The sequence below is a fragment of the Myotis daubentonii genome, chromosome 1 (assembly GCF_963259705.1).
Source record: "Myotis daubentonii chromosome 1, mMyoDau2.1, whole genome shotgun sequence".
Classification (NCBI taxonomy): Eukaryota; Metazoa; Chordata; class Mammalia; order Chiroptera; family Vespertilionidae; genus Myotis; species Myotis daubentonii.
Window position 1 is genome coordinate 218,125,987 of NC_081840.1, and position 144,179 is coordinate 218,270,165.

The 144,179-nt window shown below is 40.7% G+C and overlaps 2 protein-coding genes across 5 annotated transcripts; both read right to left on the reverse strand.

The window, feature by feature from the left end:
- Window positions 1–613: 613 nt before the first annotated feature.
- On the reverse strand, window positions 614–119,253 carry TBC1D19 (TBC1 domain family member 19). Of its 4 annotated transcripts, XM_059673860.1 has the most exons (21): window positions 119,021–119,253; window positions 89,148–89,220; window positions 87,897–87,942; window positions 84,644–84,719; window positions 78,847–78,921; window positions 77,576–77,639; window positions 74,398–74,444; window positions 71,990–72,100; window positions 65,183–65,255; window positions 59,320–59,358; window positions 57,655–57,767; window positions 56,152–56,226; window positions 52,472–52,534; window positions 36,924–37,008; window positions 34,676–34,720; window positions 19,284–19,316; window positions 17,912–18,021; window positions 15,645–15,736; window positions 11,609–11,724; window positions 6,289–6,359; window positions 614–5,312 (listed from the first exon to the last, which is right to left on the reverse strand). In XM_059673860.1, exons 1-21 carry the CDS (start codon window positions 119,117–119,119, stop codon window positions 5,238–5,240), a joined length of 1,581 nt encoding a protein of 526 aa, XP_059529843.1. In that variant the 5' UTR covers window positions 119,120–119,253; the 3' UTR covers window positions 614–5,237. The 4 variants fall into 4 exon arrangements, with proteins under 4 accessions (XP_059529843.1, XP_059529862.1, XP_059529852.1 ...); XM_059673879.1 differs by lacking the exon at window positions 11,609–11,724; XM_059673869.1 differs by lacking the exon at window positions 6,289–6,359.
- LOC132213917 (F-box only protein 31-like) lies at window positions 97,763–101,634 on the reverse strand. The gene is made up of 2 exons (XM_059660798.1): window positions 100,124–101,634; window positions 97,763–97,811 (listed from the first exon to the last, which is right to left on the reverse strand). Exons 1-2 carry the CDS (start codon window positions 101,626–101,628, stop codon window positions 97,763–97,765), a joined length of 1,554 nt encoding a protein of 517 aa, XP_059516781.1. The 5' UTR covers window positions 101,629–101,634.
- Window positions 119,254–144,179: the final 24,926 nt, after the last annotated feature.

Genomic DNA, 144,179 nt, shown 5'->3' on the forward strand with positions numbered 1-144,179 from the left:
CTTATGCTGACATATGACCCAACAAATTCACTCCTAGGTATTTACCCCAAATAAATGAAGATATATGTCCACATGAAGGCTTGTGCACAAATGTTTATAGTAGCTGTACCCATAATACACTGAAACACAAGAACAACATGGATGTCTATTAACAATAACATATAAACCAATTGCGAAATAGTCATACAATGAAATATTACTCAGTGATAAAAAGAAATGGACTACTAATTACACAACAACATGGATGAATCTTGAAACATTATGCTGAGTAAAGGAAGCCAAAAACAAAAGAAAAAAATATATAGATATATGTGATTCCATGTACATGAACCTCTAGAAAAGACCAATCTAATCTTTAGGGACAGAAGCATATCAGTGGTTGTGTGAAGTGAATGTGTATATGGGGGACTGAATGGGAAGGGGCATAACGGGAATTGATTTAGGTGATGAAAGTTCTGTGCCTTATTGTGATAGTGGTGGTGTGGGAATATACATTTGTCAAACCTTAGAGAACTGTATACTTAAAGTGCACACATTTTATTCTCCATAGACTATACCTTAGTGAAGTTGATAGAAATGGGAAATATTGCATGAGGTTAAGCATTTACATGTGTTTTGTTTTTTCACTCAAAATATTTTTCCCTTTTGGACCTTCCCAGACAACTCACAAATCTTTGTTGGTAAAATCGTTGTGTGATACTGGACAAGTATGTTATTATTCGGAACTGAGCAAGTTTCCTCATCAGTAGAGTGAGTGGATTATGCTACTAGATGATTTCATCCATTCATTCAGAAAACATTAAAGCCCACCATGAGGCAAGCACTACACCAGGCTCTAGAGACATAAAGTTGAGAAAGGAACCATTTTTGCCTTAAGGAGTCACAGTCCAGTAGAAGAGAAAGACAATCACATAGTATAAGATTATGGTACAACTATGTATATTTAGGGTATGAGGGGAATTCATAAGAGAAGCAGTCTTCCCTGATGCAACACCTGAGTTGGGTTTTGAGGTACAAGTAAGAGTTATGTTAAAAAGAAAGAGAAGGCGTTCCAAGCACAAGGTGCTGTATGGGCGCAGGGCCAACGCGGAGAGACCTACTATGTGTTCAGGGTACTTCAGGTAGCTTAGTAGGTGTGGAGCACAGAATTTATGCTTGTAAGGTCAGGCTGGGTCTTGCTTTAAAAAGTTAAAAAAGATTCCTCTTGCTTAAAATATATAGACATGGGTGCTACCAAATAATGATTCTCATGATACAATGAATCAAATAACTGTACTTCAGTTAGGATCCTCTCTGCTGCAAAGAGAATCTTTTGGCTCCTGTGATGAAACAGTCCAGGGGTAGACTGGTAGAGTGTGACCTGGACATCAACAGGTCAACAGAACAGCTTTTCACCCTTTCCATTCCTAGGCTGCAGCAGATCCAGATCCTATATCCAGCTTCCCTGAATGATTAAACCAAAGCCTCGTAATCAAGTTTCATTGGTCCTCATTGGTCTTAGATTTTGCACTGATCCTGAAGCAATCCCGGTGGCTAGAAGGATAGCATATGGTGACTGGCGTGGCGAGGACTCAGAGTCCTGGGGGTAGGAGTCAGCCTCACCTGAAGTTCATGGGGCAGGGGGTAGATTACCAAATAAAAAATAGAGGAGAAATGATGTTTTAAGAAAAACAGATCCTGATAATTTTCAGAACAAGTCCTCGGATACAAACGCATAGGATAATTTTCTTCTTTCATATTCCATACTAGAGCTAGTCCATGGAAACTGACTTGAGAAAAAAGTGATGTGAGAATTAGAACATGTATACAAAAAGCGATCACTCAATATTCCAAGCACCACATGAGTGGGTGAATAGTTTTATGAGAACAAAGAGAAGGGCCTAATTAATTCTAATTGACAGCTCTGGGGTGTCATCACAATAGAGAAGGTGTTTGAGTGGGGCCTTAATAAAGGGAGTTCCTGACGGGACAAAGTGGATGGGCATGGCTGGTTGAGGATCAGCGTGTAATCTGTGAGGCTGAAGTACAGGATCGTAGCAGTGTGGGAGCACAGCAACGGATCGACGGAGCTGTAGAGAATTTCCCTGCCTTGCTACAGGGTCTGGACTTTATCTGTTAAGCAATGGGGCACCATTTAACTTAAGCATGTAAGTGGCCCGTTGAATCTGCATAAACTAGTAGAGAGCTGTGGGAATAGAGTAGACATTTCCTGAGATAAGAAGGAAGGAGGTAAGTATAAGGGGGATAAAGCTAAGTTGTGAAGTGGAGGGCTGAGAGGGAGTTAAGGCTAAAGGTCTCTCTTTTTTCTATGAAATAGAAAGAAAGAGTACTTGCTGAGCGTACGGGGGTGCTGTGCAGCTAAGATAAGCTGGAAATTTCAATTAGCCAGAATGCTGCATTACCAAATGTTCTGATCAAGAAGACTGTTCAATAAACTCTTCTAAAAGGTCACACGTATTACATTAGTGGGTGAACTGAAATCCAGAAGAACCAAATATAACTTAGTCTCTTAGTCTATTTCACCATCAGTGCAATGCCGTAGGTAGAATGATTACATAAGCATCCCTGGTCCCTCAGATCCTCATGAGAACCGGCAGAGCAGATGTGAGGAGGTGTTCGAGGATGGCAGGAGACGGTGAGGAGAATGCAGAAGGAAGGAAGCCAACAGAGGTAGTGCAGGAGGTGCAGTTAGAGATGGAGTGGGCAAGACAGCCGACTGCCCTGAATGCGGTATTCTAACAGGCATCCGAGAGCAGCGCAGGGCTGAGGGGTTTGCCACAGCAGCAGAATGCCTGCAGCCTCCAGGACTGGCTGGAGTCACCTGTCCCAAATGCAAGGACCTTACTATGCCCTGATACGTTTGTTTTCTGTAGACAGTCTCACATTATCAAATAAAGCCATACAGAGGCTAATGAGGATGTACAGACTTCATATATTAGCTTCTACCACTTGACCTCAAAATGCCATAGTTAAAATTAATTACCAACATTTTATATTTGCTTGGTGCTTTGCAGTTTAAAAAGTCCCTTTCAAATATATTTTCTCATTTGCTCTTACTTAATCCTGGAAGGTACACAGAGCAAATATGAGAATTTCCTGCTGCCTGTCCTCCCTGCCTGCACCTAATTGCAGATAAGAGAGTAAATTGTCGAGGGACTTATAGGTAGAAACAGAACTATCCAGCCTAGTGTTTTTCTACTAGACCATGAGATTGCTGCTTTGAAAAAGGCTTATGAACATTCTCCTAAAGAAAGAGGCCAATGATGGGAGTCTCTGTATAAATTTGACCATAGTCGTTTAAAATTCTCTCTCTTCCTTACATGTTATTTCTCATTTTCCCAGAGAGAGAAGGAGGGAGATAAGAGTCATAGGTGTGCGCACCATTATCCTCAGGGTGAGTGTGCATTTGCAAAGCATATGACCTAACTGCATCACCTGCAAAAACAATACAATGGGTTTGTTAGGAATCAACCGCTGAATAAATTATTTAGTCCTTAGTAAGTCAGTAAGTACCTGATGAATAAAAGCACATAATATTTTCAAATACCTAGCTATACCAAACTCCACCACACTTGCAGTATTGTGCTAAACCTCATGTATATCTTAATATATACTACATAAATAAATGTTCCACGAATACATTTGGATAAAACAATACAATTCTAGGCATTCAGTAAGAGTGTTGATATACAGTGAAACCTTGTTTCTCAAACTTAATTCATTCTGGCAGGTTGTTTGAAAACCAAATCATTTTTTTCCCATTAAAATCATGTAAATTGAATTAATCCATTCAAGACCCCAAAATGATTCTGTTTTAACCTTTCTTATATACAGTACATGTCTATGATACTGTTTATTCTATAAATAAGCACTTTAAAAACAAAAAAAAGACATGAAGTGTAAATGAAAATTTAACAAAAAGGAAAGGAAATGTACAGTAAAAAAATGAAATTTAACAATAATATGAGCAACAAAAGCCAAAAAAAAATCCCAAAATATTCACAGCACAATATCCTGAGATTTTAACAGTGGTAAACTGACTCATTCGTGCATTCTCTCTTTTGCTTGTCACCCGAGAGATGTGTGACTGACCATACAGTATCAGCATGAAAGGGATGCCGGGTTGAGAAGCAAATGGTTCGAGAAACAAGGTTCCACTATATTGATTTAGAGTTTTGTTAAAATGACCAGCATCTTGAATTTGAGCCTAAAATCAAAAGAATGGTTTTGGACTTCTTTTTTTCATACTATTATTCCAAATTACAGAAATGGTAGGCCTTTAAGGAAGTAATATACGATAAGACCCTTCACTTATAATAAAGACCAACATAAGATTGAGCCTTGCATGACGTCAGTTCTGGAAGGAATGTTATCTATTGCTGGTCTTGCAGCTGTTCCTCCCTAGAAGTAAATCTCATTAAACCAACCATCAGCAAAAGCGAATATGGTTTTGATATTTCATTCCCTTCATTGAATCCTTAGGTATCCTCCAAAGTAACAGAATCTGGCAACAGGCCTCAGCAGTGTCATCTTCTAATCGCCGTGATATGGAAGGTTGAGAAGTTTGAACAGATCATGCCATAATTTTGACTTTCTCCCCCACCCCAGGAAATAATGAATACAATACTGGCAGGTGGACACAACTGTATTTGACCTCCCCTAGTACAAAACATTAAGTGAGAAATAAAGTGGAGAGAGATCTAGAAAATCTCTGGGGAAAGGAACATTGTTAAAAACACCAAAGCACATGTGAATTTCTACTTAAAAGCGTTATCTTTTTCAAGTCTTCCCACATCCTACCCCGCCCCCGGTTCTGAGTGAAGAGCAATTTATAAGATAAAACAATACATTATCTAGAGATAAATTTACAAACTGACATAAGAGAATTGTCCCAGAGGCTGCATTACCTCTTCAAGTTTATTACAGCATCTTTAGTTCTTATTGCATATGTTGTCGCATGCTTTTTACAGGTCAGGATTGTATCTATAGAACGCTCAAGTCGCCAGAAGTTCAGTCTATTGCTTCTCTCTTGAAAATCAGCAGCATGCAGTGCAATATTTGGTGTGCTGAGTTCTTTTTTCAAAAAGCAAAAAATGACTTAGGTTTGTTTAACTGAGGAGGGAACATGATCTTTATTGGCTAATATACGAAGTGGATTTTGGTTTTATGCAATTTGCATAGTTCATGATTAGCTTCTAATGAAAAACTTTATGTGTTGTCAGTGACCTTGAAGAAGATCAGGTGACAGTAGCAAACAAAAAAATCTGAAGAAGAGGCATAACTTTTAAAGTAGAAAGGTCAGCAAGAACTGCCTGAAACAAAAAAACAAAAAGAATTATTACTGTCAGTATTCTCATCAGCAAAGAGAAGCCTATGAAATAAGGGGCAACAGAAACGCCATCACAATGTTATGCTGGCATCGACGCACCCTCTAAATTCTCCAGATGTGTCCTAACCTCTGTAATAAAGCTACAATGGTCCTTTTCTTTTCTGTGGAGCTTACTGTTAGAACATGTGCAAAATGCTAGCATGGACTTTAGCCTTGAGCCTTCTTCAAATATACAAGGTAGCAGGAGTTTATAAGAGGTCTAACATTTCAACTTGCTTCTATAAATAAACGTACATTAGGATTCCTCATTCTGTTGTAGTAGTATAAGAAGTAACTGACTTCAGGAAATAATTTCGAGATGGGACTAATGTTTATTCAGTTGCAAGATGCATAAACATCCTCTTCCCTTTAAGCAAAGAATGTAGGTGGCTATTTTAAGGATAAAACGTATAACAAAGAGTAATATGGCAAGCCACTGTTTAACCATGTTTCAGGTATACTATTGAAAAGAAACCAGCTTTAAGTAATTAACTCACAATTAAAAACAACCAAGAAAGCTCATTTATCATTAGTATATCGTCCAAACACATGCCCTTTAACTATCTCAGCTAGTTTTTCTTCGTTTTATGAACTTCACACATGGATGTAAACACTACTAAGGAAACACAACATAAGACCCAATAGTTTTTATTAAAATTACTAGGTATATTGTTTCCCATAATGATTACAATGGCTTTCTACAATAATCTTGTTTATGACTCTCTCACAAGATTATTTTCAAGTCATTAAGAAATTTTGAATACCTAATACTACTTAGCTCAGAACTTACAGGTTTTACCCACGTTAAAAAAAACTAGGCTATGAGTAAAGTGTGTCTCAGGCATCTGAGACTCGAGTGCCCGAGGCTGGCAGGCCCTCAGGAGCTATTTCCATCCCTTCGGAGTGAAACTTATCCTTACTTCAGCTGCAGCCAGTGATGTCACCTCCATCAGGTTGACTGCTCGGAAGGCAAATACGGCAGCTGCCAGGACTGGAAGAGAATGCACACTATTTCAACTGCTGGCCGCTCATCAGCCCCACCAGTCTACTGCTGTGCCCACAACCCAGCACGAGAGCTCAGAAAGGGCGCTTTGCACAACCACACGCCTGCACTGAGCGAAGGTCCTGCGATGAATCTCCTGAGATTGTCTCTGGAGAACAGTGCCTGGTGGCTGATAAACTGTATCTCACAGTTTTGGGGAAAAGAAATAGTCAAAGGCCCTAAAAAGCCATTTTATAAATTGCTTCTTTCATACTTACAGCTTAAATTATAACAGCTTTTAAATGGCATGAAGATCTAATGACTGTCTTGTAAACTAAGGTTTATTTTGATGCAGGTGTTTCTTACTAATGCAATAGAGAGGCTTCTAAAAAGTTACAAGGAGACTGGATTTTTTAATGTATCACATCGTGTTTCATATGTACTGAGGTGGCATCATGATCAAAATGTAGCAATAACACCTTTTCTTAAAAGTATCTTTACAATGTTTTGTTGTATTCATATTGTTATACTGAGCATTGCACTTTCTTAGGTCACAAATGGACATGCCTATGGGGAGAGCTGCTGGGAGGCTGAGCCTGCAATTGGCTACAGGAAAAAGCTGAAACTGAAAAAACCATTATAGGACATCTTGAAGGTTAATGTTCTACTTTGAATAGAAAACAACCTTTGGGTTTTTGTTTTCATTAAACATAAGCATATGAAAAACGAGCAATGCTAACATGCACCACTTCTTATGTAACCTCCCATAGAACTCCATGTGAGAGAATGAGTCATCATGAACAACAGAAGGGCCCGTGGAAGAGGAAGGCAACCCGATAAGGAGACAGTACTCCCTGGAGATGATTCTTGACTTCTCCCTCGCCCTTGTTTATTCCATCACCTGTGGTGGTAATGCATTCACTGTCCAACAAGTACTGAAGTTTAGGAAATGAAATCTACAAAATTATGGTGAATTGTGCTGCTATGAACATAGGGGTGCATATATCCTTTCTGATTGGTGTTTCTGGTTTCTTGGGATATATTCCTAGAAGTGGGATCACAGGGTCAAATGGGAGTTCCATTTTCAGTTTTTTGAGGAAACTCCATACTGTCTTCCATAGTGGCTGCACCAGTCTGCATTCCCACCAGCAGTGCACAAGTGTTCCTTTTTCTCCACATCCTCTCCAGCACTTGTCGTTTGTTGATTTGTTGATGATAGCCATTCTGACAGGTGTGAGATGGTACCTCATTGTTGTTTTGATTTGCATCTCTCGGATGATTAGCGACTTTGAGCATGTTTTCATGTCTCTTGGCCTTCTGGATGTCCTCTTTTAAAAGGTGTCTATTTAGGTCCTTTGCCCATTTTTTGATTGGATTGTTTACCTTCCTTTTGTTGAGTTGTATGAGTTCCCTATAAATGTTGGAAACAGCCTAAGTGCCCATCTGTAGATGAATGGATTAGAAAACTGTGGTACATCTACACGATGGAATACTACGCTGCTGTAAAAAAGAAGGAAATCTTACCATTTGCAACAGCATGGATGGAACTGGAGAGCATTATGCTAAGTAAAATAAGCCAGTCAATGAAGGAAAAATACCACATGATCTCACTCATTCATGGATAATAGAGACCATTATAAACTTTTGAACAATAATAGATACAGAGGCAGAGCTGCCTCGAACAGACTGTCAAACTACAGCAGGAAGGCCGGGGAGGGTGGGGGGGGGGGGCGGGGGGGGGGGAAGAGATCAACCGAAGGACTTGTATGCATGCATATAAGCATAACCAATGGACATAAGACACGGGGGGGTAGGGGAGGCCAGGGGATTGTCAAGGGCAGGGTTTAAAAAAGGAGACATATGTAATACTCTTTGTAATACTTTAAGCAATAAAAAAAAAGAAATCTACAAAATTATTGGAAGACTGGTTCCTAAGTACATTGCATAGCTAGAACACACACACACACACACACACACACACACACACACACAGATTTTTACTATGGGAATAATGATAATAGTAATTAATTATTACACTAACTCTATGAGTAAAATACTACTATTGCCCCATTTTACTAATGTGGAAACTGAAGCACAGTGAGTTTGGGTGACTGTTTAAATCACACAGATATAAAACAGTAGACTGAATACACCTGGGCTCTGGCCAGAGCATCTAATCACCATGTGATGACATTACTGACATGAGGGTTAGCAGTATCGACTTATTCAGTACTGTAAAGTCACTGAGCTTCTTTGTTTACAAGAATATCAAAGAAAACCATGTATGTGGACCAGCAACGTCTTCATGGTTTCCCGGTACCTGGAACCATGTTTGGCCAGGAAGACATTCAGAAGCTAAGGTGTGTGAGCATGCCTTCCCCTTCTGTGCATAATTTAACCATCAGTGAGAGCTTGGCAGGAGGGTCAGATCTGCTGTACAGGAAAGAGTCTGCATGGCGGGAAATTGTTTTTCCAAATGCAGAGGAGGGAGAAAGAGCAGGCCACTAAGTGACCTTAGCACCCAGAATGCTCATGTGCTCATAACCTTTATTTATCTTGGTGTCGCATCACAGGAGTTCCTCTCTGCCTGCTCTTGTTTGCTCTGCCCAGCCCTTCCACAGCATGGCTTTGTTTGCCCGGGAGAAAAGGTCTATACTTTAGGGTGTTTTCAACTGAAATCATGTTTCATCTGATATATAGAAATGCTAATATTTACTTTGGTCTTTTAAACTATTCTCATTACTGTAATTTTAAGCAATTCTATCATGAACATTAAGGCACCTTTGCTTTAAACTGTTCTACAAAAGGCTCTAATTAATTCACAACTAAAGCCAGTAAGTATTTACTTACTATATACTTTAGTAAGTATTAACTTACTAAAATATTTCTAAGGACTATATTTAATAACTCATTTGAGCAAAAAAAGGTGGATCCCAAATATTCATAACAAAAAAATAAGAAAATATTTTAAATAATCAAAACTAATTTGATCCATCTACCTGAAATTATCTGCCCCGTGGCTCTTCTTGATTGGCATTCCATGGTGGGAGCACCCCTCAGTCTAGTGCCATTCTACATGGTCTATAATTCTTCCCTGTTGATTTTTAAAAACCACGCAGGAAGAGTAGATGGCTGCACCAGTGTGGACTGAATTTCTACCTATTCATCATTAACTTTTTACTTAAGGTACTGAGTTCATAGCATGTGCCTGCTTAGAGCAAATGCAGTATTCAATATTAATTTATGCTGCTTTTACTTCAGCTTCCTGAAGGGCGATAAGTCACAAAAAGAGAAAATTTAAATTGGAAGAGACCTTGAACGCCTTCTAATTCAGCATTTCTTTCATAGTAGAAATTTCAACCCTTCAGGTGACAATTAAAAAGCCCATTCTACTTTTGGAAAGTCCTAATTATTAGAGAATACTTTCTTATACTGAACCCCTTTCATTAACACACTCTAATATCTTTTTGAAATGAGACAAAAAGCTATATACAATACTTTCCAAACTTAGGACCCACCCTGAAGAGAGTTATTTGGTGGAAAGACTAAACTCCTGTTGCCTGAGCAAGAGGAGCAGAAAACAAGTCCATTTAGCCGGGAAAACAGAAGACTTTGGGGAAAGGAGGGGTTTCTGAGAGGAGAAAAACCATGCCGATGACCCTGGTTTACTGGTCGTACATTTTAGCAAGTCGTATCATCCAGAAATGAAATGGGCGACCTGGTAAGACAGGGACTACCCTGCACCAAAGTGTTCAGGGATGAGGACTGCCGGAGAGAAACGCGTGAAAGAGGTGATACCTGAGGACTTTGAGACCTCTTCTATCTTTAGTTTATATGTGTCCCTGCATTCAGCCAAAGGAGACGAGGGCAGACCATTCTTTCCTACTCATATTTAGATGGGCTTTAAAAACCATTGAGATAGGAAACATCAGTAAGTGATATCTCTGAATACACCGGGGTGATATTTCTCCTTATGACATTTTATTATTACTCTAATTTTCCTTTTCAAAATGCCACCCGATTACTCTAGACCTCTCAGCAGTCAATAATATATTAATATGGTCCCTAGAGAATCTTTGACAAGAAAAACATCTTCACTTAAGCATTATTTCCACAGTAGCCCAGAAAGGTGTCTTACTATACTAGCGATATAAGATACGGAAACAAAGGCTTACACAGGTTAAATAGTTTATTCAATATCACACAACTGGAGAAGGTTGGACCCAATACTCCGCCTACTTTTCTGCTTTCCATCCATTGTTATAAAAACCTTGTAATATTTATTTGAATGTTCTGATAATACCAATGATAAAAATAACTGAGTCTACTTTGTACAAGAGAAGCAAAATAATATAATCAGTAAGAATCTGTGCTCTATGTGTTAAACAGCTGCCTTGTGTAATATCTGTTGTAAGAACTGCTAAATTATTAAATGAGAGGTGAATCTGACTTCCTGAAAAAAAAAACACACCATAAAATATTTTTGGTTTAAGAGAATACCTAGGATGTGAGGGCGATCTGGCTGCGACATCTGTCACCCCATTGATCGCCAGGGTTGATTCGGCTGATCTGGCTGGCTAGGCGGGTGTCCCCCTCCTCCCTCACCGATCCATGTGCGTCCCTCCTGAAGCTGCGCGCTCGGTCGAAGAGGACGACCTTCCCCCCCCCCCCCCCCCCCCCCCGAGGAGAGGACCGGTCTTCGGTCAAGGGTATACGAGTAGCTGCGCTCCCCTGCTAGAACCTCCAAACAAGCTCTCAAGAGAATACCTAAAAGGAAATTCTGCCACCAGGGCAGGAGTCAGAGACCATTACCAAAAAGGAAAAGGTTTTGAATTCAGTGTAAGTTGAAGTCCAGAAGCGCGGGGACGCTCAGTGTCAGTTAGGATTTCAGGCAGGAGTTGAGATGGAGCACAGAACAACACTAAGACAGTCAGAGGAATCCAGGGTGGAGTGTGTACCTACACTGCTGCACAGGTCTGCCAGGTGCTGAGACGGTAAGCCCTGGTTGGACTGATAGTGGTGGAGGGGGAGAAACGGACTTTCCTGGGAGCCAAAAAGAAAGACTAGGAACAGACTGGTGTTGGGCAGTTACACAGAAGTATCTAGATCACAGAACCTCAGTACTTGCCTTCCATGAATTAACAATGACAGATAAGTGTAGACTTAAACTCGAATGACAGATGGTGAATGTTAGAAAGGAAAAGGGCTTTACTATAGAAACAGCATGTATTTTACAAATAAGCACTTCTTCCTCTTACCAGCAAGAATTTCTAGGGAGTTGTATCCTAGGATTCTATCCCACAAAAGCAAGAGTTGATCTGTAGCTAAGTATCCAGAGAAAGCTCGAACCATCCATTTAAATGATATGCGAAGTCTGTAAGCAAAGAAAAAATAAATAAATTTTACCAGTGGTTTTTTTCCTTTCTTTCGAAAAGGCACTATTTTACAAAAGGTTAGAAGAGCCCAACCACTTCTGTTGTTAAATGAATCTTAGAAATCGCCTGGGCATTTATAACACCACGAGTCTTAAAATGATTGGTCTCAAAGTATTGAGAGGAAGAATTATATCTGCTTGATCCTCCTTTATGCTACAGTTTAGCCTTTCGAAGACTCATGTCTACCTTCTATTTTTCAGGGTATGTATTAATTAGCTATCAGTGAATTGATCTTGGAGTCTTGACAGTTTCAGGCAAGCCATGATCATTGGAATTTTTTTTTTTCAAAATACTTGAAAGGGTGCTTGATAGCTGCATAATTTTCCTACTCAATAAATTACACTCCTACATCTCAGTCAAATGGCTACATAGGATGAATAAAAGGAATTGTTAAAGACAAAGACAAATAGTTTTAAAGTTATAAGGGAATTGAGAAATAGATTTCTAATTTCAAACACTTCATTTTAAAGAGGAAGGGTTGTCAGAACTCTGAAAGATCGACCAGAAAACACAGTTAAATTCCACCCCCCAGCCCCCCTCCCCACCGCAAAAACAAACAAACAAACACCCTAAGAGGTATGAGAGCCCACTATTTATAAGCAGGTTATGTTACAACAATTTATCTCTGGAATCAGGAAATGAACTCTTTGGCTTGATCCCTTCTGTACTATCCATTACTATATAAACCTCATTTTTATGCCCCTGAGAGGTGCTAGACAAACTCTTTGATGGAACTGTTATACTATTATGTAGGTAAATATCTGTGCTATTTTCTTAAAGCAAGAGAAAGGGACCCAGATATTGTCTTTTTTGGTGTCATATTAATTCTTGTAAGACTGAAAAAGACCCAAAGTTTCAGAAATTTCTCAATATGAAAGAGAAAACTATTGTTCTAATAGAATAAAATACAAAGTACAAAATAATATTGACAAATTAGGTGTTTTGGTTGGTTTTAAAATACTCTTTAGAGATGCCAAAGAAACTTTTGGCCACTGGATATTTAAAATTTTTAAATTCATTTGATTTTTAAGTCTAAATTATTAACTTCAACTAATCTCATTTTACTGGATCTCTCATAGCATCTTATTAGAACTACCACATTGTGTTCTTCCCTCCCCCAGCCCTCCCTGACCCTGATCGACAACCCCCCCACCTGATCGGGGGCGGGGCCAGCTGGCCAACCACTTACAGCCCCCCCCCCCCCCACTGACTGGACCCAACCCATGCATGAATTAGTGCACCAGGCCTCTAGTCTATATAATAAAAGCCTAAGTGACCATTACGGCGGAACTACCAGAATGACCGGTCACTATGATGCGCACTGACCATCAGGGGGCAGATGCTCAATGCAGGAGCTGCCCTCTGGTGGTCAGTGTGCTCCCACAGGGGGAATACCACTCAGCCAGAAGCCAGGCAGTGCTAAGGAGCAGCAAGCTGAGCTGTAAGAGCAAGGGGTCCCAGACTGCAAGAGGGATGTCCGACTGCTAGAGGGTGCAGGTCGGGCTGAAGGGCACCCCCCCCCCCCCGTGCACGAACTTTGTGCACCAGGCCTCTGGTCAATTAAAAGATGATAGATTTTTATAAATATTTTGAAATTAAACAACACACTCTATATAACCCATAGTCAAAGAGAAAATCACAAGAGAAACTAAGAAATATTTTGAATTAAATGACAATGAAAGCACAAAAATTTGTTGGACAGAGGTAAAGCAGTCTTTTGAGGGCAATTGATGACATTATTAGAAAAGGAAAAAGCTCTCAAACCACTGATCTAACTTTCATCTTAAACAAGTAGCAAGGCAAGAGCAAAATAAACCTAAAGCAATCATAAGGAAGAAAATAATAAGTATAAGAGCGTGTGCTATGATATTTAAAGCAGAAAAACAATAGAGAAAATCAATAAAACCCAAAACTGGCTCTTTCAAAAAATAATAAAATTAATAAACCTCTAGGCCAGGGGTTCTCAACCTGTGGGTCGCGAACCCTTTGGGGGTTGAACCACCCTTTCACAGAGGTCGCCTAAGACCATCCTGTATATCAGATATTTACATTATGATTCATAACAGTAGCAAAATTACAGTTATGAAGTAGCAAGAAAAATAATTTTATGGTTGGGGTCACAAGATGAGTAACTGTATTTAAAGGGCCAAAAGGTTGAGAACCATTGCTCTAGGCAGAATAAAAAAGAGAGAGAAGATATAAATATCAATCTCAGGATTGGGAGAGGTGAAGTCACTCTTAGTCTATAGATACCAAAAGGCTAATTGGGAATAATTAGGGAATATTATAACTAACTTTATGTCCATAAATAAGATAACAGATAAAATGAACCAAATACCAAAGCTTAATCAAGAAAAAATAGGTAACTTGAATAGTTCTATATCTATTAAAGACATTAAATACTGAATTAAAAACCTTCCAACACTATCAGTTTTAATTCATGAAAGCCTTTAAAAAATTTATTTCTAGCTTGACAAATGAATTTTTATACTTTTTCCTGCATAAGTATTTTAATGTTTATCCTAAGTCACTAAAATAAATTTACTTTTAATGATTAAAGTGTATAAATAGGCTAGAAAAAATATCAAATATCAGAATTTTAGTTTCTAGCAATCAACTGTCTTCATTCTAGTAAAGTCTAGTTATATTCAATATACAATATTTCTATCACAGTCTTGTTTTATAATCTTTATCATTAACAGATTCCTGTTTTTTAATGGCTACCAAGGAAAGAATATCAACTTAGTATTATCAATGTATGATATGAGATGTTGTTTTTATAAATGGCAGTCCTAAGATCTAAGAAGTCTGAAATTCAATGGTGCTTTATAGAAAAAAATAGAGAGACAAAGAAAGAGATCTATATATTATCTCTCTATTTAGCTAGCGAGCTAGCTATCTAATCATTCAATCATGAAACAACTGCATGAGGTAAAAATTCTCTTGATTTAAAAAATTAGGAATTTAAACTATCTTGATTTAAAGAAAGAAATTGAGACTTAGATAATTTAAATAACTTTACCAGGATTATACAATTTAGCAGAGTTAGAATTTGAATCTGGGTCTGTCTCTTAAACCCACCCACTCATCCATCCATCTGCTGTGGATTTAAGTGTGGAGAAGATAAACACTAAACTGTCCCATTTCTCATTAACGCCTTTTGTGGCCTCAGAGAGTTAATGCTCCTTTCAAATATGCCCTCCTGAATAGGGGGAAATAGTTGCACAGAGAATATAGTTAACAAAACATTGTAAAGTCATTTAGAAATTTCTGTTGCCTTATATACACTGTAATTTAAAAAAGAGAGAGAGAGAGAAGAGAACCAATAAAATTTAAGTACAGAGGTATCCTGCATATTCACTGATAACTCATATTGAGAAATATGAACAAATATTCCAACTTTTGGAAGGAAAAATCACAGTGTACAACCATTGATAGGTAACTGACTTAGTTTCCTTTAACAAGACAGCAAATTTTAAACTTACATAGCTCTCATAAAGTGCTCTCTGATCAATTTAGCCTGAACTGACTTAATTTTAGTATTATCACATTTCTCAGGGAGTATTTGCTCCACAAACTTTTGCTTTAGTTTTGGCCAACACCTTTCATTAGGAATAGAAATTAGTTCATTTTAGTGATTCTTGTACCAGGCACAAAAATCCTAGCAAATAATCCTTCCAAGAATTTTTGGTACAATGCAGATTTACAATTTACTACTTCATAATTGTTTTATAGGGAAAAATTGTTAGTTTAATTTCTCTGAAAAATTACTGCATCTTTGCAAGTGATTTACAATGATGAAAAGGAACCTTCTAATGTCAACTAATCTATTCTTCAATTAGGAGAGAAAAATACTCACGGTTGAGCCCCAATTTCTCGTAGATGATAAAAGAGTTGGGGGAGGTAAGTTTGAAGAAGAGTCTCAAATAGCAAACAGAGTGACACAATACCCTGCAAACAATAATAAGTCACAAGAGGAATACATATTTTAGTATTTAAAAATTAACTCTGCTGATAAATTATTCAAATGAAAATGAGAAAACCAGTATCAACATAAATATTTTTGTCAACATAGTCTTTATATTGTTTAAGAGTCAAAAACAGGACATACACTAATGATTTCCAACATTGTATTTAAAGATACATTTTATCCCTCTTCACGGAAACCTACTCTTACAGATATGCAATGGAGCCTCCTTTTAACACAATAGGTTCCCCACATAACTTGGTATGTAATATTCAGAGTCCAAAGATAACATCATTTTATAAAAAAGCTGCCACTTTGTAAGCCATGCATTATCACTTAGGCCCAGCAAATTAGTTTTTTCTGGAAGCATGCCAGTTTCCAGGTATTTCTCTGGTGCCACGGCCACACCCTTTTACTTTCTCCCCCCACACAGCTCTTCCCTGCCAGCTGCCTCACCCATCAGGGAAAGAATTTCCTGATTTTTTCCACTTTCTTTGAAATCCATCCACAGGGAAAGACTGACTGCTGATTGCTTGAGATGTGCACCAGAAAGTTATCAAACAAGATTTTTTATTATTTCATATAAAGATTATTTTTTACTGAAATCTACTTTCCTAAAAGGGCATTATTTGTAGAGTACGGGAAGTAACCAATTTAAGCAGATGGTTTTGCAAGTGCATTTTTTACTTGACAACTCTGAATAAAGTCTTTCTTGCAGCTCAGCATTCCTCAGGGTTGATTTTGGTTAGGAACTTTTAATCCTCTTTTTGAATTTCTAAAGAAAAAGGGCTGTAATGGTTCCAAATAGTTCAGTCTAGCTGCAAGCCAGAAAAGGAGCCGGCCACTTCTAAGTCTTTATTTCATGGAATAAAGAAAGGGCAGAGGCAGGGCTGGCCCAATCAATTAGCTGAAAAAGGACACCTCCGGGTCAGTGTGGAGACAGAGGAATACCCAGGCAGCTCAGTGTTGAGCTTCGGAGCTCTGCACGGGGAAAACCCATGGGTGTGTACTGAGCAGCCAGGTCAAAGCTCTGAAGCATAAAATGGTATAGAATCTGAGTGTAAGAAATCTGATGCTAAGAATGAAGCATTAGAAAAGAGAATTCTTAATATATTTCAGAGGATTCTAGATTAAGCATTCATGTAAGATAAGCACTAAGTCAAGGTGTCTCAGAGAGAAGAAACCAGGGTAACTGGTGGTGCCTCCTTTGTGCATCGGTGACGCCCTGGTTTCTGTTATTTGCCAGCTGTCACTAGTGATGCATGAGAGCAAACTGGAGGTGGAGGAAGGGGAATAAGAATACAGAGTTTGCTGGGGGGATAAAGGACAACCATGTAGTTTAGCAGCGGTGACATTTGCCTCTTTGGGGAAATTTGGTAGCCCCGACACATTCCAATCTAATGTTTCTTCCGGAGAGTAAGTCAAGTTGTTCAAAACAGGCCCAGAGGTGGAAAAAAGTGGAACTGAAATTAAGCACTGCTTTTACTCAGGCTCATAGCAGGGAGAAGATACAACAAAGGACTGGCCAAAATAAGACAGGTAAAAATGTTCAATGCCCAATCTGCTTCTCCTTGATTTTCATATTGAGGCCAAAGGAGCCTCAATAAATATAAGAAAAATATCTAGTACGATAACTGAGAATTAGCCAAACATGAAACTGGAAAGTAAGTGACAAATACATTTTTTGATTTTCATTAACAACAAAGAAGAGGTGATGACGATAATCATAGCAACAAAAACAGCGGCATTAACGGACACCTGCCATGAGCCAGTGCCACCCGGTGCTCTGTCGGCTTCGCTGCAGCTCTGCAGGCTACAGAGACACAATTCCATAGGTGAGCCTCATTCCACAGGTGAGGAAATCCGTCTTCAAGGAAGGTGGGCACTTTTGCCAAAGAGGATAATACAGACATTTCTATGTTTTTCTTTTAACTCAGAAAAGATCATTTAAATGCAATTGATAAAGGTCTTTTCCCATTTTAATTATTACCAAAATATTTAAATATCGGTTTCTTCTTCTCTTTCGTTTATTTGATAGAACCTTGTTGGTGACATCAGAAGTGAAAATTTGTTGCTTTATAGTTTAATTGAGTAGGAGACTTTTTCTTGAATAAAAAACAGATTAGAGTCTGATTTGATCCAGTTTTTTATGAACTTACAGAAGGATGAGAAGAGATGGAATGAAGTCTGAAGAAAAAACGCACATACATCTCACGGAATATCTGATACAATTTGGAAGGTTCATTGTATAGAAAACAAAGTGGTGCAACTGAAAGAATAAAAAATCACTGGTAATACTGCAGAACTACTAAAATTTAAAAGATAAATTCATGAAAAGAAAGAGTAAGTTCATCTCTTATAGTAATATTCATTCATAGACAAGTTTAAATTAGATGAAAGTTTTAATCAAATTTTAAAAGAAATACATATTATAATTTGAAAGAAAGACAGTAACTAAAACTGAAGTGGTAAGGGACTAACTAGAGTCCCTGAGGGGGGGGGGGAATGAATTATGATTATTCTATTCTACTGGTTCTAACTAAATAAGTGGCTGCAGCTCAAATATTTGTGGATGCTTAACATATTTTTCTAAAGTAGTATACTTAAACTCTATAGCATCATCTATTTCCTTAGCAAACATTTTCTCCCTGTGTGTATAAACCTTAGACTATTTCAATGACTAAGAAATGTGAACTATCAGGAGTTGATGCATTTTGTGCTCTGAGAAGTGTTAGAAGATTTAAACTTTCTGACATCATTAATTGACCTCCAAATCATTCAAGTACAAGCTTACAGCTGAAATTATTAAAATAGGACAAAAGGGCTAGCATTTTTTATTATTAGAAGTAAAATTTATGTCCTTAACCTTTGTAGGTTTTCTATTTTACGTTCCTCACATATTTATAAGAGATGAAGCAGAGCGCCTTATAATCCACAATTTCCCCAGCCTACTGGTGTGCACAGCAACATTACATGACAGCATCAGTCACCCCAGCCACACCATCAAGGAGAGCATAAGGCAAAGGTCCTAGGCCCCTTGACTTCGTTTCACTGAAGGCTAGTTTTCAACGTTTTGTGTTACATCATTCACCATGATTATCTGATGTAGGAATGAGGGCCTTTTTACAAAGAAAAGTATTAATTTACTGCTGATTCTTTTTACGAAAGTAAAGCATTAAGGTATTTCTGTTTAGCTTAAAGGTTGGGGGCAGCAATAGTGGGGACAACAATCTTCTGTCACCATATATTTGGCCCCCTTTATCCTTCACTACCCCTCCTTCCCTCCGGTAACCACCACACTGTTGTCTGTGTCTATGAGTCTCAGTTTGTTTTAATTCTAGTTTGTCAAGCAATCACCATCTGAGCAATATGATGACATTGTTTTTTCCATTGGACATATAAACAAATACAAAACTCAATGTTTAAAAATGTTCACAATCACTTGTGTGTGGTGATATGCTATAAAGTGTGATCTTCATGTTTAATTTTCTAAAGTGTAATAAACAATGAATATTTTTAAGCCCAACTTACCATACATTGAAAATCCATGAAAAGGGATTACACCTAAAAAAAAAAAAGTATTTCTTTTCAATTAGTATGCCCACTGAATTATTAGGTAAACTTTAGAGGATTAAAACTGAAAATAGAAAGTTTTCCTATTTTTTATTTCTACTTTGTTCATGAATGTCAGAAAGACTTAGTGATGGTAATTAACAAAAATAAATGCTTTTTAATATCTTTAAAATAGCAAACTAGAGGTTTGCCATATATATCCAGTTAATTTTCTATTGATATTGTTGAAAAATTAAAACTTTGAATATATACTACAAAAACAGGGCAAAAATAGAAGGCAGTTCTCAGAACTAAGTTAAAGAACTAATTATATGGTATCAGAAAGTGAATAGATTATATCCTTCCTGAAACAAATTTATCCTGTAAATTTGAATACAATCTGTTAAAAGAAAAGGGAGCATTCCAAGGTACCCTTGTATAGATACATTCCTCTGTAAACTTATCAAAAATTTTTATCGTAGAATGTGGTTTAGAAAAAGTATTGGCAGGAATATAGTACAAATTCAATGTAATCTTTGGCAAGAATTATACACAAGTAAATGACACATCCACTTCAGAGAAATACTCAAAGCCTAACTTGGTGTGCTAAACATCTTGTCACATTGTAAATAAAAAATCAGAATTTGTACAACTTAGGTTCAAAACAGAAGTTCTGCAATACACACACCATTGAATATCTATCACTGTACCAAGTCAGGCTGCAAAAACAGTACAGGAGAAAGCTGAGAAGTTTACTGTTTTGAAAAATAGTATAGAAATGCTTTAAACATCGACATGCTCACAGGCAGGGCCTTCTGAGGTCATCTAAAGTGAGTTATGATACACTAGAGGCCCGGTGCACCAAAATTTGTGCACTCGGGGGGTAGGGGGGTCCCCTCAGCCTGGCCTGTGCCCTCTCGCAGTCTGGGACCCCTCTGGAGATAACGCCCTGCTGGCTTAGGCCTGCTCCCGGGTGGCAGAGGGCAGGCCCAATCCCTAGGTGCAGCCCCTGGTCGGGCTCAGAGCAGGGCTGATTGGGGAGTTGGGGTGCCGCCCCCTGTCATGCACAGAGCAGGACGGATCGGGAGGTTGCAATGCCACCCTCAGTCATGCTCAGGGTAGGGCCGATTGGGGGGTTGGGGCACCGCCCCCTGTCACACTCAAGGCAGGGTCGATGGGGAGGTTGTGGCGCCACCCCGTCACGCACAGAGCAGGGCCCATCAGGGGGGTTGGGGTGCCGCACCCTGTCACACACAGAGCCGCAGGGCGATCAGGGGGTTGGGGAGCTCCCCCTGTATCAGGCACAGAGCAGGGCTGATCAGGAGTTTGGGGCGCCTTCCCCTGTCACGAACAGAGCAGGGCGGATAGGGAGGTTGTGGCCCCGCCCCCTGTCACACACAGAGCCACAGGGCGATCAGGGGGTTTGGGCGCTGCCCCCTGTCACGCTGATCCTGGTGCTGGGAGGCCTCGCGGCTCCACTGATCCCGGTGCTGGGAGGCATATTACCCTTTTACTATATAGGATAGAGGCCTGGTGCATGGGTTGGGGTTGGCTGGTTTGCCCTGAAGGGTGTCCTGGATCAGGGTGGGGGTCCCCACTGGGGTGCCTGGCCAGCCTGGGTGAGGGGATTATGGCTGTTTGCAGCTGGTCACACACCCTTCAGGGTGGGGGTCCCCACTGGGGTGCCTGGCCAGTCTGGGTGAGGGGCTGAGGGCTGAAGCTCCCAACTGCTCCTCTTTTTCTTTTTTTTAAAATTCTGGGCCAGCTTTAGCTCTGGCTCCAGCTCTGAGGCCTCTGCTGCTGAAAGCAGGTATCTGGTTTGTTTGGGTTCTATAATCGAAACAATGTATAACTCCAGCTCTGAGATCCCAGCTCGCTGAAAGCAGGTTTCTGGGGTTTTGTTTAGCTTCTATATTTGTTACAATGTTTCAAACTGCAGGCTCAGAGGCCAGCAAGGCAGGCGGGGAACGGTGGTTTCCTCCGTCACTGAAGCAAGCAAGCCTCATGTTAGTTTCAAACTGCCTGGCCGCCGGCTGCCATCTTGTCTGGCAGTTAATTTGCATATCTCCCTGATTAGCCAATGGGAAGGGTAGCGGTCGTACACCAATTACCATGTTTCTCTTTTATTAGATAGGATGCTTGTTCAGTCTCCCTTTAAAACACATCCAGCAGCAGAGCATGCATGAGTTCCTGATGCAACCGGTTACAAACGTTGAACAGGTTTAACTCGGGGGAATTATTCCTCATGCTGGGTTGAGCTCTGGCTCCGTGGAAGCCTCAGTTGTTATTCCCAGGTCTGACCACAGAGGTCACACAGAACAAGTCTAACTTGTCCTCTTTGAAAATGTTCAGAAATATTGAGGACTTTGTTCTACTCCCCCCCCCCCCCCACTCCCAACACCCATTACCACCAGGTTTTTGGTTTTTGTTCTAAGACTTTATGAGTTTCTTTTTAAATTTTATTTTTCAAGCACAGAAGGCTTTATGGGTCTCGTTAGTGGTTCCCGACACAGTGGTCCTGAAGAGCTTCCTTACTCTATTTCCCCTGTAGCTCACCACAGTCCTTAAAGTGAGGTGACTGAAACCGCCAAGCATTTTCCCTCCCTGCGCACCACACAGCTAAGACACTGCACTTGTGCAGTTGTTTCTGACCTAGGTAAAGGATTATACTCTCTCCTCTGTCACATCTGTTCTTCAGTGAGCCATGCCAATTTGGGACAATCCTGTATTCCCTACTCTTCCTGGACCCATAGTACTGAGGTATTCTAAGTATACCATCTACGTCCTCATCTAAAAGTCTGAACAAGGCAGAGTGACGATAGGACTTGTCACTTGAGACGCCTTCCACACTGATAGTAATTCATTAATTAGCACCTTATCATGGTAAGTTAAGAGCACAGACTGAGTGTCAGACAGATTCGATTGGGTTCATCTAGCTCTATCATTTAACAACTTTATGCCTCTGGGTGAAATTCTTAACTTCTCTAAGCTTCAGTTTCCTCATCTGTCAATCAGAGATAATGCTAGAGCTTCAGGATATGATTAATGAGATATGGCTGTAACTTAGCCATTAATAAATAATCATTATAGGCCCTTAATAAAAGTTAATATTGATATGGTCATTCACAAATAAGCTCATATCCCTTTGTTGTTTCTAGAAGTAATTCTATCAAAGAAGAATATGAGGAAAATCCAATATTATCGGGAACAAGTGTGCCACCAACCACCTTTGGATTTTTACAGCATCACAAGCTGTAAAATAACACCCATTTCCTCTCATCTTCCAGAACACACCCCGTTCGTGTTGTCCATCTGTGGCTGAATCCTGGGCTGCTTATCAATGTTCTCTTCCCAACCGTTCTTCTAACCTCTCCTGCTCTTCACACCCAATGCCAGGCCTCGCTTTGCTCCTCAGAGGAGGGGGATGCGAGGGGGGATGCTGTGAGCCCCCCGCTGCCTGTTCGTTACCCCAGTGCCCCTCACATGTTTCAGGTTTTCTCACTTCCCTGAGGAGCTGACAGCTTCACCTGTACCCCAGGCCTGGTTCCCTGATTTCCCCGCGGCGGGCAAGCTAGTCAGGTCCCTGGCTTGTTTCTGTGCAGCCCATGAGATAAAAATGGCTTTTACATTTTAAGGGATTATTTTTTAAAAGCAACAAAGAAGAATGTGTGATGGAGACTGTTTGTGGCCAGAAAATGTAAGATATTTCCCACCTGGCCCTTGTCAGAAAGAATTGGCCAACCTCGGCTTTGGAATCCTGCCCATCCATTCTCCCCTCCTCCCCTCATGCGCAACACTCAGCAAATATGTTTGAGCCTCTACATGTGCCGGACACGGTCCTGACAGTTAGAGCTTCCTTTTTATTGGGGATAGAAATATAACGAAATAGTGAGTAGATGCTGGACAGTGGTAAGTGCTATGAAGGGAAACCAAGGAGGGAAGGGGGAGGCCTCACTGACAAAAGAGCCACAGAGGCCATGGAGGTGAGAGCCCCAGGGTGGGGGTGGCCTGGAAGCCCGGGCTTCCGGTGGTGACTGACAGACTGGGATCAGTCAGTGCAGATTAGCAGGGCCTTCTGCTCTCTCTCCCCCTAATGGAGGGAGGCAGGGGTGGGTGGGTCCTAGCAAAGTACTCACAGCTCCAGTCCCTCCTATTCCACTGAAGCCTTTCAGCCAAGGATGTCATATGTTATTAGAAATATCCTTAACACTGTCATCATTGAACATCCATTTTTTTCCCCGGGCCCCACTTTCCCATCAAACAAATCTCTAGTCTCTCTCCTTCCCATGAAGCCGGGCTTAATTTTTTGAAAATTATCCAAGTTAACTTCCTTTATGTTCTCATTATATGTCCTCAACTCTTTGTAAACTGGTTTCTAGCCCTATAACACCAACTTATACTGCTAAACCCAGGGATCTCCTCTGTGTGTCTTGGCCCAGAGCAACTAAAAGTTCCTTCTCCAATTGGAGCCTTCCAGGCATTGATGCCCCTGGCAGATCAGGCTCCCTGCCTACCAGAAACTCCTGCTGCTGTGCGTGTACACATGTGTGAGTGTACACATGTGTGCGTGTGTGCATGTGTACATGCTTGTGGCTGGTTCTCTCTTCAGCCCACTCCTTGCCTGTAGCTACTTTCCTAGACATTCTGTCGTATTTGTTTTCTCTCCTTCGCCAGTATGTCTTTATTGACCTGCAAGTCAAACTGGAAAAGCCCAGTATCACGTGCCTCATTCTGGATTCTCTGTTTCTGTAAAGGACTCCTTACCCCCTGGTCTTCAGGGAAGAAAGCTGTGAGCCATCTTTGCCTTCTAGTTCTCCCTCAGCCCTCAGCCCGAAATGTGACTGTGTTCCTCTCTGTCCCTCTGGGAAAGGACACTTCACTGTTCAGGCTTTGGCCAGAACCTAACATCAGCAGCCTCCTCTCTCTTCCCTAACCCTCAAGTACAACTCTAATCCTACTGACTTGATTGCCACCCCTTCTTCAGCCTCGGGCAGGTGTAGGACAAGGGCTGTAGGCAATGCTCCTTCACCTCCAGCCCCATGCTGGACCCGCCCCTTCAAGGTTTTAAAATCAACACTCCTCCGCAGGTCTCCCTGACAGCCCCTGCTCCTTACCCCCAGTCAATTCACTAATCATACCCTTGTATCAGCTCACTTGCCCTGACTGATTGAGGTGTCCCTTCGCCTCTATGCACATAGACAGTCGGCATGATTTTGGCTACCCCACTTTCCACCATGTACGCTTGTATCAGTTCATCAACCTGTTTCCTCCTCGGGTACTACTCTTAGACCAAGGCAGGAGCAGGGGAGAGGGCATGGAATAAAGGTGGGCCTGCTCTGGCCCACCTCTAACTGTACCCCTCAGCCAGAGTCCATGTCCCTCCTTTCAGAACACAACCCAGGTGCCCAAGCCTGAAATTCCCAGCCCAAGGGCCTCTGGCCAGCTTCCAGGCTCTGCCTGGCCTCTTCGGTGGAGCCGCCCTCCGGGTGGAGAGGTGGCCAAAGGGGGCTATTTGTGGAAGGTGTGAACAGAGCGTGCACCTGCAGGCTGGGAGGTCCACGTGCACAAGCATGAAGTCTGTCCAGGTGTGGGATGGAGCCATGCCTGGGAAGGGGTGGGGATACCACGGCTAGGGACTGCTGAGGAGCCTGGGAATCTGAATTTGAACCTGACTTCCAGATTGCTATGAAGGAATACAGAGATGGGCAAAGTAGGTTTACAGTTATAATACAAATAAATAATACAATAATTAATAAATAATAATGTAAGAATAAACTCTTTTGTGTACTCACAACTCTACACCTACTTTTGCCCAGCCCTTTATCTGTTAAGACAAGAAAACAGAGTAGACTTTATCAGTTTATTAGTCTGATGTATAATGTTTAAATATCTAGACTTATGGTAGGTGGGCCTCTATTTGCACTCCTGCCCTGAGCCCTACAAAGGTTAGGAATAGACCCGTCTTCACCTTTAATCCTTCAGCCTCATTGGATAATAGCAGTGAGGTTGTGAGGATTAAATAAGGTCATGTATGTAATGTGCTCGGCATCACACTTGATGATGCTAAGTCTATACTTAACTAATGTTTCCTTCTCTTATCATAGTGTATTGTAATCACTTTTTTTTTGTTTTTCTCTCTCCCAACAGAATAAACTCTCAAAGCAGATTGCTATTACTATATACAAAACTCCTATAATCTTACTGCAAAAATGTTTTCCTTTCACTAAGTTATTAAGAGTCTGCTAAGTGTAAGAACACCTTAGTCAGGATAAGGCACTTTTAATTAGAAACTTACAGTGAATGAAGTAGTGAACTGCCAAGCAGCAGAAAGAGATGCATGTATTAAGACAACTCACAGTTAATCACACTTTCATTACATATCCCCCAAGTTCTGAAATCGATAATTGTTCTTTAAGCACATAAGGTATAAGCTATATGAAGCAATGGCCACAATTCACCATGCAACACAGTATCTTCTATGAGTAAGATGCTCAATTTGTGTTGTTAATGATAGAAAACTGGGGAATTACAAATATAATCAAGGCTTATAAATAAAATATTAAAGTATAAGAATAACTTATGAATGAGCAATCACCATATAGAACAGGAAACTCTCAGCAGCTAAGTGTTGCTTTGAAATGGCCAATGAAGTCACATGGAGATGGAATTTGAATTCTGTGTGACTCTGGGCAAACTATCAACACTCCATGTTTTTATTCCTGAAAATCACTGGCCAATAAGACCAACTTCATTGGGTTGTACTAAACACCAATGAGTTAATATATTTAAAGTACACAAGTATAGTGTTTAATACACAGCAGATGCGTCAATAACTGTAGCTATTTTATGCTCTCAGATTGGAGAGTACCACATTTCAGCATCAGCTTAAATGTAAGAAAATCTTGTTCTGTGTTAGATAAGGATTCGTTTCAGCTTAATCAAGATTAACCAGGGCTTAAGACTCCAAGAAAAGGTACACAGTCCACTCTGTTGAAGAAGGACAAAGTCAAGATTCTGGCAAACAGAAGTAGGAGGCACAAGAAGCACTGAAGAATCCATTAACACTCTAGGGCACATACCACCTAGAACATGTCTTTGATCTTAGAGGCTGTCATGTTCTTGGCCAGTGTTTTAAAATACTTTCCTTTGGCTCTCATCGCTTCAATGTTTCAAGGGTTGAGTTTCACCCACCTGGCCATCGTCCAGAAGTATTACTTCTAGCAGACATTGGGATGTGAGACACCATCTCTTATCTAGCCTAAGAGTCTGCTATGAATGATTATTTTAAGATCCTAGCCTTCCCTTATCAATCTGAAGAAAGTCTTAAATATTAACTGCCTACTCCATTCAATAGGAATAATGTCACAAAGTACAGATTTAATGGGCTTTTGACAAAACTCAGAAAGGTAAACATTGTCAACAAAAATAAATCCTAAACTAGATGAGATATAAATAGTAAATATGACTCAGAGATACCCCAAATATTAACATGCTTTGCACTTATTAAATATTTTCCCTTCATTTCCTCCCTGTCTCAATACTTAAACATTTATAGTTGTACCATAACTCTCACAGCTGATTCATTTTACCATCACTCCAGTTAAAAGCAAATTTTAACACTCTTTCATTTGGGATTACGTAGTACAGTTTATTTAATTCATTTGTTGAAATAATCATTTCCTCTGTTTATCCTCATTCCACACGAACCTACTGGTCAGGAAGAATAGGGATTAGGACAATAGATAAATTGTGTTCTAAGTATTTCCATGATCTTCCTGAATTCGAAATTCAGAATATGACTTTGTTACTTTTAGTACTTAAAATTTCCCTAAACATCAGAACATATCTGTATTTAAATATCAATCTAAAAGTCATACTTGATATAACCTTTTAATTAGGTTTACAACTTATGTCTCAAGTTACACATCAAATGAATGTTAGATTATGAGATGTTTTGAATTTATTTAATTAATATAGATGATAAAGTGCATTGCTATTTATCAACTGGACACTTGCAAGCAGATTTAAAATGACCTATTTTCATGATTTCTTCCAAACACCTTCCCTAATCTTTACTGCAAGGAGTTGTCCTGTGCACTGTAGGACATTTATTAGCATCATGAGATACGGGTGGTACCTTCTTCCCCCTGGTTGTGATAATGAGAAGCATCTTCAGACATTGCTAAATGTTCTCAGAGGGTTGGAAAGTGGGGTTAGAACTGCCCTTGGTTGAGAACCACTGCTCCAGAGTCTTAAAACTCCTCTACTTGGAGAAAACCAAGACGGCAGCATAGGTAAACACTGGATATTGCTGCCTCCCACAACAACTTCAAAAATACAACTAAAAGACAAAACAGACATCATCTAGAACCACAGGAAGGCTGGCTGAGTGGAAATTCTACAACTAGAAGGAAAGAGAAAAGCACTGAGACTCAGAGGAGGTGCGGAAGTAAAGTGCAGAGGTACGGAGGCCCACGGAAAGGGCTGGCAACTGAGGACGCGGCTGTCGTTTTGAATCGGGAGGGAGTCTCAAGCCCCCGACTGCTCTGAACTCCAGTTCCAGGAAGTCTCTGGGGACCCAGACTCATACGGGGAGAAACTGGACTGTCTGGCAGCAGGCAGAACTCGGAACTCGAGGGCGGCTTTCTCTCAGAGGTGCTTGCAGCAATTAAATTACCGGGACACTGAGACGCTCAGCCCCTTAGAGCAGGGCTGAGGATCAGCCATAGCTGCTTGCTCTGCCCTGTTGATCCCCTGAGACCCCCACCCCACCCAAGCTGTGGCAGAGGCTTTTGCATATGAATGCCCTGGCCCTTTGCAATCTGAAAATTACCTAATAAACTGCAGCTGGGCCAGACACACCCAGAACTTCCAAGAGAAGGCCCAAGGCCCCACAGCAGCTTGCATTGCTTCATAGCTGGGCCTCATCTGGGCACCTCCAAACCCCAAACAAGGAAGGGGAATCTGCAGATCTCTTCGTAGCTCCTGCTGGGTAGCCTCAGGCAGAGGCTAAATTAGCACCTCCTTAGAGATCCAAGAGCCAGTGTACCCAGTGGTCAGAGTGGGACCATCCAGATTACAACTCCTCAGATCCATAAGGGACACACTCAGGGGGCAGACTCAGTGAGCACCAAAGCCCCACTGAAGCAAGTCTTGCCCCATAAGGGTGTCTTCAGCACAGAAGTTCTCCCACCGTAGACACAGCTGATTCTCACAGCCAATTGGCCTGGAGGTCAATTCCTTCCAGTGATACCTACAACAATCAAGGCTTAACTACAACAAGACTGTGCACAAAGCCCACAAAGGGGCGCACCAAGAGTGTCCACCTCAGGTAATTGGAGAGGCTGAGTCACTGGGTCCTATAGGACACCTAGCACAGAAAGCCACTGTATCAACACAGGGAGGCATAAAAAAAAATGCAGAGACAAAGAAACAGGACACAAATGACAGAAATGGAGGAAAGCAAATGACTGGATATAGAGTTCAAAACCACACTTTTAAGGTTTTTCAAGAACTTTCTAGAAACCGCCGATAAATTTAGTAAGACCCTCAAAAAGTCTGGTGAGACCACCAATAAATGTAGTGAGACCCTTAAGAAATCTAGTGAGACACTGGAGGTTATGAAAAAGGACCAACTAGAAATTAAGCATACACTAACTGAAATAAAGGATATTATGCAGAGCTCCAACAGCAGACTAGAGGATCGCAAGAATCAAGTCAAAGATTTGAAATACGAAGAAGCAAAAAAAAAAACAAACACCCAATCGGAAAAGCAAAATGAAAAAGAATCCAAAAATACGAAGATAGTGTAAGGAGCCTCTGGGACAGCTTCAAGCATACCAACAACCGAATTATAGGGGTGCCAGAAGACGAGAGAGAGCAAGATATTGAAAAACTATTTGAAGAAATAATGACAGAAAACTTCCCCTACCTGGTGAAAGAAATAGACTTACAGGTCCAGGAAGCGCAGAGAACCCCAAACAAAAGGAATCCAAAGAGGACCACACCAAGACACATCATAATTAAAATGCCAAGAGCAAAAGACAAAGAGAGAATCCTAAAAGCAGCAAGAGAAAGAAACTCAGTTACCTACAAGGGAATACCCATACGACTGTCAGCTGATTTCTCAACAGAAACTTTGCAGGCCAGAAGGGAGTGGCAAGAAATATTCAAAGTGATGAATACCAAGAACCTACAACCAAGATTACTTTATCCAGCAAAGCTATCATTCAGAATTGCAGGTCAGATAACGAGCTTCACAGATAAGGAAAAGCTAAAGGAGTTCATCACCACCAAACCAGTATTATATGAAATGCTGAAAGGTATCCTTTAAGAAGAGGAAGAAGAAGAAAAAGGTAAAGATACAAATTATGAACAACAAATACACATCTATCAACAAGTGAATCTAAAAATCAAGTGAATAAATAATATAATGAACAGAATAAACTGGTGATTATAATAGAATCAGGGGCATAGAAAGGGAGTGGATTGACTATTCTCGGGAGGGAAAGGGGTACGGGGGATGCGGGAAGAGACTGGACAAAAATCGTGCACCTATGGATGAGGACAGTGGGGGTGGGTGAGGGTGGAGGGTGAGGTGGGAACCGGGTGGAGGGAAGCTATGGGGAAAAAAAGAGGAACAATTATAATAATCTGAACAATAAAGATTTAATAATAATAATAAAAAAAACTCCTCTACTTAATGTCCCCTGGCAATGAATGACCTTCTCTGTCTTATAGGAATCAAATGGCACAGCAGATTGGGAAGTTTGCTTCGGTCTCAGCCAGCACTGTGTGTCAGTGCAAGTCTTGCCTTCTTGCTTCTGTTCCTGCTCCTCCATATTCTTTTACCTTCATTCCCTCATTCATGTGTGAATGCTGACTGACCAGGGACCCTGCCATGCATGACTCCAAGTGCTGGATACCTGCTGGGCACCAGAACTATTCCGGTCCTTGTCCTCTTGGAGCTTACATTAGAGTGACAGGAGGCTCCTTTCCTGACCACCTTCCCTAAAATACCCATGTCCCCCCACTCCCTAACTATAATCAATTTCTTTGCCCTTTTCTTGCTCATGGCTCCCTGAGATTATTTTCGTGAGCTATTTATTTACTTGTTTACTATGTCTCCCTCATTAGAATGTAAGCTCCTTAGCAGCAGGCACTTTTACTGCGGGTCACTCACCTCGAAGAGGGAGCCAGAGCAGTACCTATTTATTAAATGAATAAATACAGACAAGTTATACATGTTGAACAAAGAATAAAAACAAGAAAAGCATATAAAATTCCTGTGCGGAATCTCCCTCAGCTCAAAAATGTTGCTCACCAGCTGTTTAATGAACCTGCAGTTCCATGGACACCTGCACATTGACAAGGCCTCTCATGAAGTAAAGAGGTGACATTTGACACCACGGTGACCTGTCATGTCCACGTGGGAAAGGGGGTCATGGGTGGGTGGGCAAGTGAGCAAATATCCGCCCCCTTTGAGCACCTGCCTGGCCAGGAATGGAGTGTCAGTGAGCTGCAGGCACACCCTCTGTGTGGGCCACTGAGGCCAGGTGAGCAAGGCTGCCGGGGTTCTTGTTCTGGCATTAAGAAGGGTTCAGCAATCTGGAGAAGGGCTGTGTGTAACTTTAAATAAAGAGTCCAGGGACGAAACATAATTTTGAAAGGCATTTGGGGATCAGAGGAGCCTAGCTAAAGAAACTAAGATTTCCTTGTCTCAGGACCCCATGTTTTTTATTAACACAAATTGTCCTGAGGCGAGGCAGGACATCAAAGGGTCAGGTTTCATATACAGAAACATTGCCAGAATTGGGAAAATGCCTACAGCTGTTCAGGTATTTGGCCAGTAGGAGGCAATAATATGTAGATCAAGATGCCCTGAGCTGTCTGGCAGCCAAGCAATCATCCCTTTTCAGGTTTGGGGAAATGCCTTCAGCCACTCCAGATGATTCAGTCCTTGCTGACATGCTGGAATTGGCTTCCGGCACAAGGCCAGTTTTGGAGGTGGTGGTAGGAGAAGTGTCCTTGAGATTTCAAAGTACTCCTGTCTTTGGCAGAGGTTGAGAAATGTTGGATAATATAACAACGTTGCAGATTATCATATTGAGTAAAAACTAAAGGGATAACAGACCAACTGGTCTTTGCCTCTTCCTGTTCGGCCACTGTGTACTCACTGCCCAGAGAAGCGTCCTCCCTGAGTCTGGGAAAGTTCTAAAACAACCCAAGAGAAGAAAGATCCTGAAGAGCTGGCTTAGGAACAGCTGTGGGGCTACCCCACTGAGCATTAAACTATTTTTATTCTGGATGAAAGTCTTCCTAGAACCTAGTATATACATATTTTACTTCTTCAATATGTGAACTGCTTTCTTTTCTTCTAAAAGATACTGTAACAAACTCAGTAATGCTTTCTGAGGCATTAAGGATGTTGTCAGAGAGCTTGGGTTCAGAGCCTGGCACTACCCCTCACCAGCTGGCGAGTTAACACTCTGTGCCTCGGCTTCTTTATAAATAGGGATAATAGATAATATTAGCACCTGCCTCAGATGGTTCTTGTAAGGATTAAATGAATTAATACATGTAATGGATGCAGCACTCTGCATGGTGTGTAGTATTGCTTGGAAAATGTTAGCTACTGCTGCAACTACTATTACTGCTATTATAGCAATTTTTTTTTTCTGGGTACTTTGTGCTCATTATACATGTCTTAGCTTACTATAACATGCTCCAACCCAGAGATACCTTTTTAAAGGCACAGTTACTGTCTCTTACATGAAACAGTCCTGGACTGACTCACTGCAATGTTCTAACATGCTGTTTTATAGTTTCCTATTTTCCTTTGTAAGGTCTCTGATTTTTCACTTCTACTATTGCCAGTCATTTCTTCTATCTCTGTCAGCCTCTTTCCATGCTTCCACTTTTACAAGGGGGCATAAAACCAGTAAACCAGGTTTGTTAGACCTGTGTGTTAGTAAGAGCTGTACGTTCTAAACTAGGTTGGCAAAGCTCTCCGAGGAACAGAAGTAACCTCACTCCACAGACATCTCTTTTGGCTCTTCAGAGGTGTTTTATCTCCTGATTAGACAAATACAAAAAGTCATATGAAAATTAAGTCTCTGGTGAGATAGATATAACTATGGTTATATAGACATGTTAAAATTAAAAAGCCTCTAATTAGTTCAAATAAATGATCATTAAACTCTTTCTAGAGCTAGATACTAGGGGAACAAAAATGAATGATATAGTCCTGAACCCCATGAAATTTGCAATCTAGAGGGGAGATAGAGCATAAACAAACACTGTCAAGCTAATACAGCACAAAACACCCAGGCTTTGTACACTGGGTGCGGTGGGCGCCCAGAGAAGGGCCCTGGGTGATCCTGGGTTCAGGGCAGCTTCCTGAGGAGGAGGTGCTGAGCTGAGACGTGCAGCCCGGTGAGCAGAGGCTGAAGGGCTGTTCCAAGCCTGGGAACTGAGGCAGGAACCAGGTAGGAAGCAGCGTGGTGCTTCTGTGAGAGAAGGTGTGTGTGTGTGTGTGTGTGTGTGTGTGCATGTGTGTGTGCGTGTGTGTGTGTATGTGATTAATAGTTTGATATTGATATGATAAGAAAATGCCCTCATGTGCCATGCCAAGAGGATTGGATATTACTTATGAAGAAATGAGGAGCCATTAAGACACTTCTAAGGAAAAAATAGCCATTTTCCTTTCAGATGTGTAAAAGGAGAGCACTGTGAAAGCTAGAGCAACGCAAGGAAAGACTGGGAGAAGAGAGGCCAATGAGGTGTCTGGAGCAGTTAATGAGCAACAGAGACAGTAAAGCCCCGAGAAGGGCAAACAGCAGTGTAGTGAGGAAGCGAGGGGTCCTGCGTGTATTTTGAAGATAAAAGTGGGCGTTTCTGGTGAATTACCAGATGAGGGGTCCAAGACTGAGAGGACGACTGCCGGGCTTTCGGCCTGAATTAGTGTTGGATGAGAGGACAATTAACTGAGAGAGAAACAGCAGTTCTTTGTTTTGTTTTAAAATTTAATTTTGTTTTTCTCTTTTGAATAGTGGGCATAGGAAGATAATGAGTTCAGGTTCAGTTTGAGTTAATTATTATAGAGATCAGAACTGAAGATATAAATGTTAGAGTAATTAACAAATAGAGCCAAGAGAGCAGATCAGAAGGTCCTGAAACCGTGTGAAAGGAGGGCAGCAGAACCAGGCGGGTTGGGCCCAGAGGACACCAGTGCTGAAGGGGGTGCAGGATGGTGGCCGTGAGCGGACCGGGGACACACACGGAGAGGTGCAGAGAGCAGTGAGTTGTACATGGAGTGGGCAATAAAGAAGCTAAACACACTGGTAACAGCTGCATTTTCTGAGGACTCACTACATATGCATCAGGCACTGTGCTGTGTTATACCTTGTACCATCTATTACACCCTAGATGACGAATCTGAAGTTCAGCGAAGTCATGTCACTCACCCAAGGTCACAGGGGGAGCTGGTAGAATTGGGATCTGAACCCAGGTCCGATGGATTACAAAGCCCATGTTCTTAACTTGGAGCAAAAGACCGTCTTCAAGATGCAGCTTAGTATTATCATAACGAGGGCTGCTGTATATTGCTTTGCAAGAAGCATAACTTAAAAACTATTTAATCATCTCAAATAAATATTTAATATGTAATGAGGTCATTATACAGTTGATCATTTTGTATAATGAAAATATATTATTTCAGTGATATATTTCTTTATAATCTTTTTATTTCGTAAATACTATACTTATCAAATTGTGAGGACATGCCCTAACCGGTGTGGCTTGATGGATAGAGTGTTGGCCTGCAGACTGAAGGGTCTTGGGTTCAATTCCAGTCAAGGGCATATACCTTGGTTGCGGGCACATCCCCTGTGGGAGGTGTGCAGGAGGCAGCTAATCGACGTTTCTCTCTCATCGATGTTTCTAACTCTCTATCCCTCTCCCTTCCTCTCTGTAAAAAATCAATAAAATATATTTTTAAAAAAATGTGAGGACAATAAAGTGCAATACAAGGCAACTTCTCATTAGAGCCCTGCTCCCGTAAAGCAAAGGGGAGCTCCTGGGTGGACTAGTCATGTTCTTCAGAGAAAAACTCAGTGCCCTGGGCTTAGACACCTGTCTGCTGAGTTTCCCCACAAATATTACCTCTGGTCTCAAGGAAGACCAGAAAGGGTATCACAGTGTGCGCAAACCGGCTACAAACATGGAAAAGCTCATTAAAAGTGGTATCCTGCAGAAAGTATGCTTTAGATGATAATTATCTATTTAAAGATAGAGAATAAGAAAGTCATTCTTATTATAAAAGTTGTAATCTTCCTATTTCCCACTAGAGGAAGCAACAGCATTACTCTTACCATTTGGTGGGTAAAAGACAGCATATTCTTCTATTCCTAGTTTTCCTAGAAGAGAAAGCCATAGAGGGTTTCAGTCTGATTAAATAAACAAAACAAAAAAATTAACTCACTTTGTGAATGTACTAATAATTAGTGGAATTTTAAAAAACTACAATAGTAACACTGACAATAGGGTGGTGAAGGTCTGGGGTGGGGAGTAGAGGTGGGCTAGAAGGGGTCAATGGGGAAAAAAGAGGGACATATGTAATACTTTCAACTATAAAGATTAAAAAAATAAAACTACAATAGTAAAATCTCATTTCATTTTATGGTATGAAATTAATTTGAAAATATGCCAGTCAACCTGTTGATATTAGCAAATCCTTTCATCAATTGAGATCAACAGTATAAACTTAAGTACAAGGCAAGCGATACAAAATAATTAAAAGAACAAATACTTTCAAGCTTCTTGAGCTTAGAATTGTTTTTGCTAACTGGAAACAGCTCTAATCTATTCATTAAAGCAAGTCTTAAGCTTTGCAACGCCTCATTAGTTTACATTTTTATAGCATGTGTTGAAAAGTTAAAAATTAAATGTCTTTAACTATACGGTGGTAATACTTTCTGAATCCCAAAACAGTTCATATGTTCCAAGGCTAAATATTTGAAATCAAAATTGTCTCAAAATATTAAAGTATACTCATCATATTCAAATGTTTAAAAGAGTCTTTAAAAATAGCTTTTCCTCAAAACTATTAAGGTTCTGAGTTTTCCCCCACCTTCTGAATATCTTTAGGAAGTTTTTATGTTTATATTGATAGTTTTCCTAACACTTTGAGTCTATGGAAAAGTCACATGCAATCTTGCTCTAAACTTTAAGGTAATATTTTTAATTAATTCTAAAAAAAAATTTTATTCTTGTAGGGGGTGGTGGCAAAGAGAAAATGAAGATTAAGAACCATGACTAGTTTAAGTTAAGGTGGAGACAACAGGACTGATCATGTGTATAAGGAGAGACTGGAATAAGGAAAAATAGATGATTGATAGATAAGAAAGAAAGAAAAGACCACCTGGTGGATGCTCAATACTGGGTTAGATGTCAAGAGGCAAACAAAATAAATATAAGGCCAGTCCCTCAATCATGTGGCCTATAATCCAGACTGGAACATGAAACACTGAGGATATGTTTGCTAAATTTTCTGGCACAGGCTTTAAGTGTTTTAGAGGTTGAGAGGAGAGAGAAATTGATGATGGATTGATGGCTCAGTGGGATATAGGCTAGTTCTTCAAGGACATATGATTTTGGGGGAGGAACAGTGGAAATCCTTCCAGATGAGGGGAGCATCTGGAATATGGGGTAATGTGGGGTAATCAGGAAAGCAAAATTAGCTAGGTTAAGACAGGAGCAACTGATGGCCGGCCTTAAAACTTGGCTGAGTTAAGAGGTGATTCCATTAGACAATTAAGTTGTACAATCAGGTTTTTAGCAAATAATGTTAAAGAAACAAGCAAACAAAAGGCTTCTATAAGTTCAAGGTAAGAGCAATGGAACAGAGAGAGCCCCCAACTTGGGTGGGGTAGCCTGATCCCAGCAGGTGATGGGGCTTGTCCTAGGGCAGGAGTTGGAGGAATCAGGCAGACACTCAGACTTAGTAGATACAGGAGAAACCATTTCTTTATGGGGACAGCAGAGGGGCCACACAATAGCTTTTAAGTGCTGGGTGTTTACCACTTAACAAAAGGAGAAGTTGGGAAAGGGTTCCAGGTGAAATTAGTTCAGTTGTCAGGTGATGCAGGATTTTGAAATAGTGATACTATCTTGTAGGCAGCTAGTGATAAAGAGGAGAAAAAAAGCACTAAGAATTACTAGCATACAACTTATATCAAAATTTTAAGTGTTGTAGAACATTTTGAGAGAATATAGAAAATTAAAAAATTAGAAAAGCAAATTCATGTGGTAAACTTATAAAAGGGAAAATAGAAGTCAACAGGTAAGACAAAAACAGCAATAGAGAGAGCAAATAGTCTTGCTATGATAATGTAAGTGTTAAAAAATATGTCCTTGCCCTGGCCAGTGTGGCTCAGTTGGTTGGAGTGTCATCCCATACACTGAAACGTGGCAGGTTTGATTCTGATCAGGGCACATACCCAGGTTGCAGGTTTGATCCCTGGTTGGGGTGTATGTGGGAGGCAACGGATCAATGTCTATCAAAAAATAAAATAAAATAAAGCCATTAAAAATACTTCCTTTATGTTACTAAGATTTTACCTCTTATGTATGATCTTGGTGGTGAAGCACTGTTGTATGCAAAGTGACCCAACACAGACGTATCCCGGGAAAAACAAAGTAAAACCTGGGTATAACAATAGATAAAACAAACAATTAAGCACTGTTTAATTTCTTGCTATTTCCTGGTTGGGAGGCACTGAGGTAGTCTTTCAAGTTCAGTACCATGCTTAGCAATGGGAGGAGTGCCCTCTATTGGTATATCCATGGTAAGTGCAACCAAAAATGCAAATTGCTGACTACCGGTTGATTCTTTTATTGTGTTTTGTAGCTGCAAATAGGAAAACATGGGGAAAATTTAACATGAGAAGTGTATGAGGACCTAAGGAACTGCAGTGACATAGAGCAGCTTGGAAAGTGCAGGAAACTGGGATTGCTGGGATGCAGCAGCAGGCGGCTGGGCATGTCAGGGTGGGAGGGAAGGCAACTCAAGATATTTAGAAGGGGTGGCAGGTGCAGTGGAACAAGAGGCAGCCCAATGCATGTTAGAAGCTGACCATCCTACCAGCAGGTAGAGGGTGGGAGTAAACCTTAATCAAGAATGTCTATTGGAAAAAAAAAAAAAAAGAATGTCTATTGGGAGGGACCAGGTTGCTGACACCAGTCTGGGATTTTGGGGCAGGGGGCCAATCTTCAGGAAGGCAATTAGTGACAGGAAATCTGGGTCTTGGTATTAGAAGACCTGGGGTTCAAGATGTTACTAAGAAAATAAGTTGGAAATGACTGGAAAAGGCAAGGCCAGTTCACAGAACAGGGACACAGAGTCAGGGCTGGACCAGAGCAGGAGTGAGTAAACAGGGAACTATGGGTTCAAGATACAAGAAAAGGGTCAGCTTTAGAAAAATGATAAATATGAAGATTGAGCAGCAGTCAGGCCTAAGGGTGAAATGTGTACCAACCATTGCCACTGATTAATTTTATTATATTTTAAAATACTAAGAAATATAGATAATCAAAATAGGAAAAGCACTGATAATCCAAGCATTGTTAATATTTTTATGTATATTCTTTCAGACTCTTTTTATACACACATATAAAATTTTCAAAAATAGGATTATAATACTGTTCTAAAACCTCTTTTCTATCCATCCTATAAAATAAATATTTCCTACCCATATTTTAATGTGCATAATATTCCACTATATGGATCAACAAGCTTACTTAACCTATCTTTTTTATTGATCATTTAATTATCTCCAGTTTCCCCACATTATAAACAATGTCACAGTGAACTTCCTTATATCTAAACTAGAGGCCCGGTGCACAAAAATTTGTGCACTCAGGGCGGTCCCTCAGCCCGGCCTCTGCCCTCTCAGTCTGGGACCCCTCGGGGGATGTCCACCTGCTGGCTTAGGCCCACTCCCCAGAGGATCAGGCCTAAGCTAGCAGTCAGACATCCCTCTGGCAGCCTGGGAGCCCTTGGGGGATGTCCACTTGCCAGTGGGGAGCAGGCCTAAGCTGCAGTCGGACATCCTTAGCGCTGCTGAGGGCGCAGGAGAGGCTCCCACCACCACCGCTGTACCGGCAGCCATCAGCCTGGCTTGTGGCTGAGCAGAGCTCCCCCTGTGGTAGTGCACTGACCACCAGGGGGCAGCTCCTGCATTGAGTGTCTGCCCCCTGGTGGTCAGTGTGTGTCATAGTGACCAGTCATTCCCAGTCATTCTGCTGTTAGGGTCAATTTGCATATTACCCTTTTATTATATAGGATACTTATGTACACCTTAAACTCCTAAACCCAGACTAGATGTCTTCTCAAGTGATGGACATTTTAAATCTAAAGTTTTTGATACACATTGCCATATTGCCCTCCAGAAACCAACAGTAAGATAATACTAATTTTTTTTTTATTCTCATCAAAATGGGTTATCATCATCTTATAGGTAAAAAATGGCCTCCTGCTTTAATTACACTCTTCCATTTGCATTTCTTTTATTTTACAACTAGAGGCCCGGTGCACAAAATTCATGCGGGGGGGGGGGTTGGTGGCAGGGGGGCATCCCCTTAGCCCAGCCTGCAACCTCTCCAATCCAGGACCCCTCGGGGATGTCTGACTGCCGGTTTAGGCCCAATCCCCAGGATCGGGACTAAACCGGCAGTTGGACATCCCTCTCACAATCCTGGACTACTGGCTCCTAATTGCTCACCTGCCTGCCTGCCTGCCTGGTTGCCCCTAACTGCCACCCCCCCCCCCCCCAGCCTGATCACTCCTCACTGCCTCTGCATGCTGGCCTAGTTGCCCCTTACTGCCCTCGGCTGCTGGCCAGGTCGCCCCCAACTGTCCCCTCCCTGCCGGCCTGGTCGCTCTTAACTGCCCCCCCACTGGCCTGGTCACCCCTTACTGCCCCCTCTGCTGGCCTAGTTGCCCCTCACTGCCCCCCCTGCCAGCCTAATTGCCCAAATTTCCCCCCCTGCTGGCCTGGTCACCCCCAACTGCACCACCCCCACCGACCTGGTTGCCCCCCCCCCCCCCCCCCCGCTGGCCTGGTTGCCTCTTACTGCTCACCCTGCTGGCCTGGTCGCCCCACACAGCCTGCTGTTCAGTCATTTGGTCCTCTGTCACTAACCCCCCCTGCCAGCCTGGTGATAGGCAGCCATTTTGTGAAGGCGTGAGGGTTAATTTGCATATTACCTCTTTATTATATAGGATTTGTCATCTTAGTCCATTTTAAAATGGATGCTTTTAAAATTATTGATTTGTTTAAATTATTTGTATTTTAATGGTTTTAATATTTCATCTAATTATATATTACAAATGGCTTTATTCAAATAGTTTATTTTTGACAGAGATATTTTTAATACTTATATGTTCAAATCCATTAATACTTTTTTTTCACACTTAAAAATTCCCTACCCACATTTATAACACTCTCTACATGTCCACCTAAATTATGAAAGTGGTTGGTGATGTTTATCCAATATTTCAGGTTCTTCCCCTTTGGGAACATATATCAGCTTATCTTTTCTGGCATGCAAATCTCCATCTGAGTCTACTCCCCTGGGAACCCATCTTGCAACATAGTAAAACTGGGTGGAAATGGTCAATTCTAAGTACAATGTAAAGGCAGGACCAGTAGAATTTACTAACAGATAGGATGGTGTGTGCAAGAGAAAGACAGGAATCAAGGGTGAAGCCACGTAGAAGGATGCCTGATCTGAATAAATGGAAAGATGGAGTTGCCCTCAACTGAGACAAGGAATGTTGAGTGGACCAATTTTGGGAGTAAGATCAGAGGTTCAGTTTTCAACATTCTAAGTTTCAGATATTTGCAAAATATCTAAATAGAGATGTTGAGTAGGTAATTGGAGATACTAGTCTGAAGTACAAGAGAAAGGTTTGGACTGAAGATGTGTATGTGAGAGTTCTCAACATATAAATAGTAATGAAAGCCACAAGATAGATGAGCTTGGTGGAATCACCAAGTGAGTGTAACTAGAGAAAAGAAGGCTCAGAACTGAGATCTGGACTACTTTCCCATTAAGATCTTGGGAAGAAGAGGAGGAACCAGTCTAGGAGACTGAGGAGTAACCAAGAGAGGTGACTCACCTTATGTGTCCCTGTGAGTGCCGTGAGTTACGGGGAGATGTAGTGTGCTTCTAAGTAGGAAGGGGAAGTCAGGTTGTAATAAAAAGCGTTTCTATGTATGCATTTCTAGTAAACTGCCTGATAAGAGTTAAAAAAAAAAAAAAAGAACCTGAGAACCTGTATCTCCTCGGTTCTAATAAGTTATTATTTTTCCTCTTACTCTAAACAAGTATACATCAGTTCTTAACTGAATTTATATTTGTAACATTATATTCTTTTTCTTAAAGAGAGCCCCCCAAATTGTATAAGCTTTAGGTCCCCCAAATGTTGAATTTTCCTCTGGTGACCAATAAAGAGAGAAAACAAAGAGTGTGGTGTCTTGAAAGCCAAGGGAAGCAAGGGCACAACTGGATCAAATTCTACTGAGAGATTAGTTGAAGACTGAGCATTGGTCATTAGATAAATGGTAGGACACCATATGCAATGTTTAGTACTTTATTATTTTTTAACAATGTATTTTAGCAATCTTTTAATACCAGTATCTATACCAGTGATGGTGAACCTATGACACGCAAACTCATTTTTTTAGTTGATTTTTCTTTGTTAAATGGCATTTAAATATATAAAATAAATATCAAAAATATAAATCCTTGTTTTACTATGGTTGCAAATATCAAAAAATTTCTATATGTGACACAGCATCAGAGTTAAGTTAGGGTTTTTCAAAATGCTGGCACGCAAGCTCAAAAGGTTCGCCATCACTGATCTACACTAATAAAAGAGAAAAATGGTAATTGGCGTACGAGCTACCCTTTTCATTGGCTAATCAGGGCTATATGCAAATTAACTGCCAACTGAGATTGGCAGTTAACTGACAACTAAGATTGGCAGTTAACTGCCAACAAGATGGCGGTTAATTTGCATATGTAGGCACAATGCAGGGAGGCGAAAGGGAAAGCAGGAAGAAGCCCCCTGCCACTGACAGTGATCGGAAACCCAGGGGGGAGCTAAGAGCTGGGGGGCAGGGCAAAGGCGGACCTGGGGCCGCCTTTGCCCTGCCCCCCAGCCATGATCGGAGAATAAGGTGCCTTTTCCGCCCTGGCCAGTGATAGCAGGAAGTAGGGGTGGAGCCAGCAATGGGAGCTGGGCACGGTCGAAGCTGGCAGTCCCGGGAGCTAGGGGTCCCTTGCCTGGGCCTAAAGCGAAGCCCACGATCGCGGGGCTGCTGCAGCTGCGGGTCCCCGCTGCCCGGGCCAAACGCCTAGGCCAGAGGCGTTAGGCCTGGGCAGGGGCGGAGCCTGCAACCGCGGGGAGCTGGGGGTCCCCTGCCCAGGCCTGACACCTCTGCCGGAGGCCTCAGGCCTGGTCAAGGGGCCGATCCGGTGACTGGTGATCGGAGGGTGATGAGGGTCAACTCCTCTGGCCGAGGCATCAGGCCTGGGTGGGGGGCAGAGCCGGGGATTAGGGGGATATGATGGTCCCTTTGCCCAGGCCTGAAGCCTGGGTCAGAGGCGTCAGGCTTGGGCGGGGGGTGGAGCAAGCGATCAGAGGGAGATGGGGGTCCCCTGCCCAGGCATGATTCCTGGGCCAGAGGCCTAGGCCTGGGCGGGCGCCAGAGCCAGTGATCGGGGAGAGATGGGGGTCCCCTGTCCAAGCCTGACACCTCTGGCGGAGGCGTCAGGCCTGGGCAAGGGGCCGATCAGGCGATTGGAGGGTGATGGGGGTCAACGCCTGAGGGCTCCCAGTATGTGAGAGGGGGCAGGCTGGGCTGAGGGACACTCCCCCCCCACCACACCCAGTGCACGAATTTCGTGCACTGGGCCCCTAGTCTATACTAATAAAAGGGTAATATTCTAATTAGACCGGGTCGACCGGACATCTTCTGGATGTCTGACTTCCTTCCGGACAAAGCCACAGTGGAGGGGGCTGAGGCAGAGGCAGTTAGGGGCGAGATCAGGCCAGAACAGAGGAGAAAGCAGTTAGAGGGTGATCAGGCCAGCAGGGGAGGACAATTGGAGGTGATCAGTCCAGCAGGGGAGAGCAGTTGGGGGCGATCAGGCTGGCAGGGGAGCAGTTAGGCGGTGATCAGGCAGGCAGGCAGAGGCATGATCGGGCCTAAACTGGCAGTAGGAAAGCCCCCGAGGGGTCCCAGACTGGAGAGGGCACAGGCCGGGCTGAGGGACACTCCCCCCATGCGTGAATTTTGTGCACCAGGCCTCTAGTCCTATCTTATAAAAGAGAAACATGGTAATTAGCGTACATCCGCTACCCTTCCCATTGGCTAATCAGGGCGATATGCAAATTAACTGCCAGCCAAGATGGTGGCCAGCAGCCAGGCAGCTTGAAGCTAACATGAGGCTTGCTTGCTTCAGTGACGGATGCTTGCAATGTTCCCTGCCTGCCGCTGCCGGCCTCTGAACTTGCAGTTTGAAACATTGTTACAAATATAGAAGCTAAACAAAACCCCAGAAACCTGCTTTCAGCCAGCCAGAATCTCAGAGCTGGAGTTGATACAGTGTTTTGATTATAGAACCCAAACAAACCAGATACCTGCTTCCAGCAGCGGAGGCCTAAGAGCTGGAGCCAGAGCTAAAGCTGGCCCAGAATAAAAAGAAAAAGAAAAGAAGGAACAGTTGGGAGCTTCAGTCACCCGCCAGCCTGAAAACAGTCCTCAGCCCCTCACCCAAACTGGCCAGGCACCCCAGTGGGGACCCCCACCCTGAAGGGTGTGTGACCAGCTGCAAACAGCCATCATCACCTCACCCAGGCTGGCCAGGCACCCCAGTGGGGACCCCCACCCTGATCCAGGACACCCTTCAGGGCAAACCAGCTGGCCCCCACCCGTGCACCAGGCCTCTATCCTATATAGTAAAAGGGTAATATGCCTCCCAGCACTGGGATCAGCGGAGCCGCGAGGCCTCCCGGCACCAGGATCAGCGTGACAGGGGGCAGTGCCCAAACCCCCTGATCGCCCTGCGGCTCTGTGTGTGACAGGGGGTGGGGCCACAACCTCCCTATCCGCCCTGCTCTGTTCGTGACAGGGGAAGGCACCCCAACCCCCTGATCAGCCCTGCTCTGTGCCTGATAGGGGGGAACTCCCCAACCCCCTGATCGCCCTGCGGCTCTGTGTGTGACAGGGTACAGCGCCCCAACCCCCTGATCGGCCCTGCTCTGTGTGTGACAGGGTGCGGCGCCCCAACCCCTACCCCCATGGGCCCTGCTCTGTGTGTGACAGGGTAGAGCCATAACCTCCCCAACGGTCCTGCCCTGAGTGTAAGAGTGGCGGTGGCCCAACCCCCTTATTGGCCCTGCTCTGTGGGTGATAGAGGGTGGTGCCCCAAACCCCTGATCCGCCCTGCTCTGTGTGTGACAGGGGGCGGTGCCCCAACTCCCCTATCAGCCCTACTCTATGAGTGACAGGGGGGAGCTCCCCAACCCCCTGATTGGCCCTGCTCTGTGCGTGACAGGGTACAGAGCCCCAACCCCCATGATGGGCCCTGGTCTGTGCGTGACAGGGTACAGAGCCCCAACCCCCCTGATGGGCCCTGCTCTGTGTGTGACAGGGGGTGGCACCGCAACTTCCTCATCGACCCTGCCTTGAGTGTTACAGGAGCGGTGGCCCAACCCCCCAATCGGCCCTACCCTGACTGTGACTGAGGGTGGCATGGCAACCACCCGATCTGCCCTGCTCTGTGCATGACAGGGGGCGGCGCCCCAACTCCCCAACCGGCCCTGCTCTGAGCCTGACCAGGGGCTGCACCTAGGGATTGGGCCTGCCCTCTGCTACCCGGAAGCAGGCCTAAGCCAGCAGGTCGTTATCTCCCGAGGGGTGACTGTGAGAGGGCACAGGCCAGGCTGAGGGACCCTCCTCCCCCACCGAGTGCACAAAGTTTTGTGCACCGGGCCTCTAGTCTATATAATAAAAGCCTAAGTGACTGTTACGGCAGAATAACCAGAATGACCAGTCGCTATGATGCACACAGACCACCAGGCGGCAGACGTTTAATGCAGGAGCTTCCCCCTGGTGGCCAGTGCGCTCCCACAGGGGGAGTGCCTCTCAGCAAGAGGCCAGGCTCACAGTTGGTAAGCACAGTGGCAGTGGCAGGAGCCTCTCCCACCTCCACAGCAGCACTAAGGAGCAGCAAGCAGGTAGGCAGTAAGGAGCGAGGGGATCCTAGACTGCAACAGGGCACAGACCAGGCTGAGGGACCCCTCCCCCCAGTGTACGAATTTTGTGCACCAGGCCTCTAGTATACTAATATACTACTGCTTCATATAGAGCTGCTTCATTTTAAGGGCTGTATCGTATTTCATAATTTATTTAATAGGTTAGTCCCCTCAAAGTGAACATTTTAATGATTTCAACTTTATGCTATTTCTGACAATGCCAAAAAGTGAGCCTTTCACTGTATCATTTCACACATATATGAATATCTCTGTAGGACAAATATATAGAAATAGAATAGCCAAGTCAATGGGTATATGCATTGAAAATGTGATGAATATTTGGCTAATCGACTAAATTCTTTGTTATCTTCTACCCAGTATTTCTTTATGTTTACAGTGGAAAGGGGGCTATTGAGTGAGCTCAGTCTCTTATGTTTCCTGGCTCTTTATTTTCCATTATATATTCTAAATGATTATTGCTCATATTTAAAACAGTAAGTTATTTTAATATTTTATTTGGTAAACAGGCATTTAACTGAATTATCTTATTAGTTCTAATGGTTTTCAGTTAATTTCCTTGACTTTTAATAGATATATACTTGATAATTTCTGATATCTATAACTCTGATTTATTTTTCTCATCTTATTCATTAGTGAGAAATTAAGAAATGACTCATATTCTTTTTTGTGCTTTAGTAGGAATATCTGTAGTATTCCTACATTAAGTAACATTAAGTTAGCAAATATTAAGATAGCAAATATTGGTTTTATAGAAATATTATTTATATGTCAAGAAAATATACTTCCATTCTAGTGTATAGAGTTAGTAAAAAAAAGGATGCTAGGTTGCATACAATGTGAATATACTCAGAACAACTAAACTGTACACTTACAAAAGGTTAAGATAGTAAACTTTGTAGTGTTTTTTACCACAGTTTTAAAAAGTAGATGCTATCAAATACAGTCTCAAATATGTTTTGGGCATCTATTGACAATCATATCATTTTAAAACAGATATAATTGACATATAATAGATTAGTTTCAAGTATACGATATAATGATTTGATACTTGTATATATTGTGAGAAGATCATATCATTTTTATTTTTAGACCTGTGATGAATATTTGCCAATAATTTAGTAAAATAAAGTCATTAGGCTCTAAAATATTCTATATCTATAAAATGTTATCAAGCCAGTAAATAATAATATTCTCTTCTCTTGGGAAACTTCCCTGTATCACCACGGTAGGTAGAATAATGCCCCCTCTCTCCCCAGCCAAGATATACATCTGAATCCCTGGAACCTGAGGACATTGTACCTTACACGACAAAAGGAGTTTTGCAGAGGTGATTAAATTGAAGTTAGTTAGTTCAGAAGATTATCCTGAATTTCTTGTTAGGCCCAATGTAATAACAAGGATCCTTATCAATAAAAGAGACAACAGGGCAGAGTCAGGGAGAGATATGAAGATGCTGCCTGGCACTTCAAAGACGGAGGAAGGGGCTGCGAGCCAAGGATGCAGGTAAACTTCAGAAGCTGGGAAGGTAAGAGAAGGAATTCTCCTCCAGAGCCTCTATAGCAGCGGTTCTCAACCTGTGGGTCGTGACCCCTTTGGGGGTCGAATGACCTTTTCACAGGGGTCGCCTAAAACCATCAGAAAACACATATATAGTTACATATTGGGGTTTTTTTAATTAATCACTATGCTTTAATTATGTTCAATTTATAACAATGAAATTGGGGGTCACCACAATATTAAAGGGTCTTATAGGAACTATTTTAAAGGGTCGTGCCATTAGGAAGGTTGAGAACCACTGCTCTATAGTAACACAGACCTGGCAACCCCTGGGTTAGCCCAGTGAAACTCAATGCAGACTTCTGACCTTCAGAACTACAAGAGAATATATTTATTTTGTGGTAATTTGTTATAGCAACAATAAGTAACTAATACAATTAATACAACTAATAAAGTAACACAACTAGTACAGTAATAACTAATACATTCAAGTCAAATAATGCAAGAGGAAAATTTACTTACAAATATCTTTCTACTGTTGCCTAGAGAGAAAACAATTCCTAAAGAAATGTTTGTATTAACTGTCCCTTAGCAGGCTGTTGAGAACACAGTAATGTTAGGAGAAATTCTGTGCTGAAATATATCCCTCTAGACTCCCTGATGCCCTGGAGAAGACTAGATATCTGAGACTGCTCTACAGAGAATACTGGTGCCTGTAAGGTGATAATGCCAGAGGTGATATGTTAGACATTACATATTGAAATGTAAGCAAAGAGCTGCCAACTCTTATGAGGATGACAATTTCAATCAAATGAACTAGAAAATTTAACTTTGATTACTTACTAATAAATAAAAATTAAACTTTATGAGGATGAGGCTATACATGGTAATCATTTACTTTATTTAGAAGAGCTATAAGAAACTGGACATGTAAGTCCGAACTACAGTTGTGATAGCAGAATCATTTCTAAATTGTCCACATACAGCTGCAAACGATTTATTTGGGCCGATGGTTTTCTATAGTCTCTTGAATATATATTTATGGTGAATGTTTCAGAGAATAAGTTACTCATGTAATAAAAGGCACGTAAGAAAGGATGGAGGCCAAATGGACAGTCACTTTAATTTACAACTCTGAGACAAGTTTTTCATTGTAGTGCCCTTGTATTTTCATCCAAATTAGCAGAACTCCAAATGAGAAATTTTCAAGGATGACTTTTTTAAACACTCTGCCATAATTCACATTTTCATAAATTAAAGGGTACTGGGGCTTACGGGGCTTTGAAACTGAACAGACTCGGCCTGGCCTTGGCAGCTGTGTGAGCTTGGGCTCAGCCTCTGCTTCTCCATCTGTAAAATGGGAATGAAGTTACCTCACAGGGTGTGGTAAGAATTAGTGATAAAGTACGTGAAGTGTCTGGAACAGATCCTGGCACCTAAGAAGCACTCTCTAAATGCCTGATGAAAATAGTGCTGACAAACTCACTTGCAATGACTGGAAAATACTGGGAGAAAAATTAAAAAGAAAGGCTTTTATTTCTGTTCCAGTTTCGTGCTTAGGCATGGACTCTCAGATATTTTTCTTATCACATTTTTATCAAGAAAAATACACTTGTAAAATTTGTCCCTTTTCTGTCTCCCTGACTTCCAAACTATACATCTTTCATGTGTTTCTAATCTTAATTCCCAGATCACCATGCCTGGAGCTATCCAAAGCCTGAAAACTCATTCTTGATTCTTCCATCACTCTCCACCTGCATATTTATCCAGCCACCAAAATCCCCCTGCGCTGCTCTGCCTTTGATAGCTCCCTCCTTCTGTCTTTCCTTCCAACAGTATTTACCGAACACTTACTTTGTGGCAGCCACTGTTCTGCAAACTAAAAATACAGCCATGAGTAACAACAACAACAAAACCCCAAATCCCTATCTTCATAGTGATTATGTTTTTATGAAGGGATACAGGATAAAAAGCACAATGTATTATATGTCATTTGGTGTTCAGTGCCATGGAGAAAAATAATGCAGACAAGAGGGATAATGCATGCACACACACATATATATATGGGAGAAGTTTGCTATATCAGTTAGGGACCTGAAACTGGTCAGGCAATCAGCTTAGGTTAAAAGAACAGCTCCTCAGGCGCAGGCAGGTAAGCCTGGAGTTGAAGGGAGAGGTCCACAAAGAGATAGAAAAGTGAGAATTGTTGGTGTATAGGTGGTATTTAGAGCCATGAGAATAGATGAGATCACTAAGGGCAAGGCCATAAAAACTGAAAGAGGTCCAAGGACTTATCCTTGGGGTACTCCAATGCAGGACAGGGAGGTGAGGAAAAGCCAGCAAAGGTGAATGAATCAGAAGGAAACCCGAAATCATGATGTCCTGGAAGCCACGTGAAGAAATCAAGGAGAATCAAGGAGCGGGTATGATTAATTGAATGACCAAATAGATAAAGTAAGGACAGAAAGTGGGGACGGACTATTGGATTCCGCAATATGAAGTCACTCATGACCTTTGGTAGAGACATTGAGAAAAAGAAAAAAAAGAAGAAAAAAGATAAGAAAAAAGGATTGCTTTGGAGGGTTCAAGAGAGAATAGGAGGATGGAAATTGAAAACAGTATCTATAGATTTTTAAAAAGGAGTTGTGTTAAATAAGGAAACAGAGGGTGGGACAGTAGTTGGAAAGGATATAGGATCAAGAAAAATTTTTGTTTCATTTTATCTTGCTTTGATTTTCAGATGAGAGGATTAATGGCCTATCTGTATGAGAGGAGAAATCTGAAGATAGGGAAATTGACAATGGAAAAACTACAATTGCACTGCCTATGAATACCAAGGGGAGATGAGTTTTGGAGTCCAAATGCAGGGACTGGCTTTATCAAACATAAAAGCAAGGGCAGTGCCTCCATAATAACAGGGAAAGCTGAATAGACAGTGCAGACGCAGGTAGGTGGAGTACCTGCAGTGGTGGGAGTACATGTGGGTTCTTTGTTGAAAGCTTTTATTTTTTTCAGAACCAGACATTTCTTACAACATTTCTATTCTGAAGCCTAAACTGCACTATTCCCAGAATTTATTTCCCCTTTAACTGTGTTTGTACGGAACATTAAAAATTACAGAGCTGTCAGAATAATTATCAAATTATAACTATGTATTTGCCTTTCCCCTCATTTTCCACTATAATGTGAGCTTAATCTTCTTATGCAGCACCTGATACAGTGTCTGTATCAAAACAGACACTCACTAATTTGACTAAATGGATACATGAATGAAGCATATCTGCTTGCATCTGGTTCTTTCTTAAACTCCATTAAATGGCATTAAAATATTTGTAACCAGGGCATACTCTAAATGTCAGCACTATTATTAAGCATATGCAACATAAGCCATGCATATGATAGAGGATTTGCCATACAACAGAAAAAGTAAAGAAATTCTTCCCCATGAATATTTTATACACTTTGGACAAAAAGTTAACTTGCAGGCTGTCATGATGCCATTAAGTAGGGAACCTGAAAATGATAGTCACACTACCCACTGTACTTCCATGGCATAAGGGGCACGTTCTATCTGAACACATTTTAAAACTCTCACATAATTTAGGGCTTTCAGCATCAGGAAGTACTTTTAAGAATTTCAAGCAAAATAAAAACTAACTGAAATTTGGAATGATAAAAAGTTGACTTATTACTCAAAACATTATTTCTATATGCCCTAGCTAGTTTAGCTCAGTGGATAGAGCATCAGTCTGCAGGCTAAAGGGTCATGGGTTTGATTGCAGTCAAGGGCACATATCTCAGTTGCAGGTTTGATCCCCAGCCCTGGTTGGGGCAAGTGTGGGAAGCAACTGATGAATTTTTCTCTCTCACATGGATGTTTCTCTCTCTCCATCTCTCCCTCTTCCTTCCACCCTCTCTAAAAATCAATGGAAAAATATCTTTGGGTGAGGATTAACAAAAAATATATATAATTTGTATACTGTTCAGTGTTGTTACCTATAAAATTTAGGTAACTACCATGAGCCATTCAGAAACAATATCTGTGTATCCTTGTAACATAGGCCCAGATTTTCCTTAAAGAGGGATTGCTGAATTTTTCTCATCTGTATACAGACACGGCTATGCCACATGCCATCTAAGTCTGTAATCTAGTCACAAACCCAATAAATGGGTTAGACCCAGAACATGACCAGAAACATTAAATTCACTCCATTATCACCAACTATTTTCCCACAGAGCACTTATGTTGCTAGGCAGTTCTGCCAAAGGAAAGCTTGTAATTAATGATAAAAATAAGGCTTTCTTTGGCCTTATCTCACATATACACATGCACACACACAAATACATGCATATATGAATAATTTTCCCGAGACAAACTAGAACTCAATTTTTGATAATAAAATATTGTTTTTAATGTGTACATTTCTATTATTTAAAATCAACTTCTCTCCAATAATTCATATAAATAATTAAAAGTTATGATCATGGAGTGTATTCTTAGTAACTATCCACATGAGGAAAATTTAATTCTGCATAATTCCCAAAGACAGAGCTTAGATGATATAATTATCCTTTTTCTTATGTTACAGGGATAAATATTCACAGTAAAGCTTATTTAGTGTCATTTCCAAAGTACTATAAGCAGCAAAGGCCATGAGATTGTGACTGAAAAAATTATATAACATTTAAAATTAATACAAGGTAGATTAAAATATTTATAAAAATGAAAAATAAAGTTAAATCACACTCTTATAGTATTTACTGTCTATGATATTAATTTCTCTAATATCCAATGCTTGACATAAATACTTTCAATTTTAAAAATATTTTAATGCCCATGTCTTGTCTCCTTAGCTAGAATAGAATGTAAACCCATAAAATGTGGTATATAAATACAAAGGAATATTATTCAGCCATAAAAAAGGAGATTCTGCCATTTGTGATGTGACAACCTGAATGAATCTTGAGGGCATTATGCTAAATTAAGTAAGTCAGACAGAGAAAGACAAATAATGTATGATATCACTTACATATGGAATCTTAAAAAAAAAAAAAAAGGCCAAGTCAGAGAGACAGAAAGAGTGATGAATAACAGGGATTGCAGGCTGGGGAAATGAGGAGATATTGGTCAAAGGGTACAAAGTTAAAAGATTATAAGTTATATGATTAACAAATTCTGGAGATATAATGTATAGCATGATGATTATAGCTAATAACACTACTATATACATGAGTGTTGCTTAGAGAGATCTTAAATGTTCTTGCTACAAAAAAGAAATGGTAATTATATGACAGATTAGAGGTTTAGCTAATGCTGTGGTGATAATCATTTTGTAATAAGTAAATGTATCAAACCAACATATTGTTCACCTTAAATTTACCCAATGTTATATGTCAATTATATCTCAGTAAAGTTGGGGGGGGGGTGGAGAAAAAGAATTTTCCTTCAGCAACTGTTTGTCTATCCTAGAAAAAAGTGTGTACAGAAAAAGCAAGATATATAGGATATAGAATATCTGCTTGATGTTTTCCTTTATTTATCAACTAGAGGCCTGGTGCATGAAATTCATGCAGGGGGGGCGGTGTGTCCCTCAGCCTGGCCTGCACCCTCTCCAATCTGGGACCCCTTGGCGGATGTCCACTACAGGCAGTTAGACATCCCTCTCACAATCTGGGACTGCTGGTTCCTAACCGCTCACCTGCCTGTCTGCCTGATTGCCCCTAACCGCTTCTGCCTGCCGTCTGATCGTCCCCAATTGCCCTCCCCTGCCGGCCATCTTGTGACAGCCGTCTTGTGGTGGCCATGTTGTGATGACATCGCGTGAGGGCATTGCACTGGGGCATGATGCCACCTAGGCTTTTATTATATGGGATTTTTAGAATAAGTTGGTGCTCTAGAAAATTCTAAAAGTGACAAATGAGATTTTGAAAAAGATATCAGTAATGAGTTTTGGATTTTCATGTAGTTGATGTGTATGGAGCCAGTCATTATACTTTTTGATGCTCAAATTGTTGCATCTTTGGCCAACGGAATCTGTTTCAGTTTCTATTACTATATAACAAACCACCCTAAAGTATAACTGGTTAAAGTAACAAACAAACAGAAAGACCATTCTGACTTCATTGTGCAAAATATTGTTCTCCCATCTAATCCCACATAAGAACAGAGCTAACCTTATCCCAAATTTAGAACATTTAATTTGAGATAAAATAAACATGGCTTGGATTTCAGGAGGATTCATTTAACAACAGAGATATCCCCCAAAGTATCCGAATTAGAGAACTTAACAAGAACATTATATATTTTAATTTTTCAACTTACCTGATATAAATAATCTTCAAATACAAAATAATAATCATCATTGCTTGCCGTCAACTTCACATCCTAAAATTAAAAGTAGAGACTACTGAAAACAACCTAAATAAATATGTCTATAGTGCTAAGACATAAATGTAATATCTGGAAAGAATACTAAAATGACTTTACTACTTTATGTATGACTAGAGGTCTGGTGTACGAATTCATGCACCAGTGGGGCCCCTCAGCCTGGCCTGCGGGATTGGGCCGAAACCGGCTCTCCGACATCCCCTGAGGGGTCCCAGATTGCGAGAGGGTGCAGGCCAGGTTGAGAGACTACACTGGTACACGATTGGGGCTAGGGAGGGACGCGGGAGGTTGGCCAGCAGAGGAAGGATCACAGGAGGGCTCCAGGGTGTGTCCGGCCCATCTTGCTCAGTCCCGATTGGCTGGACTCCAGCAGCAAGCTAACCTACCAGTCAGAGCACCTGTCCCCTGGTGGTCGATGCACATCATAGCGAGCAGTTGAGCAGCCTTAGCATATCATTAGCATATTATGCTTTGATTGGTTGAACGGATGACCAGACACTTAGCATATTAGGTTTTTATTATATAGGATTACAAACTTCTCCTTTAAATTTTATCATTGCTCTAAATTTACTTGACTAATATAGAATGTGATATATTATTTGACATTAAATTGCTGACACTTTTTAAAGATTACACTAGTAATTCCTTAGTATTTATTTCAATTCTATCTCCTTTTAACCCGATATTTAGGTATCTTAAATAGTGGAAAAATAGATGTCATCATAATATCCAAAAACAATCATAACAATCTGGCCCCAAATTACTGCTCCAATCTCACCCTCCACTGTTCAGGTCCACATTCTTGCCATACTCTCAATGTACAAAATATCTGCCATGCCTTTTCAATCATTCACTTGGAAGGCATCACTTATTACAAAAATCAAACAAGTAAGACAATGTTTATCTTTAAGAAGTCTACAACCTCATCAGCAAGAAAACATACAGAGTAAAAGAATGGGAACAATTACAAAGAAGTAGTGAAGAAATCTGTGATAATATTGGTCAGTCTATAAAATTCAAGTGAGCTGTTGAGCAAAGCAGCAAAAAGAAGATGAAATGAGTATGGATGACGCTGGACGTGGCTGTAGGTGTGCTAGGTCTGGAAAAACTTAAATACACCGATTAAGAGAGAAGAAAGGGTCCGGTCTGCTATATCAGAAGACAACATGGGCAGAGAGGGAGATCTACATTCTCCACAAGGTGACATTGCCCTCAGGGGGGTGAGAATTGGTTCTTGGGGGACAAAAATTTTACATATTACAATGGTTTGTGGACCTCCAAAACTCATCCTTATCCAACGAAATCTTTTCTTTGGTATTTAATTTTTACATTAGAGAAAAATTAGTTATCTTAGGGGATAATAAAAAGGGAAAGGTTGGCAAACACTGCTATAAGCTGTCAGGTCATAGTAAGTGATGAGAAACTGTAGACAATGTGGATAAAACATACATTTGTAAAAAAAATACAGTCCAGAGAGAAACATTTAGTAATTTAGCTTAGTGAGGGTTTGATGATGTTCTATATTTAATATTGCCTTGTTCCATTCATTCCTTTAACTACTAAAATAATTGACTTTATTTTCAGTTAAATTAAAAATGAGTCTTTGCCAATGGGAGCTGTAATGAAACTTCAAATAATTTTTTAAAATGCTCATTCCCTCAAGGAATGATTTTAATAACATTTGGAGTTGTTTCAACAAGATCAGCAGAGATCAACTAACACAAATAAGGACTAATCAGTGACAGATTTCTTCCTAAAAACACTCATGTTGTGGACAGTCAGGATTGATTCTGCCAAAACTTATATTCAATTCTTCAGACACAAATTGTTTACCTCTTTCTCACAGCAGATTTTATTTACTGATTCAAACTGAAATTCATCCTGGCAGTAAAGGCAACTCTCCCTGATTTTCTGAACTCCTCTTGTGAGTCTTCTCTTATTTGAATAGGAAAGGGGTTGAAGGTCTTAGAGCCAAAAGATCTCTTGCACTGTTGCTAAAATAAATTGCCTGAGCACAATCATAACCTCAAAATTAACAGTGGTATCTCTGATCCAAATCTATGTAAAAACTCTGAGAATTGAGACTTTTCATCAAAAGACTCTCCCTCTTAACTCTGCTCATCTTTGCTCCCTGAGAGCCTAGTGGTTAAAAGTGTGGCCGAGAAGTCAATTTACCCAGATTCAAATCTTGTTTTTGCTACGTAATATGTAAATTAAAACAAGTTTCTTTATTCTCCCTTTACCTTGGTCCCCTCAGTTGTAAAATGCTAAAAATAATAGTACTTCCTGTTTTGTTATAACCCGTGCCACTATTGGCTGGTGAGTAAGGGAATGATGTCAGTATAATATGGAAATTGTGTTGGTCCATATGCAATTTTTCTTTCAAAAAGGGGAGCCAAAACAGCAGGAGTAGAATTACAGTCATGAAAGGATGCTCCCCATTACTGTGTTTAAGAATGTTAGAGACGAATGACTGCACTGGGTGCTCCCTCTCCAGAAAGGCACACCCAGCCTTTGCAGCTTTACTTCCTCTCAGGCCCACCTTGCAGCCCCTATAGCCCAGCCTACCACTTCAATCTACATTATTTCAGCATTTCTACTTTATTATTTTTGTACATTTTTAATAGCTCCTGCAGGAGCAGCCTGCCTGAGCTATCTAATTCATCTTCCAAGCTACCAATTACTGTCCTTGTTAGTACTCTGGTTAAAAACTGCAAAAGCTACCCAACCCTCTTTTTCCCATAAGCTCTATATTTTTAATGCATGATTTTGTAGAATGCAATTCCCCCCCCCCCCCAAAAAAATACATTTATAGCCTAAGTGCTGGTATCTGCTACTCTTAAGGTAGCTGTCAGAATCAAATGACAATCTATGTAAAGAGTTTGGAACACTCTATGGCACATAGTAAGCAGTCATTACTCATAGTTGTCATGTTCTCCCAGACAAATCTTCAGGTCCTCACTGTGTAATCTTCTCTTCCCCATTTCTGAGACCTGAAATAATATACCCTTCTCTTCTATCTTACAAGTTCTAAATTTAAAATCCAACTGTTTTAAATAGCCTAATTATTAATTCAGAGTTAGTCATACTCTCTATCATGCTTGCAGCATCTACATCTCAACTTCTTATCAGATACCTGGAGACAAAAACTCAATGCATCCCTATTATAACACTTGAGATGTGCTTATCCATGTCTAGAAGCTAAAAGAAATAAAAAATAAAAAATGACTTCAATACAAGATAATAAACAAGGAGATCCACAAGAATGAGATAAATAAGATAAAAATATCATAGTCTGATATTTCTTTCAGTTGCTTTTTAAGTTTGTGCCATAAACTTGAAATTTTAAGGATAAAAAATGGCTATCATTCTCTTAATTAAAAAAAATGGGAGGACCAGGAAAGGCTCATGAGGACAGGTTCAAAAGGAAAGAAGATAACATTGGATAGATACTGTGAAATTTGAAGGTCAACCTTAATTTTATAAGTATAATGATCACTTAGAATTATTTTTCAAGGTTCATGTGTATCATTATACATAGTGCAGGCCCTGCATGTTAAAGACTCTCAAAAAAAAAATTTAATGACAATAATGAAATGAAAACTTTTACTTACTTTATAAATTAGACTGTCCACCAAAAGGTCATGTTGTATCACATTGGTCTTAAGCTGCTCATAATACAAGATATCCTAGAGTTAAAAATAAAACAAAAAAGTTAAAGGCCAATCACATTTACAAAGTCAGCCTCAAACTTTAATAATAATCACTAATCTATATATATAAAAGCCGAAGCGATTGTTATGACGTAACGACCGGAATGATTGGAACGACCAGTCACTATGATGTGCATTGACCATCAGGGAGCAGACATTCAATGCAGGAGCTGCCCCCTGGTGGTCAGTGTGCTCCCACAGCAGGAGTGCCACTCAGCCAGAAGCCAGGCTCACAGCTGTAGAGTGCAGTGGCAGTGGTGGGAGCCTCTCCCGCCTCCATGGCAGCGCTAAGGAGCAGCGAGCCAAGCGGTAAGGAATAAGCAGGTGGGTGGTAAGGAGTGAACAGGCGGGTGGTAAGAAGCAAGCAGGCAGGTGGTTAGGAGCAAGCAGTTGGGCGGTTAGGAGTGAGCAGGTGAGCGGTTAGGAGTGAGGGGTCCTGGATTGCGAGACAGATGTCCGACTGCAATATGTCCAACTGCAGGTATCGGGCATAAACTGGCAGTTGGACATCCCCCTGAAGGGTTCTGGATTATGAGAGAGCACAGGCTGGGCTGGGGGACCCTCCGCCCCCCCGGTGCACAAATTTCATGCACCAGGCCTCTAGTCTATCTATATAAAACCCTAATATGCAAATCGACCAAACAACGAAACAACCGATGGAATGACCAGTCGCTATGACATGCACTGATCACCAGGGGACAGATGCTCAACGCAGGAGCTGCCCCCAGCCCGCAGGCCCCGACTGGCAGTGGCAGTGCGGGCAGGGCTGGTGAGCAGGCAGCACCAGGCCAGCTAAGGTGGGTGTGAGCAAGGGCCCCCTCAATTGCCCCACCGGTCACCCCACAGATTGGCCCTGATCGCCAGTCGGCCTAGGGACCCTACCTGTGCATGACTTTCTTGCACCATGCCTCTAGTAGTAGTATAAACACTAAGAGAATAGGGGCTATAATTTACTCACACCTACATTTTCTACACCTGGTCAATACCAGACGCTCAATAAATATATCTCATTTACTTACACTGAGTTGCCATCTTTATTTTTCCTACTGTAACAACCCATTTCTACCACACATCTTCATGAACTAAATTGACAGACGCCATTTCTTAAAAATTTACTGATTGTTCTATTGTATGGATAAGTACACATTATCTAATTATTAATAACAAAGACTTCTATGTTAAGAACAATGATTAAATTATATAGGGTGTCCCAAAATTCACCCTATATTGGGTGAATTTTGGGACACCCTATATTAATCTTGTCAGATAACTCAAAACTACAGTGTTTTAAAATTAAAAAGAAGGTAAATAATAGACAAAGAACAAAAGTATTTCCATTTTGAATAACTGGTCTGAAAAATAAAAATCAATAGTTCAAATTTGGCTTATCCTTTTCCTTCTTACCTCAGGTTGACTGGAAATATTCAAAATGAGAGCCCATAATTCAGCCCTCAGTGCTGTGGGGCTTCCTTGTCTGACATACTGTTGAGCAGCAGCACTATCTTGTTCTTCTAGAACTGGCAAAAGTAATATAGTTAATTAAAGTTTCATTAGAAATTTCATAATTTAAAAAATAATAGTGGAACCTTTAATTAAAAATCTTTTGGGAAGCCAACATCTCATCTTTGTGTCCAATATATTTATATCACATGATGACAACCTTCCTTTGGTCTCTGTATTTTGATGTGGCCCTATTTACAGCCCTACAAGTTTTAAGCCTTCAGCTCCTCCACCTTCTACCCTGCCTGGTAAAAACTGTTAATGAAGTTACCTTGAGATAGCTTTGCTTTAATTATAAGCGTGGATCTGAAACTAGTGCTGCATATATATAATAATTTTGAGGTTCCATGATCAGGTAAAGTCATATCTATAGAAACCCTAAGTTTCTTATGCACATTCTACTAAGTCATAACTGTTCTAGTATTTGGAGTTAGTATGATTTTTGAAGTATTTGGCTAAAAATTGTAAAGGATATAAGATAACCATTCTATTAGGTGACTTCTTAGTTACCTTCTAAAAACAACAGAAAAGAGGGTTTTTAAAAGAAAACACCCAAAAAATGTGCTAACCTTTTAAGGAAGCCAAAATTTTTCATAAGCAGCCAAGTTCACAAAATTGATATATTATACTTTTGCTTTTTTTTCTTCATTTTTGTGTGTGGGTCTTTTTAAATAAAAATACCAGCTATTAAGTCTGGAAATAAAGCCCCCCCACCCAAACAAAACAAAACAAAACAAATAGAGATATTAGATAACTGCTGACATTTATCTAAAAGTACTGTTTCCTTATATTTTCTTCTTAAAAGAAATCATATGCTAAATGAAAATGACAAAACCAAACCAAACAAAGAAGTATGAAATTAAAAAATAAAATTTTAAATTTGCAATTGTGTTTAATAAAAATGTCAACTCATACAAATGAAGTTTTAAAAATAAATATGATTTTGAACAATTATACCAGGGAGTTTAGAATATGACTATATAATTGCCATAGAAGGGTCATTCTGACACAAAGACTTACTTGTAGTTCATATTTCAAAGATAAAACAGGATTTACAAAAACAAAGAACCAATCTTCAGAAGATGGGAACATTGCTTCCCAGAACACTAGGCGCCGCTCCAGCTATTAAGTCTCAGCATTATGAACAGTCCCGGTAAGTGTGATGGTTACATTTTCTCCTGATGCCAGAGCATATTCCCATTAACATTAATGGGAAGTGTGTGGGCGTATCAGAGAGAGAACCTACCTCTTTGATTTTGAAATTAAATTCTATTGCTGAATGGATTAAGATAACATCCTTGAAGAATATATGTCTGCATTTATTTCCTTTTTAGTGAACCATCTGTGTATGTCTTTATCTGACATTTATTGATGAAGCCAAAATGATGCATTTCCCTTCTTTAGAAAGATTCTCATTATAGTATCTATGCAGTTAAATATTACTCCTTTATAGGGTGTTAGCTCTTTAGAGATTAAAATTCAGTTGGGGGTAGGGGGTATATGACACAGACATTTACTTAGGATGTGTCTCATTTTCAGAAATTATCATAAGTATAATCAAAAGCTTACCTTTTTGCCCAATACGTACATGCTCATTTTCAAAAAGTTCTAAAAAAAAAGATAAAATAAAATAATTAAACATAAATATGATCAGCCACATTTAAAATAATTATGGGTATATTTTTCTGGTATTAATACTTTTAATTATTTTAAAGTTGAATGGCTCTATAGAAAAGTATAAGAATATTTATATTTATATGCATAAAATCATTTTTCTAAATTTTTTAAAGTTTGTTGAAATTAAGAGTCAAGTGCATTTAATTAGAATAAAAAAATGACAAAACTACTTTTCTTTTGTTAAAAGAGAATATCTTCTCAAAACACAAAAATGTTTCTGCTCATTCATCTTTGATTTTATCCTTAAAAAAGCAAAATTCTGGGTGATTGCCAGAGGTTGGGGTGGAGGTGGGGGCGAAATGGGTAAATGGAGCCAAAAGATAAAAATTTCCAGTTATAAAATAAGTCATGGCATGTAGTATACTCCATGGTACCTATGTATTGCATATTTGAAAGTTGCTAAGAAAGTAAATCTTAAAAGTTCTTATCACAAGAAAAACATTCTGTAACTATGTATGGTAAATGATGTTAACTAGACTTATGGTAATCATTCTGTAATATATAATAATACTGAATCATTTTATACTCCTGAAATTAATATAAAGTTGTATGTAATTATACTTCAATTAAAAACCATGTTGATGTATCATTGGCAATTATATTCTCCCATACAGTGGGTTTCCTTTTCAATTTAATGCTGGTTTCTTTTCTGTGCATAAGCTTTTTCTTTTTATATAGTCCCATTTGTTTATTTTTTTCCTTTCTCTTGCCTTAGGTGTTGTATCAGTGAAAATTCTGCTACGTGAGATGTCTGATATTTTATGCCTTCGTTTTCTTCTAGGATTTTCATGGTCCACAACTTACATTCAAGTTTTTTTTATCTATTTTGAATTTATTCTTTTTTTTTTTTTAAATATATTTTATTGATTTTTTTACAGAGAGGAAGGGAGAGAGATAGAGAGTTAGAAACATCGATGAGAGAGAAATGTCGATCAGCTGCCTCCTGCACATCTACTGGGGATGTGCCCGCAACCCAGGTACATGCCCCTGACCGGAATCGAACCTGGGACCTTTCAGTCCGCAGGCCGACGCTCTATCCACTGAGCCAAACCGGTTTCGGCTGAATTTATTCTTGTATAGGGTGTAAGTTGGTGGTCTAGTTTCATTTTTTTGCATGGACCTGTCCAATTACCTCAACGCCATTTATTGAAGAAACTGTTTTTACTCCACTGTATGCTCTTGCCTCCTTTGTCAAATATTAATTGAGCATAATGGCTGGGGTCAATTTCTGGATTCTCTGTTCTATTCCATTGACCTATATGCCTGTTCTTGTGCCAGTACCAGGTTGTTTTTATTACAATGGCTTTGTACTATAGTTTCATATCTGGTATTGTTAGCCCTACAACTTTTTTTTTTTTTCCTCAAGATTGCTGTGGCTATTCATGGTCTTTTTTGGTTCCATATAAATTTTTGGAGTATTTGTTCTAGAACTGTGAACTATGCCATTGGTATTTTAATAGGGATTGCATTGAATCATAGATTGGTTTAGGTAGTATGGATATTTTGATGATGTTAATTCTACCAATCCATGAACACGGTATATTCCTCAATTGTTTATGTCTTCCTCTATCTCTTTTTTCAACGTTCTGCAGTTTTCTGAGCATAGGTCTTTTACCTCCTTGGTTAAGTTAATCTTAAGTATCTTAATTTATTGTTCAATTTTAATTAGCTATGATTGCTGAGACTTAGTAACCAAAGAATCAAAGGTTGCCAGCCAATTCTTGTCTCTATAAAAGTGGATGATACTACCAGGTGATACACTGAAAGTAGTACAAAATAAAAATAAAAAGACTTCTTTAGAGAAATTATTTGATTATATGAAATACAATAATTTTTCTTTCCAAGTACCACACTCTGGTCTAAGAATAAGAGCCCAAAGAAGTCAGAACCAGAATTTCCAATCTGTAATCTGTGTTTCTCAAGGAATGCTCTGAGAATCACTATGTTAACAGATGCATCTACGTTAGGAGATCTTGATTGGGGAAAAAAGGTTCTCTGGTGAAATGTAATTAGAAGATGCTAAGATCAAAGTTTACTTAGGACTTCTCACAGTGTTTAAGATGGTAACACACACTGTAACTGAATATCTTAAAATATGGCCTAGCCTTTCCCAAACCTTATTTGAAAATAAGATCCTCTTTTTCACAGGGCATATGGTGAATGTTTCATGGAACACACTTGGGAAATGCTGTGCCAAATGAAGATGCTTTTTTGTTTCCGAAATAACAACCTGAGAAAATGTCTATTTAGCAGAGCCCCCACCTAATAAGATTCATTATTATGTATATTCAGACAATAATATCAGAAATATGAGCCCCCTTTTTCATGAAAGAATGCTGGTTCTGCTCATCCTTTCCCCTCATCGCATAGGTCTTATCAATGGTTTCCATAGAAAGTATGTGTGTGTGTATTTAAAATAAATGCATATTTATGAGAATTTACAGAAATAATAAATGTCTGATTTATGTTATTATTATTAAATACGGATTCTACATTACAGTGATAAGGACTCTTCTATCAACTCTTATATAAACCTGATAAGTTAGTGAGAAATGCACTTCAAATATAAAGATGGAAAAACAGTGTGGGTAAAGCATAGGTAATTCAGGTTTTTAAAGATAAGTAGGAAATGAGGGGAACACTATGTAAATTATATGATTGTCTAACTACTTAGCTGTACACCTGAAACCAATACATAATAAAAAAGTAAAATAAAATTAATTATATATTTTTAAAAGATGAGTAGGAAGGATATAGTTTCTGTAAATCACACATAAACTTAATCCTAAATATGAAACTTGCCTCTAGCCCAATGGTTCTCAACCTTCTTAATGCCGAGACCCTTTAATACAGTTCCTCATGTTGTGGTGACCCCCCAACCATAAAATTATTTTTGTTGCTACTTCATAACTGTAATGTTGCTACTGTTATGAATCATAATGTAAATATCTGATATGCAGGATGGTCTTAGGCGACCCCTGTGAAAGGGTCGTTCGACCGCCAAAGGGGTTGCGACCCACAGGTTGAGAACCGCTGCTCTAGCCAAATACTATTAGCAATATTTTCAAAATATTTAGCATTACATTTCCAATTTAACCAAAACCATATACATATACTAAAAAATAAAAAACTATTTTTCACTCAGGCAAAAGTAGTTTTATATGACCTCATTTTTCTTTCCAAGTAATTCTGTTGCCTAGCAATTCTCAAGGCAGGCAAAAATTTTAGTACTATACCACTAAAAACAAGCTCATTGGATGAACACTAATTCAACCCCCCTTTCAGCAGTCCTGCTTTGAAAAGTCAAGGGAGCAAAAATAACTGCATCAACTAAGAAGATTTTCAACTCCTCCAACCGACTTAGGTGCTCTCTCTTCTGCTCCAACTACCCCTTGTATATAATAATAGCCAAAGCCAAGTGAGTCTTATCTCAATCTTATATCTTCCCTGAAAACAAAAATTATGTCAAATTATGTATTCACTAGTCACTGGCCCTTATCAGTATCTCACCCACATTTGTTGTATTCTGAGTGAATCAAAGAACTATACTCTAGATTAAGAGAAAAATTAGGTTTTCTAAAGCATAGCTATTATAAGTTTAGAATGATTTAAAACAATTCTTAGGAATTTTTTTTTCCAAAAGTGAAAAACATAGATATCATTCAAGGTTATATTACTAGTTCTTTCCCCTTTTGTTAGTTATATATATATGACTAGAGGCCTGATGCATGAAATTTGTGCAAGAATAGGCCTTCGCAGCCATGGGCGGCTGCCTGGATCCCTCCCTTGCAGCAATGGTGGCTGCAGCCCTGGCTTAGTCCAGAAGGACGTCCAGAAGGACATCTGGTCTAACTAGCATATTATGCTTTTATAGATTATCATTTTCCATGAACAGAAGTATAAGTTAAGATATCTGTCTCAGTCTGTTCAAGCTACTAAAACAAAACTAAGTAGTTTATAAATAACAGAAAATCATTTCTCACAGTTCTGGAGGCTACAAGTGCAAGATCAGGATGCCAGGATAGTCAGTTCTGGTGGGGATCCTCTTCCACGTTGTAGAGTACTGACTTTTCGCTGTGGAAGAGGCTGGGGAGCTCTGTTGGGCATCTTTTATAAAGAAACCAATTCCCATTCAGGAGGGCAGACTTCTTAGTTTTGAATCTTGGTTCTACCACTCACTAGTATTTGTGACTTTAGGCAAGTTTCTTCACATCTGCACTTCTTCAACTTTAAAATGGTGGCATTACTTCTATCTCACATCACGGAAAAAAATTAAAACCATCATACAATACCACTATTTACCATCAGGATGACTAACACAAAGAAGAGGGAATCCACCCAGCATAAGCAAGCATACAGAGCAACTACTGTTCTCACACATTGTTGATGGAAGTGTAAACTGGTACTGCCACTTTTAAAATTTCTTTGGCAGTTATCTACTGAAGCTGAACTTATGCCAACCCTAGGACCAAGAAATTGCATTCCCAGGTGTATACTCAACAAATATTCACCAAAAGACACACATTAGGATGTTCATAGCAGCCTTATTTGTAATAATCCCACACTTGAAACTTCCCGAATACCCATCAACAGTAGACTGCATAAATAAATGTGTATGGTATGTTGATACAATGGACACTATAATGCAAAAAGTCCAAAATATTTATAAATACACACAGCAATTTGGCTGAATCTCACAAACACAACAGTGAACAAAAGAAGTCAAATATCAAAGAGTACATAACAAAACTTTATATGTTTTAATTCATATAAAGTTCAAGAACTGGCAAAACCAATCTATGCTGGGAAGAATTGAATAGTGGTCTTTGACATGGAGGGTAAAGATTGAAGGAGATTAAGAGGGGGCTTCAATTTATTAATCTGTATTTGTCCAATTAATAAAAATTCCCTGAACCATTTTCTTATGATATACACTTTCCCCAAGGCATTAAAAACTAGTAATTTTAAAGGAGGTAATAAACACACCTTGTAGATTTCTGAGAGCGTAAAATGAGACAATATACATATAACACATAGTATATGCTCAATAACTGTTTGTTATTATTATTAAGAATAATAAATATCCAACTTCCTTATTTTATAGAGGAAGAAACAAGTACAAAGATGTAAAGCGATTTGTCCAGGACACATAGCAAGCCAGTGGCAGATGAGGGTCTACAATAGTTCCCTGACACCTGTCTAGTATTATTTCCACTACAATACAGGCCTCCCGTATTTAAAGCAATTTTTACTTCCTTTTATTATAGCTAAATATGAATCTTGGCTTTTATAAAAACCATATTATACTTATACACAAAAAGAGAAAAGTTAAGGAAATTTTCTAGATGATTAAGGTTTAAGAGATAGTAATTTTAAAGCCTGAGTTTATTCAAGGTGGAATGTCTGTGTTTGTGTAATTTGGTGCTATGAAAAATAATAAAAATAAATAGTGAGGGCCAGTAAAGGGAAATATGAGTGCTGTCAATGAAGATTTTGCCAACAAAATAACTTGTGTATGTCCAGTGACTTAACGAAATTATTTTGGGCTTCAAATAAAAAGACAACATCAAGTTGCACTCTGATCATTACAACATACAGAATTCTATTCAATAGTTAGTAGAAACAAAGGAGAGGAAAAAGCATGCTTTGTATTCAGATATAAAAATGTTACTAGATTCATTTAGAAATAACATGATAAATTTTTACCTCGTTCTCATTTATCATTGATCAAATGCCATATGGGAGAAATACTAACCAGGAGGCACTTGTGTAGAATCATCTATACCTAGTTGTCCTGTAGTTAAGCCGAGTTCTACAAATACTTCTTTCTGAAAAACAATACACACAGAATTAACATACATCTCAGACTTTGCTACATGTAAAAAAATAATAACTTTCACCTAAACATCAGTGTAAATAAAAATCACAATACAAAACGAATCTTTGCTTCCTTCAAACATCTAAAGAAGAAAAGGCCTGCCCTAGCCGGTTTGGCTCAGTGGATAGAGCGGACCAAAGGGTCCCAGGTTCGATTCTGGCCAAGGGCACATACCTCGTTTGCAGGCTCCTCCCGGTCGGGGCCCTCGTCGGGACTCCTGCAGGAGGCAACCAGTCGATGTGTTTCTCTAACATTGATATTTCTCTCTGTCTTTTCCTCTCTCTTCACCCTCTCTCTAAAAATCAATGGAAAAATATCCTCAAGTGAGGATTAAAAAAAAAAAGAAGAAAAACAAAAAGCCATTATTTTTTTTTAATATTTAATGGGAACTTATATTTTTATTTATTTATTTTTAACATATTTTATTGATTTTTTTACAGAGAGGGAGGGAGAGGAATAGAGAGTTAGAAATATCCATCAGAGAGAAACATCAACTAGCTGCCTCCTGCACGCCCCCTACTGGGGATGTGCCCGCAACCAAGGTACATGCCCTTGACTGGAATCAAACCTGGGAGGGACCCTTGAGTCCGCAGGCCGATGCTCTATCCACTGAGCCAAACCGGTTAGGGCGAGAAAATGCCATTATTGAACCTTTAAATAGTAATGCCCTGATTCAATATTAAGGACAACCATGATTTTTTTTTTTTACTACAGTATTGCTATATAACATTTACATTTTTTATTTTCATGAGAAAAAAATATGAATAGAAATGGTAAAAGCTGTTAGGAAATATCAATATATAATGAGAAAAAACTTAAATATACAATATTTCTCCAAAGGTAGAGCTTTTAGTAGTATTTTTCTTTCTCCTAATTTCTTTTACCTAAGAAAAAATTTTCCTTTGATGCCAATGTTTTAAAAAACTATTTTAAAAATAGTTCTTGATTTTTTGTCTTTTTAGGTAATAGGCTAATCAGTAAAGTAAGAAATGAATTATCCTTTGAAAAAAGAAATATTAACATTCAATTCTTTCCTGAAACACACATCTGCATACACTATATGCAACAATTATCAATCCTAATGTCATTGTCTAAAATTAGCAATATAATTCTGTATCTATGCTTTCTATGGTACTGTACTTCACTCAGCTCTTAATCAACTAAGCAATGAAAATATCCAAAACAACTTAAATTAATTTTTAAGTAAGATTAAACTATCAAGTGCTCTGCTAAAAGAAGAATAAATTAGATTTATTCTCCAGACTTCCTCTACTTATCTGGTAATGTCTAAGGAAAGTAATCATGTTTGTCTGTTATTTTTAAAATATATAATAATCCCATGTTATTTGTATTATTTTTCTTCCCTAAGTAATTAAATATTTCTATTAATATTTAATTGACTCAGTGCTTTGTTACTATTCAATTGCTAAAACCAAACTTCCTTCTTCTTTAAAAAATAAAATTAATTTTAATACTTCCCAATTATCCATTATTATTTACATTCATAATTTACTAGTGTCCCTCACAAGACAGTTATTGAGCCTAATATGCACACACATTTCATTTTTGTATTAATTTTAAATAACTACCATTATATTTCAATTCTTAACTAAACTTGATTTTTCATCTGTACTTTAAAATAGTACTGCATCGTTACCAATTTTTCAGATTAAAGAGGTAAAAATTTAATGTTATTCTTCCATTTTCAACCATTGTCTTCCATTTATTTTAAATTCTTCCTTCATTAAAATCATTACAATTAATGATAATGTATTTGATTTTTTAAAAATAAATTTGATCTTCATATTACAGAGGGACTTAAGTCCAATAAACATTTCAGTATTAGGTTCTATAGTCACAATGGGGAATTATACTTAAGCTAAGACATGTGAGGAGCATAAAAAAAACTCTGAACATCGTTTTCTATTTCACTGCTCTGGACTATTTTTTATTCAACATCAGTACACCTGGCCCTTAATCTCAGATTTCCTTCAAAAACTCCCCTAAAATATTGTGCCTTCTGGGATACCTTCTTTGATATTCCAGGCTGATTTGGGTAACTTTCTATGCATATGGATTACCTTTTTCAACCTCTCCCAAATCAAATAATCACATCATATTAAAATTATTTTTTTACTTGTCCATCTTCCCACTACCCCGAAGTTCTTGGAAGACAGAATGGCTCATACACATCTGCACTCCCAGAACTGGGATGGTGCTAAGTGAGCCATAGCGGGGCTCAGTAACATTAAACCACACCACGGAGCTCTAGTTCCACCCTGCTGCCTCCACCTGGCTGAATTAGTAAACAGAAGTTAGTGTCTGCAACTTTACTTTACAGGAATTTCCTTTTAACATGGATGAGTCTACAAAACATGGTGACCTAGATTGAAGGGCCATCCAGTATGTACCTCATGACTCACTGAGTCTCACCAAGTTCAATACTCATACAGACAGACCACGGACACAGATAAACCATGCATCCTGCAGTCAGAATCATTACACATCCAGGCCATGTGATTCAGGAAAGGCAGGGACAACTATCCCTAATGACCACAGGAGGAGAAGGACTAACCATATTGTCAGCAGGTATAGGCACAATTTCTGAAAAATTAGTCACAGGCTTTTGTTCTTCAGTAACTAAGAATGAATCCACATCAGTTCCAGGTCTCTTCAGACAGACAGATGACATAATTAGTCCCCCTCACACACATGCTGAACCTTTACATACATGATCAACTTTCCCTGCTTCTTTCTAGCAAACTCCTTCAAACTTGTTCAAATGGTAGCACCTTTGAGAAGACTTCCCACCACGTCCAGAATAATCTGCCACTTTTTCTTCTGTATAGCCATAGCATTTTGTACAAACCACTACCAATATAAAGCTCTTAACACTTTTTAAAAATTACCTCTTAAAATTTAATTTTTTATCTAAGTTGTAGTATTTGTGGTAAATAGTTATATATTGCTTTCCATTTTCCACTAATTGGGTGGCTTTAAACAACAGACATATATCTCACAGTTCTGAAGGCTAGAAGTCCAAAATCAATGGGTTAACTGATGCTCTCCCTGGAGGCTCTGGGGGAGAATCGTCGCATGCCTTTCCCCTGACTCCTGATGCTGCCAGCAATCTTTGTGTTCTCTGGCTTATAAATACATCACCCCATTCTCTGCATTCATGTCATATGACATTCTTCTTGAGTCTCTCCCTTCTGTGCCTCTTCTCATCTTCCAATAAGGACACTAGTCATATAGGATTTAGGGCCCACCTGACTCCAATAATCATCTTCTTAACTTGATTGCATCTGTAAGGCTCTATTTCCAAATGAGGTCACATTCACAGATACTGGAGGTTAGGACTTCAACATACCTTTGGGAGGGCTCAATTTAACCCATAACTTCTATTTTAACTTATTGATTTGCACAACACTCCTATGAGAGATTATCATCACTATCCTATATAATAAAAGCCTAATACGCAAATCGACCGAACAGCTGAACGACTGGTGGAATGACCAGTCACTATGATGCACAGTGACCACCAGGGGGCAGATGCTCAATGCAGGAGCTGTCCCCAGACCGCAGGCCCCAGGCCAGCCAAGACGGGTGCAGCGGGGCCCCCCGATTGCCCCGCTGGTCACCCCACAGATTGGCCCTGATCACTGGCCATGCCTAGGAACCCTACCCGTGCATGAATTCTGTTCTCCAACAGGCCTCTAGTTTTACAAATAAGAAAACTAAAGCTCAAGGTAACAAAACTTGCTCAAGATCACACAGCTAGTTAGTTAGCTTCAAAATCTAATCACCTACACTGTCTCTACATGCAGCAAATAGTTTAAGAGGTGAAATCCACTAAAAGATTTATTACAACAACAGCATAGCAGTTCTCTATCTTATACACTCCTCCACATACACACACACACTCATAATTGGCCCACTATCCAGAGACAGCTGCTTTTTTTCTGGTATATATCTCCATATTTCAAGTAATAAGTGTATATTTCTATTTTTAATTTACCAGTTTCAGACATTTACTGGGTTTGTTTGTTTTTATGGAAAGTGGGGATTTTTCGCTCATGTACTTCTCACCATCATCCTATATAATAAAAGGCTAATATGCAAATCAACTGAACAGCGGAACACGCACTGGTCGTTATGACACGCACTGACCACCAAGGGGCAGACACTCAACGCAGGAGCTTCCCCCTGTGGTCAGTGCATGTCATAGCAACCAGTAGTCCTGCCGTTCAGTCGATTTGCATATTAGCCTTTTATCATATAAAACGATGCAAGAGCTGCCCCCTGGTGGTTAGTGCACTCCCACAGAGGGGAGCGCCGCTCAGCCAGAAGCTGGGCACATGGCTAGTGAGCACAGCAGCGGTGGCAGGAGCCTCTCCCACCTCTGCAGCAGCGCTAAGGATGTCCCCCGAGAGCTCCCGGACTGTGAGAGGGCGCAGGCCGGGCTGAGGGAACTCCACAAATGCACGAATTTCATGCACCGGGCTTCTAGTTTCAATATAATTATACATAAACTAGAGGCCCAGTGCACAAATTCGTGCATGGGTGGAGTCTGGCTGCTGCCCCAACAATGGGGGCCAATTGGGCCAGGCAGGCAGGAGGTTGGCCAGCCAGTTCCACCCCCGATTAGGTGTGGGGGGTCAATCGGGGGCAGGGCTAGCTGGGGGGAGGGGCCAACCCCCAATTGGGCTCATGGGCCGGCCACAGTGCACATCATAGCGACAGGTAGTTCCAGTCATTCCGGCATTCCTGTCACTTGTCATTCTTGATTAAATCTATATTGTTTGCATTACTATGACAATTTAAATGTAATTCACTGCTGAGCCACATAACATCCTATCTAATAAAAGAGAAACATGGTAATTAGCGTAGGACCGCTACCCTTCCCATTGGCTAATCAGGGCGATATGCAAATTAACTGCCAGACAAGATGGTGGCCAGCAGCCAGGCAGCTTGAAGCTAACATGAGGCTTGCTTGCTCCAGTGACGGGGGACTCCAACGTTCCCCGCCTTCCGCTGCAGGCCTCTGAGCTGCAACTCTAAGCAACTATGTAACAAATATAGAAGCTAAACAAAACCCCAGAAACCTGCTTTCAGCCAGCCGGGATCTCAGAGCTGGAGTTGAAACAGTGTTTCGATTATAGAACCCAAACAAACCAGATACCTGCTTTCAGCAGCAGAGACCTCAGAGCTGGAGCCAGAGCTAAAGCTGGCCCAGAATAAAAAGACAAAAGGAAAAAAGGAGCGGTTGGGAGCTTCAGTTACCCGCCAGCCTGAAAACAGCCCTCAGCCCCTCACCCAGACTGGCCAGGCACCCCAGTGGGGACCCCCACCCTGAAGTGTGTGTGACCAGCTGCAAACAGCCATCATCTCCTCACCCAGGCTGGCCAGGCACCCCAGTGGGGACCCCCACCCTAATCCAGGACACCCTTCAGGGCAAACCAGCCAGCCCCACCCATGCACCAGGCCTCTATCCTATATAGTAAAAGGGTAATATGCCTCCCAGCACCAGGATCAGTGGAGCTGCGAAGCCTCCTAGCATTGGGATCAGCGTGACGGGGCAGTGCCCAAACCCCCTGATCACCCTGCGGCTCTGTGTGTGACAGGGGGCGGGGCCACAACCTCCCTATCTGCCCTGCTCTGTTCGTGACAGGGGAAGGGGCCCCAACCTCCTGATCAGCCCTGCTCTGTGCCTGATAGGGGGGAGCTCCCCAACCCCCTGATCGCCCTGCAGCTCTGTGTGTGACAGGGTGTGGCGCCCCAACCCCCTGATCGGCCCTGCTCTGTGTGTGACAGGGTGTGGCACCTCAACACCCCTCCCCCCCACACGGGCCCTGCTCTGTGTGTGACAGGGTAGAGCCATAACCTCGCCATCGGCTCTGCCCTGAGTGTGACAGTGGTGGCGCCCCAACCCCCTGATCGGCCCTGCTCTGTGGGTGATAGAGGGCAGCGCCCCAACCCCCTCCCCCCCCCGCCATGGGCCATGCTCTGTGTGTGATGGGGTAGAGCCATAACCTCCCCATCGGCCCTGCCCTGAGTGTGACAGTGGTGGCGCCCCAACCCCCTGATCGGCCCTGCTCTGTGGGTGATAGAGGGCGGTGCCCCAACCCCCTGATCGGCCCTGCTCTGTGCATGACGTGAGGGAGCTCCCCAACCCCCTGATGGGCCCTGCTCTGTGAGTGACAGGGGGCAGTGCCCCAACCCCCTGATTGGCCCTGCTCTGTGCGTGACAGGGGGTGGTGCCGCAACCTCCCAATCCGCCCTGTTCTGTGCATGACAGGGGGCGGCGCCCCAACTCCCCAATCGGCCCTGCTCTGAGCCCGACCAGGGGCTGCACCTAGGGATTGGGCCTGCCCTCTGCCACCCGGGAGCAGGCCTAAGCCAGCAAGTCATTATCTCCCGAGGGGTCCCAGACTGTGAGAGGGCACAGGCCGGGCTGAGGAAACCCCGTCCCCCCGTCCCCCCCAAGTGCACAAATTTTTGTGCACCAGGCCTCTAGTATGTTATAAATGTGTTTCCTTTCTTATACTTTTAAAATTAAATTGATTTACCTCTTCCCACACTCTTTAACAATCTGAAAAGATCTTTCTCAATACAATTTTGCATGTGGCCAAGCCTGTCAGATCATCTATACTTGCAGTGTTTTTCTTGGAGGCCTATACTTACCAATTCAGGGATGTCTTTTACTTTCAGAGGAATTTGGATTAAACCCAAATGAGTCCTGAAACTAGGAGAATCACCATTTTCATAATTTGGGTTGCGAAGATTAATTAATACCTTTAAAAACAAACCCAAGAAAATTGATTAGTTTTTTATAGAATGTTTACACTTCTAAAATTGGCAGTGACATTCTTGCTGTATCACCACAAAATTAAAAACTATTTGGGGTTAATCATATATTTCAATAACATTCTAAAATACTGTAAAATTGTACTAAAATGTTAAAATACCATAAACATGCTTTTAATTAGGATGGCTTAATATTCCAACTGATGATGTATCATTTAATTATAAAAATTTAAGAATTTAATTATAAAGAAAACTTTTTGATGGTTGAAAAAATAAAAAATTGTTTGATTATAACAATTTACCAGGAAAGGTGATAGAAAAATAAAAATTACTCGACTGTAATATTCACCAAGGAAAATTTTAGAACCAACTCTAACCCTTTTAAAAATCAATATTGACAATGTTTTTTAGAAAGATACTAAGGCAATATTGGAAGGTCTCACCTCTAAACCAAACCCACATGGAAAAACAAAAAAAATTTTCAGAAGCCAAGCTAACAAAAAAGAGACTTTACATACTTTTCAAAATTAAGCATATAAAATAATTCATAGAAATTTTCATATCCTTTAATCTAGGAATCTCATTTCTATAAGTATAGTTGTGGAAATAATATAAAATATTTGCAAAAATAGTGCAGAAAGAATGTTAATGAAATGCTGTTTATAATGGAAAAACATATAACAACTTACACAACCGACTTGAGGGAATTACTTAAATAAATTATGATCAATTCACATAATAAAATACAGTATAATAAGTAATTTATGTAGATAATAACATGAAAAATGTTCATAATATGTTTTAAAAATTATGACAATTGTGTCTATTGCTATATGATGGTATTATCAGTAATTTTTATTTAAAATTTTCTTCTTATGTATGTTTTCTTATTTTTCTATCAACATTCATTTGGGGGAAAGAATAATCATAAGTTTTTAAAATATTTTAAAGTTGAAACTCTTGAAGGAAATCAACAATCAAGAATCCAGGGAAGTGGTTGTCTTCCCCTTGTGAGGCAGCCCAGCGAGAATCCAGGGAAGGAAATGATGATGACAGAAACGCTATTGTATCTGAGGAAGGCACTGAACTGATAATTAATAGTTGATAAAACGGAATGTGCTATAATGCTCAAAGTTTCATAATATTGCAAACACTAAATCGAAACTGAAAAAAATCAATGACATTTGTTTAAAAAATAAAAGATTTAGCAAAGAATCAACCATGTTAAATACAGACTAATAGAGAACAGCACAATTTCAGACTAATTACACAAATACTGCATGGGGAACTCACTAGCACAGACTGGGAAAGAAAAAGAATCTATGAATACATGGGTGATAGGAAAGAGAAAATATTAAAAATGCAGACACTATAATAGTAACTAAGGAAATAACTATAGGAAGTGTTCTTAAATTAAAGAAGAATCCCAGCATAAATAAGAAAAGCATCAATTCAGCAACAGTTCCTAAGGAAATGGAATATACGACTATTAGGGAGAAAACACAGTTAAAAATTACATGAAATTTCAGCCCTTAGTGCTAGAAAAGGAAGGGGTTTAGAGGAAACCTTTACTAAGCTAAGGAAACCTTTACTAACCTAACTTCTCTTTAAATTTAAAAGGAGACTATTTATACTCCAAACAACCTGATAACATTTCTAACAATGTTTAATGCTGGTAAACTGGTATCAGAGACTACAGGTTCAGAAAAGAAATAAAAATAAAATGTGAAAGATTCATTTGTTCATGTAACAACTATTTATTGAGCAAGAATATGCTAAGCCTATTCTACCTGTTGGAGATAGAGCAGTTAAAGATAGGAAGAGCTTACAGCTGGTTTTCTATCTATGCCTATCTCCAGGGATACATGGGAGTGTGGTCAAGATGGGATGGAATGTACTAACTTGTCATTTATAATGTGCTATGTAATAGCCCCTGTGTTTACACTGTTTATTGCCTGGACTAGAACAAGGAGGGAATAAAAAGGGAAAAGATTCCCTGACACCTATACCATGGTATGTGCCAGGCAGCAGGCAACATGACTTAGAGTCGCTACTTTTTATGAAAAAATCTTCCTAATGGATTTACTTGCCTCTAATCTTTCCATATTCCAATATCTTTTCCAATAGCAATATCCAAACACAAATCTGATCATGTCATTCCACTGCTTCATTGACTTGGGGGCTGTTTACATGGTGATTTCCTCTGCCTAGAGATATTCTTGTATCATCATTTCTTTCATACTTTCTCCTCATTATCATACATATATTTAACCAATAGAACTTACCTCAAGAAAATCTTTAGGTGCATAAACAGGTCTGAAATGGCTTAAATCTAGAATTAAGAAGACAGATTACAAACAAAATTTCAGTTAACATAGTACATGTTTATTAATAATAAATATTAATGATTCCTGCATTCATTACTGTGCAGCTAGATTAATTAAACATTTGTAGAGTGTTGGTTATTTGCCATACATTGTGTTAAGTACTGGTAACACAAAAATAAAAAAACAGTCCCTCTCCCTTGACAGCCTAGATGGCATATTCTGAAAGAAACTGAGAGTCTCCCACTCATATATTTGTAACAGATTATAACTGAATAAACAATGTCAATATAATATAAAAGTTCTATATGAGAATTCTCAAAGTGCATAGAATACAAACAATACATTCTCAGTGAATTCCTCTAGTTGTACTGAACTGTCCTCTCTTTTGAACTTCTGTGATACACTGCTTCCTATGTTATTTCGTGCCCAGGCTTCCACACTTATTTTTTTAAAAAAATATATTTTATTGATTTTTAACAGAGAGGAAGGGAGAGGGATAGAGAGTCAGAAACATCGATGAGAGAGAAACATCGATCAGCTGCCTCCTACACACTCCCCACTGGGGATGTGCCCGCAATCAAGCTCTTGGCTGGAATCAAACCTGGGACCCTTGAGTCCCCAGGCCGACACTCTATCCACTGAGGAAAACCGGTTAGGGCCCCCACACTTATTTTTAAGGAGGATAGTGAGCAATTATGTAGGTGTGTACTTAAGCCATTATATGTATTATCATAGTAAAGTATATATAGTTGTCACTAATTATCCTATCCTATCTAATAAAAGAGAAACATGGTAATTGGCATATGACCGCTACCCTTCCCATTGGCTAATCAGGGCGATATGCAAATTAACTGCCAGACAAGATGGCGGCTGGCAGCCAGGCAGCTTGAAACTAACATGAGGTTTGTTTGCTTCAGTGACGGAGGACTCCAGTGTTCCCCGCCTGCCTTGCCGGCCTCTGAGCCTGCAGTTTAAGAAACATTGTAACAAATATAGAAGCTCAACAAAACCCCAGAAACCTGCTTTAGTCCTCCAGGCTTCAGCCAGCAGGATCGCAACATTGTAAGCAAAGGCCAGAAACCTATTTTCAGCAGTGGAGGCCTAAGAGATGGAGCCAAGCCTCAAAGGTAAAGCTGGCCCAGAATAAAAATAAAAAAAAAGAATAAAAGGAGCGGTTGGGAGCTTCAGTCATCCCCAGCCTGAAAACAGCCCTCAGCCCCTCACCCAGACTGGCCAGGCACCCCAGTGGGGACCCCCACCCTGAAGTGTGTGTGACCAGCTGCAAACAGCTATCATCCCCTCACCCAGGCAGGCCAGGCACCCCTGTGGGGACACCCACCATGAAGGATGTGTGACCAGCTGCAAACAGCCATCATCCCCTCACCCAGGCTGTCCAGGCACCCCAGTGGGGACCCCCACCCTGATCCAGGACACCCTTCAGGGCAAACCAGCCAGCACCCACCGGTGCACCAGGCCTCTACCTTATATAGTGAAAGGGTAATATGCCTCCCAGCACCAGGATCAGCGGAGCCACAAGGCCTCCTGGCACCGGGATCAGCATGACAGGGGGTAGCGCCCAAACCCCCTGATCGCCCTGCAGCTCTGTGACAGGGGGCAGGGCCACAACCTCCCTATCCGCCCTGCTCTCTTTGTGACAGGGGAAGGTGCCCCAACCCCCTGATCAGCCCTGCTCTGTGCCTGATAGGGGGGAGCTCCCCAACCCCCTGATCGCCTGGCAGCTCTGTGTGTGACAGGGTGTGGCACCCCAACCTCCCAATCGCCCTGCTCTGTGCATGAAAGGGGGCATCTCCCCAACTCCCCAATCGGCCCTGCTCTGAGCCCGACCAGGGGCTGCACCTAGGGATTGGGCCTGCCCTCTGCCACCCGGGAGCAGGCCTAAGCCAGCAGGTCGTTATCTCCCGAGGGGTCCCAGACTGTGAGAGGGCACAGGCCGGGCTGAGGGACCCCCACCCCTCCCCCCCAAGTGCACAAATTTTTGTGCACCGGGCCTCTAGTATATAATAAAGAGGTAATATGCAAATTGACCATCACTCCAACACACAAGATGGTCGCCCCCATGTGGTCAAAGATGGCCGGCAGGGGAGGGCAGTTGTGGGGGATCAGGCCTGAAAGGGAGGGCAGTTGGGGGCGGGGGACCAGGCCAGCAGGGGAGGGCAGTTGGGAGCGACCAGCCCAGCAGGGGAGGGCAGTTAGGGGGAATCGGGCCTGCAGGGAAGCAGTTAGGCGTCAATCAGGCCGGCAGGAGAGTGCTTAGGGCAGGGGTGGGTAAACTTTTGACTCGAGGGCCACAATGGGTTCTTAAACTGGACCGGAGGGCCGGAACAAAAGCATGGATGGAGTGTTTGTGTGAACTAATATAAATTCAAAGTAAACATCATTACATAAAAGGGTACGGTCTTTTTTTTTTTTTAGTTTCATTCATTTCAAACAGGCCAGATCCGGCCCACGGGCCGTAGTTTGCCCACGGCTGGCTTAGGGGGTGATCAGGATTGCAGGCAGAAGCGGTTAGGGGCAATCAGGCAGGCAGGCAGGTGAGCGGTTGGGAGCCAGCAGTCCTGGATTGTGAGAGGGATTCCAGATTGGAGAGGGTGCAGGCTGGGCTGAGAGACACACACACACGCGCACACACACACGCACACACACGCACAAATTTCATGTACCAGGCCTCTAGTATGTTTATAAAATTAATTGACTCAGTTTTAAACATTAAAATTACCCCACGGTAAGTTCTTAAAAACATTTTATTAGTCTTAGAACTTTACACCAGTTGACCTATCTTTAACATCTCAACAGAAGTAAAGCTTGAAAAATATTTGCCTTAACTATGAGTCTAATAAATTCAAGAATGATTTAATTTACTCTTTTATAAAAATGTTTTCAAATGCTGCTTTAAAAAAGGATAATTGCCTTAAATGTTCTCAAAATAAGAGAGAACACTGACCAAAGTTAGGAATTTTCAAACTGCAAAGCAAACAAAACAAATGATAGAAAATTAGTGGGAAAGGAAAGTTGCTATCTGTCCAAAAGTACTGTTAATATTGTTACTTTGGGTCCACAATGACTAAGAATGCAATTTCCCCCCACTATCACATTTTGGAAAAAGCTATTCTTGTACCTGGTTCATCAGTTCCCATTTCATTCCATTTATTGAGAAGTTCTTTCTGTTCTCCAACTGGCCTCTAGAAAAGACAATTTAAAAATTGGTTTCATTTTGTGAAGTTTAGCAATGCAGCTGAAAGATAAGAATCAATAACTCATCTAAAAGTTTAAATAAGGTACTATAACATAAGGAAAAATAATTTCATTACACACAACTTTTCTAGAATTACACTTAAATTATTATTTAACTATTATATCTAGTTTCAGTGGCTCAGTTAATGAGTCCAAGAAAAGAAGGTAAATAATCTGTACTGGCCAGTAAATTTTACACACAAACACTGCTGCTCAGCCCACATACTACACCGCTTACGCCCTCCAGCAATCTCAGAAATGCACTGCAAAGGGGACTGGCCAAGAGAGTGTGAGAGTGTGACAGTGGCATCCTCTTCCTATACAAAACATAGTATATTACACAATACTACCTATTTAGACAGCTTTTAGTATAAATTTATCTTTTTTAGCACCATCCTCTGGTGTCTTCAGTGACTTGTCCTTGGATATTATCCAAAGTACATCCACTATATTCTGTTCAACAGCAGGGAACAAATAGCAGGTAAAAAGAACGAAGAAGAGAAACTTATTCTCTCCTAGAAAAAATCCAGAACATTCCTCATGTGGCTTTTCTCTCCTTTTTCATCTCTCCCCGCTCAAAGCCCCAACTGGCAGATAAATGTTGAGTACTAGATCTAAGTAAAGCTAATACTATTCCATCTAAATAGTTCTGTAGAGAGATAACAAATCATTCTTTTCATTGCCTATGTTAACACTGAAAGATGGCATCATATTTGCTATTACAAGATGATAGTATGCCTGAACTCCATGTCTAATTTAAAAATATGGCAATTTTGCTAATTAACCAGAAAATAATGAGTCAACACATTACTGAAATCTTTAATGTCCACCTATAACCTTTACAGCCAAATCGCTAAATAATCTATAACAGAGATTCTATACTTTATTTCTACTTATTCTCAAGTTACAGGTTTATTATAAAAAACATTACAACATACATAACAGAAATCTATATAGAATACACCCACATAATTAATATTTTATATATTTTTTGTTTTAAAACAAATTGATATACTAGTAAAAAAGATAAATCTTGTTGCGCAACGGATAGCGCATTGGACTTCTAGTGACGAAAAGATAAATCTGCCTAAGTTATAACTTCATGATACTTTCCAGTGCTTGATTTACAATAAAATATTTAAATATTAAAAGTACCTTTCGTGCCAATGGGATACTCAGTTCAGTGCACATACTATTTAAACTCTTCAAAATCCTTTTTTCCCAACTTCCCTGAAACATAAAGAACAATCTATTATTGTTTCTGGTTAACAATACTCAAACTGATTTTTAAAGTTAGTAAAAAAAAAAAATTAAAGATATTATGAGTTATACAGAAATGGTGAGGATGGTTGAGATTGGTTATCTTCATACCTTAGTTCAGTCAAAAAATATGGATTACAGCCTACTATGTGCCAGCTTTTCCACTTGCAAGAATTTCAACCAGATGGTTAAAGAAGTCATTTCCATAGACACCAGAAACAGAAATAGAATTTCCTGACAATGAAGGGAAATCCAAGAAGAAAGTGGCTGCTTTCAAGCTGGGTCAACCTTTAGGTTCCCTCAAGAACTCTAATCTCAATTAAGTGGTATTTATTCATTCCTTTGTTTACTCGCTGGCTCACTGACTAACATATATTGAATGCTTTCTATATATATATATGCTACGCACAAAACTAGGACCAGTGTGTAAATGTAATAAGGAGCCTTTGACTAGTTATTATAAGAAAGAAACTCCCCAACAAGTGGAATGACTTAACCAAATGGCTTAAATCCATGACACTGTGAGTTCTGTTTCCAGAAGTACTTGAGCAAAAGGTGATAAACTCCAGAGGTTGCACTGGGTAAACCGGAATGTCTATTTCAGCTCCAGTTTTATAGATACTTAATTTTTCTCAGGTTGTATTTGTAAAAGTGACTAAACCCTAACTCTGAAAAATAAAAGCTCAAAAAAATCATAGTTATTTGTGTGCTATTAAATTAAAATTTTAATATACACTTAGAATTCCCAAAAAAGCAAATAAGCTCTTGAAAAATGATAGTTCATTAATACAAAATAAAAAGAAAGTAATGTTTTCTACCCAAAAGACTTATAAAATAAATAAAGCTTTAAAATGTTATTTAGAAGGAAAATAAATGGCCTTTTACATTTAAAATGTTTAAATAGGAAGACATTACCTCTTACCCAAACTCATATCCTCGCCAAATGAAATTATTGTTGGCTTCAAATCAGTTTCCCTAATAATTGGAATGTATGATATTAACTCAAAGGATCTCAAGAGTTTTATAAATAAGGTAATTTCTAAGCCATGAGAGGCAAAAAATTAATAAAAGAATCATAATTGTATAAAAATCTTTAAATGGGTATTAGCTATCACCATGCTATATTTTTATAACAATGTAAGTAAATAAAAAGTCTTTTAAAATTGTATAATATTTTGTTTTTAAAGATTTTAATGTTGACATTATTACAGGAGTCCTACTCCCCCTACTGTATAATAAATGTGCAGCATGTAAAAATAAATGACTTTGAAACTATGAAATTAAAAAATTATTTTCTTTATGCTGACAAAAAATAAAGTAAAACAAAACAGTAATAGCTTAGGTACTTAATAAAAATATTTTAGTAATTCTTTGATTACAAATATAACACATTTATTTAAGATAATTTGGAAAACAGAATATGTAAAGAAATAATAAATACATATCAACAAATTTCCATCATCCAAAAATAACCATTGTTAACATTTTATTCTCTTCTTTTATTTTTTCTATATATGTATATATAATTGAGATATATATGTATGTATACATATATATACTCATGTACATTCTTAAAGTGGAATTATATTGTCATATCTTTTTATTTTTCCATTTAAGATTACATTCTATGCACTTTCCTATTTTGTAATTTCCTCAAAAATGATATTTTTGATGCCTGTATAATATTATCTTTTGGAAATGCCATGTTATATTTCAGCAAGCCCTATTGCTATTCATTTAGATTCTTTTAAAGTTTTTACTCTTATCATGAACATAAATTTCTGTGTTTCTCTGATTCCTTTAGATAAGATTCTAGATGTGGAATTATACTAGGAAAAGAGGTATAGATATTTTTAGGAGGGAACATTTTCTTTTTTTGTTTATTCAATTCATTCAACATTTTAAGTAATATGTATTGAGCATCTACCATGGGACAGACACTGTGCCAGATGTTGGAGATACAGCTGGGAAAGAGAGACTGATGCTGTTTCACAAGGACTTCAGAACCTAGTAATAATACAAACGACCCAAGTATTGTGGTAGGAAGTACAGGGTGCTTCCCATGTGGAGGACTACAGACAGGAAGAGTTAACTAAGCACCTGATAACTGGGGGGGTCAGAGAGTCTTTCAAAAGAAACTACCATCTAACCTGATCCCTGAAGAATATGCATAAGTCGGCTAGAAATACATGGGGAGTTTCAGGTAGAAGCAGCAGCATAGGCAATGGTTCTGCTGGAACAACTGGGAGAGGTCAAGTATGATTAGACAGAGAGAATGTACATGTGTGTGGAAGTGGGGAGGGGAGTGGGAACATGGGGAGGGGCAGTGTGAGTAGGCAAGAGATGAGACTTGAATCATAAAAAGGGGCAAGACCAGTTACAGCCTGGTAAGCTAAAGTAAAGGGTTGGAATTATATCCTAAAAGTCTTAGAAGTTTTAGGAGGTGGAGTGACAATAAGACAAAAAGACCAATTAGATAGGGAATGAGAATTAAAATAATATAAAACTAACAAACTTCCTCTTTTTGCTTAGGTTACTGGATTGATAGAAAACAGAGTAAACTCAGCCACATAGCATACCTTAAGTTTGCCTGAAGGTTTCTGGACTGTACAGAGAAACAGGCTGAATACCATCCGGAACCAGAATTCCAGGTTCAAATCCCAACTCTTTCACCTACTAGTTTTGTGAAGGTGAATGAAAGATCATAAGAGTAACTCACCTCAAAAGCTTGCCATGATGATTAAGTGAGTGAATACTTGTAAAGCCCTAGAATGGCACCCGCCACACGATTAGAGCTCCATGTGCTTACTAATATTATTTCACAAGAAAACTCAGGAACTTGTATTTATCATGCTGTGTATCCTTTTCTTCATAATGCTTTCTCTGAAGGATGTAGCAAAGTAGTTCCCAAGGTATTTTACATGGAAATGGGGTTCCATGGTCATGTAAGTTTGAACAACACTGGACTAAATCAAAGTGAACAGTTTCTTTACTGAAGAAGTTTTTGAGCCTTTAACATTCAGAACAGATTGTAAGCAACAAAATTAAGAAGTTTTCAATTAAAACCCAAAGTATAAAGTAAATATCCATGAGTTTATACTGATATAAATAATTAAATAAACAGAGTGGGGGGGAGAGAGAGAGAGAGAGAGAGAGAGAAAGAAACTCTTCCATAAGGAAAAATTCAAAATAATTTGTTGATACTCCCTCCTCAAGGAAGTAAGAGCATAACTACCCCTCCTTAAGTGTGGACTACACACAGTAACTTCCTTCCAAAGAGTAAATTATACAGAGGGGGGAGGGAGTGACTTTACAGTGATGAAACCTCACAAATACTACCTCTGCCAGATGATCAAGGTCAACATTAACAACACTTCCTAGCCACCTCCCCTAGAGCACACAACCTTACATTACAACTACCTATGTCCAAATCTTCTTAAACCATGAAGTTATCTAAAAGCAGAATCTAAGTTATTTTTGAATCTCCATAGCACATAGCAGAGTGTCTTCTCCTACTAGGTATTTATTTAGTAAATATGTTTTAAATGAATATTGTAATCATTGGTAGAAGAGATTGCAAATGCCTTTACTATTCATTCAACATAAACTTACTAAGATCCTGCTATATAAAAGTTAGCATACTAGATATAATGGGCATACAAAATGTTTTTACAGCATTACTGCTTTCAAAAGACATACATTTCAGAATGATATGTACAGAAATTACTATAATGGAATGCAATTGGTGAAAAGGGCCACGAAATGATCGTGTGCTACAAGAGTGCAAAGAGGAAGAGATACTTTTCAACAGTGGTGTAAATCAGAGATGTCATCTGAGCTGATCCTCACAAAGCAAATAGGATTTTCATAATGCAAATCAGGCAGAAACGGCTTTCCATGATGATAAAAAAAATAAGAAAGGTATTAAAGATGCAAGAGGGAAAGACAAAATAATTCACTTGGATGGGCACACAGGACAGTTATAAGACAGCAAATACTGATAAAGTGAAAGGGGACACTGGAACAAATAGTAAAAATTCTTAAATGTTGGGCTTTGGAATAGGAAATTAATTTGTTAGGCAATTGGGTGGGAGTCACTAAGTTTGTTAGAAGGCAGTGAGATACATTGTAAGGGTTCATCTGCTTGTAGTTCAAGTTCATTGTGTTGAGATTACATAGGGTGATAGACTCATTGAAAGGTAAGAGGTGTAAGCATAAGGCAAGGATGCTAATTAATGTCTGAAGCCAAGTAAGCACTCAACAAGAGATAGTCATCATGGTCATCATCATGATCACTGTGATCACTATGGTAATAATGATGAAAAAGAATAGAAGGCTCTCTAAGACTATGGGAAGAAATCATTTATAGAACTCAGTGAGTATTTGGATTTGGAAAAATGAGGTCGAAGATATTTCATGTCTACATTAGTATAATAATGATGGAAACCAATCATCAGAACTTGGGAAGGCAGAAGATACACTCATTTTAGAAAAAAACATCAGAAACTTGGTTTTAGACATGCTGAGTTTGATCTAACAGAAGAAATGCACAGTAAACAGTTGATCATAGAGGAATGGATCCAAAAAAGGTGTAGCAGCAAAGTAGGAAGCTATGGAAGCTTGAATGAGATGACCTAAATATTCTCAATAAAATAATTGGCAAATGTTCAAAATGAGTGAGGTAGAGGTAGAATTTCAGGCTACATAAGCATGGCAAAACTTTGGGAAAATCTAACCAGAAACCAGGTAATAAATAATGAATTATAAAAGGATTGACAGGCAGCAAAATGAATCCACTGGAAGATGAATAAGTGGATTTAGTCAAAATTAATGGTCAGGCCAAAACCAGTTTGGCTCAGTGGATAGAGCGTTGGCTTGCGGACTGAAAGGTCCCAGGTTCGATACCGGTCAGGGGCATGTACCTGGGTTGCGGGCACATCCCCAGTAGGAGATGTGCAGGAGGCAGCTGATCGATGTTTCTCTCTCATCGATGTTTCTAACTCTCTCTCTCTCTCTTCCTCTCTGTAAAAAAATCAATAAAATATATTTTTTTAAAAATTAATGGTCAACACATATGATTTTCCTCCTAAGTGTTCAACATTTGGGAGAAGAGAACGAGTAGACAGTAGAGGTAGCCTATGCTGAAGGATATGTGACAGGAGTTATTTTCTTTTTTAACTGCTTTTTGCAATTTTTCTGTTTGAATTTTTTTATTCTTTTAAAGTGATTTTTAGTTGTTTTCAGCCCATTTATAGTGTATATTCACTTGAGTCCTGCAACACAACACAGTGAGTACATAACAGTCTGCTATGAGAACAAATATATTTCAAATATGCCATCATCAATACTGGCTTCAAAAGCCAAAATTTTAAGGGGACAGTGCACCAGTTCATCCCCATTTCATTCCTATAATATCACAGAGCAAGGGGAAATTCTATCATATTTTAAATTTCAGACCTGTATGGTACATAGCATGTTTTTTCTACTCAATGTTTTCAGGATTACTTTAAGTATGTGTGATCCTTGGTTACTGAAAGTAAAAAGAAGAGTATACAAATACTATTCACATCACTTTATTGGTTCTTACCCAGTTTTTCATACAGTGAATAACATATACTCCTGACATCAATAAGGACCTTTCATTCTGCATTATATAACCTGACATGGAAAATAAAAGTAAACAATAGCCAACCTGTGCTTTCCTCATGTATACCAAAGGCTCTTTAAGATGTTCTGGAGGTACTGCAGGGTGACTAGGTAGAGGAAACCTAGGAACAAGAAGAGGCAGCTTAATATTGTGCCTTACTCTTGATAATTAACTAATTCTCTTGGTTAGAAATTACTTACCTCTGTAGCCCATGTTATGAATGAAATAGACTACTTATTAGCAGCGTATGTGTTGACACAAGATGCAACAGCCTGACAAACTTCAACTCTTACCCTGTAGTTTTAGATTAGTAATTTAATTACTTGTTAAATTGCATAATTATCTGGGTTCATAAATTGAGGTAATTTAAAATATTATTTGGCTCTGTAAATGCTCATGATAATTGTCCTATTAATTTTAACACAGAAATATAAACATTTAGAGGAATCTTTTAAGAAAAAAAATCCATTGACATATTAACATATCAACTCTTATCCTTTTTCACATGATTATATATTTTTATACAGTTGAAATAATAATAGAAATATTTATTTGAATACACAGGTTTTACTATATAATACATTCATTTACAAATTTAATAAAATTTTAAAGTTTTATGAATTCTTTCTGTTTTCTAAGTCACTTTACATTTTATATTCAAAATGTATTGTTTTTATTAAGAAAACATTTATTTAGTCAATAGATTTTTGAGCCATTCTAGGTACTAAATATATGATAGTGATTAAAACAATATCCCCTGTTCTCATATATCTGACATTCTAGTAAAGAAAGTGAATAATTATAAAAACAAATAAATACATAGAATAACACCAGATAGTAATAGGTGTCATGAGAAAATGAGAGCAGGTAATGGGATAAAAGTGCTTTGGAAGGGTAGGGAAAGCATCTAGGGGAGCTAATATTCTAAGACATAAGTGGGAAGAAGCAGCCTATCATACAAAGATCTGGGGCAAAGGGAAAGCAAGCATAAGACCCTAAGGTGGAAACATTTGGAATGTTTAAAAATCCTTAAAAAACAACAACAAAAAAACATTAAACAGAATGGTTGGGATATAATGATCAAGGCACAGAGTGATGTGAAATCACATAGAAGGCAATGGGAAAACATGATACTCCAATCGTTTACTCCAATCTCTTTCACACACAAAAAAAGGTTATTTATAGGACCTGTACCTACAGCAAAGTAACTATGCTGCATAGTCAAGAACCATACACCGAATTCTCAAGAAATTCCTCATCCAGAGTGGGACATCAGCATGTGAAGGGTTAATGACATACGAAGCCACCAGTACCTATCCCAGAACCTAAATGTGAGAGGTTCAAATGTCCATAACAAATGTTTCTAGAATAGAAAAGAGTAACCTATCCTACCTCATTTAAAGACAGCTTCACTTACTGATTATTTCTAGCTCATTGTTTTTCCCGCTAAAATCTACATTCCATATACCTGAATAAATCACCTTTCACAAAGAAAAACATGATAACCTCTAGATACCTCAGTATTTCTTATATGCAAGATCATTTTAAAAACCATTATTTCATGGTGCTCAATGTGTCATTTGTAAAGGGACATGTGGTTTAGAATTAAATATCACTCTAAAATCCTTCCACTTTAATAATAATTACAGTACTTCTAAATGCAATAAAACTTAGAAATTTAGGATTGAAATTGGGTGCACTTACTGTAGAGAGAAGGTTGTCAGATAGAAACCTGTGCATCATTCTTGACTCCTTCTCTTCCGATCCCCTGAGCCCCCACAAATAGTTCTCAGCTTTTTCCTCCCCACAGACACTGTTTCAGGGAACCAGCATCTCTGGTCTGCATTCACCCGTCAGACTGTCCCTGCTTCCGTGCCATTTTCAACCTATTTGCCAATTTGCCTGGCTGCTAGCCAGGAGCGATGTCTCCCATGTTCACCAGTGCTTGCAATCCCAGTGTCTAGCGTAATGCCTGGCGCACACTAGATAACCAGCACATTGTTGAATGAATAAAATGCAAATATGGTCATGTCGCTACTCTGCTTAAACTTTTAAATTGACACCCAAATGCTATTAGGATCCAGTCTACAAAGCCTTGAGTATGAGGCACATTCTTGCCTACGTAGCTAATACCATCCTTTACCATGGCCCTTCCCCTATACCAGTGGTCGGCAAACTGCAGCTCGGCAAACCACGGCTCACGAGCCACATGCGGCTCTTTGGCCCCTTCAGTGTGGCTCTTCCGCAAAATACCAGCTCTTCCACAAAATACCAACTTCTGCACATGGGCCACAAAGTTTAAATCACACTGTACGTACGCGCCCACATGTGGTATTTTGTGGAAGAGCCACACTGAAGGGGCCAAAGAGCCGCATGTGGCTCGCGAGCCGCCGTTTGCCGACCACGGCCCTATACCACCCAGCCATTCAACTTCTGTTCCTTCACTGAGCCACAGTTCCCCCTCCAAGTCTCTGAGCCCACTGTTCCCTTCTGCCTACAGCACGTCTCTTCGCATGCTGCACCAGTGCCCAGAGCAGTGCTGGCACATGGCAGGGACTCAGTAAAGAACTGAGGAATGATGAAATAGTAAATAAACTACAAAGGCTAACATTCTAGATCTACATTTTTTGTAATGACAAATGGTTCTATATATCTCAATGGATGCTGAGGGCAAGTCCACATACACAAAGAAGTTAATTTTTTGTATGATGGTCTTAATAATATTAATAAAGAGAAAAAGGGTAATATCCCAAATGGTAACAATAAATAGAACGTTGGTAAGCTTCAGTTTTCTGAAATAGTAACTTACAAGAAGCCCTAATTACACTGAATAAATAAATTTGTAATATAAATTTTGGTGACATATAAAAACTCTATATAGTTACAGCAAGAAGGCTGGGGAGGGTTGGGGGACAGGAGGGGGTTGGTAAGAGATCAACCGAAGGACTTGTCTGCATGAATATAAGCATAACCAATGGACATAAGACATTGGGGGATAGGGGAGACCAGGGGAATGTCAAGAAGGGGGGAAAAAAGGAGACATATATAATACTCTTTGTAATACTTTAAGCAATAAAACAAATTTTTTTTAAAAAAAGGAAACATCCAAAAACAACAACTATATATAGTTAATATTCTCAGGCAAAAGTGTAATTTTTAAAAGTATTAACTAATTTTAAATGCTATATTAATATTAATAAGAAATAATACAATGAGTATACATAACAATACTGTATTCAGCACTTACAAAGTAAATATAGCTAAACATAGTATTTCATCATAGGTAGGAAAAACTCACACACTCAGTTCACTATAAACAGCATTCTGAAGTTTCTTCTCCCAACCTGTTTTAAAAAAAACAAAATATATAAACATATTAGTTTCAAAGATAGATATACATTATAATTAATGTACCTTACTGTAACATTATACTCATTTGTGAAAGCACTTTATCAGCTGGCAATTGCTGTGTAGTGTTATTAAGGATTAGTTCCTATGCATTCATAATATCCCTTGGCAAACACTGAGTAGCCAAGTTGTCAACATTATATTATTTTTTAAGTAAAACTATTGCACCATTTCTCAAGACGGGAGAAAAAGTTCCTTCTTCTACCATTAAGTTGCTCAACAAATGCTGAAATCTCTAGCCATTGCACTACTAGTTCAATGATGACTGTGCCTAGAGAAAAGCAAGAAAGAGCCAGGCAGCCGGGCTGGTGTGGCTCAATGGTTGAGCATTGACCTATGACCTAGGAGGTCATGGTTTGATTCCTGGTCAGGGTACATGCCTGGGTTGCAGGCTTGATTCCCAGGGTAGGGCATGCAGGAGGCAGCCAATCAATGATTCTCTCTCATTATTGATGTATCTACATCTCTCTTCCTCTCCCTTCCTCTCTGAAATCAATAAAAATACTTTTTTTTAAAAAAAGAAGAAGAAAGAGCCAGACACTTGGAAAATGCAGACCACAAGTAATCCGTTACATGAACTAGTCAGTAAACGCCTAGCAGCAGAAGTGGATTATTATAAGGTACCTACCACAAGTCAGATCAGTTATCTTGGCTGATAACTACTTGAACTTTTCTGGATAAGTAAACCACTTAATATCTCAGTTTCCATGTACAAAGGTTAGAATAGGGAACCTCTCTTCTTGCTCTAAAAGGGGGGAGGATTTTTGTTGTTGTTTGTTGAAAGGGTAGAAAAGAGGAGGGAAAATAATTGTAGAAGGAAAAAAATATATATACCAAAAAAAAGGAAAAGACAAGTTCCTGAACGAGGAGGATTTTTCATATATTCAGGATGTATTTGATCAGGAAGGTAAACAGTATTTAAAACTAACTGATGTAAAGCAGTCATTTCCTTAGTGACCCTAAATTTTTACAGCATTTATTGAAATGTTTGAAAGTTCTAATTCTTCCCAAATAGAAATATATCCAGCCACTTTTTCACAAGTTTGAATGCGTAATTAGATGGGGATGAAATATTTCCTTCAAATACAGTATTTCCTTATTTTGCCTTAAAGAATTGGGGGGGGGGAAACAACTTACAAACCTGATGTTTTAAAGAATCTCTTGATATCTTCTTTTAGAGATTCAAGTTTAATATCAGTTCTCTGAAGACTGGCCTAATTTTAGAAAAAAGAAAAAGAGGTCAAGATAAGTCATTGGGTTGATATTTAATGTTAACAGAAATTTTTAAAAAGTGTGTCCAAATATATAGACTATTTAAAAACCTCGCTCTGAGGTCAGAACACCTGGGAATTAACTAGATGAGCTCAAAAGACAGAACTCTTTTTCAACTACTCTGAAATAGAGGATCTGTGGTATTAAACATTTCTACTCAAAATATAAAAACTTGTAGCTCATAGCTATCTAACATCATCTAGTGTTTTTATCTTTATGAATACTTAACATCATTTTTCCAGTAGAAAAAATACTCAGACTTCATAAGTTCATTCTCCTAATATTATACCCAACATATACAGCATCTACACCTAATGACCAAAAACCCAGTTGCATCCTTAAAATGGATTTTTGATTAGTATCTTCCTCTTTGGATTGCTGCTCAATGTGAACCTGCATTTGTTGTGCATATTTATGGGAAATACATAAAACTACTATTTCACAAATGCTTATTAGTACCTCTTTCCTCTTCAAGAACAAGCTTTTTATTCTACTGATATTTCATACTGTAATTTTTACCAAAAATATAATTTCTCGAACCTATAACGGCTTCATGACTTTCAATATGTTGATCTTTCATCACTTAGCTCTCTCTATCAAATTCCAGAAGTCTACTTCTTAAGAATTATTTCTAGTAGAGTATCTCATAAGCATTTCAAACCTATGAAATAAAAATATTAATCTTATCTTCCATTTACTACCTTGCTCCTTCTCTTCTATTTTTTAATCATCATCCATGCAATTACTATCACCAGATCTTCCAAGTAAGAAACATTAGTTACTCTCAATTCCATTCTAACTCTTCTAAGATTTGACCCACTTCTGGAAAGATTGCATTGGTGACAATGAGTTGTTTTTGCTTTTTTTAATCTCCCTGATTTCCACATAAAAAGAGACCAAGCAACTCAATACCAAAAGCAACATCCCATGGAAAACATGTGCAACAAAACTTGATGATAAGATATCCCCTACAAGCCTAACATACAAGCAATAGGGGACACACCAAGGACACAAAATCTATAGTGTATGGTAGTAGCATCTGTGGATGGGAAGCAGTGGGGTATCTGATATATGTAAAAACAGAACTCCAAAATAGCCGACAAGTTCACTGGAACATATGATAAGCCAATTTTAGAACAGGAGCTGAAACTGAGAGGGGTTTGGCCTAATCCAGTCAAGCGGATTAGGTCTGAAGAGACTGGAGCAGCCTTCCACTTGTGAATTCTTGAAACTGACCAACCAGTGCACTGCACCCTTTTCAGACAAGGCCACCTTGAGGAGAAAATACTACCGATAAAGTAACAAGAATTGAGGATTACAGTGAACCAATTTATTACCTTGAAAACTGGTAAATAAAGGAAAAGTAATTTATCTTGCTTTTCCTATGGGAACTGTACCACTGGGCAACCAAATAGTAGATAAGAGGAAATGTCTCTTTATAAAGGAATTTCAGCTAATAACTAAAACAGATATGATATAATTAGAATATCACCATTTTGCAACCCCTCATAACTTACTAATTCTAGGCATTGAGCAGAAACAGCTAATAACATTGCAAAAGACAGACACAATGTGCTTCTTGATGAAATAACATTGCTGCCAACGTCGGCGGCCACCTGTGTCTGCTCAAGCCACTGGGTCCAGCTGTCAATTTACAAGTCACACAAAGGACAGAGGAACATGTTACACTTCACCATGGGTGTGCAATCAGAAAAACCCAGGATGTGAGAAATTATAAAGGTCAAACGGCCCAGTTCTTCAGCAATAAATTATAAGGAAAAAGAAGGGAAGGAAAGGAAACGCATAGATTTTTAAAGACTTTAAAAGGCATATCAAAAAAATTTTTTGGAGAAACCAAGATGGCGGCATAGGTAAACACCAGAGATTGCTGCTTTGCACAACCACTTACAAAGGTGCGGAGGCGCATGCGGAGAGGGCTGGCGGCTGAGGACACGATTGTCTTTTTCAATCGGGAGGGAGTCTCAAGCTCTGAGCTCCAGTTCCGGGCGAGTCTCTGAGGACCCAGACTCATATGGGAGAAACGGGACTGTCTGGCATTGGTCGGAACTCGAGGGCAGCTTTCTCTCGGAGGCGCTCACAGTGATTGCCAGGGCCTCTGAGGGCAGGACTGAGAGCAGCCATACTGCTCGCTCCACCGGCCCTGTTGATCCCCTGGGACCCACCCTGCCCAAGCTGTACACGGAGGCTTTTGCATATGAAAGGCCAGGCCCTTTGTAATCTGAAAATTACCTAACAAACTGCAGCTGGCCCAGGGCCCCAGGGCAACTTGCATTGCTTTACAGCTGGCTTCTGCTGGGTAGCCTCAGGCAGAGGCTAGATTAGCACCTCCTTAGATCCAAGAGCCAGTGTACCCAGTGGTCAGAGTGGGACCATCCAATTACAACTCCTCAGATCCATAAGAGACACACTCAGGGGGCAGACTCAGTGAGCACCAAAGCCCCACTGAAGCAAGTCTTGCCCCAGAAGGGTGTCTTCAGCACAGAAGTTCTCCCACTGCAGACACAGCTGATTCTCACAGCCAATTAGCCTGGAGCTCAATTCCTCCCAGGGATCCTACAACAATCAAGGCTTAACTCCAACAAGACTGTGCACAAAGACCACAAGGGGGTGCACCAAGAGTGTCTACCTCAGGTAATTGGGGAGGCTGAGCCACTGGGCCCTATAGGACACTTAGCACAGAAAGCCACTCTATCGACACAGCAAAGCATAAAAAAATGCCGAGACAAAGAAACAGGTCACAAATGACAGAAATGGAGGAAAGCAAACTACTGGATAAAGAGTTCAAAACCACACTTTTAAGGTTTTTCAAGAATTTTCTAGAAACCGCCAATAAACTTAATGAGACCCTCAAGAAATCTAGTGAGACCCTTGATGTTGTGATAAAAGACCAACTAGAAATTAAGCATACACTGACTGAAATAAAGAATATTATACTGACTCGAACAGCAGACTAGAAGATCGCAAGAATCAAATCAAAGATTTGAAATACGAAAAAGCAAAAAACACCCAACCGGAAAGGAAAATGAAAAAAGAATCAAAAATACGAAGACAGTGAAAGGAGCCTCTGGGACAGTTTCAAGCATACCAACATCCGAATTATGGGGGTGCCAGAAGAAGAGAGAGAGCAAGATATTGAAAACCTATTTGAAGAAATAATGACAGAAAACATCCCCTCCCTGGTGAAAGAAATAGACTTACAAGTCCAGGAAGCGCAGAGAACCCCAAACAAAAGGAATCCAAAGAGGACCACACCAAGACACATCATAATTAAAATGCCAAGAGCAAAAGACAAAGAGAATCTTAAAAGCAGCAAGAGAAAGACAGTCAGTTACCTACAAGGGAGTACCCATATGACTGTCAGCTGATTTCTCAACAGAAACTTTGCAGGCCAGAAGGGAGTGGCAAGAAATATTCAAAGTGATGAATGCCAAGAACCTACAACCAAGATTACTTTATCCAGCAAAGCTATCATTCAGAATTGAAGGTCAGATAAAGAGCTTCACAGATAAGGAAAAGCTAAAGGAGTTCATCACCATCAAGCCAGTATTATATGAAATGCTGAAAGGTATCTTTTAAGAAGAGGAAGAAGAAGAAAAAGGTAAAGATACAAATTATGAACAACAAATACACATCCATCAACAAGTGAATCTAAAAATCAAGTGAATAAATAATCCGATGATCAGAATAAATTTGTGATTATAATAGAATCAGGGGCATAGAAAGGGAGTGGACTGACTATTCTTGGGGGGAAAGGAGTGTGGGGGATGCGGGAAGAGACTGGACAAAAATCGTGCACCTATGAATGAGGACAGTGGTGGAGGGGTGAGGGCGGAGGGTGGGAGAGGAACCTGGTGGAGGGGAGCTATGGGGGGGGGGGAAGAGGAACAACTGTAATAATCTGAACAATAAAGATTTAATAAAAAAAAATTTTTAATTGGCAAGACCAAGTTAGTGTCTATGGATATACATTTGGTTAATAAAACTATCAAGAAATGCAGGAAAGTGATTACCAAATCAGGTGGTTGGGGAGGGAGGAATTCGTGATGGGGATGGGGCAAATGAAGGGGTTTCTGGTTTGGCTGGCAAAGTTTCCCCCCTTTTTTTTTCAGTTTTTTTTATTTCAAGAAAAACGATTTTAAATATAATAGTGTTACATGCAATAAACCTTAATATTTCAAGAAAATGATCTTAAATAATGTTACATGCAATAAACAATATCTCAAGAAAACAATTTTAAATATGATAATGTTACATGCAATAAATAATTATTCAAGAAAAATTATCTTACATATAATAATACTGCAGGCAATAAACATTAATATTTCAAGAATAAAAGGGTTTTAAGTATAATAATATTACCAAAACTGTACTAACATATTATGATATCACAAAAGTTATAGGAAATATTAAAAATCTGCAAATAACAGAATTACTTCTATTATATTCTAGAATATTTTTCCCCCTCTGGCTCTACTTTTGTTCATCAGTTTATGTTGTTGATTATATTCCACAAATGAGTGTGATCATATGATATTTACCTTTCTCCAACTGGCTTATTTCACTTAGCGTGATGCTTTTAAAATCTATTTTGTTGGATATGAGTACTGCCACTCCAGCTCTTTTTTTTTTCTTTTCCATTTGCATGGAAAATTTTTTTCCATCCCTTCACTTTCATCCTGTGTGCGTCTTTTTAAAAAATATATTTTATTGACTTTTTACAGAGAGGAAGGGAGAGGGATAGGGAGTTAGAAACATCGATCTGTTGCCTCCTGCACACTCCCCACTGGGGATGTGCCTGCAACCAAGGTACATGCCCTTGACCCCCTTGACGGGAATCAAACCTGGGACCCTTCAGTCCGCAGACCGATGCTCTATCCACTGAGCCAAACCGGTTAGGGCAGGGGTGGGCAAACTTTTTGACTCAAGGGCCACAATGGGTTCTTATACTTGACTGGTGGGCCGGAACAAAAGCATGGATGGAGTGTTTGTGTGAACTAATGTAAATTCAAAGTAAACATCATTACATAAAAGGGTAGGGTCTTTTTTTTTTTTAGTTTTATTCATTTCAAATGGGCCGGATCTGGCCCTCGGGCCGTAGTTTGCCCACGGCTGGGTTAGGGCCTGGGTATGTCTTTTGTTTTGAGGTGGGTCTCTTGTAAACAGCATATAGTTGGGTTACATTTTTGTATCCATTCAGCTACCCTACACTTTTGATTGAGCATTTAATCCATTTACATTTAGGGTTATTATTGAGAGGTACTTATTTATAGCCATTTTAATTCTGTGTGGCTAGGTTTCTCTGTTTCTTCTTCTCAGCAACAGGGTGGGGCAGTTGCTTCTGCTTGGAGGCTAATTGTTACTTTTAATCTCTTAAGTGGCCTCAGGGCAAGGTGTTTTCCAATAGGGTGTGTTGACTAACTTCCCCCGAGGCAAGGCAGATGTCTACGTGGGAAAGATATCCTCTGCTGTGTGAGGGAATGACTCAACCCAGGAAACTTGGGGTACTCTGCCTTCTGAGCTCTATCCCTTGAGTCCCCAGTCCTGGGTTCTGCTCTCGCAGCTCCAGTCCATTTCACCCTCCCTCAGGCGGAGCACAAGGTGGGTGGCTCCACAGGAAAGTTTTGTTTCTTAGCCCTTTAAGAGGGTGCCTGAACTTTTAGCTGCCACTCCCTGGCAGACAGCACCCCACTGCTTTTCACAGCTAGATGTTATGTGGGTACCCTCCTCAGTTGGGTGCTTTCTGCTGGGGAGCCCAGCTTTGGGATTAGATCCCAGAGTTCTCAGTTGCTCCCCTCCACAGCTGAAATCTCTCTCTGGGACTTCAGTTGCCATCTGTGAGTGCCTGGCCAGCCCTGACGCTCCTCCACCCCTCCTACCAGTCTCTATGCGGTCTCCATCTTGGGTATCAGGGTTCTCTCCTGTGAGTTTTCCATTGATTATTCAGGAAGCCTTCAAAGTTTCCCTTTTTTACCAGAGTAGGTTTGACAAGGTAGTTCATCTTATAATAATTCATTATATTATAGATTTGTGTAGTTTCCTTTTGTGTTTTATTTTATGAATAAAAAAGGGTAAAAAAAGATTGAAAAAGGGTCAAAAAAGATTAAAAATATATATCTCCCAACCTATTCCCTGTCTCCATTCTAAAGTCCGCACTTAAGTCCTCCTTGTTTCTCGTTTGGATCACTGCAACAGCTTCTGAACTGGACATCCTGACGCCTTGTTAAATTGCAACTACCAACCACCCCAGCTTCACACCCCCTTATTCTGCTTTTTCTTCTTTCTTAGTATTTATCACCTCTAATATGCTGTGTGATTAACTTACTTACTATGTTCATTGGTATAGTGTCTATCTCACTTCACTGGAAGTGGTGAGCCCCACTGTCCCCACCCCACAAGGTCCCAAAAAAAAAGCCTAAATCCTTTTCCGTGAGACAGCCTCACATATTCAAAGATAGTTATTGTGTCTTTCCTAAAAGCCTCTCATCTTAAGGCCTCATATATCTCCAGGTTCTCTAAATTCTCTTCATATCACAGATTCTTCTTACTACCCTGGCCATTCTTCTCTGAGCCAAGTCCAATCTAACTTGTCCTCTACTGTAGTCACTTCCTCACTGACCTCTCTACTTCACTAATCCCACTAGACCAGGGGAGGGGAACATCCGACCCACAGTCCATATAAGGCCCAAGAAATCATTTGGTCTGGCCCTGCCAAGGCAACCCCAGCCAGAACTCAAAATTCAAAAAATCTAGGAGCTTTGTTCATAGCAACATAAATTTATATTAAGTGAATTATGTTATAAATATCCAAATGGCCCTTGGCAGAAAAAAGGTCCCCTGCCCTTGCACTAGACCCTTGATTCTCAAATATCTAAGTCTAAGGATCCTCTTAAAAATTATTAAGACTCTAAGAATGCTCTAAGAATGCTTTTGTTTATATGGAGTACATCCATTGATATTTACAGCAATTGAAATTAAAACAAATTAAGCCTGTTTGCTTTTTAGTATGGCAATTTCTCAAAAAAAAAAAAAATTACCATATGATTCAGCAATTCCAACTCTGGGTATATACTCAAAAGAACTGAAAGCAGGGACTCAAACACATCTTTGTACACTCATGTTCATAGCAGTATTATTATAATAGCTGAAATATGGAAGCAACCCAAGTGTCCATAGTTTACCTAAGGTTTGGATAAACAAACTAGTACATACATACAATGCAACCGAATACTATTTGGCCTTTAAAAAGAAAGAAAATTCTGAAACATTTAAAACACTGATGTGCCTTGAGGACATTATAAGTAAAACTAGAGGCCCAGTGCACAAAATTCCTGCACAGGTAGGGTTCCCAGGTCGGGCAGGTGATTAGGGCTGAACGGGGCCTTCTGGCTGCTGTCTGGGGCCTGCCTCCATTCCACACCACCCCCTGGTGGTCAGCACACGTCATAGAGAGTGGTCAAATTCCCAGTCTCCTGGTTGAACTCCTGAGGGGACACTTTGCATATTAGCCTTTTATATACTAGTATATAGATAAGCCAGTTGGAAAAAAAAAAAAAACATAGCAGGTCATCAAAAAACTTCGTTTCATTTTATGCCATTTCATTATAACATTGATGAGATGCCATAGGAAGTTAACTCTTGTTTATACCAATTAGCCTAAATTGGTTTCATTATATGTCATTTCACTTAAAGTCACAGAACCTATCCATGATGTTAAGTGAGGACTTACTGTGCCATATGATTCCACTTATAATAAGGTGAATCAAATTCATAGACGCAGAAAGCAGAATGGGATGATGAAAAAGTTCTGGAGAAGGATGGTGGTGATGGATGCATGACAATGTGAATGTACTTAATGCCACTGAAAAACATACATTTAAAAATGGTTAAAATGCCCTAGCTGGTTTTGCTCAGTGGATGGAGCATCAGCTTGTGGACTGAACGAACTGGAGGGTCCCAGGTTTGATTTCTGTCACGGGCACATACCTTGGTTGCAAGCTCACTCCCAGGTCTGGGTGTGCGCTAGAGGCAACCAATAGATGTGTCTCTCACACACATCAATGTTTTTCTCTCTCTATCTCTCCCCCTCCCTTCCACTCTCTCTAAAAATCAATGAAAAAAATATTCTCAGTTGAGGATTAACAACAAAGAAAGGTTAAAATGGAAAGCTTATGTATGTTTTACCACAATAAAAATTATTGGACTCTTAAAATAGCAATATAAATCCATTCATTATTTTTTGTATGTGTTGTTTTCCTCACTCGAGGGTATTTCTCCATTGATTTCTAGAGAGTGTGGAAGACAGATGGAAAGACAGGAGAGAAATATCGATGTGACAGAAACACATCAATGGGTTGCCTCCTGCATGAGCCCTGGCCAGAGCCCAGGCTGGGAGGAGCCTGCAACCAAGGTACGTGCCCTTGACCAGAATAGAACTCACGACCCTTGGGTCCACAGGCCAACGCTCTATTCCACGGATGTGGTGAGCCGATATATGGTTAAGCCTCGGACTGACCTGTTGGCAAAGTCACAAACAGGTCTTCCGAGTCTTAAACAAACCAATCTGAGAGGTGGCCGCTGATTTACATGCGCTGTCATTTAAAAAATAAAAATGGGGGAATTTGCCGGAAGCCAGTCCACCCTTGCTGCTTGACACAGTCACTGCAGAGAAGAAACATCTGCACAACTTATGTTTCAAGGGACCTGGCATACTGTTAATATGGTTTGCTCCCCCTCTTAGCGCTATGTGTTTTAAACAGGACCACCTCCCCGAGAAAGGTTGTTTCCCTGAGTTAGGGATTAATAGGACTAAGGAAGAGAATAAATCAGTAAATCCCCCTAGTGTTACAGAAATACCATGTACTACTTATGAAGAACTTGGACTAAGACTTGGCAAGAAATTTGGGACTTGTTGGGCCCACATCCCAAGGGGTCTGCCCACCAGGGAAAGCACCAAAGCCTATACCCCTGGAGATCCACAGACACAGGGAAGTCCCAAGGAAGGCAAGCAGAGAGGCTGGGAGGATATAACCTTTACTGGGTAGGATAATCTCCTTCAGTCACTTCCTTGTAGCCTATCAGTAGAGCAGTGACCTTGGAATAGCCCTTGTAATGGAACACAGAGATTAACCTAGACAGGATTAAACTCAACAAAACTAGATAGAGACAGGATTTTTGGCAAAGGTCAGATAAGAAACAAGGAACTGTAGAATGTTACCCAAAACATACCATGATGTAATTATAGAGGCATGCTTATAGGATCAAATGGTATAAATACAGATGTAATAGGACAATAAAAAAATAACCTGGCTATGATGATCAACTGAACGCTCCCTCTGTGTTATTCCTTCTTTGCCGACTCCGTCCACACCTTGGGGAACCCCTGGACCTGCTGGGGCTGGACCCCAACACACTGAGCCAAACTGGCTAGGGCCATTCATTATTAACATAAAATATTTTTATTTAAAAAAATAAAACACCCTGTATTTTCAGAAATAAAACTTAACGAGAAAAAGAGGCACTGTCTTAGATTTTTGCAAACCTGATATTTGGCTTAATAAAAGGCAGCTGGATTCTGCAATATTCTGTGATAGTCCAACCCACCATGTCGTTTCCATTGATACATGTGAAAAAAAAAAATCAGTGTCACACAGATTGTAACTGGAAAAGGGGAGGGTAATGTAATATCCTTTTCTAATAATGTTGATATTCTCCTTTGATAGTACACCAAAATTTGACAAGTAGTAGTTTCAATTAGTTGCCATTTTGAATTTGGTTATCAATAAACTTCATATTTTATTATATAAACATGTATTATAGATCTGCCTTACACTTTGAATCAATCTCCTATTTATACATAATTTTGTAACATTAAACATTGATCATTTCAAATATATTAACTAAGAGATTCAGTGGACACATTTCATTAAACAATATCAAAAATTAGCATTCTTTAACATCACCATCAATATAATCAAAGTCTTTAAATATTGGGAAGCCATCAAGTTCACAGTGGTGAACACAAGCTTTATAGAATCTAATTTTTATTTAAAGCATGAATTTTATCATTGGTAACACATAATGGTTTTCTTTGAAATGAGGCTCACTTTATTCATTTAGAGAAAACATCTGCAAGTCAACAATAGCTTGTCAATCACTCTGAAGTAAAAACGGTGTTTCAGTAAAAAAAAAATAAAGCAGTCCCACTTGTAACTCAATGAATTAATTGCAGGCGTGCTTTTCCTCTTTTTTTGTGTGATTAATCACTATGCTTTCATTATGTTCAATTTGTAACAATGAAATTGGGGGTCACCACAACATGAGGAACTGTAGTAAAGGGTCGCAGCATTAGGAAGGTTTATCTCTTAGAAACTGGTCTAAGGTTTATTTCTACCTCAGTTTCTGGCTCCTTACCCAGGCTGGCCCTCGTCCGGGCTTGGGCAGGAGGCAACCAACTGATGTGTTTCTCTCACATCGATATTTCTGTCTTTTCTTCTCTCTCCCACTCTTTCTAAACATCAATGGGAAAATATCCTCGGGTGAGGATTAAAAAAAACAAAGGTGGGTAACTTGGTCAGAAGGTCAAATCTGCAAGCTTCTCCTCCCAGGGGGTCTGGAATGAATGTCCCTTTTTTTGTTTTTTAATATATTTTATTGATTTTTTACAGAGAGGAAGGGAGAGGGATACAGAGAAACATCGATGAGAGAGAAACATGGATCAGCTGCCTCTTGCACACCCCCTACTGGGGATGTGCCTGCAGCCAAGGTACATGCCCTTGACTGGAACCCTTCAGTCCGCAGGCCGACGCTCTATCCACTGAGCCAAACCAGTCAGGGCCAGAATGAATGTCCTTGAGCATCTCCAGGAAGGCCTGCGGGGATGGTGCCTCCACATTCTGGAAGGTGTTCTGGACTCTGCCCAACAGGACGAAGTATTTCAGCTCCAGCCAGATGAACCCCAAGTGGTTCTCATCGAACAGGATGAAGACTCCAGGGAAGCGCCTGGTGTAGGCGAAGCCAGGTAAGGTAACAGTAATAGTGTCCACGCCATAGAAACACATCCTGCAGGTGCGGGGGTAGATCTGGTCTCTTGAGCGCACGCCCACAGGCAGAACAAATGGGACAGGCTGCTCCTCCAAAGCTGCAGCCCCGGACTCCCCCACGCTGGGCTGGGCAGGGCTCTGCCAGCCATGGCCCTGGCTGTCCTCAGTCCCGTCTTCTTGCTGCTGCTGCTGCTCCCGGATCACCTGCTCGTCAATCTCCTGGACCACGCGGGAGAGCTCATTGAAGTTGCGGAAGAATTCGCCATCTGGCAGCTGGATGCGGCGCATGAGGTGGATCTCTAACGTCCCGATGGAGTCTCCCGTGATCTTCGTGACCCTGGCATACTTCCCATGGAAGCTGAGCATGGCAACCTTTAGGCCGAAGGCATCGTAGTTGCCTTGGAAGAGGCCGGGCCTGATGAGGTCGTCCGGGTGGCGCGGCGGGAGGTAGAGGCGGCGGTAGGCCAGGCAGTCATATTGATAGCTGTCCTCCCGCACCGGCACCAGTCCCAGCGTCAGCACCAGCCCCCGTTTTTTCCTAAGTTTCGCTGTTAAATCCTTTCGGTGGTCTGTCTTGTTGCACTGGAGGGTGAGCCTGTCCTTCTGAATCTGCACGTGGCGGCTGTGGGGCCTGCTGATGCGGCCTTCCATGCACTTCACCTTGGCTGATTTCCTCTCCTTCAGGCGAATTCTGAACGAGGGCTTGAACTGAAGTGGAGCATCCACATGGGTGTTAAGGGAAGGCCCGTACGTCCAACCAGTAATGCATAAGCCGTCCACCACGACACTCAGCAGTGTTCTATAGTCCTCGGTATCTAGCTGCCACAATCCCAAAATGTGTCTGTACGGGTGGAGCAGCTTCGCATAGACTTCTCGATAAGACAAACCCCTCCTCTCCAGGTTCGGCAAGTTTGCACGAACGCCATACTCCACCCGGCAGCGCCGTCTCCAGATGCTGTCGATGTGCAGGATGTGGTGGAATTTGGTGCAGGCCTGGGCCAGGCTGGGCAGGTCGGTGCCAGGGAGCCAGGCGAAGATCTCCACCAGCATCTCCACAGGCAGGTCCTGCAGAGAGCAGTGCAGGGGCGGCATGGGGCTCGCGATTCCTCCACTCCCCGCACAGCACCGTGCTGCCGCGTCCGCCTCTACTTGCTTTTCTTCCCGGGCCGGGGCCGGCTTGCCCTCAGCCGCTGCTGTCTCAGCTGGGCCCTGGCACTGCTGACGACACCAACATCCCCGCGAAGAGCCCATGCTGCAGAGACCAGCGCACTCCTCCATGTCTCGACGCATAACAGCCACCACTGGTGGGCTGCTGTGCCTCAGCCGGGCTTTAAGCTGGCTGTTCCCGCCCCAGAATCCAGCCACGCCCCCCAGGGCCTAGCCACGCCCCCTCAGAGAGGAGCCAATTGTAGGACTTTATTTTTTTTTTAATTAAATCTTTATTGTTCAGATTATTACAGTTGTTCCTCTTTCCCCCCCATAACTCCCCTCCTCCCATTTCCCGCCCCACCCTCCGCCCTCACTCCCCACCCACTGTCCTCATCCATAAGTGCACGATTTTTGTCCAGTCTCTTCCCGCATCTCCCACACCCCTTTGCCCACCCCCCCCCCCAAGAATAGTCAGTCCATTCCCTTTCTATGTCCCTGATTCTATTATAATCACCAGATTATTTGTTCACTTGATTCTTAGATTCACTTGTTGATAGATGCATGTTTGTTGTTCATAATTTGTATCTTTACCTTTTTCTTCTTCTTCCTCTTCTAAAAGGATACCTTTCAGCATTTCATATAATACTGGTTTGGTGGTGATGAACTCCTTTAGCTTTTCCTTATCTGTGAAGCTCTTTATCTGACCTTCAATTCTGAATGATAGCTTTGCTGGATAAAGTAATCTTGGTTGTAGGTTCTTGGCATTCATCACTTTGAATATTTCTTGCCACTCCCTTCTGGCCTGCAAAGTTTCTGTTGAGAAATCAGCTGACAGTCGTATGGGTACTCCCTTGTAGGTAACTGAGTTTCTTTCTCTTGCTGCTTTTAGGATTCTCTCTTTGTCTTTTGCTCTTGGCATTTTAATTATGATGTGTCTTGGTGTGGTCCTCTTTGGATTCCTTTTGTTTGGGGTTCTCTGCGCTTACTGGACTTACAAGTCTATTTCTTTCACCAGGTGGGGGAAGTTTTCTGTCATTATTTCTTCAAATAGGTTTTCAATATCTTGCTCTCTCTCATCTTCTGGCACCCCTATAATTCTGATGTTGGTATGCTTGAAGCTGTCCCAGAGGCTCCTTACACTATTTTCGGATTCTTTTTTCATTTTGCTTTTCCAGTTGGGTGTTTCTTGCTTCTTCGCATTTCAAATCTTTGACTTGATTCTTGCGCTCCTCTGGTCTGCTGTTGGGTGTCTGTATAATACTCTTTATTTCAGTCAGTGTATGCTTAATTTCTAGTTGGTTCTTTATCCCAACATCGAGGGTCTCATTAGATTTCTTGAGGATCTCACTACATTTATCGGCAGTTTCTAGAAAATTATTGAAAGACCTTAAAATTGTGGTTTTTAGCTCTATATCCTCCATTTCTGTCATGTTTCTTTGTCTCGGCATTTTTTATGCTTTCTTGGTGTGCCCCCTTGTGGTCTTTGTGCACAGTCTTGTTGTAGTTAAGCCTTGATTGTTGTCGGCAATACTGGGGGTGATTTGACCTCCAGGCCAACTGGCTATGAGAGTCAGCTGTGTCTGCAGTGGGAGAACTTCTGTGCTGGACCTCTAGGGTGGTGCTAATCTAGCGTTTGCCTGAGGCTATCCGGCAAATGGCTCTGCGCAGGGCTTGGGCGGGGCGGGTCCCTGGGGATCTACAGGGCGGGCTGGAGCGAGCAGTTATGGCTGCTCTCAGTTCCATCCCTAGGGGCTCTGCCTCACAGAGTCCCAGCAACCACTGCAAACCTCGGAGAGAAAGCTGCCTTCGAGTTCCAACGGAAGCCAGACAGTCCCGCTTCTCCCGTTTGAGTCTGGGTCCCTAGAGACTCGCCTGGATCTGGAGCTCAGAGTCTGAAACTCCCTCCCGATTGAAAACAACTGCTCCCTCCACCACCAGCCTGCTCCACGCACACTCCGCACCTTAGTATTTCACTTCAGCACTGCGCCTCCTCTGAGTCTGGGTATGATATTCTCTTTCCTCCTAGTTGTAGAATTTCCACTCAGCCAGCCTTCCTGTGGTTCTGGATGATATCCATTCCATCTTTTAGTTGTATTTTTGATTGGTTGTTCGAGGCAGCAATCTCCGACGTTAACCTATGCCGCCATCTTGGTTTCTAATCTCCATCTTCCAATTGTAGGACTTTAGCAACACTTCCAAAGAAACCCATACCCATTAACAGTTGCCTCCCTTTTTCAGTGCCCCCTCCCTGTCCTCCAGCCCTAGCCCCAGGCAGTCACTAATCTGCATTCTGTATGGATATGCCTCCAGGGATATGCCTATGCGGGCAGGGAACATTTCACATAAATGCAGTTATAATAGCTGGTCTTTTGTGACTGGCTTCTTTCACTTAGCATAACATTTTAAAGTTTTATGTATACTATATTCTAGTGTATGGGTATACCACATTTTGTTTACCCATTCATTAGTTGATGAATACCTGGGTTGTTTCCAGTTTGAGGCTCTTATGGATAACGCTGCTATGAACATTGTGTACAAGTTTTTTGTGTGAACATGTTTCCATTTCTTTTGTGTATGTACCTAGAAGTGGAACTTCTGGGTCATCTGGTAACTCTATGCTTAGAATACTGAGGAACTGCCAAAAATGTTTTCCAATGTGGCCCCACTATCTTACATTTCCACCAATGTACAAGGGGTCCAATTTTTAAACATTCTCATGAATGCTTTTTAAAAAAACATAGCCATCCTAGTGAGTGTTGAGTGGTATTTTATTATAGTTTAGAGCAGAGTTATTGACTGTAGGTTGACTTGACCTTGAACTCCATAAGGGAAATCTCTTCTATGGTCAGCCTTCACCCAGCCTCTGCCAAATCTCTCAGGCTCGTGGTAGGAACGGGCTTCTACATGTGAGCAAGGATGGACTTGAGTTCTTCACTTTCAGTTGACCTTGAGCTCTTCACTCTCAAGTGACTAACCTTGCTAGTTCCTTTGGTGAATGGATGCCCTCAGAAAAAAGTTCACAGGATCTGCCCACTATGAACATAATTTTCCTATGGGCTGAGACGGCTAGTAAAGAGGTTCAATCATCTTTTCTCTCCCAGGATTGAGAGAGCCAGACACACCACTGCCCTAGGAAGAAATCTGTGTAGGAAGGTCACAGGCAGGTCCATATATCAAAGGAGAGACAGAGGTTGCTGCTATGGTGAGAGTGAAAAAAAATAGAATATTGGGGGATTAGTTATGGTTATGGGAAATACTAATTCTGCTCTGTTAAACATGATTGCCTTGTGTTGGTTCAAGAAAGGACATTCTGACCTGGCTAGGAGTTGTATGCCCCTGGGACCTGGAAGTCAATCTTAAACCAGGGAGTCAGCCTTGGAATGTGGCCCATTCTCATTCAAGAACAGCCTATTGTCATGGAAAGATTAACAACCTTGTTGCCCAAAGAATGGAGTCCCACCCCAGCCTCCTACTTCCCCATTCCTGTAATCCCTACTTCCCCATTCCTGTAATCCCTACTTCCCCATGTAATCTTTGTTTTACCACATATAAACAGCTGGCTTATAGGGGGCTGCAAAGCAGATTTTTGTGGATGACCTGTTGTTCTCCCATTCTTCTGGCATTATAGGAATAAACGCTCATATATGATTCAACCCTGTCTCGGATGAATTGGCTCAAGTAGTGACCGGCAGCCCAGACCCTTTGATTGTCCTGTTACACTATCTCTGAGCCTTTTCCCGTGCTGTTCTATCTGCTTACACAGCTCTCCCACTCCATTCACCACCCAAACCTCTACCATTGTGCTGGGCCTCACCTACTAATGGCACATGATCTTGGTCAGGAAGCATCCTGTGAAACCCCAGGACTTGCCAAGTGCCTCTCCCTGGTATTTACAAAGCACCATAGGCTTAAGTGCCCATCAGTAGATGAGTTGCTAAAAAAGTTGTGCTACATTTATACCATGGAATACTGTGCAGCAGTAAAAAAGAACAATCTCTTACCCTTTGAGGTAGCATGGAGGGACTTGGAGAGTATCAGGCTAAGTGAAAGACGCAGTCAGAGAAAGACAATATCACATGATTTCACACAAATGTGGAAGATAATTAACAAAATAAACTGATCCAGAGGCATGGAAGCATGGAACAGAGTCTGCTTTTCCTCTTGAAAAACATCTTATTTCAATATATAGCAGAAGTGCCTTATACATACTTTCCATTTTCTCAAACAGAATATTAAAAAAAATATTTTCAAGAAATTAGATTTAATAAAACTAATAATTGTTTGCTGTTTCATCAAGGACACTAAAATAAAACTGGCTTCTTCTTTTACTATAAATGTGTGGCGATGAAGAATATAGTGACTACTAGTACATTTTGGTACCAGGTCCCTGATTGGTGCTAAGACACCAGCAACTAACCCACTGCCATTGTTTTTTTACCATCAGCACAAATGTTAGCACAGTGAAATTTTTTTTTTTTAAAAAAAGGTATCATTGTATTATACATTATATATCTTATGTACTATCCTATGTAATCTAATAATAGACAAACATGGTAATTGACCGTACTATGCTTCCCATCAGCTAATCAGGGCGATATGCGAATTAACTGCCAACACAGATGGCGGTTAATCACCAACAAAGATGGCAGTTAATTTGCATACGTAGGTGCAATGCTGGGAGGTGAAAGGGGAAGGACGGAAGAAGCCGCCTACCGCTGATGGTGATCAGAAACCCAGGTGGCAGGCAAGAGCCGGGAGGCAGGGCAAAGGTGGCTCCACAGGCTGCCTTTGCCCTGCCCCCCGGCCTATGATCGGAGAACTGGGGCCGCCTTTGCCCAGCCGGTGATCAGAGAAGCCAGGCGGGGCAGGGAAGAGGTGGACGCCAGCAGCCGCCTCTTCCCTGCCCCCCTACCCCCGCCCCCCGCCCCCCCGCCGGTGTTCAGAGAAGAACCTGTATATTTTTTTCAAAGTTCCTATATTTTTAATAATTTCTTGACATGGTAAAAGAATTTTACATTATGATCCAAGGGTGGTGGGGTGAAGAGAAGGAGCAGAAGAACAATCCAAGAAACAGAAAGGGAAAAAGAAATGCATGGTGGAAGGGATATGAAGGGTGGGTAGGGGCATTGCCCAACTAAAATGCAATTGGTTTGTCACTGAGTACTATTCATGGGAAGACAGCATCCTGACTCCTTCTCTATACAGCATATTGGGAGTAAAAATGATGCATCCAGGTAGAAATATGATTAGGGGTTGGAAGACAGACAGGGAAAGAAGAAGTCAGAAATAGATACTGAGAGAGTCACCGGCTGGCTGGCTGCAAATACTGACTCTCCAGTAGAGATAGAATAAAAAAGTGGGGGATATCTCTGGAAGATTCAAGAGATAGGGGGCAATTCTTCTGTGGTTTTGACTTGCCCAGCAGATTTCCACATACACACATGTACACGCCTATGTTTGCATGCACGCACATATACACATAACTGACTATCCCCCCTGGAAGCACAGAAGAAGAAGAAGCTGCCAAAACAAGAAGCTGCCCACCTTTGGTCCAGGCACCAGCACCTGCGGCTGGCTGCAGCCCAGGAGACGGACAAGGCACCTGCCTGAGGTCCCAGGCTGCAGCCACCTGAAGAAGCTGCCAGCCTTGTGGTCCAGGGCGCCAGTGCCTGTGGCCAAGGAAATAGGTTCCCTCTTCTCCTACTGCAGTCATTACTTCAGTATTCCCCTTCTGAATCTCTCTCCTGTGCTGCAACCCAACTCCACTTTTCATCGGAAGGATACGGAACAGAGAGAGCAGTGTTAAAAGCTTATATTTTTAAGCGGGTAAGGTTGGTACTTAAACATATACATGGAAAACTAGAGTCCTTAAGGTAACAAGGGCTACAAAGGACAGGGACAGCACATGATCTATTATATCCAGCAATCCACATGGGGACTGAAAACTTTGCAATGATGACAATTAGTGAAGATATGGATCAACTAAAATAGTTGACAGGGACAATTCTTCCATCTTTGAAAATATCTACATCAAATCTGTTTAAATAGATTTTCATCTGCATAATATAACACATTCTGACAAGACCACCACCACCACCAATGTGGTCAGTGTTGTGCCGATAAATGTTTAATAATTGAGGGCCACCCCCCCCCCCCCGGCAAGTGCACAAATTTTTGTGCACCGGGCTACTACTTTTATATAAAATACTTTTAACCTGAAAGGATCCTATAGACCACCAGGAATTCACAGATCATACTTTGAGAATCACTCTACTAGACTATAGGCATCTGGAGGACAAGTGTCTTCCATCTCTGTACCAAGTTCCAGCACAATAGCTATCACATAGTAAGTTCTTCATAAACACGTATTTAATGAATGTATTTGCACTACAGATTGCTTAGATCTACACCAGCAAAACTCCATGGAAAACTCAAAATGAACAAGACCTTATCCTTGTTCTCTGGAAGTTTTACTCTGAAAAAGGAAAGAGCCGATTTAAAAAAAAGAAAAGAAAGAAAGAAAACTAACTCCACTATAAGAAAGAAAATGTTACAACAGAGGTATCATTCATAGAGAAAGGAACAATTCATTCAAATGCAAGAAACTGGAAAGGGGAGCAAAGAAGTATAGGCTGTGTGGGCGGACTGAGCATGGGAACGGGGATGCTCTTGTGCACTGACAGTGTGTGGAACAGCACAAGGTCCAATCGAATGTGGGAAGGAATAAAGAGGAGCATGAACCTGATCACTGTCCTCTATTCCTATCTATCCTGATCACCCATGTCAGATTAATGCTCCTAAAAACTACTTTCATGTCTCCACTCTCCTCAAAATACCCCAATGACCCCATTCAATGCCTATAGAATAAAGGCAAATTTATTTTAGCATTTACAATCCTCTAAAAGCCTAGTTCCACCCCACCTATATAATCTCTCTCTCTCTCTCTCTCTCTGGAAGTACCCCACCACAGAAACCCTTTGCTCAGCCTGACTGCTGTTGCTATATTGGGAATGCATTCCCATCTTTTCACCTTGAGTGCCATCCAAGACTTCTTCTTCCCCAGCCTTTTCCTTTCAACATATCCATACCTTAGTATATGCCTATTCATTTGCATTCTTCTTTCAATAATTAACTGGACACTTCCTATGTTCCAGTTGTTGGGTATAAAAAGAAAGACAAGACATAGTCCTCCCTCACTCTTGAGGAACTCACAATGTACTGAAGAACATAAACAAAAAACAAAGAGAGAAAAGTGTGATCAATCCCCAAACATTCTTTTATCATTAACATAATTTTGGACTTCATCTATTTTCTGTTAAGAGCCCATCACCACCGCAGAAGAGGGACTCGTTAACGACAATGAGATACCATCTCACACCTGTCAGAATGGCTATCATCAACAAATCGACAAACAACAGTGCTGGCGAGGATGTGGAGAAAAAGGAACCCTCGTGCACTGATGGTGGAGATGCAGGCTGGTGCAGCCATTGTGGAAAACAGTATGGAGTTTCCTCAAAAAATTAAAAATGGAACTCCCATTTGACCCAGTAATCCCACTTCTGATATCCCAAGAAATCAGAAACACTGATCAGAAAGGACACATGCACCCCTATGTTCATAGCATCACAATTTACAATAGCTAAGATTTGGAAACAGCCTAAATGCCCATCAGCAGATGAGAGAATTAGAAAATTGTGGTACATCTACACAATGGAATACTACGCTTCTGTAAATAAGAAAGAACTCTTTCCATTTACAATAGCATGAATGGACCTGGAGAACATTATGCTAAGTAAAATAAGCCAGTCAGAGAAAGAAAAATATCACATGATCTCACTCATTTATGGAATATAATGAACATAAACTGATGAACAAAAATAGATCCAGAGACTTCGAACAGTCTGTCAATCCTCAAAGAGAAGGTAGGGGAGGGTGGGAGTGGGGGGTAAGAGATCAACCGAAGGACTTGTATGCATGCATATAAGCATAACCAGTGGACACAGACACTACAGAGGTGGGGGCATATGCTGGGGGGTGGGAGTGACCAAAGGGGAAAATGGAGACATATGTAATACTTTAAACAATAAATAATTTTTTTTAAAAAAACATATTGAATTGGATATTCCCATTGCTTCCTAATAGTTTTGGTTCTTTCTAAAATTGTAGACAAGATTTGTTTCTGTAATCCTAGTAGTCCGGGTAGACATGCATTACAGCCAGGAATGAGTTTTGGTTTCCGATTGGGAAGTCTGGCTCTGTGCGAGCTGACCATGCCTTCTACTCAATCTGTGTTATGTAATTGGAGCCCTGCTCCGGTTTCTCTCACCTGAGGATGGAGCCCTCACTGGCTTTCTTTTGCTGACACCCCCACGCTGGCCCACTTCTCTGCCAGCACTGGCTGTCTTATCCTCCCCTTATGCCACAGCTTCACTTCTTAGCCTCTTTTCATAACCTATTTTGTGCCTGAAACAGTCTAAACTTCTCCTTTACTAATCAATCGTTTCCCTCTCATTTCAAGTTGGCCTTGCCTAATTCAAGAATCTGACATGACCGTCTCTAAGTAACTCATGGCTGAAATAAAACACGAAGAGATATCTTACTCACACAAAGCAAACCTACATTTTAATAGGTATCTTATCCCTCAAGTACATAAATTCTATGAAGACAGGGGGTTACTTATTTTGAAATCCTGTACACCATCATCCACTTCTTCACTGTCTTACTTTCCAGGATTAAAGGGTATGACAGCAGTTAAGGTAGATATGGGTAAGACTAATACCACTTCCAGATTCACACCAAACTCAATCTGAGTCCCTGAATTATTCATATAAATATATATCCCAGCTGCACTAGTCCAATCAGGAGCTCCCCCTAGTGTTTGCCAATCCCCACCTTCGAGAGAAAAAAGAAAAACAGATGATAGAAAGCTTTAATCATGGCACAGGCTTTTAAATACCAATATATGTTCTATCTATCCATGCCTTACATAAAATATCTTTAATTAAAATCGATTTAATTAAATCCATTTAATTTGCATTTTCCTAAAATAAATAATAAAGGTCATTTTCTTTTCTCTTTTTATGATCTCTAAATTCTGGTACAAATTTCTGGTAATGAAGAATACAAAAACAGTATTTGAGATACAATCTCATAAGATTTTTAGTAGAGACACTAGCCTTGAGATGCTCTTGGGTTCTAGACTTATGACAACATCCTATCATTTATATTATTTCTTCCCTCTCCAAAACCTATCTTCTTTCAGATTCCTTCCTTTCACAATTCTATTATTTATAATAATAATCCGAACAACAAGACCTATTCAATATTTAATGGAATGGAAATAACATTTGAGGTTTTACACAACATCCATTTTAAGTACAAATAATGCATGATACAAAGTAATAATGCTGATTTGGTGCTAGGCATCTAATGTGGGTTTAGGCTATTATCCTAGTGTCTAGAGAGGATGAGTGAGCAAATGTAATTTTAAGATGCAGGTTGACTTCATAATAAAGTAACTCAAGAAACTTAGAAAAAAACAAAAACACAACATAACACCTTTCTAGAACCACAAAAATCCATGTTATCACCCTAATATCTTAAATAATTTAACTTCAATAAATAAAAGGATACATTAAAATAAAGTCAATGTTTAATCATAATACTAAAAGAGAAGCAATAGTAGGGAAAAGGGTCTAAAACCATTTATATTGGTTTAGAAAGGTGCTGTGTGGTTTTATTTTTCTAATTAATTTGGGCCACACTGCTCTAGACCCTCTGGGTAGACACAAACAGACAAAATGGAAGCAGTTCAGAAAATGCCCTCTAGATTAAAATTTTAAAGGCATGTAAAAAATAAGCAGCCAGATGTATAAAAGTATGTTATCAAAGCTGGTTGTAAAGTTGCCTTTAAGAGTTAGTTGATTTATATTGAACTAGAGGCCTGGTGCATGAAATTCATGCACTGGGTTTGTGCGTGGGGGCGGGGGTCCCTCAGCCTGGCCTGCAACCTCTCACAGTCCGGGACCCCTTGGGGGATGTCCACCTGCCGGCTTAGGCCCAATCCCTCCGGGCCTAAGCCAGCACTCAGACATCCCTCTCTCAGTCCAGGACCCCTTGTTCCTTACCGCCTGCCTGCACTTGCCAGCTGAGCCCAGTTTCTGGCTGAGTGGAGGGGGAGGGAGGAGGAAGGGGAGTAAGGGGGGGAGTGCTGCTCAACCAGAAGCTGGCTTGCTGCTCCTTAGCACTGGCCCCGCCACCCACCCACTGGTTGGGGGGGGGGGAGGTATAATCGGGAGCCGGGCCGGACGGGGGAGGGGTCAGAGGAGGTTGAGGCACTGTGGTTGCACCCTATCCTGTCTCTGCAAGGTGCTGGGACCGTGCATCCCCCTCTCCCGCCACCTCTGTGGTAGGGGGGTGCACCGGGACCACTGTGGCTGGCCTGGTGGCGCAGGCTCACCGGCCCTGCCCCCTGCCCACTGGTCATTCAGGAAGGTCATTCTTGCCTCAGCCTTTGCAGCCCTGGCTTCATCCGGAAGGTCGTCTGGAAGGATGTCCGGCTGTCTGGTCTAATTAGCATATTAGTTCTTTATTATATAGGATGTCTGAGCCAATGGATACAAATTAAGGCAAAGTTGTTATCACATTTGTTTTCCAAGTCCAAAACTGCACTACTTTTAAAAGATCTGTAATTATATTTTTATGAATCTATAATAGTACAGGTCTGTTAATTCTTTATCTTAAGAACTAGTCAAATACATGTTTTGAGTCTCCTTACATTGTTTTATCTTTCTATTTCCTTGCCCTACTTTTTTACTAACTGTTAAATGTTATAGGTGTAGATACATAATCCTTTATTTGAAATTCCAGAATCTAAAGAGCTTTGAAAACCAGTTTTTGTCTAATTGAATTGTGCCAAAATCTGCCCTGATTTGAACTCATTTGATGGCAAAATCTGATCTGACCTGAATTGACATGAGATTATTTATAGCTCTTATTTATCACACCAAGTATGAAAATTCATACATTTTGCCACATAAATATTAATCTATGTAATTACTGGGTGCTGAAAGACGTTGGTAGAGATATTAAAGAACATACAGGATATGCATAAATTACCTTTCTAAAATTTGAAAAACATCTGAATTTTGAGAGCTTGTTTGGAGGTTCTAGCAGGGGAGCGCAGCTACTCGTATACCCTTGACCGAAGACCAGTCCTCTCCGCGGGGGGGGGGGGGGGGGGGGGGGGGGGGGAAGGTCGTCCTCTTCGAACGAGCGCGCAGCTTCGGGAGGGACGCACATGGATCGGTGAGGGAGGAGGGGGACACCCGCCTAGCCAGCCAGATCAGCCGAATCAACCCTGGCGATCAATGGGGTGACAGATGTCGCAGCCAGATCGCCCTCACATCCGAAAAACATCTGAATTTTGAAACACATCTGGCCCCTGGTTTTTGATAAGGTATTGTCGACTTGTACTTATTTTTAACACTATCATCTCTACATGAAGGTGGTACTTTATCTTATTCACTGTTGTATGCCCTGGGCCTAGAATTGTGCCTGAGGTAACAAATACCCTTAAAACACAATAATAAAAAAAACATACAATTTTAAAAGGGGCAAACAATCTGAACAGACATCTCACCAAAGAAGACATACAGATGGCAAATGAATATATAAAAAGATGCTTAGGTGCATGTTATTAACCAAAAAACTTATACGCATATGTGCATAACCCATGGACACAAACCATAATATGGTGAAGGCCTGGGGCTGGGGTGGGGTAGAGGTGATCAGTGGGGGGGAAAAAGAGGACATCTGTAATACTTTCAACAATAAAGATAAATTTAAAAAACAGAAACAAAACAAAAGAAATTTCAAATTAAAACAACAGTGAGATATTACAACATACCTATTAGAATAGCTAAAACCTAAAACAGCAAATGCGGTGAGGATGTGGAGTAACAGAAACGCTCATTCATTGCTGGGAATGCAAAATGGTACAGCCACATTGGAAGACACATTGTCAGCTTCTGATGAATCAGTTAATCATAGTCTTAGCCATATAATCCAGCAACCACCCCCTTGATATTTTCCCAACTAAGCTGAAATGTATGTTGATTAAAAAAAAAAAATCTACACAGGAATTTTTATAGCAGTTGTCTTCATAACTGCCAAAACTTGGAAGCAATTGACATCCTTCAATAGGTGAACTTATAAGCAAACTGATACATCCACACGAAAAATATTATTCAGCAAAAAACAAAACAAAACAAAAAAACACCCATATAGAAGAACTTAATGTATATTACTAAGTGAAAGAAGCCAGCTTGAAAAAGCTACATGCTGTATGACCCCAAGTATATGACATTCTTAAAGGCAAAACTATAGTGACAGTAAAAAAAGAAATCACTGGTTGCCTGGGTCTTAGGAAAAGAGAAGAATGAGTAGGTAGGAGCACAGAAGATTTTCAGACAGTGAAACTATTCTGTAAGACAATGGAATAGCGGACACATGACATTATACATTTGTCAAAACCCACAGAGCTACACAACATAAAAAGTGAACCCTGATGTAAATTAAGGACTTTAACAATAATGTATCAAGATTGGTTCACTAATTGCAACAAATGTACCACATTACACAAGATGTTAATAACAGGGGAAACTGCTCAAGGGGAAAGGGGATGTGTGGGAACTCTATACCTTCTGATCAATTTTTTCTGTAAACCTAAAACTATTCTAAATAATAAAGTCTACTAATAGAAAAATAAACCTCCCCAAAGAAAATGAAGCCTGAGACACAAGCTTCATTGGAGAATTCCTCCAAGCATTTAAGGGGGGGGGGGGGGAACACACCACAACAACCTCATAACAACCTTTCAGCAAATAGAAAGTAAAAAAAAGAGGGAACACTTTCCTATTCATTTTATCAGGCCAGCATAACCTTGATATGACACTTGTCAAAGACATTACTAAAAAGGAAAATTACAGACCAATCTTTCTCGTAGGCATAGATGCAATCTTTAAACACTTACTAATAGAGTTTTGATAATGCATAGCATGTAGAAAGCCAGTACAAGATGTGTCGCTCCCATCCTACCAAATGAGAAAAAGTGGTATAATCTACAAAATCATAATTGTTGAACCCACCAGAAAATTGAAGATGTAAGACTATCCAGTGAACTAAATTCCAAAGAGTAACAAGCCCCTCCAAGGACAGAGGGGACCCTAAATGTTTGACAGAGAACAGGAGGAAAAGAAGGCTACCCTACAGAAGCGAGGAAGAAGAATTTGGCTAAGAATTCAGCCATGACAGATTAGAGGTGGGCTAGCATGTCAGTTTAGAATAACTGGGAGCTCAGAACTCAAGGGGGAGTCACACTCCCTTGCATGCTCTTTCCCATGGGTCTACACCAGGTGTCCACACGAAAGACGGAGGGCAGAGCATGGAGCTGCAGAGAGCCCCCTTCGGTGGCACAGGTGTGCACGAAGGGACAGGCTGCCACTGCAGAACAAGCATGAGACCATGCTACCTCGCCCAAACTCTCCTCTCATGTGAGGAAAACGCCTTAAACCTCTAGGGGAGAATTCAGAAACCAAAACCACTCTGAAGACAAGGCGATAATTCACTGCTTCTGGGAGTAAGGCAGATGCAAAAACCATCTTCCTCACGGAAAGGTAAGGGAAACTTTGGGCCCAGGATCCCACACCAGGCTGAAGCAGAGGTCAGCCAGCACTAGGGAGGGGCAGGGATCTCTCTGTCACCCATGATCTGCCACGGATACAAGGCAGAATTTGGCTGCACAGGGAGAAGAGGAAGGCACACTGAGGAAGACCTACCCCGACGTACATGGACCCGGCCAGGGCCAGGAGAACTAGAACACCTGTACCTACCGTGAGCTCAGGAGGGTAACAGACGGCAGACTACTGCCGGGGAAGGGATAAGAGCATGGAGAGAGGCTTCCCTCTGTGCACAGGCAAGCAGGGACAGGGTCACAGAAACACAGGAAACCCCTCCAATGCCCCCAGAATCCTTTCTAAGGACAAAGTGTATAGCAGCCCACCAAATCTGAAGCCTGTGGTACAACGGGAGCTAATGGCAGTGATAATAAAACGTCTGTCGGTGTTGACTGACGCCTCTTCCTAGTAAGATACAGCACACTTGAACAAAATGGTCTATGTGACCTCATTGACATTTATAGAAAAGTCAGAGCAGAACACTCATGCCTTTCAAGTACACATTCAACCAGAGAAATAGCCCAAATAGCCCTGCATATATTTTAAAAATTAGATTTTTTATTAAAAATGTTCCTACAAAGAGAACTCCAGGCCCTAATGACTTTACCCGGAACTCAACCAGTCATTTAAGGAAGAAATAATATTAATTCTACACGAATTCTTCCAGAAAATAGGAGAGAAGGGAACACTGCCCAACTCGATTTCTGAGTTCAGCATTAACTAATAGAAAAACTTGACGAAGATGTTAAAATAAAACTACAAACCAATATTCTTATGAAAATATTCACATCTTCAACAAAATATTAGGAAATTAAATCAAGATATATATAAAAATAATAATAATGTATTGTAACCAAGTGAAATTCATCTCTGGAATGCAAAAAACAATCAGTGTTGTTCACCATATTAACATATTAAAAATAAAAATCACATTGAGAATCTCTACATGTACAAGAAAGGTACTTAACAAAATTCAACATCCATTCATAATAAAACTCTCAGAAAAACAGGAATAAGAAAGAGTTTCTTCAACCTAATAAAAAAGTATCTATACAGCATTGTACTGGAAGCAGTAGCCAGTATAACAAGGCAAGAAAAATAAAAAATAAAAACATATATATTGAAAAGGAAAATTGTCTTTGTTCACATATGAAATATATACTTGAAAACTCATAGCAATATACAAAAGAGGAACTATAATAAATAAGTTTAGTAAGGCTGCAGGATACATAGCAAATAGACACATATCTATTGTATTTCTACATACTAACAAGAAACAATTGGAAATTGAAATGAGAAAAAAATCAGCATTTATAATGGCATAAAAATAGGGGAAAATCTTAAAATATGTGCAAGATTTGTATATTGAACTGTAAAAACACCAATAATAGAAAATAAAGATATAAATAAATGAAGAGATAAAGTATATTCATGGGCCAGAAAATTCAATATTGTTAAGAGGTCATTTCTCCCCAAACTGATTTATACATTCAACAAAACCCCAATCCAAAATCCAGGAAGATTTTTTGTAGTAATTTATAAAATAATTATAAATTTTATATGGCAAAGCAAATGACATAGAATAAACAAAACAGTTTTTAAAAAGAACAAAGTTGGAGGACTAATTACCTGATTTCAAGACTTACTATAAAGTTACAAAAATAAAAAATGTAGCATTAGCATACTGGTAAACAAACAGGGCAATGGAACAGAATAGAGAGCCAGACAGAGTCCTCTGTGTGCATGTGTGTACTAAAGGAATTTTCAACAAAGGTGTCAAGGAAATCGGCAAATAAGCAATAGAAATAGGTGTGGTATTGGGCATCTACGTGAAAAAAAAAAGCTTTACATAGTAACATACACAAAAATGAACTGAAAATGGATCACAGATCTAAATTTAGAGCTAAAACTATAAACTGCTACAACAAAACAGGAAAAAGATTCTTAGGTAAGGCACAAAAAGCACAAATCATAAAAGAAATTGATAAAAACATATGTCATCAAAATTAAAATGTTTTGCTATTTGAAAGACCCAGTTAAGAAAATGAAAAGATAAGCCACAGACTGGGAGAAAATATTTGCAAGAGGAGTATCTGATAAAGGACTTGTGTCCTTTATATAAAGAATCCTTACAATTCAACAATGAGAGAACAAACTATTTTTTAATGGGCAAAGGATTTGAACAGATTACTTCACCAAAGAAGATATAAGCATGATAACATGCTTGATATCATTGGTATTAGGAAAGGCAATTAAAGTCTCAATGGGATATCATTACTCTCCTACCAGAACATTGTAATTAATAAATAAAAATTAATTAATAAAAAAACTGACATCAGTATTAGCAAGGATGCAGAGCAACTGAAACTCTCATAATTGCTGGTGGAACTGCAAAATGCTACAGCCACTTTGGAAAAGTCTGGCAGATTCTTATAGAATTACACATATACTTATCATACAACTTAGCAATTCTACTCCTAGGTATTTATCCCAGAGAAAAGAAAAATATTCAAACAAAACCCTATACCAGAATGTTTGTATCAGATTTATTTATAATCTCTATAACCAGAAACAACCCATAAGTTCATAACTGAGGATGCCCAGCAATCAATGAACGGATAAACAAAGCATAGCCTATCCAAACAATGAAATATTACTCAGCAATACAAAGGAACAGAACATATATGGGAACCAGACCTATCGGGGTATACAGATATCTAATCAGTACGCCGTACACCTTATACTAATACTAGAGGCCCAGTGCACAAAATTTGGGCACAGGTAGGGTACCTAGAGGCTGCCAGCCAGGCCTTCCTTCGTTCTGCGCCGCCCCCTGGTGGTCAGCGCACCTCATCACAAGCGATCAAACTCCCAGTGCGTCCAGCTCCTGAGGGGACACTTTGCATATTAGGCTTTTATATATGTAAATAATACTGTATGTCAACTGTCATTGAAAATTAAAAACAATTTTTTTTCCCAAAAGAAACTGAACTACCGAAATACCAACAACATAAATGAGTCACAAAAGCATGATTCTAGCCCTAACCGGGTTGGCTCAGTGGATAGAGCATCAGCCTGCAGACTCAAGGGTACCAGGTTCGATTCTGGTCAAGGGCATGTACCTTCGTTGTGGGCACATCCCCAGTGGGGAGTGTGCAGGAGGCAGCTGATTGATGTTTCTCTCTCATTGATGTTTCTAACTCTCTATCCCTCTCCCCTCCTCTCTGTAAAAAAATCAATAAAATATATATATTTTTTTAAAGCATGATTCTAAATGACAGAAACCACGCACAAAAATTTACATACTGTATAATTCCATTTACATTGCATTCACACATACACAAAGAACCCAGCACATTGGGAAAATGCTCAATAAATGCGAGGTGGATGGGTAGAGGGAGGATGACTGCAGGGAGGGTAGAGGCAAGGAGGTGAGTGATGCTAAGGCAAAAAAAAAACCCACATTTAGAACAGAAAAAGTGAGGGAAGGTGTGGTCCAAAGACCTAAGGTGATTCCAACAGTTTAAAATATTAAACCCTGTGAAGGACGATACGATGAATAAATGGCTTTAGCGATCCTATGTCCTAAGGAAGGCATGATGCGCCCCACCCTCCTTCAAACATCTATTACCCCACGCGCGAGGCTCTGCGTCGGGACCTGGAAGAGAGGGTTTTCCGCGCACAGGAGCGGAGGTGCAGAGACCAGAGGCGGCTGCAGCCGGGGTCCGAGGGGCTCCCACAGAACGGGAGGCATCGCCACAGCCCCGGCCCCATCCCTTCCCGCCCGCCTCACTTACCCAGGCCTGACGTTCCAGCTGAGCGTACAAACTGGAGCCCTTGAGTTTTTGGACTATCTGAGCGATACTGAGAGACAGATCCGACTCCTCCTGCCACATTTCCCCTGCCCTAGCCCGCCAGGCGGCGGGGACAGGCCGCCGGCGCGGAGACAACGGGCTATGGGGTCCCGCTCAAGGCTAGTGACACTTCTCCCGGACCTTATTACGCTGGGACGCCTCAGCGGGCGTTACCAGGCAACCGCTCGGCGTTCGTCCGTTCCTCTCTGGTGCCCCCCCGCGCCTGACGGCCCCAGCACCTGCGTTCCGAGTGCAGAAACGGCACCAGAGGGTAGATCTTCATCGCTTTGTTCCTGCTTAGTCTGTGGTTGAAAGGCGAGAAGAGCTCTTTCCTCCGGAGTCACAGCGCCTCCGAGGCACAAGGAGAACTCGGAGAGTTGCTTATTCTTGTGTTTTATTATACAGGATCCTTCCTCTCCCACCTTCCCATCTCTGCAGAAACGGGCCGTGCACACACAGACATGCAAATTACTTGCAAGAATAATCAGGCTCTGACCATAGCGATGTGAACTTGGGCGAGGTGCTTAAATTTCAGAACTCAGTTTCTGCCTCTCTAAAATAATACAAGCTAAATTGACGTTTCTCTCTCGTCAATGTTTCTAGCTCTCTATCCCTCTCCCTTTCTGTAAAAAATCAATAAAATATATTTTAAAAATAAAATAAAATAATACATGCCCAGTTCACAGATGCTGTGATTAGCTGAAGTAACAATTGTAAAGCTGTCTAGCACTATACTTAGCTCTCCCTCTTATTTGCATTTCTCCTGCTTCTATTCTCTGTGGTTTTATGCCAGGAATAAACAAACAAGGTCTTCTCATCCAACAACTTAACCAGGACGTGTTTATGTTTTTTATATATATTTTATTGTTTTTTTTACAGAGAGGAAGGGAGAGGGAGAGGGATAGAGAGTTAGAAATATACATGAGAGAGAAACATCGATTCAGCTGCCTCTTGCGGGCACATCCCCCTACTGGGGATGTGCCTGCAACCCAGGTACATGCCCTTGACCAGAATCGAACCTGGGACCCTTCAGTCCGCAGGCGACGCTCTATCCACTGAGCCAAACCAGCTAGGGCCAGGACATGATTATTGATAAGTTTTCTGGGAAGCATTGGCAATTCAAGGATGACTTAGACATTATCCCTGTCTTCAAGGAATATACCACCTATATTCCTCTTCTTTCATGTATTCATTTATTCAGTCACTTATTCAGAATTCACTCCACTTTCAACTTACTGAGCATTCGCATACAGGAATTGTGTGCCCACAAAGTAAAACATATTTCTTGCCTTCAAGGAAACATCAAAGATTTTTAGAAAAACTAGAAATAGCTGATTTAACTAATTGAATGATATTACCAAAGGCAACTAGAAAAAGACGTATGGAATAATACACAAACTAGAATAATATTGTCAAAATAACAAAAACTTTATTTCAAATGTGTTTATGCATACATATTTTTAATTAAATTTTGTTGGGGTGACATTGGTCAACATGAACATATAGGATTCATGTGTGGATTTCTAAGTTACAAAAATCTGTTTATAGCACCATGTGTCCACCACCCAAAGTCAAGTCTTCTGTCACCTCATATTAGAACCCCTTCTTCTTCTCCCTCCCCCTGTCCCTGCCCTAGCAACCACCACACTGCTGTTTGTGCTCATAAGTTTCAGTTTCATATCCCACATATGAGTGAAATCGTATGGTTCTTAGCTTTTTCTGTCTGACTTATTTCACTTAGCATTGAAAGGCGCACCGCCCGCCTCTCCGGGCGGTGCGGGGGGGAGGAGTCTGACCGCCTGGCTCTGAAATCCCTCCGCGCCCGCCGTAGGGCCTGGCCTCCCCGGAGCGGTCGAGTCTCCGGACCGGCTGCGCGGTGGCCTGCGGCGGGCCGAGGGGTGGGGGCCTGGCGGCGACCGACCACGGGGGAGGTCATGGGGGCGGAAGGCCTCACCGCCTCGCTCTTTCCTCCCTTCCCCCGTGGTCGGCTCCCCGCTTGCCCGCGCTGAGGCCGAGGGTCCATGCGGCCCTCGGGGCCCGGTCGGGGGGGACCGGGGCCTGCGTGGGCCGACCGCCGGGCCCCATGTGGGGGGCCATCCTGCCTTGTGGCGAGTTCGAGCGGCAGCAGCAGGAGCCAGACAAGGACTGCGCCCTCCATCTTGCCTTGGGGTCTCCATCTTGGGACAGGACCATGTGCACCCTCCATCTTGCCTTGGGTCCTCCATTTTGGGATGGGGCCATGTGCTTCCTCACGGGAAGAAGCCGCTGCTAGCCACACCCAGGATTTCTCTGAATTAACCAATGGTGATCAAGGGAAGTGCACGCCATCACTATGACCACATCCTGTACCGACTCGCGCCTGGCCAATCAGCCGGGCCCACAGTGCCCTCTCCTGCCCTCACTCCACCCCCCTTTAAAACCCCCTGTCCCATCAGGCCTCTCTCTCTCTGCCACTGGACTTTCCGCTGTGTCGGTGGGTCTGGTGAACGGGGAGCGCAGGCCGGCTTGCATAATAAAGGACTCTTTGCTTTTGCATCGGACTGACTGGCTCCCTGGGGGTCTTGGGAACTTTGAAATCTGGGCACAACAAGCATAATGTCCATCCATGTTGTCATAAATGATGCTATTTCATCCTTTCTTATGGATGAGTAGTATTCCTCTGTGTATATGTACCACATCTTCTTTATCCAGTCCTCTATTACAGGGCACTTTGGCTGCTTCCATGTCTTGGCCACCGTGAATAATGCTGCAATGAACATAGGGGTGCATATATCTTTGCATATAAATGATTTTGATGTGTGTTTTTTGTTATATACCCAGGAGTGGGGTTGTTGGGTCATGTGCTTGCTCTATTCTTAATTTTTTGAGGAATCACCAGGCTGCTTTCTTTTTTTATTTTATTTATTTTTTAGCATATTAGGCTTTTATTATATAGGATAATAACAACACTTTAGTGAGACTTACTGCCAGGCATTAAGTACTTTATATTAACTCAGCTAATCCTTACAACAACCCCATAGAGTAGTTACTACTATTATCTCCTGTTTTTCAGATGAAGAAACTGATTAATCAGAGAGGTTAAGAGACTTTCCCAGGCTTAGCTATTGTGTTATGTGCTTGACCCAGACACATGTGCTGTTGTGGTTGATACCTATCACAGACATGAGCATGACCTCCTGAAATGTACAGTGCTGTTCTGTGTGGGAGGTGTTTTCACATATGTAAGTGGAGTTTGCAATTCTAGCGCACCGATTCTGACTGTGGCGTGATACTCCTTCCACACTGGGCACCCATCACAGTTGACTGATCCATTCTCCCTGTTTGTGGTGCCTTCAACTGCCTACCTCCACAACAGTGCTCCAAGGAGCATCTTTCTTTTATTTTTTTATTAAATCTTTATTGTTCAGATTATTAAATTTGTGCCTCTTTTTTCCCCCCATAACTCCCCTCCACCCAGTTCCCACCCCACCCTCCGCCCTCACTCCCCATCCACTGTCCTCATCCATAGGTGCACGATTTTTGTCCAGTCTCTTCCCGCATCTCCCACACCCCTTTCCCCCCCAAGAATAGTCAGTCCATTCCCTTTCTATGTCCCTGATTCTATTATAACCACCAGTTCACTCTGTTCATCAGATTATTCACTTGATTTTCAGATTCACTTGTTGATAGATGTGTATTTGTTGTTCATAATTTGTATCTTTACCTTATTCTTCTTCCTCCTCTTCTAAAAGGATACCTTTCAGCATTTCATATAATACTGGTTTAGTGGTGATGAACTCCTTTAGCTTTTCCTTATCTGTGAAGCTCTTTATCTGACCTTCAATTCTGAATGATAGCTTTGCTGGATAAAGTAATCTTGGTTGTAGGTTCTTGGCATTCATCACTTTGAATATTTCTTGCCACTCCCTTCTGGCCTGCAAAGTTTCTGTTGAGAAATCAGCTGACAGTCGTATGGGTACTCCCTTGTAGGTAACTGAGTTTCTTTCTCTTGCTGCTTTTAAAATTCTCTCTTTGTCTTTTGCTCTTGGCATTTTAATTATGATGTGTCTTGGTGTGGTCCTCTTTGGATTCCTTTTGTTTGGGGTTCTCTGCGCTTCCTGGACTTGTAAGTCTATTTCTTTCACCAGGTAGGGGAAGTTTTCTGTCATTATTTCTTCAAATAGGTTTTCAATATCTTGGTCTCTCTCATCTTCTGGCACCCCTATAATTCTGATGTTGGTACGCTTGAAGCTGTCCCAGAGGCTCCTTACACTATCTTCGTAATTTTGGATTCTTTTTTCATTTTGCTTTTCCAGTTGGGTGTTTTGTGCTTCTTCATATTTCAAATCGTTGACTTGATTCTTGCGTTCCTCTAGTCTGCTGTTGGGAGTCTGTATAATATTCTTTTTATTTTTTAATTAAATCTTTATTGTTCAGATTATTACATTTGTTCCTTTTTTCCCCCCCCATAACTCCCCTCCTCCCAGTTCCCGCCCCACCCTCCGCCCTCACTCCTCAGCCACTGTCCTCATCCATAGGTGCACGATTTTTGTCCAGTCTCTTCCCACATCTCCCACACCCCTTTCCCCCCAAGAATAGTCAGTCCATTCCCTTTCTATGTCCCTGATTCTATTATAATCAACAGTTCATTCTGTTCATCAGATTATTTATTCACTTGATTCTTAGATTCACTTGTTGATAGATGCATATTTGTTGTTCATAATTTGTATCTTTACCTTTTTCTTCCTCTTCCTCTTCCTCTTCTTAAAGGATACCTTTCAGCATTTCATATAATCCTGCTTTGGTGGTGATGAACTCCTTTAGCTTTTCCTTATCTGTGAAGCTCTTTATCTGACCTTCAATTCTGAATGATAGCTTTGCTGGATAAAGTAATCTTGGTTGTAGGTTCTTGCTATTCATCACTTTGAATATTTCTTGCCATTCCCTTCTGGCCTGCAAAGTTTCTGTTGAGAAATCAGCTGACAGTCGTATGGGTATTCCCTTGTAGGTAACTGAGTTTCTTTCTCTTGCTGTTTTTAAGATTCTCTCTTTATCTTTTGCTCTTGGCATTTTAATTATGATGTGTCTTGGTGTGGTCCTCTTTGGATTCCTTTTGTTTGGGGTTCTCCGAGCTTCTTGGACCTGTAAGTCCATTTCTTTCACCAGGTGGGGGAAGTTTTCTGTCATTATTTCTTCAAATAGGTTTTCAATATCTTGGTCTCTCTCATCTTCTGGCACCCCTATAATTCTGATGTTGGTACGCTTGAAGCTGTCCCAGAGGCTCCTTACACTATCCTCGCATTTTTGGATTCTTTTTTCATTTTGCTTTTCCGGTGGGATGTTTTTTGCTTCCTCGCATTTCAAATCATTGACTTGATTCTTGCGCTCCTCTGGTCTGCTGTCGGGCGTCTGTATAATATTCGTTATTTCAGTCCGTGTGTGCTTAATTTCTAGTTGGTTCCCCAATATAAGATCGAGGGTCTTATTAGTTTTCGTGTAGATCTCATTAAGTTTATCGGCAGCTTCTAAACAGTTCTTGAGAGACCTTAAAAGTGTGGTTCTGAACTCTATTTCTTCCATTGACAATTTTGTCCTGTTTCTTTGTCTCCGCATTTTGTTATGCTTCCTTGGTGCACCCCCTAGTGGTCTTTGTTCGCAGTCTTATAGATAAATCTTGATTGTTGTAGCTAATTCCAGGGAGGGTTTGACCTCCAGGCCAAGTGGCTATGAGAATCAGCTGTGTCAGCAGTGAGAGAACTTCAGTCCTCTAGGGAGGTGCTAATCTAGCCTTTGCCTGAGGCTATCTGGCAAATGCCTCTGTGCAGGGCTTGGGCGGGGCGGGTCAAACAGGATCAACAGGGTGGGCCGGAGAGAGCAGTTATGGCGGCTCTCAGTCCTGTCCCAAGGGGCTCTGCCTCTCTGAGTCCCAGCACCCGCTGCAAAGCTCGGAGAGAAAGCTGCACTCGCTCTGACCGAAGCCAGACAGTCCCGCTTCTCCCGTTTGAGTCTGGGTCCCTAAAGACTCGCCCGGATCTGGTGCTCAGAGTCTGCGACTCCCTCCCGATTGAAAACAACAACCGCGCCCTCCGCCGCCAGCCCGCTCCGCGCACTCCGCACCTCAGAATTTGACTTCAGCATTGCGCCTCCTCTGAGTGTCCGTATGCATTTCTCTTTCCTCCTAGTTGTAGGACTTCCACTCAGCCAGCGTTCCTGTGGTTCTGGGTGATGTCCCTTCCGTTTTTTGGTTTCACTTTTGAAGTAGTTGTTCAAAGCAGCAAACTCCGGCGTTAACCTATGCCGCCATCTTGGTTCTCCTAGATTTGATTGTATAATATTCTTTATTTCAGTCAGTGTATGCTTAATTTCTAGTTGGTCCTTTATAACAACCTCGAGGGTCTCATTAGATTTATTGTAGATCTCATTAAGTTTATTGGCAGTTTCTAGAACATTCTTGAAAAACCTTAAAAGTGTGGTTGTGAACTCTATATCCAGTAGTTTGCTTTCCTCCATTTCTGTCCTTTGTGTCCTTTTTCTTTGTCTCGCATTTTTTATGCTTCCCTGTGTTGATAGAGTGGTTTTCTGTGCTGAGTGTCCTCTAGGGCCCAGTGGTTCAGCCTCCCCAATTACCTGAGGTAGACACTCTTGGTGCACCCCCTTGTGGTCTTTGTGCACAGTCTTGTTGTAGTTAAGCCTTGATTGTTGTAGTTATCACTGGGAGGAATTGACCTCCAGGCCAATTGGCTGTGAGAATCAGCTGTGTCTGCAGTGGGAGAACTTCTGTGCTGGAGACACTCCTCTGGGGCAAGGCTTGCTTCAATGGGGCTTTGGTGCTCACTGAGTCTGCCCCCTGATTGTGTCCTTTACTGTTCCACGGAGCTACAAACTGGATGGTCCCACTCTGACCTCTGGGTTTCCTGGCTCCTCTAGGGAGGTGCTAATCTAGCCTTTGCCTGAGGCTATCCAGCAAAAGCCTCCCTGCAGGGCTTGGGCGGGGTGGGTCCCATGGGATTAACAGGGCGGGGCTAGCAGTTATTGCTGCTCTCAGTCTTGCCCTCAGAGGCTCTGCTTCTCAGTGTCCAGGTAATCGCTGGAAGCCTCTCAGAGAGAAAGCTGCCCTCGAGTTCTGACCGATGACAGACAGTCCCGCTTCTCCCGTTTGAGTCTGGGTCCCTAGAGACTCTCCTGGAACTGGAGCTCAGAGCCTGAGACTCCCTACTGATTGAAAACGACAACTGCGCCCTCAGCCGCCAGCCCGCTCCGCATGCACCTCTGCACCTTAGTATTTTACTTCTGTACTGCGCCTCCTCTGAGTCTTGGTAAGCTTTTCTCTTTCCTTCTAGTTGTAGAATTTCCACTCAGCCAGCCTTCCTGTGGTTCTGGATGATGTCCATTCCGTCTTTTAGTTGTATTTTTGAAGTGGTTGTTTGAGGCAGCAAACTCCGGTGTTTACCTATGCCGCCATCTTGGTTTCTCAAGACTGCTTTCCATAGTGGTTGTATCAGTCTACATTTCCACCAGCAGTGAATGAGGGTTCCCCTTTCTCCACAGCCTCTCCAACACTAGTTATTGCTTGTCTTGTTGATAATGGACACTATAACAGGTGTAAGGTGATATCTCGTTGTAGTATTAACTTACATTTCCCTAACTTATGCATATACTTTAAGTAAAGCAAAGTTTGGATTCCAAGAGAACAGACCAAGGTTGCTGCAAAAACTCTAGTCTAACTACCTTAACTTTAATGTGCTTAGGAATCACAGATTTTTTAATTCAATAGGCCTCTAGTGGGATCTGCTAATCTGAATTTCTGGAAACTCCCAGGAGATTGTGACCCTATTGGTCCAAGGGCTACCTTCTAAATTGCAAAGGACCAGAGCAGGTAAACAATAGGAATTTAAAGGGACTGGATTTCTGGCATTTATGCACAACACCACTGCTCAGAATAGTGTAATGGGAAATGCAAGATTCCAAGTAACCTATTTGGACAGGTTTATTTATTAAAACAATTTTGGAAAGAGGCAGGCAGGGAAAAACAAAGTACTTAAAGACAATTAATGACAGACTCTACCCAACATGCAATTTCTCTACACAACATGTGATTTCTCTACAAAACATTCTCCCACAACTCAAAATTTCTCAGACTTGCAGATGAGTGAATCTCAACTTTTTACCATTTCTTCATCACAACACCCTACCCATTCATGAATCTCCCAGCACAAACCTCACTTTAAACAACATCAAAAGAAAGAAAACGATGGAGACAGTTCTTTTGAGATTGAAAGAGGTGACGTGATTAATAATTTAAAAGATAAGGATGCTTATGCTGAGAAGGTTAGAAATCACAGGTTAGAAAGAAGATGAAGCTGTGGAGCAGAAGAAAAGGCGTGGTGCCAGAGTAAGAAAACAGCCTAAGCCACTTCCTGCTTCATGAGTCCCTTCCCGCAAGAGGGTTTTGGCTTCCTCATTAGTAACAAGAGAGTAAAATACCCACCTGAGGGGATATTATGAGAAACAAATGTACCTCGCATGAAAACATGAATAAGTATGAATGAAATGTTAAAGTTGAGATAATAAAACGAATGCTCTGTGCCATTGACAAGGGAATGAATGAAATAAATGTAGCAACATACATGAAAGTGCACAGAGTCTTTAAAAATGACTTTTTAAGAAGAGAATAATTTGCAGTCTTCAAAACAACTACTTTGAAGTTTGGATTTGATTCAGAGGCAGGCCCAAGCAAAAAAAAAAAAAATTTTTTTTTAATTCCAACATTTAAAATTTGTTTCTTACATAGATAGAAGCAGGTGTGTTGGAGTATAATACAATTCTAGGATGCCCTCAGTTCTCTTTTTCCAATTCAATTTAGCAAAACTTTTCAGAACAACTGTTCCGTGCTAGAAATAGCAGAAACACAAAAAATGAGTAAGAAATTGTCCCTTCTCTCAAGGAATTCTCAATCTCAAATGGATGATGAAGCCAGTACACACGGAGCTATAATGGTACACAGGCCCCATTAATCTCCCACCCGTGTATCTAGAAATTATATGATGTACTTTGAAATCATTGTTGCATAAAAAACAGAATGTGTAGGTTCCAATCTCCATCTCACAAAGGGGAACTTTGACTTGGAAATTCTGACTCTACCCAGAGTGGATAAGGATTGGGAAAACATTCTATTCCTGACATTTTGGAGTAGACCACAACTCAGCCTAACAGATTCATAGAAAAAGGGATCCAAGCCCATCTGAGTAGCTGAAACTATATAAACAGAGACAAAAGACAGACCGAGGCAGAGTGACGTCTCCTCAAAATTCCCTCCAATTCAGAACAGAGGCATTTCTGGGCCAACAGTGTGTAAGGCTCTGGGCCCAATCCTGCCTTTTTCGGGCCTGCTCTGCTTTGATCCATTTCCATACCAGGGAGCATGTTCTTACTCTATTCACATGCGAGTGGCCTGCATACACTCTACGATCTGCAATGGAAAGTATTTTCAGCTCTTGGCTTAGAAGGAGACACTTCTTTTAGCAGGCCGTGTCTGCTGAATAGACTGCACTGTGTGCTCTCTGGAACTGACTTTAAAAATGAAAAGTATGATGTGTGTTGTGTCATGAATGCCACCGGCCTCCATGTCTTTGGGAACAAATGAGCTCACAGTGATACCAGTGACCCGCCACTGGACCATTAGCACCTTCCTTCATGCGGGAACAGGGCCTCGGGCTCCTTTTCAAAACCTCCTCCGGCTACTTTGTCAGTCCTCAGGAAGTGGCACGTATGAGGTTAAGAAAAAGTCTGCTTGTGATCTGCTCTGCCTGCTTCAGTGATGTCTGATGCCCCAAAGCCAGTGTCCAGGCTGAGGATCAGCCTGTGCCCTCCTCCACTTCCCCATCCTTCATGGCTCTCAATAGGGAGAACTGGGCAGCTGGCTCCGTGAGCAAGCTCAGGACTGTGCTGACTCACAGTAGAAATTCCAAGCAACGGCGATTTAAATCATAGAGTATTTATTATTACCAACAAGTCTGGACCAGGGTCCCAAGGTTGGCTCAATAACTCAGCTGTGTTTGTCTTTCTTTTCCATCCTGCCATCTTTGGCATGTTGGCTTCCATTCTCCAGTTTATTGCCTCCATCTCAAGGTGGCTGCGGTTCCAAATATCACTCTCGCCTTCCACTGCCTACAAAGGCAGGCATGAAGGGGGGTGGGGGAAAATAAAAGAGTTCCCAATGACTATGTATGCCTCTTTTTTGAGGAAAGACTGCTTTCCCAAGAAGACTTACCCATACATCTTATTGCCCGAAGCTGTGTCACATGTCCATTTCTAGCTGAAAGAGAGGCAAGCAAGGAATGATCTGGTATTTTATCCTCAATCCTGGGAGAACGATGAAGGAGAAGAATAGCTTGTAGGTTCTCCAGAGGGACAAAACTAACAGAAGGGACAGATATAGACATAAATTATAGATTACAGATATAGACATAGATGATAGATAGATATAGATATATAGATACATAGATTTATTTTTTAAAATTGACTCACATGATTGTGGGGACTGGAAAATCTGAAGTCTCTAGGACAAGTCAGCAGGCTGGAAATTCAGATAAGTATTGATGCTACAGTCTTGAGTCCAAAATCCAAAGGGCAGCAGGCTGAAAACTCAAGCAGAATTAGTTACAGTCATGAAACAAAATTCTTCTTCTCCAGGAAATCTCAATTTTTGCTCTTATAGTCTTCAATTGATTGGGTGAAGCCCATCCACACTATGGAAGGCAACCTGCTGTGCTGAAAGTCAACTGACTGCTGATGCCAACCAGCTCCACCAAAGATCTTCAGAGCAACACCTAGATTAGTGCTTGACCAGACAACTGGGCACTTCAGTCTGACCAGGTTAACATGTAAAAGTGAACATCACAAGCGGCATCTGCCTTCTTAGCATAGTTCTTTAACAGCCTTGTCCTCGTCCACAAAGTCCCATTCTACTTGGACCCCTCTTTGTCTCCCTGACATTCTGACTTCCTCTACAGCCCTTCAATTCTGGCTTTCTGTTGTACGGGGCTCTTTGGCCCCTTACACTGCTGCATTGTTCTTCTGTTCCTAGTTTGTCCCGGTTAAATTGGCCTCCACTCTTGAGACTGAACTCTTGGGCTGGGTCCAGAGCCCCTTCCAGGGTGCTGCTCATCAGGCATGTAGGTCCCCTCGTCCATTGTGCTGGATCCCAAACAAGGCGTGGTTTTCCTCTCCAGATTCCCAAAACAAAGTTTAATTCATGAAATTAAACATGAAATACCTGTCAAATAGTACTTTTGTTAAGGGAAAGGGAAGGTGGCAGGGTCAATCCACAGCTTCTAGCGAAAAGGGAGGCAAGTGGTGGTTATGATTCACCATTAGTATTTTAGTCAGATTGTGTGTGTGTGTGTGTGTGTGTGTGTGTGTGTGTGTGTGTGTGTGCGATGTTTAATATCAAAACATGCTGGAAACAATTTAAAAGAGTGTCATTGAGCCCTAGCAGGTTTGGTTCAGTGGCTAGAGCATCAGCCTATAGAGTGAAGAGTCCCGGATTCAATTCTGGTTAGGGGCACATGCCCGGGTTACAGGCTCAATCCCCAGGAGGGTGCGTGCAGGAGGCAGCCGACCAATGATTCTCTCTCATCATTGATTTCCTATCTCTCTCTCTCCCTCTCCCTTCCTCTCTAAAATCAATAAAAAAATATATTTTTAAGGTGTCATTGGCATCCTATATGAGATAAATAAATGTTTCCATCTCAACTGAGCTGTTTGCAATTAACAATTTCACTTGACAATACAAATAAAGAAGGGGGCAGGGAATGTGGAGGATTGAAAAGCATACTTTAAGGTTTTCAAGATATAAGCCAAGGTGTAAAATTCTTTTTATGAATTTCAAGAATTACATTTTTATGTTCCTGCCACATGGACTGCCAGAATTAGAACAAACCTGGGAAGATCAACAATTCATTTTCCTTTTGACAAGAGTGAAATTTGCTCTTTCTGAGAGTAAAATTAATGGAATTGTTTCAAGTCACACAACAAGATGGAGGCAGACCTCCAAGTTCACAGCCAAGTCTTCTGATGATTTGTCCCATGCATTCCCACAATTCCAGAATGCTTATTTTTGGTGTGCATGGTTTGTTGTTGTCATTGTTTATTTTCTTTTTCTTTCTTTCTTTCTTTCTTTCTTTCTTTCTTTCTTTCTCTCTCTCTCTCTCTCTCTCTCTCTCTCTCTCTCTCTCTCTCTCTCTCTCTCTCCCTCCCTCTCTCTCTCTCTCTTTCTTTCTTTCTTTCTTTCTTTCTTTCTTTCTTTCTTTCTTTCTTTCTTTCTTTCTTTCTTTCTTCTAAGCTTAGAGATGCAGAGATTCAACATGGAGGGGAAAATATTATTGCATTTAACTCTTGTAACACATTCTAAGGTAGATGTTATTTTCTTTAAGTTTTACAGACCATCAAACATTATATAACTTGTCAAAGTCACAATAAAGTTTATAATAACAGAGCTGGGATTTGAACTTGGCTTATTTAGCATCCCATTTCCTCTCTGGGGTAGATGGGGGTAATTTTTGCCTCAAAAATGTTCAGGTCCCACCTTTGCCTTACAAACACAACTAGAGATAAAAATGATCATTTCAGACATTTTCAGAAATCCCTTCTCTTCATGATGATAAATTTAAACTTGAGAAATTCTATTTACTAAACAGGTTACAAAGTCTAAAATGGGAGAGTGTTTCCTTTTATTCATTGTGTATTTCTGCACATCCCTATAAAAGTTCCTCTGGACATCTAATATCTCGCTCTACATTATTAATTTCTACACATTAGAAAAATAGTAAGATTTTATTAAATCTTAGAGATGCAATCTTGAAAATGTAAGGAACAGGATTAGTGAGAAAAAAGGAGCGTGGGACTTTACAGCTAAATAATACTATTTTGGTCTATTCTTCTTGAAAATGTATAATGTTTTCTCTAATAAATAGATAGACCTAAGGGTCATTTTTTTCTATTCTTCACTTCAAAGATAATAACAAAATTCAGGGAATTATTAGTTTTGTATCTGAGAGCAATTATTCCTCTAGCTAGTCCTTGATTTAAGTAGGCTTTATTAGACTTTGAAGTATGTTGGCATTTACTCAAGGGTCTATTGTTTTTCTCAAATGAGTTTTGTTAGCCAAATATTTTTTAGTAACTAAATCACCTGATCAGAGACACTGGGATATTATTTAGTTTAAAAAGACTTATTTGGAGGAATTTGATTTAAATTTAAATGAAATTCACCTTTAGATTCTGCAAAGAGAAAACATCATCTGAGCAGAAGAGTATAGTGATCATGAACTTGGGGCTCATGGTCTAAGCCAGTGGTCGGCAAACTCATTAGTCAACAGAGCCAAATATCAACAGTACAACGATTGAAATTTCTTTTGAGAGCCAAATTTTTTAAACTTAAACTACATAGGTAGGTACATTGTTATTAACTTAATTAGGGTACTCCTAAGGCTTAGGAAGAGCCACACTCAAGGGGCCAAAGAGCCGCATGTGGCTCGCGGGCCGCAGTTTGCCGGCCACAGGTGTAAGCCATTGGTGCTTGGGTTAGATACTAGGATCAACCATTTATTAGCTGTGTGATCTTGGGTACTTTTCTAAGGCTCTTGATGCCTCAGTTTTCTCATCTATAAAATGGGGATAATACCACTTCCTACTTCATCTGGCTATTATAAGAACTAAATGAGTCACTGAGTGTCAAGTACTTAGAAGCATGCCTGGTTCCTGGAAGGCCTTAGAGAATGTTTAAACCAGAGCTTCTCAGACTTGGGTGGGTATTAGAATTTCCTAAGGAAGTTGACAGAAATACAAAGACTAGGGTTCTAGTCTACCTCAATGAGCTTGGGCCTTTATCTTTTTTATTAGCTTTCCAGGTGATTCTGGTACACATAAAATATTAGGAACCACTGGTTTAAACAACATCAATAAACACTAGTTTATCTTTTACATATGCCAACCGTGGTGTTCAGTAACAAAGACACAGGAAATGCCATCTGTCAGGATTCAGTTACAAATATAAAATAAAAAGGCTCTAGCATTCTTAAACAGAAACAGATTTGATACTGACCATTGAACACTTACAAAGTAGGAGGAAAGCTTTCAGGAGCAAGTTTTAGAGCAGGGCTCCAGAAATGACTCTCAGAACAACACTGCCAACGGGGGCCCACTGAGGTGACGGCTACCTTCGCCACAATCAGGGGTGAGAGAATCAGCACCTGCAGGAACTGCTGACTTTGAGGATACAATGCCTTAGCTGCCATCTGGCGATCAGCAGGCTACCTCAACCACCACAGCTGCCTCTCAACACCCTCAGAGCCCGGGACTTGATACCAGAATGCTGCTGCAGAAAGCCCCAGACTCTTCTTGTCTGTGTTTGTCTCAACAACACCCACACCAGCCTAAGATGGCCCCTGACTCACTTCTACTTTCCAAATCTCCCACGAGAGCATCTAATTGGGGAAACTAATGCACATTTGTAACTAAAAGAGAACATTTTGAGCTCCTGGCCTCCACGGTACAGGAAGACACACTGGAGGCAGGTTGAGTGCCCATCTACCACTTCCACGTAGGCCAGTGGCTCTCAGCCTTGGCTGCACATGAGAATCACCTGGGAATCTTTTCAAAATCCTGATTTCTGGGCCTCATCCTCCGGAAATTCTGCTTCTTTGTGACTAATGTTGTGGCCCCATGGAATAACAAACAGAATTTCCGGAGGATGAGGCCCAGAAATCAGGATTTTAAAACGATTCCCAGGTGATTCTCATGTGCAGCCAAGGCTGAGAGCCCCTGACGTAGACCAATGTATTCGTTGGCTAGGGCTGCCATAACAATCTCCCACAGACTGGGTGATGTAAGCCACAGAAATCTGTTTCTCACTGTTCTGGAAGCTGGAAGTCCCAGGTCAAGTTGTTGACTGGTTCGGTTTCTCCTGAGGCCTCTCCTGCTTCCTGCTGTGTCTTCACCTGACCTCTCATCTGTGTGCCCATCCCTGGTGTCCCCTCCTACGGACACAAGTGTCCTGTTAGATTAGGGCCTTCCCCTTGTGACTTTGTTTAATCATAATTACCCCTTTAGAAGCCTCGTCGTCCAAATACAGTTACACTGGGGTTAGGGTTTCAACATATCAATGCAGGGGAGGGGAGGCATAATTTAATCCAGAACAATGAGTAAGACAGACCTCGCCCTAGAAAAATTTGCTCTAGAAGAAAAGTTATAAACACAGTCGCAGGTGCTAAGTGTAACAGAAGCAGGCAGAGATTATGGTGGCCTTATAGCACAGGACAGGATGTAGGTGTCTTTGATGATGAGGTATATGTGTCTGTATAGAGCTTATAAGTAGAGTCCTTATCTGTAGTCTTCGTTTCCATTCCATTCCATTCTAGTGCAAAGTCGGGTGCCCAATAGTGAGGCCAGGAGATGGTACAAGATGCTGCCTGAAGGAGGTGGCTGACATTTCGGCATAAATCTCCACTCCTTGGACTTCAGGGGCAACCTGGTGGCTGTGGGAAGGGGGGGACAGAAGATTGCTGGTTAGCACCCATTTTATTGACTGAAAATACATCATAAAGGTGACAATTTTGAGAAGAAGCAGATACAGGGCTAAGACCTTGTGTGTGTTTCCTCTAAGTCTTGTCTCAGAATGAGGTGCATTTCCCAGGATTTATATCTGAGCTGTTGCCAATGGCTAGCCTCTTATTGGTGGTGCCAGGAAGACCCGGATGCTCTGCCCTCTGACCCCTGCAGGGTGGCATTCCCGAGGGTTACTGCGGGAAGCATCCCAACCCTGCAGTTCAAGCCCTCTACTCACTATCATCCTTTTTTTTTTTTTGGTCTAATTTCTGCTCTTTAATCTTTTTCCTTTGAAATTTTTACCTGTAAAATCATTGAAGTTAAATAAGTTCATAATAACCAATCAATAATCATTTTACTTTTAATGATTTGTCTCTGTGCGTTTTATTCGGTCATGTGTTTTAGTGACTCCTAACTTTTTCCAATTACTCCGCTTGTCTTCTAGGGCTTTTGCATGGCAAGTTGTAACTTAGTTTTCATCCCCAAGGAAAGAAAGAGACGTAATTAAGGAACTATGCCTTAGGCTTTCAGATATTCATTTAACAAATGTTTATTCCCTGTCTTCCATGTGCCCGGCTCCATCCCAGACACTGGAGGTCCAGCAGTGGACCAGAATCGGGTCTTACAGCGCTTACACCCCACAGAGGAAATGCACGGTAAAGGCGTAACCAAATTATCTTTTTAAAAGGATGGACGAGGAGCTCCAGTGGCGCAATCGGTTAGCGCGCGGTACTTATAAAAGGATGGACGATGTTAAATAATCCTGATTGGTTTAAAGAAAATGAGACACTGTGATGGGTGGAGGTGTCTGATGTGTAGATTGGGAGGTCAGAAAAGACACCTCTAACATTTGACAAGACTGACCTAGTTTACTTAGTCACCGACATCGAGCTATGCTAATCATCTAAATAATTAATACAAACTTAGAGGTCATTATTGCTGTGCGACCAAATGGAAAGCAAAGGAAACGAAGCCCGGGCTGCTGGCGGTTGGAAATTTGGTAGCTCTGAGCAGTAAGGTTCTGCGGGCTGATGAATAGATGAGGGTGAGAGCAGACCTCTCTCATGCAGCACAAACTCCTGCTTTGGTGTGTTCTGTCCGCCATGTCCCTACTGTTTTCTGGGCACCAGGAATTTCTTTGCTGAACTCAGATGAGTGTGAATCCTTGAAGCTGCGAGTTATGTGTAGCTGGTCTTTGCCGTTAGTAATCAGCAGAACTCAGGGGTTAGCCTTCCAGAGACCCTGCCATTGTACTGAAACTTTTCCTATCATTGCCGTAATGAGCACTTACATTGAAAATACATCTTATCATGCCAACGGTATGCTGGCTTCTGATTACAAGTTGCAGCTCAATTGCTTCAGTTCTTTCCCTTACATGATATTTTTCTTTCAACTAATTTTTGATTATATGAGTTGTGCTGTTTTGTATCCGACTATGTGATATTCACTCATTAAGCTAACAATCATCCAAATCTGTGCCTTAAGTTTGCAATTATATTTCAGGTAGAAACACATTGACCCTTGACAATAATGCAGGCTTGAATTAGATTGTGTCCATGACTGTAAATAAGGATGATAAAAAATTTAGGCAGCCCGGCTAGTGTGGCTTAGTGGTTGAGTGTCGACCTATGAACCAGGAGGTCATATTTCAATTCCCCGTCAGGACACCTGCCTAGGTTGTGGGCTTGATCCCCAATGTGGAGCATGCAGGAGGCAGCCAATCAATGATTCTTTCTCATCATTGATGTTTCTATCTTTCTCTCTCTTCCTCTCTGAAATCAATAAAAATACTTTTTTAAAATAGAAGCAGCCATAGATACTTGTGAATAGCTATATTGTCATTATGTAGTCAAAATGCCTAGACAATTGATTATTTGGAGAACCGCCCCCCTCCACCCAATTTTCCTTCAGATGATTCAGTGTACATGCAGCCTAGGAATTGTAAATGCTCAATTTAACAGCAGATTACAATGTACCAGCATGAGGCGTCAGGCTTTCCTCAGGAAGAACAGTTTCTCCACGGACCAGTCCGGTTTCTTAGGAATTCTTTGATGTTAATCTTGAATGTAACCTTTGCTCTTTAAGATGAGCTTCTGAATTTTAAACACAAAATGGGAGACAGTTAATGACATATAACAAACAGCCAATTCAGATTTCATTGGCTTTATCACTCAGTTAAATTATTTCCTTCCTTGTAAGGCCAAGCAAAACAGAAGGATGTTGAATGGAAAAATCTTGGAGACAAACAGATCATCTCAGAACGTTTTGAGTGAGCTCATGAAGCCTGGGAAAAGAATAACCTCTTCTCTTCCAGAGTTGGATTAACTCCAGAGGCATGCCAGCTAGCATTCTCTAGGTTTGAAGTTTATGGAATAAATGTCTTTCTGGAGCCACCAGAGGCCTCAGGGCTTATAAAATGCTACCATGTGGTATAGTGGACAAAAACCAGGCTCTCATTCTGGTTCTGCTACAAATTAGGTGTGAGGCTCTTTGGGTCTCAGTAACTCATCTGAAAACATGATCTCTAAAGATCTTTCATCAAAAATCTATGATGGTATAAAGCTAACAAAGAGTCCAGCAGCTCAGCAATGCTGTATTTTAAGGAAAGATATCTTTGGTAAGGTGTTGAAAGAACCCAGAATTAAAGAGAATCTATTGACTTTTTAGTATTCAGCTAAATATTAAAGTTCATGAATATATACAGAATTATAAACTAATAATGATTAACCAAGAGACAAAAGGTACTGATTATCATAGATCAAAACAAAACATTAATAGGCACTGGAATAGTGACATCTCCTATTTCTCAGGTGTACTAGTAGTTCAGTTGTACTAATTGAATAACAACAGCAGCAGCAGCAACAAAAAAGCCAACATACTATACCTGGCCTGTGTCTAAATAACAATACATCTTAAGAGACTTGCTTAGTCAATTTGATGTTTAGTCCTCACATCATCAGCTTCCTTAAATTAAAGCATTTTTGTACATCAAAATTACAACTAAACTACAGAACAACCATCATTCAGAACCACCTGAAATCTAGCTGAACAGAAGTCCTACAACTAAGAATATAAAGAAGAAGCCACACTGAGGGGTGGAGACGTGGAATGTGCTGGTCTCACACTCACATGTGGTGGATAAAAATCAGGAGGAATATCTTGGCTGCAGAGTTCCCCTCTGAGGAGCAAGGTGATCCAACCTCACACAGGCCCCACCCCCCACCCCCCAGCTTAGGGTTCCAGCACCAGGAAGAGAAGTCCCCACAACTTCTGGCTGTAAAAGTTAGTGGGAATTGTGGCTGAGTAAGAAAGCTGGCCGCTGGAGTCCCAGGCAGTTCCTCTTAAAGGGCAACATGCAAACTTACTTGGACTCCCTCCCTCTGAGTTCCAGATCTGGGGATGGTTGAAAAGGTGAAAGAATTAAGAAGTACAGATTGGTAGTTACAGCATAGTCATGGAGATGTAAAGTATGGCATAGGGAATATAGTCAATAATATTCTAATAACTCTGTATGGTATAAGATGGGTATGAGATTTATCAAAATGATCGGTTAGTAAGCTATGTAATGTCTAGGCCAGGGGTGGGCAAACTTTTTGACTCGAGGGCCACAATGGGTTCTTAAACTGGACCGGAGGGCCGGAACAAAAGCATGGATGGAGTGTTTGTGTGAACTAATATAAATTCAAAGTAAACATCATTACATAAAAGGGTACGGTCTTTTTTTTCAATAGTTTTATTCATTTCAAACGGGCCGGATCCGGCCCGCGGGCTGTAGTTTGCCCACGGCTGGTCTAGGCACTAGGTTATACATATGAAACTAACATAATATTACATGTCAACTATAATTTAAAAAGAAAAACTGATTTCAAAAAAAAAAAACTTTTTAGAAAGAAGTAAAGCATTTTGATCTGTGGTTCTAATTAATCAGAATAATTTCTTGTCCCTAATTTTTTTTATCTATAAAATAGGAGGTTTGGCCAAAATAACTCTAATATTCTCCCCACCTCTAAAATTCTGAGTCTATATTTTTGGATAGTTTGGAAATCGAGACTTTAATTCATTAAATTCAACCAAATATAAGGAATGTATGCTGAGCTTTGCAAGACCCCAAGAGAGGAATACCTTACCAGGAAGCAAAATGGTTTCCTAAACAGTTTCATTTCAAAAAGGACACTTCAAGTCATATATTCTCCTTTTCCTCCAGAACACCTCTCCTGCTGCCTGACCTGAATTACAGATCCATGTGTTTAACTTGAGACCTTATCGTCTGGTAAAATACAAATGCCTCTGGAAAGGTCACACATTTAACATTATCAGTCATTTTACCTTTGTTTGAATGAATTTTTTTTCCAGTCTGACCCTGTCTGGTTCCATAAAAGATTTGACGCTGCTTCCTGAGAATGAGTTGAGATCAGATTTTATGAAAGCCCAAAGGGGCCAGGGGAGAACACAGGAAGGAGGGTTCCACCAATAAGAAAAGCTCTATGTAAATTGCAAAGTGCTATAAAAATATTAGAAGTTGTTATTAATAACAGGGAGAGGCTGGCTGGCTAAAGATAAGCCTTGCTCATTTCCCAAATGATTCAGAGTCTGCTATTTCAACGTGTCAAATTGTTCTTTATTCTTCTATGAGTCTTAATGTTCCTTTTGTAATTCTTTGAACACTTTGTTTGAAAAAGAAATCCATTCATAATTTGTTCTTTACCTTGCTCATGTTGCTTTCCTATTTCCTACATGGCATGCATGAAGTTCTCTTAGCTGCTGCACAGTCTGGGACCTCTATTTGCAGTCTCATGATCTTCTTTATTTCCTGGAAATGCAAAGATCTTTTCTCTGTCTTTGCAGAAATAGGTATCTATTCAGCTCAGGAAGGAAAAAAAGAATGACTTTAATTTGAAATGACTCTCTCAACATGACCAGAGCTGACTGAAGCAACACTAATAGGTCTGTCAGAAACAACAAAGACATAGCCCATTTTCGAAGACACAAAAATCAAGACATTTCTAGATTGAACTGTACAGGTCCGGTCTCAAAGATAACATAACCTTGAGAAAGAAAGAAAAAGAAATGCTTAAACCCTGAGAATTAGACTGACACTATGTCAACTTAGTAGACGATGCCAGTGCAAGAGGAAGAGCCAGGAAAGAGAAGCAGTCCTCTGGGGGTAGCCTTTCTGACCCTAATATTGAATAAACAATTAAAATATCCTATTAAGGAACTGTTTTACCATTATGTAACTCTTGGCCTGAATTTGAATTCTCTAAAATAGGATTATAAGATCAAGTTCTTTTTATATGCATTTATCTTATAAAAATAAAGTTAAACTTCAGTGTTATGTACTATTAGGACTGCCCATATTTAGTCACTGGCCGTATTGCACACCAAGCAATGGGAAGTACCCTGGCTGAAGGGTTTCAAGAAGGGCTGACCATGGTTGTCTGACACATTACACTTTCAGCAGTGTGGGACACATGGACTTGAGCAGGGGGAAGTGGCTTTAGATTCTGTGCTCATGTTTCAATTAAATCAACCCCCCTAAATGGGTCAATAACAACAACAAAAAGATACCTGCAGAGAAAGCATCAACCCAACTATATTGTATTAATAATCAAAGGACACACATGCAAAATAGAAAAATTGTATTTTGCAACTCTTGGTACAAGTCCTTTGTCAACTACATGACAATGTAATACATTATAAAAAAAAACAATGATATAACTAGAAGTTGGCCATGTTCCTTAACAATTTCAATAAATCTATGTAAAATATAGGTTCACATCCACTTTTTTAAGTGCTTGCCCTCACTTTAAATGTACCTTGTAGTTTAGATATTACTTATTACATCACCATTTTTAAGTCCCTTAAAATCAAGCAGGAAAGTATTCTGGGAAGAAAGCAGAGTAGAAAGTGTCAGGAATCCATCTATCCACTCAGGCAACAATCACACTGACAGAATCTGTCTGATATAACAGTTTTTGGAACTCTGGAATCTACTGAAGGTTTGCAACTTTCGGGGGAAGGCTTGGATGGTCAATGTTGGTCAATTTCAGCTCTTAGCTCAGCATCGGCTACCCGTCACCCACTCTGGAAGCAAGGAGCTGTGCACATGTTCCTGGAGCCACTTGCATGCAGCCTGTGGGAACCAGGGTAGGCAATAAAAACCATGCAATACTAGGGATCTGTAGTCTGATTCTGATGGTGGCTTCTGATCGCAGAGGTACAGACACAGAGGTGGCCACTGTTGTCGCACTTCCCTGCATTGTGTTAAGCCCCTGTTTCTCCAGGTGAAGTGACTTCCAGCAAGTGTAAAGGGCTGGAGCCTTTGTTTTCTCCCTTCACTTTTTCTTTATTTCCTTTATTTATTTTTGGATTCCGACATTAAAGACTAGGACATTCAAAAGCAACCACACATAAGGGGGAATTAGAGAGTCACCACATGCCGAAGGAAAGGCACAGGCTCAGAAAAGGCCCAAAAAGGGACTTAATTTACAACTCAGGTTGACTCTTGGACAAGACACGGCCCACGGCAATCAAAACTAAGCAAGGCAAAGAGCAAAGCAACAAAGACAAAAACCCAGTGAAACCTGGGCAAAGGGGAGAATCTGATTTCCAGTTACCACATTATTAGACACAAATGTCCAGTTTTCAACAACAACAAAAACTCACAAGGCATACAAAGAAATAGAAAAGGGAAAAATGTACACATACAAAGGGAAATATATACATATACATTTAAAAACTGTCTCCAGCCCTTGCTGGTTTGGCTCAGTGGATAGAGAATTGGCCTGTGAACTGAAGGGTCCCAAATTCGATTTGGGTCAAGGGCACATGCCCTGTTTGTGGGCTCTATCCCCAGTAGGGGGAATGCAGGAGGCAGCCAATCAATGATTCTCTCTCATCATTGATGTTTGTATCTCTCTCTCTCCCTTCCTCTCTGAAATCAATAAAAATAAATTTTAAAAAATAAAAATAAAGTAAAAACCGTCTCCAAGAAAGACCTGGTGACCTATTAGGCAAAGAATTTAAAACAACTGTCTTGATGGTCAAAGGTGGAAGAAAGACATAATGAAACTCAAGAAAATGATGTATGAATAAAACTGTAAATACCAATAAAGAGATAGAAAGACTTAAAAACAAACCTAAAAGAAATTCTGAAGCTGTAAAGTACAGTAACTGAAATGAAAAATTTACTAGAGGGATTCAAAGGTAGCTTTGAGTAGGCAGAAAAAGAAACAGCCAACTTCAGGATAGGACAATAGAAATGATCAAGTGTGAAGGACAGAAAGAAAAATAGATTTTAGAAAAGTGAGCAGAGCCTAAGGGACCAGCGGGACACCATCAAGAAGAAAAGGAGAAAGGGGAAGAGAGAATATTTGAAGAAACAATGATCAAAAACTTCCCAAATTTGATAAAAGACATGAATATAAACATCCAAGAAACTCAAAAAACTTCAAGTAGAATGAACTCAAAGAGAACCCACACTGAGATACATTATAATCAAAATGTTGAAAGACAGAGAAAGAATCGTATTAGTTCACTGCAAAATAACAATAACACACCCATTATATATTAACTTAAATATTTTCATTTAAAAGAACTGTATTTTTAGAAACAAAAATTAGTGGGTAAAAGAGATTTCTGCAAATCTCTCTGATGTGTGTCGGGCTTAACAGAAGACAGCTGAGTTCTTCATTCTGCTGTGATATTCAACCTGTGGTGCTATGTTGCTTTGGTTGATGAAAGCAATCCAGTGTCATACAGCTGTGTAACCAGAAAAAGGGGAAGTGTTTTGATATCCTTTTCAGATACTATGGATATTCTCCTTTGATAGCACCTCAAGTCACATAAAGAAGTCAAGTAGTCAGCCCTGACTGGGTGGCTCAGTTGGTTGGAGTGTTGACCTGTACACTAAAAAGTTGTGGGTTCGATTCTGGGTCAGGGTGTGTGCAGATGGGGAGTGTGAGAAGGGCAGGGGTAGCAATCTGTATTTTTCACTCTCTTGCTCTCCCTTCCTCTCTCTCTAAAATAATTTTTTTTAAAGCATATCGTTGGGTGAGGATTAAAAAGAAAGCGAGCAGGCAGAACATGAAAGACCCCCTACTACTTTTCAGCAATATTTAAAATCATATGGTATCAATCTAGCACTTCACAAAATTTGGTTCAATTGAGTGAGAAATATTTGGAATACTCATAGTCGATGCCTTAAGACTGAAACCAAACAAGCCACATACCACCGGTGGAAACACTAGTTCCTCCCAAGGTGGTGACAATGGCTAGAACAACACATTGAAAACAGTATGATTAGAAACACATACTCATGGGTCAGGAAATATTATTGGAAGGTGTCAAAAATAAACCCTTAAAATTTGAATAAATTAGTGTTAGTTAAGTGGTTTGGGAAGTTTGTTATTGTGTTGGAGGAGAACACTGATGTTGCTGGCATGCTTCACTCGATAGAGTTTTTGGGGTTCTGTGTCAGTACCCAACAGAGGAAGCACTACTGTTTTGTGTTTTTTAGAACCTCAAAGGAAAGGAATTTGATGGAAGACTTCAATAGTGAATTCAATAGGGTATGACTCTTCCATTTAAAAAAGTCAGAGCCTAGCCAGTGTGGCTCAGTGGTTGAGCATCAACCTATGAACCAGGAACCCATGGCTCAACATTCCTGGTCAAGGCACTGCCCAGGTTGTGAGCTGGATCCCCAGTGTGAGGCATGCAGGAGGCAACTGATCAATGATTCTCTCTCATCATTGATTTTTCTATCTCTCTCCCTCTCCCTTCCTGTCTTGGGGAGAGGGGGATATAGATAGATATAGATGATATAGATATAGATATAGATATAGATATAGATATAGATATAGATATAGATATAGATATAGATATAGAGATAGATATAGAGAGATAGATATATAGATAGATATATAGATATATAGATATATATATATGAAAATATTTTTAAAAGAAAAATGTTTTTAGTTAAAATCTGTGTTAGTCTTACTCCTGATGGGGCAAGAGTACTGGTAGCAATAAATAAATACATTCCTGGGGGAGATTGAAATATAGCACTGGTGGTTTGTGCAGCATTCTAATGACATTCCCTTGTCATCACAGAAAAGGCCAGCAGATTGGTAAGATTTACATGTTTTTTGGTTTGTGAGTAATAAAAAATAGTATTATCTTTAAATTTCACAATGATTTTACCATGAGATAACTGCTTTGTCTGTGGGGTGTGCCACATGTTTCAACAAGATGAGAAATGACCACGAACCTCTTGGGGACCTGTGGTGAGCTGAGTTATCGGTCTCGGCTATTCATTCTCCTGCTATAAAATTACACTCCAAACCCTTGACGTGGACGCGTGGTGAGCAGACTGCTCTCTCTACTCTGGATTCTGGATTTAGCCTGTGACTCATTTTGGCCAAGGGGGTGGGATGTTAGAGCAGAGGTAAATTACACTAGCCAGTCCCTGAGAAGAACGCGCCTGGGTTGCTCTGCCTGCCAGCCTGGGCCCTGGAAT

Coding starts and splice junctions, on each gene's coding strand:
- TBC1D19 (XM_059673860.1), bottom strand. CDS start 119,119: ATGTGGCAGGAGGAGTCGGATCTGTCTCTCAGTATCGCTCAGATAGTC. Junction 78,922..84,643: donor TATACATGAGGAAAGCACAG/GTTGGCTATTGT, acceptor TTTATGTTTCAG/GGAAGTTGGGAAAAAAGGAT. Junction 19,317..34,675: donor TGTCTTTTACCCACCAAATG/GTAAGAGTAATG, acceptor TTTTTTTTTTAG/GTGTAATCCCTTTTCATGGA.
- LOC132213917 (XM_059660798.1), bottom strand. CDS start 101,628: ATGCGTCGAGACATGGAGGAGTGCGCTGGTCTCTGCAGCATGGGCTCT. Junction 97,812..100,123: donor ATTCATTCTGGCCCTGACTG/GTTTGGCTCAGT, acceptor CTTTGCCAACAG/GTCAGTCCGAGGCTTAACCA.